Source organism: Sciurus carolinensis, chromosome 17, assembly GCF_902686445.1.
Source record: "Sciurus carolinensis chromosome 17, mSciCar1.2, whole genome shotgun sequence".
Lineage (NCBI taxonomy): Eukaryota > Metazoa > Chordata > Mammalia > Rodentia > Sciuridae > Sciurus > Sciurus carolinensis.
Window position 1 is genome coordinate 13396978 of NC_062229.1, and position 122619 is coordinate 13519596.

The 122619-nt window shown below is 52.0% G+C and overlaps 9 protein-coding genes and 1 non-coding gene across 23 annotated transcripts; 4 read left to right on the top strand and 6 right to left on the bottom strand.

Moving 5' to 3' along the window:
- Window positions 1-475: 475 nt before the first annotated feature.
- Mrpl4 (mitochondrial ribosomal protein L4) lies at window positions 476-7443 on the top strand. Of its 3 annotated transcripts, none has more exons than XM_047530155.1 (9): window positions 476-768; window positions 852-918; window positions 1009-1159; window positions 3465-3516; window positions 4468-4585; window positions 5824-5930; window positions 6054-6163; window positions 6243-6319; window positions 7178-7443. In XM_047530155.1, the coding sequence occupies exons 1-9, from the start codon at window positions 712-714 to the stop codon at window positions 7246-7248; spliced, it is 810 nt and encodes a 269-aa protein (XP_047386111.1). In that variant the 5' UTR covers window positions 476-711; the 3' UTR covers window positions 7249-7443. The 3 variants fall into 3 exon arrangements, with proteins under 3 accessions (XP_047386111.1, XP_047386112.1, XP_047386110.1); XM_047530156.1 differs by having other exon boundaries at window positions 7211-7443; XM_047530154.1 differs by having other exon boundaries at window positions 480-768; window positions 7045-7443.
- Window positions 7444-11998: 4555 nt separating this feature from the next.
- Window positions 11999-12104, bottom strand: LOC124969627 (U6 spliceosomal RNA). The gene has a single exon (XR_007106001.1). It is a non-coding gene; the product is annotated as a U6 spliceosomal RNA (small nuclear RNA).
- A 3572-nt stretch (window positions 12105-15676) lies between these two features.
- Window positions 15677-26319, top strand: Icam1 (intercellular adhesion molecule 1). Of its 2 annotated transcripts, none has more exons than XM_047531137.1 (7): window positions 15677-16339; window positions 18309-18569; window positions 23227-23532; window positions 23893-24180; window positions 24263-24517; window positions 24681-24923; window positions 25014-26319. In XM_047531137.1, the coding sequence occupies exons 1-7, from the start codon at window positions 16099-16101 to the stop codon at window positions 25190-25192; spliced, it is 1773 nt and encodes a 590-aa protein (XP_047387093.1). In that variant the 5' UTR covers window positions 15677-16098; the 3' UTR covers window positions 25193-26319. The 2 variants fall into 2 exon arrangements, with proteins under 2 accessions (XP_047387093.1, XP_047387092.1); XM_047531136.1 differs by having other exon boundaries at window positions 15693-16339; window positions 25011-26319.
- Window positions 26320-26458: 139 nt separating this feature from the next.
- Icam4 (intercellular adhesion molecule 4 (Landsteiner-Wiener blood group)) lies at window positions 26459-27847 on the top strand. The gene is made up of 3 exons (XM_047531138.1): window positions 26459-27103; window positions 27224-27529; window positions 27621-27847. Exons 1-3 carry the CDS (start codon window positions 26710-26712, stop codon window positions 27737-27739), a joined length of 819 nt encoding a protein of 272 aa, XP_047387094.1. The 5' UTR covers window positions 26459-26709; the 3' UTR covers window positions 27740-27847.
- A 1483-nt stretch (window positions 27848-29330) lies between these two features.
- Window positions 29331-35572, top strand: Icam5 (intercellular adhesion molecule 5). Its single transcript, XM_047531135.1, has 11 exons — window positions 29331-29415; window positions 30313-30582; window positions 30760-31080; window positions 31291-31578; window positions 31797-32051; window positions 32175-32423; window positions 32903-33145; window positions 33243-33521; window positions 33608-33847; window positions 34237-34500; window positions 35142-35572. The coding sequence occupies exons 1-11, from the start codon at window positions 29334-29336 to the stop codon at window positions 35408-35410; spliced, it is 2760 nt and encodes a 919-aa protein (XP_047387091.1). The 5' UTR covers window positions 29331-29333; the 3' UTR covers window positions 35411-35572.
- Window positions 35573-38050: 2478 nt separating this feature from the next.
- LOC124968450 (ferredoxin-2, mitochondrial) lies at window positions 38051-48066 on the bottom strand. Of its 4 annotated transcripts, XM_047530912.1 has the most exons (10): window positions 46785-48016; window positions 46445-46499; window positions 46137-46243; window positions 45430-45475; window positions 43435-43522; window positions 42234-43156; window positions 41291-41656; window positions 39145-39218; window positions 38705-38798; window positions 38051-38376 (listed from the first exon to the last, which is right to left on the bottom strand). In XM_047530912.1, the coding sequence occupies exons 6-10, from the start codon at window positions 42350-42352 to the stop codon at window positions 38247-38249; spliced, it is 783 nt and encodes a 260-aa protein (XP_047386868.1). In that variant the 5' UTR covers window positions 42353-43156; window positions 43435-43522; window positions 45430-45475; window positions 46137-46243; window positions 46445-46499; window positions 46785-48016; the 3' UTR covers window positions 38051-38246. The 4 variants fall into 4 exon arrangements, with proteins under 4 accessions (XP_047386868.1, XP_047386871.1, XP_047386870.1 ...); XM_047530915.1 differs by lacking the exons at window positions 38051-38376; window positions 38705-38798; window positions 39145-39218; window positions 41291-41656; window positions 45430-45475 and having other exon boundaries at window positions 42359-43193; window positions 46785-46986; window positions 47098-48066; XM_047530914.1 differs by lacking the exons at window positions 38051-38376; window positions 38705-38798; window positions 39145-39218; window positions 41291-41656; window positions 45430-45475 and having other exon boundaries at window positions 42359-43193; window positions 46785-48066.
- A 61-nt stretch (window positions 48067-48127) lies between these two features.
- On the bottom strand, window positions 48128-64088 carry Raver1 (ribonucleoprotein, PTB binding 1). 2 transcript variants are annotated; one of them, XM_047530909.1, is made up of 13 exons: window positions 63519-64088; window positions 62003-62069; window positions 58773-59242; window positions 53737-53928; window positions 53483-53612; window positions 52993-53087; window positions 52146-52233; window positions 51593-51804; window positions 51201-51497; window positions 50103-50177; window positions 48951-49091; window positions 48484-48567; window positions 48128-48388 (listed from the first exon to the last, which is right to left on the bottom strand). In XM_047530909.1, the coding sequence occupies exons 1-13, from the start codon at window positions 64086-64088 to the stop codon at window positions 48242-48244; spliced, it is 2568 nt and encodes an 855-aa protein (XP_047386865.1). In that variant the 3' UTR covers window positions 48128-48241. The 2 variants fall into 2 exon arrangements, with proteins under 2 accessions (XP_047386865.1, XP_047386866.1); XM_047530910.1 differs by lacking the exons at window positions 48128-48388; window positions 48484-48567; window positions 48951-49091 and adding an exon at window positions 49123-49275.
- An 8-nt stretch (window positions 64089-64096) lies between these two features.
- Icam3 (intercellular adhesion molecule 3) lies at window positions 64097-70800 on the bottom strand. Its single transcript, XM_047530911.1, has 7 exons — window positions 70453-70800; window positions 69569-69847; window positions 65898-66203; window positions 65315-65602; window positions 64762-65016; window positions 64398-64646; window positions 64097-64311 (listed from the first exon to the last, which is right to left on the bottom strand). The coding sequence occupies exons 1-7, from the start codon at window positions 70637-70639 to the stop codon at window positions 64097-64099; spliced, it is 1779 nt and encodes a 592-aa protein (XP_047386867.1). The 5' UTR covers window positions 70640-70800.
- Window positions 70801-76874: 6074 nt separating this feature from the next.
- Window positions 76875-99804, bottom strand: Tyk2 (tyrosine kinase 2). 7 transcript variants are annotated; one of them, XM_047531402.1, is made up of 26 exons: window positions 99715-99804; window positions 99375-99444; window positions 98667-98830; window positions 97935-98147; window positions 93231-93354; window positions 92990-93137; window positions 92494-92657; window positions 89605-89971; window positions 88941-89144; window positions 88706-88863; window positions 85710-85818; window positions 85430-85622; window positions 85247-85350; window positions 84968-85144; window positions 84792-84879; window positions 83768-83895; window positions 82552-82687; window positions 82316-82470; window positions 81576-81726; window positions 80998-81095; window positions 80578-80770; window positions 80121-80239; window positions 79519-79691; window positions 79059-79176; window positions 77906-78016; window positions 76875-77814 (listed from the first exon to the last, which is right to left on the bottom strand). In XM_047531402.1, exons 4-26 carry the CDS (start codon window positions 98128-98130, stop codon window positions 77680-77682), a joined length of 3549 nt encoding a protein of 1182 aa, XP_047387358.1. In that variant the 5' UTR covers window positions 98131-98147; window positions 98667-98830; window positions 99375-99444; window positions 99715-99804; the 3' UTR covers window positions 76875-77679. The 7 variants fall into 7 exon arrangements, with proteins under 7 accessions (XP_047387358.1, XP_047387360.1, XP_047387359.1 ...); XM_047531404.1 differs by having other exon boundaries at window positions 98667-98823; window positions 99653-99780; XM_047531403.1 differs by having other exon boundaries at window positions 99653-99780.
- A 5728-nt stretch (window positions 99805-105532) lies between these two features.
- Cdc37 (cell division cycle 37, HSP90 cochaperone) lies at window positions 105533-115465 on the bottom strand. The gene is made up of 8 exons (XM_047531398.1): window positions 115275-115465; window positions 109436-109711; window positions 108926-109034; window positions 108712-108827; window positions 108509-108631; window positions 107763-107945; window positions 107589-107660; window positions 105533-106086 (listed from the first exon to the last, which is right to left on the bottom strand). The coding sequence occupies exons 1-8, from the start codon at window positions 115374-115376 to the stop codon at window positions 105931-105933; spliced, it is 1137 nt and encodes a 378-aa protein (XP_047387354.1). The 5' UTR covers window positions 115377-115465; the 3' UTR covers window positions 105533-105930.
- Window positions 115466-122619: the final 7154 nt, after the last annotated feature.

A 122619-nucleotide genomic window follows, 5' to 3' on the forward strand; every position in this document is an offset into this window, starting at 1 on the left:
AAAGGGGACCGGACTTCGGCCCAGGGGTGAGGGGGACACAGACCTGATCTCAGGGGCTTCCGAGGATACAGCCCTGCCCCGGGGAGTACAAGCAGGCAGGCCCAAACTTGAAGGGGTTCCGTGGGAGCTACGAGGCCCTGCTTTTAAACCACCACACCACCAACCCATAAAATTGAATACAGAAATCCACCGGCGAAACCGGGACTAAACGGGGGGCGTGGCTGGAGGGCGTGGCCGGAGGGAGGGCGTGGCCGGCGCCGAAGCTCCACAGTTACTGCCTGCATTATCTTAAGTACCCGTCCAAAACCTCCCAGTCGTGGGCCCACTTAACGTTCATTGGCTAAACTGGTTTCGGGCCGAAGACGTTTCATTAGTTGGATTCCTGCACGGTTTCTTGGGGGCGGGACCTAGGGGGGACGAAGCCGGGGGGTGGGGGGGGTGGTCGGACTTCTCGCGATGGGGTCGAGTTCCCCAGTGAGGCTGAGGTCCCTAAGCTAAGGAGTGAAGAGTGGGGCCGGCGGGGTGAGGTCCGGGACTGAGATAGGGGTACGCGGGGCTGCACCCCGCCGCGGACCCTGGCTCTCACACATCCCGCTTTCCTGCGTCGGATCCGGGCGCGACGGGCGGTGTCGCGCGCTTGACGTCATCGCGAGGCGCCGCGCGCGGCCGGAGGGAGCGTCGACCTCCAGTGGCGTCGGGAGCTGCACCGCGATGCTGCAGTTAGTCCGGGCCGGGGCGCGGGCCTGGCTTCGACCTTCGGGCTGCCGGGTGAGGCGAAGAACGGGACAGGGCCAGAGGACAAAGGCTCGGAGGCCTGGGGGTCGTCTCTCACTCTTGCCTACCACTTACAGGGCCTCAGTTCGCTGGCGGAAGAGGCAGCACGGCCCGCGGAGAACTCAGAGCCGGTGGCCAGTGCGGGTGAGGTAGCCAGGGTCATCCTCAGCAGGGGCGGCGACGACTGAGAACCTTGACCCTTGACCCTTACCCCTGACCTCCCAATCGCTCCAGGTCTCCGAGAGCCGGTGTTGCGCAAGTGCGAACGCCCAGTACCAGCGCACCGGCGCCCTGTGCAGGCCTGGGTCGAGTCCCTGCGGGGCTTCGAGCAGGAGCGCGTGGGCCTGGCTGAACTGCACCCCGATGTTTTCGCCACTGCGCCCAGGTGAGTGGGGGACTAAGGCGAACTGGGCGGACAAGGGATGGGGAGCTCGAGTTCAGGAATCGTTTGACCAGGCTCGTATCCTTGAACCCGTTTCTCCACCTGCAAAGGGGGATGATGGTTTTCCCTGCCACGGGGTTGTGTGAAGTTGAGGACTTAAGAGGTAACATCCTCCGGTGTGAAGGACATAGAACTATGGAGCCTAAGTGACATAATCTGGTTTACCGTTTTGTGCTTCAGTGTCAAACCTCAGGAGGTTGCTGGGGTGATTAAACAACAATTCATAAGTTCTTAAGTACATAATGACTTCTCTGGAAACGTTGATTCTCATCGTTAATTGTTTTAGCGAAAATGAGCACTGAGTAACACTAAACTTATTGGGTGCCTGGCGCAGCCAATTTGCATTTTTTAGTTAACTGAATCCTCATAGCAACCATAGGGAAGGGTGTTGTAATCCTTATTTTGTAGACACACTGAGGCACGCACAGGTTATGTAACAATTCCAGAAGACCACACAAAGATAGAACCAGAATCTCAAACTGTGAAGAGGCAATCTCAGGGAACTGCCTCTCCTGTGTACTTCTTCTGGTACATAAGAAGCATTACTTTTTATTTTATCTTTTAGTTGCTTTTTTTTTTTTTTTTTCCTTTCTTTCTTTCTTTTTTTAAAGAAAGGGGGTTTTGCTAGTGTTGCCCAGGCTGACCTGGACTGCCTGGACTCAGCCATCCTCTTGTCTGAGACTCCTGAGTAGCTGGGATGACAGGCATGTGTCACCAAGACTGGTTTACATTATTAAATTATTATTATTATCATTATTTGTGTGATTTAGTTCTTGCTTTTACAGAGTTCCTGTCAAATGGGGGGAGGAAGACAAAAAAGTTTTTAAAATACATTTTTGTTTACATGGAAAGTTCTGTAATGTTCCTTCTAGTGGTGGGAATACAGCAGTGAATGAGTGTTGCTTACAGTGTAGAGCAGGGATTATAAACTTTTCCCATGAAGGACAAACTAGTAAATATTTTAGACTGTGCAGGCCATTATATCTCCATCACAACCATTCCTGTTGCAGTGCAAAAGCAGTCATAGGTAATACATAAGTGAGTGGGCATGGCTGTGTTTCAATAAAACTTATTTATAAAACTAGGCAACGAGCCAGGATTGTCTACCAGCTATAATTTGCCAGCACCTGTCAAACTACCCTGGCAACCCTGGCCAGTGCAGCCATGTAATGTGAACCTCATGTAATTTAGAATATTCTTAAAGAAAAAAAAAAAAAAAGAGCCAGGTGTGGTGGTGGCCATATTAGAAAAATAAATCAACAAAAAATAAACCAGAAAGAATTAGATATGATTGGTTTCAATAATATATTTTATTTAACTTGGTATATCTAAATATTTTGTCATCTCAGTGTGTGGCACTGGCTATATTTCATGTGCTCAGTAACTATGTGACTAATGTCTACTATATAGAACAATACAGATATACAGAGGCAAAGCAGTTCACTGAGAAGTTGGTAATAAGTAAGTTGTAATGACAGGAAAGAATTAAGGTGTTGCAGGCATGGTGGCACATGCCTGTAATCCAAGTGGCTTGGGATGTACTAAGGATTGAACCCAGGGGCCAGTCTCAGCTGTCTGTCTGTCTGTCTGTCTGTTTACCCTATTTATTTATTTTGGTACCAGGAATTTAACCCAAGGGTGCTTTACCACATCCCCAGTCTTTTTTTTTTTTTTTTTCTTTCATTCATTTTTTATTTTTGAGACAGGGTCTCACTAAAATGCTCAGAGCCTCTCTAAGTTGCTGAGGCTGGTCTGAAACTTGAGCTCCTACTACTTTAACTTCCAAGTCTCTGAGATTATAGGTGTGTGCCACCATCCCTGGCAAGCCTCAGCAATTTAATGAGACCCTAAGGATCTTAGTGAGACCTTGTCTCAAAATTAAAAAAAAAAAAAAAATCAGGGGAAGTAGGGAGAGGACCAGTGGTAAAGTGCCCCTGGGTTCAATCCTTAGTACCAAAAAAAAAAAAAAAGAGTAAAGTACAGCTGTAGCAAGGGGACTCCTCTTAGGTAGTTTGAGCTGGCACCTGCAGACTGAGAAGGAACCAGCTGGGGCAAGAGCATTTCAGGCAGAGGGGAGAGCAAGTGCAAAAGCCCTGAGGCTAGTCTCCATCTTACAGAGAGGCCAGCTTGGCAGTGGGTATGAGATGGGGTCAGAGAAAGGCAGGTCTTGTGGGACCTTGAAGGTCAAAACAACCTCGGGTGGGTTTTAAGTAGAGTTGGGTTCTCATGTTTTCCTCCTTTTCCCCAGGCTAGATATCCTGCACCAGGTTACCACCTGGCAGAAGAACTTCAAGAGAATTGTGAGTTTCCTGAGTAGAGGGATGAGGGGGGATAGAGCTTCCTAAGGGGCACGGGGCAGGAAACAGAGGAAGCCTATTGGCGTGTTTTCTCTGGATTGCACAAAATGGACTTCATCTTTTATTTCCAGAGCCATTCAAGTGGGGGTCAATTTTCAGGCATCTTGAGTACCCACCATTATGGGTCTGTGTTAGATGAGAGGATTCAACAGTGGATAAGACAGGCCCTGTCTCTGCCTTCATGAAGCTCAGTCTAGTGGGAGAGATGAACACATATTAAGTAGACATGCCTGTAAATGTGTCGTTTGGAGCAGTCATCCCAGAGAAAGGGCATTTAACCTCAGACTTACCTGTAGGTCTGGTTAGATCAAGAGGGCAGTGGAGCTAGGGTGGAAATAATGGGAGCAGGTCATGCCAGAGTCCTGGGGCAGGGGCCAAAAGGAACCTAGTGTTGCTGTAAAGATCGATGGGAACAATAGTGAGATGTTTGGAGTTTATCTATCAGTTAGGGTCTCTCTGCCTTTCAGCTGCCTGCCCCCAGAGGTCCAGAGAGTTCCTTCCATGTCTCCCCATTGCCCAAGGAATAAAGCCACCAGCATGGCATCCCATGTTCCTCATGATCCCCACCCTGCACCTGTTCCCTGTTCTCTTCAGCCACATTTTTCCCCACCACCTACCTTCTGTGTGGCCACATTAAAATTTAAAAAGTACAGAACACTTGCTATGAGCCAGCAGGACCCTTGCCTTTGTGAGGCTGATGTTCTGGTGCAGAGGGACCTCTGATTTCTTTATCCTCTCCTTCGTCTCTAAGCGCTCAGAACCCTGATCTCTGTGTCCCCTGTCTGACTCCTCGCAGTCAGTCCCTCTGCCTGGCTCACTGCCATATTCCTGGACCAAGTACCTGCAGTGTCATCTGCCTCATGGAGCTGACCCCTACTCACTTTGCACCCACAGAGCTATGCCAAGACCAAGACTAGGGCTGAAGTGCGGGGCGGTGGCCGGAAGCCCTGGCCACAGAAAGGCAGTGGGCGAGCCCGGCATGGCAGCATCCGTTCCCCCATCTGGCGAGGAGGTAAGTGGGGACGAGGGAGAGAAGGGGCTCTGGCTGAGTCCAGCACCTGGTTGCCTCTTTGCACACAGCTGCCCACTTGTGGTGTGATGTGGTCTCAGCCCCAGGCACCCTTCTTCAGCAGCCCACAGGCTGGGACTGCAGACCCCATGGTCTCAGTGGAGGACGGAGTTCTGAGAGTTGTCCCCTGTCCTTTCCTGCATATCTTCCCTCTTCAGATCATGGCCACAGCCCTTCTTGGCCTCCCCTCCCCTCTCATCCTTCCTGGCCCACACTTCACATGGCACCCAGAGGAATCCTCACAAACCACCCAGCTCCCACCGGCCCTTGAGTGAAGTCTGAGCTGCTCACCTTGGCATTCCAGGCCTCACTAGCTGCAGACCCCTCTCTGGTCACCTCCATGCCCTCTCTTTCCAGACAGAGCTGACTCAGGGTTTCTCTTGCTTACCTGGCCAGTGCCCTTCATGGGTCTGGGCCATACTTCCTCCAGGAAGCCTTCCCTGACCTCCTTTGGGCACCAGTAATCCTCACAGCTGCCTGTCTGTCCTTCCTGCCAGAATGTGGCCAGCATGAGGGTATAGTGACTCTATACCCTCTTGTTTTCTGATGCACTCCCAGGTGTCTTCCAGACCACGGACACCTCCAAAATTCACTTGACGTGCTCCATTTCAGCATATGCCTGATGCCTGCCTCCTTCCAGCCCTGGAATTAATTAATTAATGAGGTACTAGGCATTGAGCCCAGGGTGCTTAACCGAGCTACATCCCCAACCCTTTTTTTTTTTTATTTAGGGACAGGATCTCACTAAGTTGCTTAGGGCCACATTAAATTGCTGAGGCTGGCTTTGAACTCAAGATCCTCCTGCCTCAGCTTCCTGAGCCACTGGGATTATAGGCTTCTGCCACCATGCCCAGCCAGTCCTGGAAATTTTAACTTGCTTATAACCGTGGCATTAATGACTTGTGCTTTAATTAATCTCATATCTGTGCTGTAATTCCCAGTGTCCTCTGGGTTAGAAACCATCAAAACTCAGGGTTTGACAGCTGGGTAAACCAAGTCCCAGAGAGGTGAAGTCATTGATCCAGCCTCTTCTCTCTGTCCCTTCCCAAGATCCCACCTCTTTTGCTGGACTGGGCAGGTGGCAGCCTCCTCCACCAATTTCTTTCCAGCCAGTGAGGCACATTTCTGACCTCCGAGCCCAGCAGTGGCCCACACCTGTTCACGTACCTCTGTCCCCACAGGAGGTATTGCCCATGGCCCCCGGGGCCCCAAAAGTTACTACTACATGCTACCCATGAAAGTGAGGGCGCTGGGCCTCAGGGTGGCATTGACCGTCAAGCTGGCTCAGGTACGGTGCAGTCCTACGGGAACCATCAGGATCTTGGGGAATGGGGTGGGGGGTGACTGGGGAGGGAGGCTGGGACTGGGAGCTCTGGACCCAGGCTCAAGGGTGCCTTCTTCCTCCCACCAGGATGACCTGCACATTGTAGACTCCCTGGAGCTGCCCACTGCAGACCCCCAATACTTAACAGACCTGGCCCGCTACCGCCGCTGGGGGGACTCTGTGCTCCTCGTGGACTTGTGAGTGCACTGGGAAGGGCGCGGGGCGGGGGGCGCTGAGCTCCGTCCTCTGCAGGGCTCACCTCCTGGCCTCTCACAGGATACACGAGGAGATGCCACAGAACATTGTGGAGGCCACCTCTGGGCTTAAGACCTTTAACTTGATCCCGGCTGTCGGTGAGTGAAGGGCACCGGCCCATCTCCTAGACCCCTAGAATACGTATGTGCGGGTCCTACCATTAGAATCATGGCAGGGTTCAAATCCTGCATCTGTTACTTGGTCACCGAATGGTCTTGAGCAGCAAACCACCTCAGCCTTTCCTAACTGCCTGCCTTAGAAAAAAAAGCTCCAAGCTAGTAGCTGTCAAAGTGTGTTCCTCCCACACCCACCAGAGGGCACCTGTGAGCACTAGGTCACAGCATGTCCCTGCTCTGCCTGTAGCCCTCTATGGCTCCTCCTCCCCTCAGGGAAGAAGCCCAAGACAACCTGCAGGCCCACCAGGCCCTGTACACCCTGCCTCTCCCCCTCCCAGTCCTTCCCTCTCCCTCAACCCCCTCCCCTCGCTCACTAACTCTGGTAGCTCTGGTCTCCCCCAGCACTTGTGCTTACTCATTTGCTTTGTCTTTCCCTCTGGGATGTGAGGTAGGAGTCATGGCCAAGTACAGGGCAGAGCCCAGCATGCAGGAGCCTCTCAGTAGGTGAGGCAGCTTGCTGGCCAGAGTCCTGGGGGTGGCTAATGCAAGATCTGAAGCCAGGGTGCCAGGCCCACATAACATGCTAGACCACAATGTCCCTGACAGGTATGCCCTGAGGAGGGAATGGGGTTCCAGATGTGGGCAGGGCTGGAGCAGGGCAGAGCACAGCCTTACTTGACCTTGCTACCATCCTCCCCAACCCCCAGGTCTGAACGTGCATAGCATGCTCAAGCACCAGAGCCTGGTCCTCACCCTGCCCACTGTCGCCTTCCTGGAGGACAAACTACTCTGGCAAGATTCGCGTTACTCTCCCCTCTACCCATTCCGTCTGCCCTACAGCGACTTCCCCTGACCCCTTCCCTGCGCTGCCAGGACCCTCGGATACCCTCTTTTCTGCTGCACAGCCGTGAGCCAGATCCAGCCCTCAGCAGATTCAGGAGCCTCCTGCCTGGCCCCTGCCTCCTGTCACAGAGGAAGCTGAGGCCACACAGAGCAACCAAGCAGTCCTCAGCCCCGGGGAGAGGCTGTTCTGCAGAGCCAGGATGAGCTCCGTCACAGTGCTCTCTTTTGTTGGGTTTTAAATAAATTTTATTTTTTCATCCAAGGATCAGCCTCAGAGAACAGCTCATTGCCATTTGGAATAATCCTATTTGGTGTGTTGGGCTCCATCTCCAGAGATGGGTTCCACAGGGTACTCTGCTCAAAGGTTTTGTAGTTTGCAGTAACCCTGAGATCATTATGGAAACTGCTGGAATGAACTAACCTAACCCCGGTGAGTCAGACCCAGGAACTTGAGATGTCTGGGCCTCTGGCATGTCACCCTCCTGCCACCCTTATTGTACTTGCCTGTCCCTGAGGGGTTGCCACCCTGTTTGTTACAGCCCAAGTGTGGGCTTGAGTCCACCAGTAGATGCAGCTCCCAAGCACAGAATCAGGAAAGCCAGTGCCTCCTGGTCTCATGATAATGAGCAAATAAACATTTTTAAAGATATCAAATCAGTATCCCAATTCTTTTTTTTTTTTTTTTTTTTTTTTTTTTTGCAGTACTGGGGATCAAATCCAGGGCCTTATTCATGCTAAACAAGGATTCTGCCACTGAGCTACATTCCCAGCCCTTTTTATTTTCCATTTTGATACAGGGTCTCAAACTTGCTGAGACTGGCTTCAAACTTGCAATCCTGCTGGGGAGATAGCTCAGTCGGTAGAGTGCTTGCTTTGTAAGCACAAGTCCCTGAGTTCGATCCCCAGCATCACAAAAAAAAAAAAAAAAAAACTTGCAATCCTGCTCAGCCTCCCAAGTCACTGGAATTACAGGCTTGCACCCCTGTGCCCAGCACAAAGTCTCAGTTCTTGAGTCTGCTGGTGGCATTTGCCTGCTGAACAAACTTTTAAAAATGACCAGGCTATAAAGTGACATGGTCAGTTTCTTTACAGTCAGCCAGGCTGGGTGTGGTGGGACACACCTGTAATTTCAACTGTTGCTCAGGAAGCTGAGGCAGGAGGAATTTGGGGGCCAGGAGTTGGGGGCAGCCTGGGCAATATATCGACACCTCATGAATTTAAATACACAAATAAGAAAGCTGGCCAGAACTGCCTTGGCCATGGTGACCACCTCTGTGTGCCAGGCCTCCCCTGTCTGCAAACATCTCTGGAATGTGTTGGGCTTGCCTTCTGGGCTCACAACTAAGTACAAAGATAACGGTGTGGAGGACTGGGGTGGAGCCCAGCATGCATGAGGCCAGGGTTCCATCACAAAATCACCACCACCACAACAAAGCTACTGGAGTCCATTAAAAAGGGTGCCGAAGCTGGGCCCGACTGTTACCCGCGTCTCAGCTGTGCTCTCACTGACCAGGTGGGAACACTGAGGCCTAGAAAAAGATGAAGTTGTTCTGGCAGTGCCCAGCCTAACCTGGACAGTCATAACTAGATGTACACATGCAGTTCCTTCTGCTTGAGAGCTTGCAGGGAAGTGAGAGACCAATTGCTGCCCACACAGATTGAGTCAGAACCCATTCCTCACGCTGGAATCCCTCAGCCACATTCAGGATGGAGAAGGCATCAGAAAAAAATGGTACAATGTCAAGAATAGGCTTTCAAATAATTGGAATGTAGCCAGGCTCAAGGTCACGTGTCCGTAGTCCCAGCTACTTAGGAGGCTGAAATGGGAGGATCACTTGAGCCCAGGAGTTTGGGATCAGCCTGGACAACAGTGAGATTCCGTCTCCCAATAATAATCGGGGTGTAATCAGGGTGTACAGTAGTGTGGATGAGTGTGCTAGGGCTGCTGTATCAGTACCACAAGCTGGAGTGCTTAGACAATGAAAGTGTGTTGTCTCTAGAGGCCAGAAGTCTAAGATCAAAGTGGTGGCAGAACTGGTTCCTTCTTGGGAGAAAATCTGTCTCAGGCCTCTTGCCCAGCTTCTAGTGGTTTGCTGACAATCTTTGACTTTCCTTGACTTGTAGGAATGTTGCTGGTTATTGCCTCTGTATTCCCCTACCAGGGATCAAACCTAGTGCCTCACCCATGCTGAGCTCTGAGGTACAGCCCCAGCCCAAATCTTCCTTTTTAATAAGGACACCAGTCATTTTGGATTAGGGTCCACCTCATTTCAATTTAGTCACTTGGGAAGACCCTGTTTCCAAATAAGATCACATTCACAGGTGCTAGGGGTAGGACTTCAATGTCTTTTTTGGGGGTGGCATACCAAAATCCACATCTGCTCAAGTTCCCTATATAAAATGGCACAGTATATCCATAGAACTTATGTACCTCCTCCCATAGACTTTGAATCATCTCTAGATGCCTTATAATACCTGATACAATGTAAATATTATGTACATAGTTGTTACACTGTTATCATTTAGTAACGGAGAAAAAAGTCATAAGTGTTCAGGGCAGATGTAATTTTTTCTTTTTCATAGTTTCAGTCTGTGGGTGGTGGTTGAAATAGAATTTGAAACCTATAGATACAGAAAGCTGACAACGTCCACTGTTGCTTGTTTGACAACCTCCATGAATGCAGGGGCCTGGCAGCACATACTTGTAATCCCAGCAAGTGGGGAGGCTGAGGCAGGAGGATGGCACGTTCGAGGCCAGCCTTGGAACCTAGCAAGACCCTGTCTTAAAAAAATACAAAGGACTGGGGATGTAACTCAGTGGTGGAGTGCTTGCCTAGCAAACGGAAGGCCCTGGGTTCAATCCTCAGCATCAAAACAAAAGTTACAGGCTGGGGAGATAGCTCAGTCGGTAGAGTGCTTGCCTTGCCTGCACAAGGCCTTTTTTGGTTTGATTTGTTCCCCGCCCCCCAACACTGAGAATTGAACCCAAGGTCTTGCACATGCTAGGCCAGGGCTGTACCACTGAGCTACATCCCCAGTCCACTTTATTTTCTTTTTATTTATTTTTTTTGGGGGGGGGGGTGCTGGGGCAGACCGTCTATTTTGAGACGTCTGAGTTGCTTAGGGCCTCATGAATTGTCCAGGCTGCACTTGAACCAGGGATCCATTTGCCTTAGCCTCCTGAGTAGCTAGGATTACAGGCATGTGCTCAAAAAACAAGTGGTTGTTTCTGTTGTTTTCTTGCAGTACTGGGGATGGAACCCAGGCCCTTGCAGATGCTAGGTAAGCATTGAGCTATATCACCAACCTTCAAAAAGTCTATTTAAGAAGACAAGTGAAGACACTTCTTTAGGAGAGTTGTTGCTACCTACAGGTCCCTTGTCCCAGTCTCTTGGGAGATAAACTAATCCAGGGCCCAGAGAGGGCAAGGATTTCACAGCCTTTGAAAATTTTCTCCAAAAGGCAGAACATTCAGGATCCCAGCTGACTCTGGTTCCTGAGAGCTAAAGCCTGCTGGATCCGATTCACCGTGAAACTCAGTGAGAGGCAGGCAGCGAGGATGGTGGAACCAGGCATCTGCTGATGGATGGTTTGCATGGAGGCCATCACCCAGCTCACATATGCCCACATCTCAGCCAAGAGGTCTCCAGGAAGTCACACCCTCCTAGTCTACCAGTGAAGCCAAGTCCTTATCCCAGATCTGCAGAGTGGTGCCCCAGGAGAGTCAGAGAACAGGCAGCAAGCACAGGCTGCAGCTGGGCAGAGCCTGCCATGATGGCCGGGGCCCGAGGCACAGCAAGCTTGTCATCACAGTGGCTGACCCCAGGCAGAGTATGCCACAGCTCTGAACCTTGGAGCATCCACAGTCCACCACCCTCAGCCTCCTGGAAAGCTGGGACTGCAGGCCAGCTGGCAAGAAAACAGAAGTGGGGCAGACCTGAGTGACAGTTCAGACTCAGAAGTCAGCCGACGTCATTAGTACCTCCAAACCCTGGTTAGCATAAATGTGGGGTTAGCATAAATGTGGGCCAATAACCTTGACCCAAGTGCTGTAGAAATCCCTAGATTAGCACACACAAGTGGCAACCCCTGTGGGGTCCCCTCTACCCCTGAGGGAGTTGTTTCTATTCACACCTGAATGAATCTTACTTTTTTTTTTTTAGCAATAGTTTTCCTTAATAAACAACAAAACTGTTTTCTGTCAAAATGTCACATTTAAAGTACAAAATCAAATATACAGCTTCAGATTTATGAACCATATACACATACCTATACAGCCATTCCTGTCCTACACAAACCCATCTATGCGATCTAATCTGTCCATCAACACTATTGAGTTTTAAGCATATGTATCGCTAGAAAAGCAAAGTTGATTTTCAGTAACACTGTCAAAATGGATCATTTTTCAATTTAGCCCTTAAAAAGGTAGAAATAGGTATTTCCTAGAAATAGAATTACCAAGCATAAATCCAATTTGTAGGATCTCTTAAAACATGTTCTATTTGAATAATTAGTCGATGTGCCTTGAGTCGCCTCTGGGCATACTAACAGCACACAAACTTGAGCTATGGGAAGACACTTAAGTATAACTGACACATCTGTCAGTCATCTCTGGAAACATCAATACTAAACAAACTGGAGCTGCAGGAAGATATTTTATGAAGTAAACCGCATTCCAGGAGACTTGGTTGTTTGGTTTTATAAGTGCAAAGGAGGGACTTTATATTTTCTTTGGAGTTGAAATGATGGTTCACTTGGGGGCTCCCTATAGCAGTTAAAAATTAAACCAGTCATTAGAGGACGTATCTGATTTTCAACAAAAATATGGAATGCTTCACGAATTTGCATGTCATCCTTGCGCAGGGGCCATGCTATCTTCTCTGTATTGTTCCAATTTTAGTATATGTGCTGCTGAAGTGAGCACGAATCTTACTCTTAAATTCACTCATCCTCGTCTCTGAATTTCATTCCTCAAATTCACAAAAGGAGATCCCAGAAAGAAGAAATGGCAGCGAGCTGCTGGGGTCAGCTGCCACTCTAGAGGGCATAGCCAGCCATTAAGGGCTGTGGCTCAGTGGTGGAGCGCTTGCCGAGCACGTGTGAAGGACTGGCTTCCATCCGCAGCACCACACAAAAATAAGTAAATAAAATAAGGGCCTATTGACAACTAAAACAATGGTTTTAACAAAAGGGCTGCAGATGTGGCTCAGTGGTTAAGCACCTCTGGGTTCAACCCCTGGTACAAAAAAACAAAATAAAAAACCCACAAACATTGACCAGGGACGTAGCTGTGCTAGACGGCTCACTCACCTAGCATACACAAGGCCCTGGGTTCGATCCCCCAGCCCTGAAGAAAAGGGTGGGGGCATTGTGAAGGAAAGGGAAGCCCGGACTGGAGGAGCAGTACGTGCAGAATGCTCAGAACTAAGAGACGTTACTTCATTCAGTGAATATAACTGTCCCTTGGTATTCATGGAGGATTAGTTCCAAGACCTCTCTCAGACACCAAAATCTACTGATGCACCTTATGTAAAACAGGGTTGTATCTGCCATTTATAACCTACACACAGTCTTCCAGGGATGTTGGGTCATCTTTAGATGATTTACAATACCTAACACAATCAGTCTAAATGCGATGTCAATATTTGTTATCCTGTGTTGTTTGGGGAACAATGACAAGAAAAAAGTCTGTGCACGTTCAGTACAGATGTGATTTTTAAAAACCATTTTCCATCCACAGTTGGTTGATGTGCGGGTACAGAACCCATGCATCCAAGGAGCTGGCTGTATGGTATGTGTTTGTCGTCCACCTATGGACCAGAAACTGATTTGGGTGCTGGAGCTGACAGAGTCCTTGCTCTTCTGAAGCTCAGAAATTGAGGTGACAGAGAATCTAGTAAATCAGAAAAATTTACTTAAGTGATTAGTAGTAGTGAGAATATTAGGGCAAGTGACAGGGAGGGACTAGGGCATGACCCAGGATAAAGTTGGGGGGGCACTCAAGATAGCCTTGAGGAGGCGGCTCAGGCCATAAGAAAAGAGGGGCTGTCCATGTTGAGGATGAATGGAAGAGCATTTAGGCTCTGGGAATGACAAGGCGGCCACACGAGAGCTCAGAAAATGGGAAGAGAAGGTATAGAGCCATGGAGTGGGGTTTGGATGAGTCTGCCCTGAATCTGCAGCCTCTGTGCTGCAGTGGACCCATTTCTTGGCCTGCTTGAGACTGCCTGGCACCTGGCAGGAAGCCTTGCCCTTCCTGGAGACCAGCAAAGGGCTGGGGAATATCTGCTTCCCTTTTCCTTGCAGAAATACAAAGAGAGGACAAGACCAGGAGGGGCATGCTCCCCCTTCCAGCCTGCCCACTCCTTCCCAGCCATCCCCATCTCAGGGAATGGCCCTCCATCCTCCCAAGGGCTCAGACCTGGACCAAGGCGTCACCCTTGACACTGCCCTGTTCACAATGCCCCAGTAAGTCCCGTTGGCCAGGCCTGCAGAACACACTCTGAATTCAACCACTTTTCCAATGCCACCTCCCAGTCCGGGTCCAGCAATCATTCATTGGACTAGAGCAGACACCTCCTCTCCTGGCTGTAGCTCTTACAGCCTCAAGAAGGCACCTGTGAACACCTGAGTCAGGGCATGTCCCTCCACTGCTCAGAAACCCTCATGGCTCCCACTTCACTAGGAAAAAAAGCCAAAGTCCCTCCTAGATGCCAAGCACCTGTGCTGCCTCACTGTCACCTCTTTGCTCTCTTTTCCTTGGGTTCTTTCCTTCACCCATGCTGCTCCAGTCACACTGGGCCCAAGCAGTTCCCTACGCAGGGGTTGTCCATCTCCAGTGCCCTCTGCTTGGTACACTCCTCCTCAGGATGCTGGCATGCCTTGCTCCTCACCTCCCTCCAGTCTTGGCTCAATGTCACCTTCTTATTAAGTGTTCTTCTACTCAAGAGGCTGAGGCAAGAGGATTGCAAGTTCAAGTCCAGCCTGAACAACTTAGCAAGAACCTGTCTCAGAGTAAAATAAAAATGGCTGGGGTGTGGTTCAGTGGTAGAGAGCTTACCTAACATGCGAGAGGCCCTGGGTTTAATTCCTTTGTGTGTGTGTGTGTGTGTGTGTGTGTGTGTGTGCGCACACACACAAATAAGTTCATTAACTCTCACATTTCTTATTCCCTTTCCTGCTTTATTTTTCTCCTTTAGTATTAATAAAAAACTAACATGTTGGCCACGTAATCCCAGTGACTGGGGAAACTGAGGCAGAAAGACCACAAGTTCAAGGCCATCCTCAGCAACTCAGCGAGGTCCTAAGCAAATGAGACCCTGTCTCAAAATAAAAATAAATGAATAAATAAATAAGGGCTGGGCATGTAGCTCGGTGGTAAAGCACTGCTGGGTTCAATCGCCAGGGCTGCCAAACAAAAAACAAAACCCCCTGAACGCTTCATTTATCTTATTTTTGTTTCTTGGTATCGCCTCTATTAAGACAATCCTTGAACGGTGGCGGGAATTGTTTGCTATGTTCACTGACATGCCTCCAACACCTGGAATGATGCCGGTCACATAGTAGGCGCCTGGTAAACACAGACACGTGCTGAGAAAACAAGGTCTCGCTTTCGAGGCTGCAAGTGGGCCTTGGGCCGCGCGGGGGAGCTCGTGCTCCTCCGCCTGGAACCAAACCAGCCAGCGAGGCGAGCCCAGGACAAATCCGCCCGAGAAGAGGCGCGGGCTTTTCCCAGGCTGTGGCACAGGGCTGTCCCTGATCTCACTCTGGGACTTTGCCCCGGTCGTTCCGGGGCGGGGATCCAGCACCCTTAGCACCTCCACCCCCGAGCCAAAAGATCCCCGTGGAAATTCCTTAGGACAGTCCGAGCTAGGAGAGGGACGCGTTTTCGGACGGCGCGTTATTCCCAGCCGGGGTCCCCGGGAGGAAGGGCCCGCGCATCCCCCGGACCTCTCCCTTCCCCTTCTGGTTCACGACCTCCCTGGCCCCTCCAAGGTCTCCATGGCGACTCCACAAGCGTCCCACAACAGGAAGCTTTAGGCGGCGTGGCTCGGTGTTCTGAGACCCGAGGTCCCCAGCCTGGACGTGTGGATGCCGAGACGTGGGGTCACACGTGCAGGCCTAGGTCGCGCACGCATCCGCCCGCGGTTACTGCAGGCGCCGCGGAGTCAAGTTTCGGGACCCCGCTCCCTCCTCGAAGCCTCAGTTTCCCTGCGGAAGGCGAGGGTTCCGTCCAGCTCTGAGCTGCGGCCTCAGCCTCCCCGGCAGAGCCTGGGACCACAGTGGAGGGTCTCCATGCGTCAGGACCACGCGGCTTCCTTCCTTTTTCTGGGAGCTGTGAAGACGCCCCCGCGGCCGAGGTCGAAAGGGGAAGAGAAGCCGCGCGGGTGGGGACGGGGTGGGGGAGGGAGCCCACGGCGGGGAGCGCCGCACGTCCTCGCTCCCGGGCTTGCGGGCGCCGGGAGGTGTCTGGGCCTGCTCAGGTCGCTCTCTGGAAACCTCGGTGGCAGCTGGGCGGGGACATGCCCTTGCGGGAGGGGCGCCTCTGAACGGAGGGCTCCGGGAAAAGATCCCTGGGCTCCCACGCCCGCGAGGGGCTTGTCCCCTCGGTTAGAGAGGCCTGCGTGAGCTGGGGAGGCAAGACTTGAGTTCGGATCCCTTCGCCACTTGGAGCCTCGGATTACCTCTCTGTGAAATGGACACGTTATCCAGGGCAGCTGGTAGTATTCGATCACTGTGTAAATGGTGAATCGAGGTTAGTCCGGCCCGGGGATGAGACCCCTGGTGGCCGGGAGCAGCCCCCTGCTTTCACCGCCCCGCCCCGCCGCCCTTGTGGCTTGAGTTTGGAAATTCCGACTCTGCAGCGGCCAGCGAGGCAGGACCACCCCGCTCGGGCCAGGCACCCTCTCAGTCCGGAAATGCCGGAGCCCTCGTTCCGGAGGGGAAGCCGCGAGGTTTCCGGGAAAGCAGCACCGCCCCTCGGCCCCCCGTGGCCAGCTGTTATAAAGGACCCGTGCGCTCTCCGCGCTCCAGTCCGCGGCGAGCACCTCTGCGCCTTGGTGCTGTTACCTGCGTTCCTGCATAGTCGTGCTATGGCTTCCGCCGGCGCCCTGCCCGCGCTGCCCCTACTCCTGGCCCTGCTCGGGGCTCTGCGCCCAGGTGAGTCGGAGGTGCGGGTGGCCGTCAAGCTCCCCGTACAGGAGCTGAGCCCCGGGCGCTGTGGGAGGACGCGCCCCCGGTTGGCGAGGGATCAGTCCGTGCCTACTTAGGCAGCTGTTTATGGGAAGATGGATCTAGAGCCTCCCACTGAAAATCACCGGCCGCAGGTTGCAATCCAGACTGAATTACCTCGATGGCTGGCCTCAGGCTATAGATTGTACCCTTTTGAACTTCAGTGTCTCGGCTGTATAATGGGGCCACCATCTATAGTGGCCACCTCACAGGCTTTGTGTGGTGGCACAGCACTGCCCCTGACCCCAGGACACGGTCAGATGGTGTGGGGGTTTGGCCCCCGCTCCGAGTACTCTTCGGGACCCGTCTCCTCCCACAGACATTCTGTTCCTCATCTTCTGCCCCTGGGGAAGTCCAGGCTGCTTCTGCTCAGGGGAATTCCAGGGTCGACTTTCTCGGGGACCAAAGACTGCTAATCTGGTCGCCCCAGCCCTCCACTGCTCCGCCCTCCTTCCATCCAGCCCAGATAGAAGCCAGGAGAGGGGAGATGACTGAGCTGGAAATCAGGATGAGTCAAGATTAGAACCCTTGATTAAGCTGTAACTAGGTGTCCATCTTCTTCTCTCCTTCTTTCCAAAACTGGCCACCAACGCCGACTGCCTGCCCTCCCCCTTTCCCTCTGAGAAATGGGAATAATTCCAGAATCACCCTTGGAGAATTTCCAGTCTCTGTTGTGTGTTATGCTTCCACCCAGCTAGAGGGAATCTGAGGCCTGGATCTTGCAGGGCGAGGCAGGGGTGCTCAGATTCATTATCATTATTATCTTTGGAGACGGGGTCTGGGTATGTTGCGGGGCTGATCTCCACTTCCTATAAACTCAATCCATCCTCCCTGAGTAGCTGTGACTACAGGTAGTGGCCATCCAGCCTCCCTTCTTTTTAATTAAAAAAAATTTTTTTTTGGTACTGGGGATTGAACCCAGGTCTGCTTTACCCCTGAGCTACATCCCCAACCCTTTTTCTTTTCTATTTTGAGACAAGGTCTCACTAAATCTCTTAGGGCCTTGTTAAATTGCTGAGGCTGGCCTCAAACCTTTGATCCTCCAGCCTCCTGGTCCTGGGATTACAGGTTTCCTCCACTGCATTTTTTTTTTTTTTCCCCAAGACTTTCAGACACAGAGCCTGCGGGCTAATATAACCCGGTCCTTCTTATCTGCACTTCCTTGCAACCACTTGTCAACTTGCTCTGTGCTGTTACTCACTTACCTTATATGTGGGGAAATTGAGGCCCAGAGTATGTCTGAAGGAGCAAGGAGCCAGCCTGATTCCTGGCCCCCTTCCTCTGACCTCTTAGAAGGAAGGAGGGTACTGGTATTACAATCTTTCTCTCCTTCCATGGCTCCTCGTTGTCCTCAAAATAAAGAACCCCATATATATTTATGTATATACATGTTTATATATATATAATATATATATATATATTTTTTTTTTTTGCATTTTCTACCACTGAACTATACCTCCAGCCCTAAAGAACTCTTCTTTAGTGTGTTCTGCCCTGCTCACATGATCTTGATTTCATTTCCCCTATTCCCCCTTCTCCTTGCTCCCTGGGCTCTGACCACTCTGTCTCAGGGCCTTTGCACTTCCTGTTCCTTTTGCCTGGAAGCTCCTTCCTTTTTCTCTGGATGGCCAGCCCTTTCTCATCATTCAGGTCTTTGCCCAGTTCTGTCACCAGGCACCATTGGTTCTATCACTTTGTTTTGTTTTTGCCAAATCTCTTATTAACAGCCCCTTTTAATTATCTTGTTTGCTCATGAATATTTCTGTCTCCCACAATGAAGGCAGGAGTGGGGGTTGTCTAGTTCAGGGCGTGTGCCCAGCTTCCAGCCCAGGCTGGGCACATAGTAGTGTTGATGCATGTGATTGGTTACGCCTCTCTCCTCACCCTTTGGTTCCAGGGCCCGGAGATGCCCAAACGGCCGTATTCCCCACAGAAGCCATTCTGCCCCGAGGAGACTCTGTGCTGCTGAATTGTAGTTCATCTTGTAATGAGACTGCCACATTGGGCCTGGAGACCCCACTGACCAAAATAGAGAGGGACATTGGGCACAACTGGAAAATGTTTGAACTGAGTGACGTGCAAGAAGACAGCAGGCCGCTATGTTTCTCAAACTGTGGCGAAAAGCAGACATCAGCTTCGATTTCCATCACCGTGTTCTGTGAGTGGTGGCAGGGGGGCAGGACTGTGGAGCTCTGCGGAGGGTGGGGGTAGAGCCTCGGAGCAGCTCACCGAAGGCCACTGTCATCTAGGAGCCCTTTGAATTTCTTTGGTTACATTTAGAGTTTCAACAGGAATTGAGACCATTTGAAAATGCCATCTCTCCACTCTTTCTGTGTGTGGTACTGGGGATGGAACCCAGGGCCCCGAGCATGCAAAGCGCATACTCTACCCCTGAGCTGCACCCCCAGATTTTTATACTCTTTAAACACAGGAGGAGGCTCTGGATCTGATGCTTTAAAAAAGGATGCATGGGCTGGGGGCGGAACTCAGTGGTAGAGCACTTGCCTAGTGTGTGTGAGGCCCTGGGTTTCAACCCCAGAATTGAAAAATAATTTTTTTTCCTTCCTTCCTTCCTTCCTTTCTTCCTTCCTTCCTTCCTTCCTTCCTTCCTTCCTCCCTCCCTCCCTCCCTCCCTCCCTCCCTTTCTCTCTCTCTCTCTCTCTCTCTCTCTCTCTCTCTCTCTTTCTTTTCTTTCTTTCTTTCTACCAGTGATTGAACAGGGGTGCTTAACCACTGAGCCACATCCCCAGCCCTTTTTTATCTTTTATTAGAGACAGGGTCTCACTGAGTTGCTTAGGGCTTTGCTAAGTTGCTGAGGCTGGCTTTGAACTCATAATCCTCCTGACTCAGCCTCCCTAGTCGCTGAAATTATAGGTGTGTGGCACCAACCCTGGCTAATTTTTTTTTTTCCTTAACCCTAAAAACAGAAGCAAATTAAAACTAGCCCTGAGAGACATTTTTCACTTATTGAGGTGACAATCAAAAGAATTGACAACAGCTGTGCTGGTAAGGCTGTGGCGCGTCTAACTAAACCGTGTGACAGGTTATTAGGCACTGATTCTCAAATGATATGCGCTTGTGTTCTGTGACACAGAAATCCCTGTCCTGGGAATTGGTCTTAAAGGGGCCCCTCCCACGAGGGAATTGGTGGGACCTTGGAGTTATTATTTTTTCCTTCCTGTGGTGCTGGAGATCGAATCCAGGACCTGACACATGCTGATAAGCGCTGTACCACTGAGCTGCTCTGAGGGCACAAGTTCACAAATCACTGAAATACAGAGGGCCAGGGAGAAAAAAAATGGTTTGTCACACCAGGGAATAGCATGTAACCGTGTACAACAATGAGGAAGCTCCTCTGTGCCAGAGGGAGTTTGCTCCAAGGTGTGCTGTGAAGTCGAAAAGGAAGTAATGCTGGCACGAGTGGCAGGCCACCTCCTGAGGCAGGGAGCCAGAGCGGGCAGATGGGGAGGATGCGCACACAAAGGCGCCCTGGAAGGGAACATAAGAAATAATAAGCTGGGCACAGTCACCTCAGCAACTGAGCCCAAGGCAGGATGAGCAAAAGTTTGAGACCAGCTTGGGCAACTTAGTGAGACCCCATCTCAAAAAAAAAAAAAAAAAAAAAAAGGAAGGAAGGAAGAAAAGAGAAAAAGAAATGATAAGGACAGTATTCGTTGGCTGTGAGTAGAAAAATTGCTGAGAGCCTCTTTGAAAAGGACAGGCCAAGGATTTTCTCATAATGTCCTTTCTGTTTTGAGGACTTTTGGTTTGTGAGAATGAGTTACCACGGCAAAAAAATAAGTATAATTCAAATCATAACAAAAGAAAACAAAAAGGAGAAAAAGCAAAGAGAGCTGGCCAAGTGACTTTGGAATTAGACTGCCTGGGGTCCCAGCATGTCTCCAGGAACTGGGTGAAGGTTCTGGGTTGACTTTTCCATCACGTGAGCACCTGCCTTGGGGACAGTGCACTGAGGCTTCACGGTACCTCCACAAAGAACACCTTTGGCCAATTAGCCACTTGGCTTCTGATTTGGAGGATGTTTGAGCAGATGCTGGTCTGCCAGGTGAGGAAAGTCCCCAAACATTCCTGGCGGCCTCTGAAAACCCCTGGGAAACCTCTCTAAAGGGCTTTCCGAATCTCTGCCTGACCGTTGAGAAGCCAGCACACTGCAGGCTGGGGCCCGGGCTTGGCTGCATTTCTCCACCGAGACTTTGGATCTCCCTTTGCTTTGATTTCCATCTCTGGGAAATGGAGCAGATGACTGGCCCGTGGTCACCAGGGCATATGAGGTGGGCGGTCGCCTAGGGAGACTGGCTGGGTTCTGCCTCACTCTTGGTATAAATGTGAGGAAGCAGCCTTTGGATGACTGAGCCATGTCAAAAAAGTTAGAAGTATAATTCCTAGAGGAGGTGACCACTAGGACTTTGATGGATGTGTAGGAGTTCATAAAAATGGGCCTTCTGGGACTGGGATAGAGTGTGTCCTTGGCACGGGCAAGCCCCTGAGTTCAGTCCCCAGCACAGAGGGAACAGCTGGGAGCAGAGGTTTGGAGAGAGGAAACATCCTGGGAGGGAGCAGGAACAACTGGACATCGTTGGGGTGGGGCAACTGGAAAGGAGGAGCCATGTGGCTTTCTCTTCCTTGGGGTGACAGGGGGCCATGGAGGGTTTGTGCGTAGGTTGTGGATCTAGATAGCAGGACTTACAGGAAACCAGAATGTGGCTGGCTCTGGGCCTTGTCCTGTCGGGGCCGCACATGTTATTGGCCATGGTGGCATCCAAGAAGGGAGGGACAGACAAATATTTGAAGGATGAAGTCCAGGATTTGGTAAGGGAGTGAGGATCAGGATCAAGGAGAAGTAAGGACAAATCAGCCACCCTTCCCCAAGTTCCTGTCCTTTAAGGGAACTGGGCTCAGGCACTACTGAGTCCCATTGAGAGGCTGAGGTTGGATGGGGCAATTTCCAATGTAGGTCACTAAGAGTTAAGAGCTGGACCTCTGAGGTTTTGTGTGACCTTTTGTTTTTTTGTAACAGCTTTATTGAGATATAACTTACATACCACAAAATTCACCCCTTTGAGGGCTGGGGTGTAGCTCAGTGGTAGCACACTTGCCTAGCATTCAGAGGCCTTGGGTTCCATCTCTAGTACTGCAAAGAAAAAAAAAAAAAAACACAATTGGATGAATGTTTTAGTGTATTTATAGAATTGTGCAACCATTGCCACTATCTACTTTTAGAACATTTTCATCACCCTAAAAAGAAACCTCCTGCCCATTTTTAATCACTCAGTCTCTTAAATGGATTAATAATACTCCACTTCTAATGGTCCCATTTGACAGTTCAGGAAACTGAGGCTCAGAGGGGCAAAGTCACTTGACCACAGCCCACAGCAGAGAAGCAATACAAGGGGGCATCCAACACAGGCCAGCCTGGCTCCCCACACATTAGGGTCATTGCAGGTGACATTTTGGGGCCTCCTGAGAAGAGATTAGGGAATGGAAGCCCCTGGGGACCAGGGGTCTTAGTGCTAAGCCACTGCTCATCACGCCTCTACAATACATGTCCTGGTAATCGGGGCTTGGAATTCTGTTCCTTGGGACAGAATGGAGACTGGCCTGCCAAGTCCTGTGTGTTATATGTATATTCAAGGGAGTGTTCCGTTTCATTTTTCTACTTTGCCATTTTTAACATGTTTATTTCCCTTAAAATCTGGCCCCGGGCTGGGGAGATAGCTCAGTCAGTAGAGTGCTTGACTTGCAAGCACAAGGCCCTGGGTTTGATCCCCAGCACCGCAAAAAAAAAAAAAAAAAAATCTGGGCCCTGGAGCTGGGGATAGAGCTCAGTGAGGCTCAGAGTTTCACCAGCACTGATTTTAAAAAAAGAAGAAGAAAGAAAACATTTACATATTAGGCTCCTGAAAGGCCTCACATCAGTTTGGCTGGCTCTACCTCATTCTTTGGACAAATATTGAGCACCTACTGTGTGCCAGGAAGAACAAGAGAATAAAGCAGACAAAAATCTCTGCCCTTGGGCTAGGGGTGCTGCTCAGAGGTGGAGCATTCCAGGCTCTTGGAATGCCCCAGAGCCTGGGTTCCATCTCCAGCACGCTACACACATGCACACACGCACCCGCACACACACAAAATCCCTTCCTTCTTTGGGGAAAAAGAGAAATAGGGAAACAAAGTAACTGAAGAGAGTAGATTATTTTATCTGTTTAGAAGGTGGTGCTGTGCTGCTGAGCGTGGCGGTGCACTCCTGTAACCCCTGCGATTCAGGAGGCTGAGGCAGGAGGATTCTAAGTTCAAGACCAGCCTCGGCAACTTGGTGAGACCCTGTCTCAAAATAAAAAATAAAAAGGGCTGGGGGTGTAGCTCAGGGGTTCAATCCCCAACATGGGAAAAAGAAAAGAAGGTGAGGTGCACCGTGGAGAAAAGTAAGGCTGAGAAGAGGTTTTGTTCTGTGGTCTGGGATGGAAGCGGCCGGGCAGGAGCCACACCCCGGGCTCACAGCAGCCTTCCTTAAAGTCCGACTAGGGGAGGGGCAGCTTGAATGTGTCCTCGAATTTGACCAGGTTCCTGGTGGCAGACTTTGCAATTCTTTTCCACTTTTCAGACACTGCTGCACTGAAGAAAGAATGTTCTGGCCCCTTTGCAAACACTTGGGCCTTCTCAAGAGCTTTCCCTGAAGCTCTCGGCATTCCTGTCTGCTTACCTTGCCTCCTCTTTTGGGAAGCCAGGGAAGTGGCGAGGTTCCCAGGGCAGGTGCTGGCTGGCCAGCCTCATGGGAAATTCCCCCACTGTCCCCACAGGGTTCCCGGAGCGTGTGGAGCTGACCCCCCTGCCCCCTTGGCAGCCAGTGGGCGAGGACCTCACCCTGCAATGCCTTGCGTGGGGCGGGGCGCCCCGGGCCCAGCTCACCCTGGTGCTACTCCGTGGGGAGGAGGAACTGAGCCGGCAACCAGCGGTAGGGGAGCCAGCGGAGGTCACCGCTACAGTGCTGGCGGGCAGAGGTGACTATGGTGCCAATTTCACGTGCAGAGCGGAACTGGACCTGCGGCCCCGAGGGCTGGAACTGTTCCAGAACACCTCGGCCCCCCAGCAGCTCCGAACTTTCGGTGAGGTGTTGGGCAAGGTGGGCTCAGAGGGAAAAGGTGTTCCTGCATGGGTGCCAAGTTCCTGGGAAGGAGTGGCTGACTGTGCTGGTACTGAGAAGGTGGTGGCCTAGGTTATGGAAGCTTCTGGAAAGGACATGTGTTTACCCACAGGAGCGGGGTGCTCCAGGATAGGCTGCCTGTGGCTGCAGGATCTTTCTGTAAGACCGTGACAAGACTAAAGGGTGCAAGCGTCTTAAAATAGGGGCGACTCAGTCCATGAGTGTCCAGGAAAAGAATGTTCCAGCCGGGAGAGTGAAGATGCCCCAGAAAAGGACTCTGGGATGTCCATGATCTCTGCTAACGCTCACCCTTTCTCCTCAGACCTGCCGACCACCTCCCCACAGCTCACCAGCCCCAGGATCCTAGAGGTGGGCACAGTGCAGCGTGTGGTCTGCTCCATGGATGGGCTGTTTCCGGCCTTGGAGGCCCAGGTCCACCTGGCGCTGGGAGACCAGAGGCTGAACACCACAGTCACGTACAACAAGGACTCCCTCTCAGCCACAGCTTTGGTGGAGGGGACTGCAGAGCAGGAGGGTGACCAGCCGCTGGTGTGTGCAGTCCTGCTGGGGAACCAGAGCCGGCAGTCACGGAGGACCTTGACAGTCTACAGTAAGAAGGGCAGGGCCGGGCTTTCAAGGGGCCGGGGCCACGGCAGGGGCTACGCTCGCTCACCTTTGTGTTTCGCCCTCAGGTTTCCCAGCTCCCAACCTGACCCTGACTGAGCAGGAGGTTTCAGAAGGGACCCAGGTCTTAGTGGTGTGTGAAGCCTATGCTGGCAACGTGGTGAGGCTGAGCGGCGTCCCACCTGGGCTCCGAGCCCCAAGGGCCCAGTCCCTGCTGAATGCCACAGCTGAGGACAATGGGCTCCAGTTGTCCTGCTCTGCTGCCCTGACAGTGGCTGGGCAGGTGCTGTACAAGAACCAGACCCAGGAGCTCCATGTCCTGTGTGAGTGGGGATCCGGGACAATGACCCCTGCCCTTGTGGCCCAACCCTAAGGCCCCAAGAGCTCTTGCCCTCCAGGTCCTGTCCAAACCCCTGGGTATCCCCCTTCTAGTCCTAGATGTGAGGGGTGTCCTTGTTCCCGTTGCTTATCCTGCCGTTTCTCTAGACGGGCCCCGACTGGATAAGAAGGACTGCCTGGGAAACTGGACGTGGCCAGAAGGGACCCAGCAGGAGCTGGAATGCCGGGCGTGGGGGAACCCAGTACCCCAGCTGACCTGTCGTCGGGAAACTGATGGGGCTCTTCTGCCCATCGGGCCCCTGAGGCCTGTCAAGGAGCATGAGGGCACCTACGTCTGTTGGGCAGTGAGCTCTCGTGGGAAGGTCACCCGGAAGGTGTTCTTGAAAGTCTGTGAGTTGCCAGTGTGCAGGGCTGGGTGGGGGTGGGGAGAAGTGAGCTCAGCCTAATGCTCACCAGTCTGTCACTCTGTCCTCCCAGTAGGCTCGCGGAATTCTACAAACATGATCGTCATCATTCTGGTGATGGTGGTAGCCATCCTGAGCACTGTGGTCACAGCCACTTACCTCTATAACCGCCAGCGGAAGATCAAGATATACAAGCTACAGAAGGCGCAGGAGGAGGCGTCCATGAAGCTGAACACGCAGGCCACACCCCCCTGAGCCCACCGCAGGACAGGGCCTCCTCCAGCCCGCACAAGGGCATGGTGTTGCACTAAAGAGACTGGTGGATACGAGCCATTTAGCTACATCCACCTCCTCAGGGTGACAGGATAGGACAGAGGCCTGAGGATGCAAACAGCATTTGGTGTCATGGCATCTGCACACTTAGGATCTTCAGGCCTCACACCTGGCCTAGTCACAGGTCTGAGCCAAAAGGAGAGGGCAAGACTTGGACACGAGGGATGTGGAAATCTGACCTGGACAGCAGGGGAGTGACAGACATTTACCTTGTGGATCCACAGGGGGGACACACTGAGGTTCACTCCCTTCTGCCTGTGCAGAGGCCACACAGCCCTAAGGAAGAAATAAACCCAAAGACCCAGGTAGCAGTGAAACGCAAATGCCCATACATCCTCTGATGGATGCCAGCTCTGGCACTGCTGTCTACTTACTGTCCCCAACTCTTGATGATGATGTATTTATTAATTTGGTATATTACCAGCTATTTATTGAGCACCTTTTATGTAGGCTAGACTGCTGAATGAGGTGAACATAGTTCTCACTCTCTTGGGATTCTCAGTCTATTTACATTCAGAGTCCCCGGGTAGAGTTGTACTGGCTGTGCACTGCACCAGAGGGCCTGGTAGAAAGATAAAGGGGGGCTAGAATTTCAAACTCCATTTGCCAAGCTGCTTTCTCCCACAAGGCGGGTGCTTTTTCTCTCAGGCACTAAGGCATTATATGGACTAGCAATGGTTACGGGCTCACGGAGACCTAACTTCCCCTTCTCGGCATTGCATTGTTAATCACCTCCCCTCCCACATGTTTCTCAGCCTTTGTTCTCAGTGACACTCAGTGACCGTATGTAAACATGGCTGCCCACTCCTGTGCAGCTAAACTACGGAGTCCCATGAAATTCTACCCAACCCTGTGCCCCGCTTTGTTCCACCTGTTTCCATCTCAGTGGGGCCATGGAGGAATAGGAGACTTTGCAGCTCCAAATCCCTTCAGTGTTCAGGAGCCTGCAGGTGGTGAGGGGGGTGGTTCTGCAAGGCTTTGAACCCCCTGCCAGCTCAGGAAGTCTTTCCTTTGTGCCAATAAAGCTTTTTCTTTTTCGTCGGCCTCAACCTCGTGTGAGTGGAGTAAACCGTGTCACATATACTGGAAGGAACCCTTTCTAAGCCCAGCCACAGTCTTAACCTCCCACCTCCTCCCCGAAGAGAAGGTTGCCCGTTGGCTCAACCCTGAGGCTTTGGTTTAAATCCGGGGTCTTTTTAAAATTATCTTTCGGGACTCTGGACCCGTTCAGCAACTTGCAATGACGACTGGTTGACGATGGGGTCTGGAATGTAATTCCTGGGCCAAAAGGGGCGGGTATCTTCCGCAGGGCTCCTGGGTCCTCTGGGGATCTCGGGCCCCTTTCGGGCGGGTCTAAGGAGGCGGGGCTACGAATCGCCTATCTCCAGAGCCAGTGGTGGCTACCTGGCGCTGGGGCCCTCAAGTGCGGGCTTTTTGCCATGGGGTCTCTGCTCCTCCTGTCGCTGCTGCTTTTGCTGGTGACCATGTATCCAGGAGATGGAGGTGCGCTGGACCACCAGGCTGAGCATGTGCAAAACACCAGCAGCAGCCCTCCCGCCCCCTCGGGGACGTCAGCGCCATTCTGGGTACGCATTAGTCCGGAGTTGGTGGCGGTACCGCCGGGGGGCTCGGTGTGGCTTAACTGCAGCAACAGCTGCCCCCTGCCGGAAAGTTCCCGCCTCCGCACCCAGCTGCGTCGGGGCAAGACGCTCAGTGGGCCAGGTTGGGTGTCTTACCAGCTACTGGATGTGAAGGCTTGGAGTTCCAACGTACGCTGCTCCGTCACGTGCGCAGGGAAAACGCGCGAGGCCACTGCCAGGGTCACCGCCTACAGTAAGGGACAGGGGTACAGGCCCGCCTGGGGTGAGGGGAGGAAGGTGAAGGACGGGGTAGTTGAAAGTCGCGCTAGGGGGCGCCCGCGGACCTTACGGTCGGGCTTCCCTCTTGGTTTAGAACGGCCTGGCAGCGTTATCCTGGAGCCTCCGATCTTAGTTGGCCACAAGTACCTTCTGCGCTGCCACGTGACACACGTGTTCCCAGTGGGCTTCTTGGTGGTGAGTCTGAGACGCAGCGGCCGGATCATCTATTTCGAAAGCCTGGAACGCTTCAGAGATTTGTATCTGGCCAATGTGACGCTGACCCATGTTTTGCGCGCTGGGCCCCGCGACCTATGGCAGCCGGTGACCTGCCACGCGCGCCTCAATCTCGATGGCTTGGTGGTACGCAGCAGCTCAGCACCCGTTTTACTAACAGCCTTCGGTGAGGCACCCTGTAATCCTGGGGACTTGAGGGAGGGAGGTTATGACTCCAAGAGGGTGCTCCGTTCCTAATTCTCACCTCCTACTCCCAGTTTGGAACCCCGCATCCAAAGCCTTGGCCTCCATCTCCATTGCAGCCCTCCTGGGGATTCTTCTTGCCATGGGGGCTGCCTACCTGCGCAAGTACCTAGCGATGCAGTCCCAGGCTTAGAAAGGTATTCTCTGCCGGCTGAGCCCGAGGAAAAAGAAGTCTGGAACAATTTAGAGAACCAAACTCGGATCAATAAAGCCTTCCTCGGTCACTCTCTGTCCCACGGCCTAACTGTCCTTGGAGGAAACAGTCTCATTTATTAGCCCTGCTTTCTCAAAATTTCTGGTCTTGCTCAGGCACCTGAGGTTTCTCCCTCAAGGCCCACTTGGGGTTCCAGAGTCCCAGTACCTCTGCATTCCCTACCGGCATAGTAAAAACATCTGCTAGCATTATCAGTGAGGTGCACATGGGCTAAATGGGGCCCTGGGTTGGGGGAGGGCTGGTTCACTGTATAGCTTTTCCTCATTGGCTCCGCCGCTACCACGCAGCAGCTCCGTTTGGATGTTAAGTTTCCTTTCCCACCCCCATTTCCACTTTAGACTGTCTGCTTTCCAGGAGGCCAACCTTGGAGGGGTACTCTTTGCCACAGCCCACCATTAACGCTGAGGAACAGAAAATAAATGGGCGGGGTCACATGGGGTCACGTATTGAGGGAAAGGGATACCCAGAGAAGTATCTATGTAGTGACAGCAAGGAAGAGGTAATCAGATGGTCCACGTAGGTTTTCACAGGCTGGTGTCCTAGCAACGTCCTGGTAGTCACTGGGCTAGGTGGGCATATGGGAGGTGTCAAAGCTTGGGACCCAGATGCAGGGTCAAAAGCGTCACACTTGATTTCTAGGTCTCACGAGGATGCAGAATTTACGCCTGCTTACGGTACCTAGCAGAGCGGACACGGTCCAGGGCCCCGCCCAGGGGAAAGCGCATTCAAAGGCGCTCCTTAGGAAGATCGCGCTCACCCAGGCGGATAGACACATGCCCGCTGCACGCTGGGTAAATACAGACCCCGAGCCGAGTCGATTCTAATTTAGACGCCCGCGAACGCTGCGCGCACGCACACGTGTCCCCGACTCGCTGGCACTTTCGTCCCCGCCCCCTCCGTCGCGTGCCGGAGCCGAGCGGGAGGGCTAGAGGTGGCTGTAATCCTCAGCTCCTCGGGATCAAAAGAAGGTTCAGTGAAAGAAGGCATCCTCACACCGTCCTCTAGACCTGTCCTTTTCCCATACGGTGTTGCTCAGACCTCTCCTAACCTCCAAATCAATCCCCGCCCTAAGGGGCGCTGGTGGGAGGAGCTAAACACGGGGGCGGAGCTCGGAGCCCAGCTTGTTATCATAGCATCTAAACCAGGGTGGGTGGAGGTTTGGGCAGGGCAACCCAATATCCCCCCACCTCCGCGTCGCGACCGAGGATGACGCGGGAGAGCGTGGTCGTCCCCAGAAGGCTCCAGGAGATTGGGCCGACCTCCACGTAGACCCGGGGGTCGCTCACTCCTGCGGGCTCGCCTTCGCCAAGGCCGGGAGCCCAGTGCACGCTCGCCTCCCGCCCCCCGCCGCCTCTGCCGCCGCCCCCTCCTTGGAAACCAAGTTACCAACGTTTAAACCAATCCCCGAGCGCAACTCTGCCTCCCCCACACTCCACCCGCCGCGCCGCGCCGTCCTCTAGCCCGGCTCGTCACTCGCGCTCCCCTCGCCTCCTGCGCTTCCCCCGCGGCGGCGATGCCAGGGCCTTCGCCAGGGCTGCGCCGAGCGCTACTCGGCCTCTGGGCTGCCCTGGGCCTGGGGATCCTTGGCCTCTCAGGTAAGAGCCCGCCGCTGCTCGGGGTGGACAGGGCTGGGGCGGAGTTGCCAGACCCGAGAAGCGGCCTTACGCCCCTCCCAGCTCCGCCCTCTCCTCGCTCCCACGCTTCTGCTCCCTACCTTGAGCCCCTATCTCCCTCCCCCCACCACACACAGAGCCCCAGCCTCGTGATTCCTGGCTTTCCTACTCCCTTCCAGATGTAGGGTGTTCTTTTGCACCCAACCCCGTGCCCTGGAGACCCTGTGGCTCTCCTGTCCCTTTCCCGAGTACCTCCCCGATCTCTGTTGTGCACCATGGTCCACGGACTGGCGTCTTTCCCACTCATGATCCGCAAAGACCCCATCTCCTCAACTCTCATGACTCAGAGGCGCTGTTCCCGCTCCATTCGGCGCCCTGGCAACCGGGTCGGTTCCCGGGGTTCCTTCCATGCGTCCAGCCCCGCGTCCTCTTTCCATATTCTTTGCCCAGGATTGGGGTCCTCCCTTATCCTTGCCTCAGGCTCACCTCTGCTTTGCCCTCACTCCAACCTCAGTCTCCTGGCGATCTGCCAGGACCTTGAGAACTGGTTCATTCCCCATCCCCCATCTGGAGTTTTCTCCTCCAGCCTTGCTGTGTGCATCCGAGCCCCCCCCCCATCTTTCCTCTCCCATATTTTCCCACCACTTCATTGGCGCCTTGGAGACCAGGGCTCTCTGTTGCCATGTCCCAAAGACACCCTTGAGGTTTGGACTCTGGGAGCACACAACCAAACCGGAGCCTTGGGCAGGACGCGGGATTCCTGGGTTCTTTCCTGACTGCAGCCTCTGCTCGTCCCTCGGGGACTCCTGACTTGGTGTAGGGGCACTGAGGTCTCAGGGAGTTGGCTTCTCAGGCTGAGCCCGCGTTTCCCCGGGGCAGCGGTCGCGCAGGAGCCCTTCTGGGCGGACCTGCAACCCCGCGTTGCGCTTGTGGAGCGCGGGGGCTCCCTGTGGCTGAACTGCAGCACCAACTGCCCTCGACCGGAGCGCGGTGGGCTGGAGACCTCGCTGCGTCGAAACGGGACCCAGAGGGGTTTGCGCTGGCTGGCGCGGCAGCTGGTGGACATCCGCGAGCCAGAGACCCAGCCCGTCTGCTTCTTCCGCTGCGCGCGGCGCACACTACAGGCGCGTGGGCTCATTCGCACTTTCCGTGAGTTCTGTGTGGCCACGCTCATACTCCACTACTTTCCCTCCGTTCCAAGGCCCCGCCCCAAGGTTCCAGGGTACTCCCCTTTAGGCTCCTCCCTCGCGATCCCCACGCCTTCCCTTCTGGGTCTGGTCTCCTTAGTCCCCAGCGTTTCCAACAGCAACTGTTCCCACCTTTCAGAGCGGCCGGATCGCGTAGAGCTGGTCCCGCTGCCTCCCTGGCAGCCCGTGGGCGAGAACTTCACCCTGAGCTGTAGGGTCCCGGGCGCCGGACCCCGCGGGAGCCTCACACTGACCCTGCTGCGGGGGGCTCAGGAACTGATCCGCCGAAACTTTGCGGGCGAGCCACCCCGAGCGCGGGGCGCGGTGCTCACCGCCACGGTACTGGCGCGGAGAGAGGACCATGGAGCTAATTTCTCATGTCGCGCGGAGCTGGACCTGCGACCGCACGGCCTAGGACTGTTTGAAAACAGCTCAGCCCCCAGAGAGCTCCGAACCTTCGGTGAGTGGGGGTGAAGATCCCAAGTTGGGGAGGGCCGGCGTTTAAATTTAGAGGCGTATGTATCTGAATGCTATTCCTTACTTCAGTGCTCACCCGCTGAGTTATTTTCATCTATGCCTTGAGATTGATAATATAAAATAGTGAACGTAAAATGCTTAGTACGTATCGACAACTCAGTACATAAATTCAAGCCCTATTCTTCGACCCTAGCCTTGTCTCCAGACTCCCCGCGCCTCGTTGCTCCCCGGCTTCTAGAGGTGGGCTCAGAAAAGCCGGTAAGCTGCTCCTTGGACGGACTATTTCCAGCCACAGAGGCCGGGGTTTACCTCGCATTGGGAGATCAGAGACTGAATCCTTATGTCACACTCGAAGGGGACGCCCTCATGGCCACTGCTACAGTCACTGCAAGCGCAGAGCAGGAGGGTGCAAGGCAGCTGGTCTGCATCGTGACCTTGGGGGGCGAAAGCCGAGAGGCCCAGGAGAACCTAACGATCTACAGTAAGGAGCTGTGAACCGAACTTCGACCTAGGGGTGGGGCCAGGGCAACGCAAAGGCGGGGCGAAGAGGGGGCGGGATCTCAGTCCCGGAATAGGCGTGGCCCGATGATTTTGAAGGTTCCTGCAGATAGGGGTTGGGTAGTTGGCTGCCACTGCGGAACCGCTCAGGGCGGTAGGGGAGGCGGGGTCAGCGGACTCCAGGCAATGCTTGATCCCCAGGCTTCCCAGCGCCCCTCCTGAACCTGAGCGACCCCAACGCCCCTGAGGGGAAGATGGTGATAGTAACCTGCACAGCCGGGGCTCGAGCCCTGGTCACACTGGAGGGAATTCCAGCTGCTGTTCCGGGGCAGCCCGCCCAACTCCAGCTAAACGTCACTGAGAATGATGACAGGCGTGGCTTCTTCTGCGACGCCACCCTCGAGGTGGACGGGGAGACCTTGAGCAAGAACGAGAGCGCTGAGCTTCGCGTCCTATGTGAGTTAATTGCCCCGCACCTTGAGACCTCCAAGCACCTGCTCACTCTGATCATGTAATGGAAGCGGGCTCATTCCTCGCAAGCCACTTTTCGCCTCCTGTATCCCACGACCCTGCCCGCAGATGGTCCTCGACTGGACGACGCTGATTGTCCCAGGAGCTGGACGTGGCCAGAGGGCCCAGAGCAGACTTTGCGCTGTGAGGCCCGCGGAAACCCAGCGCCGTCGGTGCATTGCGCGAGGCCCGACAGCGGGGCCGTGCTGGCGCTTGGCCTACTGGGTCCGGTCACTCGCGCACTCGCGGGCACTTACCGCTGCACAGCGGCCAATGCGCAGGGCGAGGCGGTCAAGGACGTGACACTGACAGTAGAGTGTGAGTAGGGGTACCCAGGGCGCATCTCTTTTTGTTTCTCAGGGCCTAAGAGGGGCTGACCTACAGGGAAGTATAAGAATAGGGTTTGAAGTGTGTCTCTGGACAGGATTTTGGAAAAGGGAAGAGGCTGGTGAGGAAGAGGGATCAGGGACCAATCTTGGAAAAGTATGGAGGGGAAGGAGTAAGCGTATGCAGGGGCATGGTGCGTGGGTGTAGTCTGGCAAAAATGGACGGTCGAGGAGGCAAAATGTTTAGGCTGAAGACCTGAAATGGCCTGTGGGTTCACTGTGGGAATTAGAAAAAGGCGCCCACTCAGGGCTCAGGAAGCCTCAAAGATTGATTAGCTACACTCCATTTGGCTAGCAGTCCCCGCAGGGCACAGCCTGCCCAGCCCAGCCTGGCACTGGGACCCAAAAAGGGTCACTAGGGACATCACATGGGTCCCAAAACCTCAAACCCAATAACACGCCTCCTTTCAGATGCACCGGCGCTAGACAGTGTCGGCTGCCCAGAACAACTTACTTGGCTGGAGGGCACAGAGGCCTCCCTGAGCTGTGTGGCGCATGGGGTCCCTCCGCCCAACGTGAGCTGTGTGCGCTCTGGGGAGGCCAAAGTTGTCGAAGGGCTGCTGCTTGTGGCTCGGGAGCATGCGGGCACTTACCGCTGCGAAGCCACCAATGCTCGAGGTTCTGCAGCTAAAAATGTGGCCGTCACAGTGGAATGTGAGTAGGGGTGGCTCAGGGCAAGATGGGGTCTGTTGGCACAACCTGGGCTTGGCTTCCTGTCCCCTGTGTGAATCCCTGCTTCCCTGCGTCCCAGATGGCCCCAGTTTTGACGAGCTGAGCTGCCCCAGCAACTGGACGTGGGTGCAAGGATCTGGACGACTGTTTACCTGTGAGGTCGATGGGAAGCCAGAGCCAAGCGTGGAGTGCGTGGGCTCTGAAGGTGCCAGTGAGGGGGCGGTGCTGCCATTGGCCAGCTCAAACCCTAATCCTAGAGACCCCAGTATCGCTAGTGACCTGACACCCGGTATCTACATCTGCAACGCCACCAACCGGCACGGCTCCACGGTCAAAACAGTTGTCGTGAGCGCGGAGTGTGAGCGGGGCCCAGGTGGGCTGGAAGTAAGGGGTGGTCTCAGGGTCCCCGCCCCTCCCTGACGCCCCCTACTGGATGCTTTGCAGCGTCACCACAGATGGATGAGTCCACCTGCCCAAGTCACCAGACATGGCTGGAAGGGGCTAAACCTGTAGCGCTGGCCTGCACCGCCCGAGGTCAGCCCTTCCCACAAGTGCACTGCTCCAGAGAGGGTGCGCCCCAGCCTGAGAGGCAGCGCGTGTCCCGAGAGGACGCGGGTACCTATCTCTGTGTGGCCACCAATGCGCACGGCACAGATTCCCGGACCATCACTGTGGGTGTAGAATGTGAGTGCAGGCATTACCTGATGGAAGGGACTCTGTCCCGGGAACAGGAACTTGCAGTTGTGACAGAGCCCACGGGAGTTCAGCGGCACCTCTCCCAGTCCCATTGTTGAGAAAAGGGAGTCCTGGCCTAAACCTGGGGGTAATGAAAATTCTAGAGAACAGGAGCCAGCCTCCCTTAAATCCTGAATGTACCGTGGCGAGGCTCCACCTCCTCCCATTCAATTAGAAGGGCGCAAAATTTGTCATAAAATACTGGTTATGGAAGGAGGGTGCTCTGACGCGGAGCAGCATTTTCTTCTCACCGGATCAATTTTGGTGGGCCAGAGTAGGGCACCTGAGCAACCGTTGGTCAGGCGCTAAGTTGATCTTCACCCCTTTGACCACTGCAGACCGTCCGGTGGTGGCGGAGCTGGCCGCCTCACCCTCAAGTGTGCGGCCGGGCGGGAACTTCACATTGACCTGCCGCGCGGAGGCCTGGCCTCCAGCCCAGATCAGTTGGCGCGCACCCCCGGGAGCCCTCAACATCGGCCTGTCGAGCAACAATAGCACGCTAAGCGTGGCGGGCGCTATGGGCAGTCACGGCGGGGAGTACGAGTGCGCAGCCACCAACGCGCATGGGCGCCATGCAAGGCGCATCACGGTGCGCGTGGCTGGTAAGTGGCAGCTGGGGGTGAAGCAAGGGATCTGCTGGAGGACGTGACCTGGGCCTTGGGGCGCCAGACTGGATCAGTTTCTGCCTCTCAGTCCCAAAAGAGGAGACCAAGGTGGGCCAAAGTAGAAGTCAGTGGCACCTGATGAAGGGGGCTGTTGATGGAAGATTAGGAGTGGGAGGTGGAGGTAGAGGGGAAGTTCAGCTCCAGGGGAGGGACATTTCAGGGCTGTGACTGCCTTGGGAGGCTGTGATTATCTTGGAGTGGGTTCTGGGGCAGACTGGGGTAGACTTGGTACCTCCCCCGTCTAGGGGATGGGTTGTCTTGGGAGGAGAAAGCCTGGGCTGGCCTCACTGGCCTTCCTCCTTTTGGGAATGGAGAGAATTGACTCATCACAATGGTTTTGGGGGTCAAGGGCTTATATTCCCATGAGCTGAAGGGGATGTAAATTTGGTCTGCGGTCCCACTGGCCCTGGGTCCTTACTGTGCTCCCACTTCTCGCAAGACCAGACTGAGTTCCTTGAGGCTCCCATGTGTCAGATGCATGAGGTTGACCTCATGTTCATGCCAGGGGACAGTGACTGGGGGTCGGGGGAGCCTGGAGCTTGCCCACCCTCGGTGAGAATCTCCACCCCCACTCCCAGGTCCATGGCTTTGGATCGCCGTGGGCGGCGCGGCCGGGGGCGCGGCGCTGCTGGCCGCTGGGGCCGGCCTGGCCTTCTACGTGCAGTCCACCGCCTGCAAGAAGGGCGAATATAACGTCCAGGAGGCGGAGAGCTCAGGAGAGGCTGTGTGCCTCAACGGCGCCGGCGGGGGCGCGGGCGGGAGCGCGGAAGGTGGACCTGAAGCGGGGGCCGCTGCAGAGTCGCCGGCTGGGGGCGAGGTCTTCGCCATCCAGCTGACTTCCGCGTGACCTGCTCCCCTCTCCCCGCGGGCCGGGGGCCGCCCCTGAGACGCACACGGGGGCATATTTATTGTTCTATTTATTTATTTATTCATTTATTTATTTATTCAACTCCAGGGGCATCACCCCCATTTTCTACCCATCTCCCCCAATAAAGTTTTTATAAAGGACTCTCGGTCTCTACTTCTGTTGATGTAATGTGAGACAATGTGGTCGAATCCCGACTGCGATGGTTATTCTTTAAAAGAACTTTTTTTTTTTTTTTTTTTTTTTTTGAGAGCCTACTATGTGCCAGGCGTCAGTGAGCAGCGTGATCTGGAGCTTGTCCTCGTGGTACCCTGTTTCCTGCAATCACAGGACCCTTGGGCAGGGGTGGGGACCGGCTCCTTCCTCCTCCTCCCTGTTGCTTATCTCTTCCGCCCAGCGCCCGACCTCCGATCTGCCCCTGACCCAGCTAGATCCTGAAGGTGGGAGATGAGGTGCTTCCCCCAGGTCTGATTACTGGCAGAGCGAAGTCGCCTTGCCAGATGGGCTGAACCCCAGTCCCGAGTGGTGGGATGGGTGGGAGGAGGGCAGTGCTGCAGTTGTGGGTGTCAGCCTCAGGATACCCCTCCTGTTAAAGGGCCACTGCTGCCCCCACCTCAAAGCTTCCTCCAGCCAGCGTCCACCCACACTGCCTTGGTTTACCCCGACTTGCCTTTTCACTTGGCCCATCGTGATTCAAAGCTAACACGGGGTGTCAGCTGCAACCCCCACGGTAGATCACTATCCCCCCAGTGACATAAGGAGAGAACAGCTGGGCCTCCCCTTCTCTCCCTCCTCCCTCAAAAGCAGGAACACAGAGCCTTGGAGAAGGAAGTCTGCCTGGGCAGCTCCAAACTTCCGTGGCTGCCCCCAAGCAAACATTTAATGAGCAAAGATGAGAACAGGAAACAGGGCAAGAGAGGGCAAACTGGTTCTCAGTGTTAGATGCCAGGTACAGAAAGCAACAAAGCACAAGCAAGTTACCAGTCCCTGCTGGCCCCTCTCCTCTTTAATCATCCCTTCCACTCCCACTGGCCTCCTCCAGGTTCCTGGAAGCTCACAAAATCTTGCCTGCCCTTGCTGTTTTGTTTTGTTGACAGTAAGGATTTAACCCTGGGGTGCGCTACCACTGAACTACATCCCTAGCCCTTTTTATTTCATTTTGAGATAGGGTCGCACTAAATTGAGGCTGGCCTCAGCCTAACTCCAGAGTACCTGGCATTACAGGTGTGCACGATGACACTGAGTCCTTGCCGTTCCTTCTGATTGGGGAGTCCTCACCTCCAAGTCCCTTAGCTAGTTCCCTGTCTTAAAGTCTCTATGCCAGCATCAACCCCTGGGTGGGGGGCTTCCCTGAACACCAGGGATAAGGCAGCCTCTCAATTCTTTATCTTACCCTTTTTATTCTGTAGCACTGATCAGTACTTAAGATTTTAGACATTTTATTGAAATTGTATTTAAGACATGGGGTCTCCCTGTGTTGTCCAGACTGGATTCAACTCATGGGCTCAAGTGATTCTCCTCCCTCAACCTCCCAAGTAGCTGGGCCTACAGGTGTAACCACAGCACCCAGCTAAGTGAATATTGCTTTACTCTCTAGAACATTGGTGCCAGCAGATCATTTATCTTTTTATTTTTTGCAGTAGTAGGGATTGAACCCAGGGACACTACCACTGAGCTACACTCCCAGGCATTTTTATTTTGAGACAGGCTCTCGCTAAGTTCTGGAGGCTAACCTTGAACTTGTCATTCTCTGGCCTCAGCCTCCCGAGTCACTGGGATTATAGGGATGCACCACAGTACTGTACTTTGCTCTTTCTATTCACTCTGAGTATCCCCACCAGGGACTGGCACACAGTAGTTGCTCAATAAATGTTGAATAAATGGATAAAAAAAAAACAGTCATGAATTTGTAGACAGAGACCTTGAAGGGTTCAATGTGTAAACGCAATAAGTTTTTCCATGCTGAGCACTGGGGAGGCCTCTTGTGGTCGAGAACACAGATGTGGCCACCTGGGACCTAAGAAGTCATGGTCTAGTGGGAGAGATGAATGGGAATTAAGTAATTATGGGCCAGATAGAGAAATGAAACTTCTGGCAGGTTCTAAGAGGGATGCCAGCAAGGAGCTGAACTTGAGACTGATGGGTGGGTGTGGGAGTTCTGTTTTAGACTGGGTAGTCCAGGAAGTCTTCCCTGAAGAGGTGATGTTGCCATTTTTCCCAAATGGCAAGAAGGCAGCAGCCCTGGGCAGACGTGGAAGGAGGGTTAGACGGAGTAGTTAGGGATCTGAGGGCTGAGAAACCAGGGCCCTAGGGGGTTTTCCCTGCAGCTGTACCCAGGTGAGACAAGGAGGGTCTCACGGGCCTGTGCCTCTCGCCTCCCACAGAAGACAGCAGCCACAACTTTGATGCACATCACCCACCTTTGAGGATGGACTCCAGGGCCTTAGCTGTGTGTGTGTGTGTGTGTGTTCCTCACAAGTCCAATGAAACACCTGCCCCCATCTTCCCAGGATGGGGGAGGAGTGCAGGAAGGTACCCAGGATGGGATTCCCAAATCACACTGCTCTGAGTAGCTCAGGCTTTATCAAAGTATTCATAGCAATAACAACAATTATGGCTGAGATAAGTTCCTTTATTTGGGGTACAATCAAGCCTGACTGGAGAAAGGGCCGAGTCAGGGGGCCTGGGGACTGAGGCCTGGATATTCCTCCTGGGAGAGATAGGAGACAGGCTTGATCTTTCCTCACTCCTAGGAGTTCTGCCCATTCTTCCCCTGGGGAAACTGAGGCAGAACCAGGTCAGCTGAGTGCAGAAGAGCTTACATTTCCTGAGTTGGGTCTTGGTGGGGGTCCATGGACAGCCCACACCTGCCACACAGCTTCTTGGGCTGGACACTTTTCCTGGGCACCAGCCAGCAACTAGAACAGCGGGTACCATATTTCTTGTACCTGGGGTGGAGACACAAGAAATTATCATTCAAGATACAGCAGGGAGGGCTGGGGTTGTGGCTCAGTGGAAGAGCGATTGCCTGGCATGTGTGAGGCACTGGGTTCGATTCTCAGCACCACATATAAATAAAAAAATAAAGGTCCATCGACAACTAAAAAATGTATATATATTAAAAAAAAAAAAAAAAAAAAAGATGCAGCAGGGGCCCAGAAACCATCATGGAGAAGCCATTTTCCTCAAGAGGAGCCTCTTCTTCCCAGATCCCCACACACTGGCTAGGCTAGGCACAGTGGGGCGCCCCCCAAATCCCTCCTCCATGCTGAGGACCTGATACCACAGGCATTGCAGAGAGGGGTCCCATCTTCAGCATCTCTCCAGAGTGGGGTCCTCTGGGTCCTACAGGAGGCACAGCATCGTGGAGCTGGAGGTCAGAGGTCAAAGGGCAGAGGTCAGAGCCAAGAGTCTGAATTCAAGAGACCTGTGGAGGTAGGGCATTTTGTGGGGGTCTTTGCGAAGGCCCTATCTGGGCCAGCCTTGGGTGCTGTTAAAGATGGAGGGAAAGCCAGGAAGGGAGACAGATGGTGCAGCTCAGCAGGGGAGGAAGCTGGGGGTGGGGTGACTCAGCCTGAAGGGAGGGGTACACTCCAAATCCTCCTGGGCAGGTCTAAATGGGGAAGCGGGATGGGGAAGGGGGCAGGGAGACAGACAAGGAGGACAGGAAACTGGTCCCCCCAAATATTTATAGCTCTCACATCTTCAGGACTCACCCAAGGCCTCGCTGCCTCCAGGGTTGGGTTCAGGGGCACTGGCAGAGCTTGTGGATGGTCCCTGAGAGTGACTGCTGCAGGGTAGAGAAGGCATTAGCACTTGGGGATCCGCATCCTGTCCCTGGCAGCGCCCCCATGAACATTTATGAAGGTATCAGGCATCCCTTGAGGAGACATCCAGAGTCTGAAAACCATGGCTCTGTCCCCCACTAGTAGCAATAATACTATTTTAAGGGGTAGTATCCTTGGATACAAGGTTTAAATCCCAGTTCTCCCCCTTCCTTGCTGTGCGACCCTGCACAAGCTATGTCACCCTCTAGGCTTCAGTTTCCTAATCTGTAAAACAGGCCTCAAAGGTTTCAATGAGCCCATGTACATCAAGTGCTGCCTGTTGCCAGGGTGGTAGTGATGTCTGTAACCCCAGCAACTCAAGAGGCTGAGGCAGGGTGGCAGGTTCAAGGCCAGCCTGGACAATTTAGCAAGACCCTGTTGGAGAATAAGAATAAGAGGAGGAGGAAGAGAAAGGACTGAGGATGTGGCTCAGTGGCAAAGTACCCTGGGCTCCAACCCCAGAACCAAAAAATAAGTGTTGCCTGTAACTTTTTTTTGGTACTGGGGTTGGAACCCAGGGTCACTTAACCACTGACTGAGTCACATGCCCACCCCCCCCTTTTTTTTTTTTTTTTTTTTTGCAGCAAGGTCTTGCTAAGTTGCTTAGAGCCTCACTTTCAGGGAAAGTATGAATAGCTGCCCTCAGTATGGTTCAGCGTGATTGATAGGGGACCAGGTCTCTGAGGGAGGTGACTGCCTCAGTAGAGATGGAGGCAGGGCTGGACATGGCACTGGCCTGAGGTCTTAATCAGACTGAGTTATCCCTAACGTGGAAGGACTGACCCCCAGGGTACCTGCCTCCCAATACTGGTCTGTCCTTCCTTTCTTTCTCCCTGCCTCCCTCCCTCCTTCCTTCCTTTCTTTTCCTTGTGGTGCGCTGGGAATTGAACCTAGGGCCTTGCAGATGCTAGGCAAGCACCACCACTGAGCCACATCCCAGCCCCCATCAGTGTTCTTGTCATTTCTTATACGTACACAACAGCCCTCCCTATACAGGGGTTCTGCATCCAAGACTACAACATTGTCTTAGTACGCAGGAGGCCCTGAGTTCCATCCCTGGCATGGTAAAAACAAAACTGGTCGGGCGCTGTGGCGCACACCTGTAATCCCAGCGACTCAGGAGGCTGAGGCAGGAGGATCATGAATTCAAAGCCAGCCTCAGCAACTTAGTGAGGCTCTAAGGAACTCAGTGAGACCCTGTCTCTAAATAAGGTACCAAAAAAGGGCTGGGGATGTGGCTCAGTGGTTGAGCGCCTCTGAGTTCAATCCCCGATGCAAAAGAAAAGAAACAAAACCAACCAAACAAAAACACCCTGTGGATTGAAAATATCCGGGGAGAGGGAAGGGGGTAGGAATGGCAGTAGAATGAATCAGACATTATTACCCCATGAGCATATGATCACACAACCAGTGTAACTCTCCATCACATACAGTCAGAATGAGAAGCTACACCCATCTACGTATGATGTGTCAAAATGCTCTCTACTGTCACGTATAACTAACTGGAACAAATGAAAAAAGAAAATATTTAGGGAAAAAACCCACACATGTACTAAACACATGCAGACTTTTTTTGTCATTCCCCAAATGATACGGTATAACTATTGACATAGCATACATACCATATGAGGTATTTTAAGTCATCTTGAGATGACTTAAACTACATGGGAAGCTGGGCACAGTGGCTCAGGCCTGTAATCCCAACCACTCTGAGGCTGAGGCAGGAGAATCACAAGTTTGACGTCAGCTTGGGCAACTAGGGGATCTAAGAAGGGCTGAGGGTGTAGCTCTGTGGTAGAGCACCTCTGGGTTAAATCTTCAATATCCCCCAAAATAAATAAAAATTAAAAGGGCTGAGAATGTAAAGTGCCCTGGTTTCAACCCATACCACAAAGACAAAATAAATAAAGTACAGGGTTGTACATGGGTACTATGCAAATAGCACGGCATTTTCTGTAACATTTGGATAGTTACAGGGGTCCCAGAACCAGTCCCGAGGCTACTGCCAAGGGCGCCCTGCCCAGTCAGCCCCTACCTGTAGGTGGGCAAAATCTGCAGGCTGGAGTCCGGCTTTATCTGAAAAGTCAGAGTCACTCCCTGGAACTTGGGGTCTGCTCTCTCAGTGCCCCGGCAGGGGTGCAGCTGTTTCCGAGGTCTTCTCCCGGGTGGGGCTGGAGGAGGCTCAGGGGACACCATGCTGCTGCACTTCTGGCTGACTGGGGTCTGCATGTTCTTGGAATTCCTGGCCATAGTCAAGGGGCCCAAAGTCCCCAGGGTCATTGGCCCCCAGCAGGGTCCCAGAGCCTGGGGGTCCTGAGTGGGGGGCAGGGCCAGCCCCTCTTCTGTCTCTTGAAGGACCCCCAGGGTGGTGATGGAGTCCTGGCATGTAGGCCAGAGGGAGCTGTGGACAAGAGGCCAGCTGACTTCCCACTGCCCTGGGTGATTCTCAGATCCACAAGGCCTGGGGTCCTCCCTGCTAACAGTGCCTCTGAGCAGGTCAGCACCGGGCCTGGAGTGCAGACTCCTTCCTAGGTTGCTTCAAAGTTTAAAAGTTACAAAGTAATTGCGAACACAAGCATGCCAGGTGCTGTTCTCAGCCCTAATTAACCACTTCATCCACCCAGCAGCTCAGGGAGCAGGGACTTACCCTAGGTGACCAGAGTTTCTGACTTCTGTGTACAGGACTCACTGACTGTTATCACTGTGATTTCTGCCTATATCATTGATATGTTGGCCTCCATAACCCGTGGATGACCCTTGGTGGTGCCCACATGGGCCAGGATTTAGGGAGGTGTGAAATTGCGCAGTCTCAGCGCTTAGAAGATCTTAAGTGTCCCTAGAGACCAGAACCTTTTTGAAGTACCAGTAACTAACATAGCAACCTCTGGATAACCTCAAGAACCAGAGGTCATGACCCCGTGGCCACTGGGCTGGGTGAAGTGTCAGCGGGGTCGGGGAAGGCGATGAGCCTCACGCACCTGCCACTGCGCCTGGAGCATCCCCGGGGCCTTGGCTTCTGCCGGTCATCGGGTCTTGGTGATTCGGATTCCACGTCCACAGGCAGACGGCGAGGCGCCAGCAGCTCTCCCAGCCGCATGAGGTCGGGGGCTGCGGTAGGAGTCGTGCCCCCGTTCCGCCCCACCCCCAAGGATAAACCCTGATGATGGGCCCCACCTGGGGTGGAGGGCCCTGGGGGCGTCCTGAGAGTGATGAGCCCCAGCTGGGAGGGGCGGGTCTCGGAGTCCCCTCAGTGATGCCTCGCCATCCTGGCTTTATTCAAGTCACCTGCACACCAGGGCCCAGGGCGGCCTCCACCCCTCCAAATCCCTCCGCAGCTGCAGGGGCAGACCTTGCCACACTGGCATCCTGCCTAGGAAGAGGGGGATCCCGGGTCTGTGCCTCAGATCCCCAGTGGTGGTCTCCTGCTGCGGGGACAGGAGAGCTGGGGTTCCAGCAGATGCGGTGGTAGAACGCAGGCTCCCCCAAGGACACTCGACATGCTGGGCATCTATGAGACAGTTTTATTGCAGCTCCAATTTGAGTCCACCTCTGCTCACACTCCCATTCTCAGGGGTTGGGGGATGGCACCCCAAGTAGGGGCCCTGTCCCCTCCAGAGTCTGGACATAGTGATCTCTCCCAAGCAGGGCCTCTGGCCTTCACCGTGCTTCTGACATCTCTCTCTGGCCTGTTCGTGCTCCGGGCTGGGCTGGCGGCTTGACTACTCCTTCAAGTCCTGGCCCTGGGGCCATGGTAGTGTGGGGGACAGTCCTGCTGCCCATATCAGTGGGGCTTGGGGACATGGCCATCCACATAGAAGTTCCTGGTGATCTTGGGCAGGGTGAATTCCGCCCCTTCCAGCTCAGGGGTCAGCACAATCTGGCAGCCCAGGCGGGAATTCTCCTGGAGGAGGGGGGCCATATCCAGCATGTCGTCCTCCCTGGGCAATGAGTGCAGCGGTTAGCCGTCCACACACTGGCCAGGTGGTGGGAGACTGGCAGCCCCGGGATGGGCGATTGACCAAGTACACTAGGGAATGGGGAGAGGGGTGGCTCCCCTTCCAGTGAGGGGAGGTGAGGAGAAGAGCTGGGGCTGTCCTCCCCTATGACCCCTCTGGACATGGGGACCTGGCAGCTCAGCAGCTGCGCTGAGGCTTACAGCCTGCGGTCTGCCCTGCTCACCTCTCCTCAGGGGGAGGCAGAAGATCCAGGTGTGCCTCACTCACGTACACGTGGCAGGTGGAGCATGCCAGAGAGGCTTCGCAGGCTCCTGGGGGCAGGAAGTGAAGGGACCTGTTGGCAAGGGGCCCGGCCCTTTGTTTCAGGCCTCACCTCTCTCTCAGGACTTGTGCACGCCCTGTTGTTCCCGAGCTGCCTGCAGGCTTTATGGAAGCATGTCCGGTGTCTTAATTCCCAAGAACTCCCCAGCTGACCCAGGACCTGGCTGGGTGTGTGGAACCAATAACGAGCATGGATATGACTTCAGCAAAGCTGAGGGGAAAGGCTAGACGGGTTCCCTGCATGAGCCCTTGCTGAGACTCTGGGCTAGGCCAGTGTGTCCCTACCTCCTTCCTGCTCCCAGAGGACATCCTGGCTGATTCAGGAAGAAGGGAGAATGGGTCAGAAGTAAGGATTGAGAGATAGAACTTAGGGTTTTTCCGCTATCACTTGCTCTTGGAAATACTCCTGAACGCTCTGATCAGTCACCAAGAACTGTGCTTGGAAGATAATGACTTTTTTAGCCTAAAACTTTCCAAAGGGTTTCAGGCCCAGAATAAAATCTAGACTTCTCTACGTAGTCTTTGGGATTCCTTCTTCCCCTCATTCATTCCACTTCAATCACACTGACCCTCTTGATGGCCACTCTATTACCCAAGTTCATCCCCACCTCAGGACCTTTGCACTCGCTGTGTCCATGACCTGGCATGATCTTCTCTCCACTCTTTCCATGGATGAATGCTTCTTTTCTCTGGAGACTCAACTATTCCCTGAGTCCCCCAACTCCTATTTCTTGCCCCTCTCCCCCTTTTAATTTTGTGTACCATTTACACCACAAACAACTTTTCTTTCTTTTTGAGATGGGATTTTGCTATGTTGCCCAGGCTGCTCTGTAGCTACTGATCTCAAGTCATCCCCCTTCACTTCCCAAATAGCTGGGACAATAAGAAGCATCACTGTGCCTGGCTTATCTGTAGCCACCTTAATCTCTGGGTTTACCTGTTCCCTGTCACTCTGCCCTCCCTCTCTCTGTACCATGTGCCAGGTATGAAGTCCTACTAAATACTGTTTCATCCTCACAGCAACCCAGTGAGATGGCAACTAAATCATCTCATTTTACAGATGAGGAAATAGAGGCCCAGGGAAGCTAAGTACCTTGCTCAGGAACACACAGCTGTTAAGAGGCAAGATCTGAATACAGGATACTTCCCTCTAAAACTGATGTTCCAAACTCTGTTCTGGACTTCTGGCTGTTGGATTCTAACACATAACTGCTTCCATGGTAGGTAGGCCTGCTATAGCCTTTCAATATCCCAACACGGGGCTGGGCTGTGGCTCAATGGTTAAGCACTCTCCTAGCATGTGTGAGGCACTGGGTTCAATTCTCAGCACCACATACAAATAAATGAATAAAAGAAAGGTCTATCAACATCTAAAGAAGTATTTTTAAAAAAAAATCCCAACAGCTCCTTTAATGATTGGATTAGACTTTTTTTTTTTTTTTTTTTTTTTTTTTTTTTTCCCCTGTACTACATATTGAACTCTGGGGTAATCACTGAACCACATTTTTTGAGAAATAGTCTCACTAAGTTGCTTAAGGCCTCTCTAAATTGCTGACGCTGGCTTTGAACTTGTGATCCTCCTGCCTCAGCCTCCAGAGTCACTGGGATTAAAGGCAGGTGCCATCTCACCTGGACTAAATTATATTTCTTAGTGCAGCCTCCCAACAAATGAACCCCATAAATTTTTCTTGACACCACCCTTCCCAGTTGGTTATGATTTAATATGTTTATTCTTGGGATTATTGTTACTATTAAGCTGAAATTGGTGTGAGATGACAGAGACCTTATCTGTTTTGTACACTGTTACCTAACTCATAGTAGGTATTCATTATTCACAGAAGGGCAGCACCAATTAGGAGTCAAATAGTCTGGATGTGGACCTAGTTTTGCCACTTACTTGATTTTGGGATGGGTCTACTTAAGCTGAGGTTCAGTTTCTTCATCTGTAAAATGGAATAAATCTCTTCTATCGCATAAAGTTCTCATGAAGATTTGGCCAGTTAATATGTATTAACGTGATTAATTTGTTATTATTTTTCCTTCAACAAAAGCTGATTTAATACCTGTTACATCTAAGTACCATGCCAGGCAACAGATAAGCATGAACAAGGTGAACAGGGTACCTGATGTCACTGCAAAGATGATAAGGAAGGAAACAGAACAGTAAGAAGTGCTATGAGGGTGACTGGGATGGAGACTTTAGCTGGGCTCAGGGCAATGGCAGTGCCAGGAAGATGACATTTGCATAGAGAATTGAAAGATGAGAAGGAGCCAAAACGTCTGCTGAACTAGGGCTTCTGACACGGAAACAGAAAATGCAGAGGTTCTGAGGCAGGAATGAGCTTGGTTGTTTGAGAAATCAGTGTGGCTAGAATGGAGGGAGTGAGTGGGAGGGGATCACAAGCTCCTAGAGGCAGTTCTGGTGGCCTCTAATAATTGAGTACTGGGAAAGGAATGAGGTCGTGGTGAGGAACTGGGATTTTAGTACATATTTGGTGGTAAACGCAGGCGGATTAGTCAATGGAGAGGCATACCTCTTTTGTTGTGATTAAAAAAAAAAAAAAAAGACAAGGGCCTCCACAATTTCCTGTGCTTGGCTCCTACCTTCCAGGTCCACACCGTGGCGCTGGGCCAGATGGAGAACATTGTCCCCGACTCTGCCGCTCACCGGGATCCGCTGGCCTGACCGGTCTACGAAGACCACGTTCACCCTGGGGATAGATGAGGGTGCAAATGTCAAACTGGACGATGGGCTCTGGGGCCGCACAGAATCTAGGGTTAGGGGGTAGGGGTTGGGGCAAGACAAACAGGTAGGTATTGAGTAGGGCGAGGCAGAAAAAGGGCCCTGGGATGAAGATGGAGTCGGGAGCCTCATGGGACGAGGAACGAGGAACTCGGTCCCGCACACTCACACGTCCCCGCGCCGCTCAGGGCCTCCCGCCTCTTCCTCTCCTGCCGGGCGCGAGCCTAGAAAACACGGTTAGGTGAGCGGCTGCGTCCCGCTCTACCGGCGTCCGACTAGCTGACGCAGTCTCACCCAGGAGCCCTGGATACCTGTCGTCCAGAGTTTCCTGGCTCCCGCCAGCGCCACCACCTCCCTGGACCTACTCCACCAGGAGCCCCCGGCCACCCGCAGCAAGACCCTGGCATTCACGCCGCCCCGGGCCATGGAGGCGGCCATGAGGGGCATCACGTGACCCGGCGACTGAGCATGCGCACTGCGGTACAAGCGAACCAAGAGCCCGTAGTTACCCAAATATAAACGCGGGCGTGCTTGGGTCCTGAGGTAGCAAGATGTTTGCGTTGGGTGAGGGCGCCAGGTAGGAACCAACGGGTGGAGTGGAAACATCCGGCGACAACCGGCCTTCCCACCCAGGTCCACTGTTGTCCAAAGAACTAGCCAGCTCTGATTTCTTTAAAACCGTTTACTTACAAACTTTAATTCAGCAAAGGTCTGTTTGGGAAGATTGGGGAGAGGAGGACATCCCCCTGAAGTAATGTGGGCCCCAAAGTCAGGAGAGGGAAGCTGGTGGCCCAGCCGGCCAGGGGCAGTGCCCAGGATCACCTCAGGTGGACAGGTCCTGCTGGTGGGCTGGTGCAGAGCCTATCTGCATGGGTCGTTGGTTTCTGGTACTGGGCTAAAAGGAGGCCAGCTCCGAGTGATCTGGCCTGGGGTAGGGGTGGAGCTCATCTTCGACAAGGGGATACAGCAGAGGTTCAGGGAGATGGGCACAGAAGCCCACTCCCCCAGGCAGGAGGACTGGTTGAAGCTGGCAGAGAAAGCCCGTCTCTGCATCTAGGCCTGGGTGAAGGGTGGGTAAGGGCTAGTTTGCCAAGACCAAGGCTTTGGCCTTCTACTGTCCTGGGGTTGGAGACCCTGGGTAGAGGGGCCCAATCCCTAGGCCAGAGCTGTTTGGTCCTGAGTCAAGCTTCTGGAGCTTGGCATCTGAGAGGCTCTGGCCAGCAGGGCCTGTGGCCCAACTTTAAGGCATCAGAAGGCAAGGGGACTGTGGCAGGGAGCTGGGGACCCGGGGCTAGGGTACTGGCCAGAGTGGTCAGGTAGGGGCAAAAGACAGCCATGCCTGCAGCAGACATGGGAAAAAGAGAAAAGGGTGGAGCTGTTACAAACTGGAAAGTGTGGAATGGAGGCCCAGACAGGTCGGACCTTGATGCAATCAGAGCTAGGGCTCATTGTGGATGGCTTAAAAAATAATAAAAATTAAAAAAGGAAACAAAAGTCAATTGTCAAAGTTAAAAAAGGGGTCAGTCTCTGATCCTCACGGGAGGTCAGGGAAACCTCCAAGGCACTCGAAAGGCCAAAATACAGGAGTGATGAGGCAGGAGAAGACTCCCAGAGAGCTGGGCACAGGCGGAGGACAGGAGACAAGGGAGGGGGAGAGAGCAGACTGCGGCCCCTCTCTCTTAAGGCTGCGGGATTTTGGCGCTGGGAGCAGGCCAGAGGTGCCATGTGGCTCCCGGACGCCACCGTACTCCTTGGGCTCCGGCTGGCTGGTCAGCAAAGTCTTTCAGAGATTTCTCTATTACCAAAAGAAAGAAAATTAAAAAAAAAAAAAAAAAAAGAAAAAAGAAAAAAAAAACCCACAAACACACACACACACACACACACACACACACACACACAAAACAAAACACCAGAAAACCCAAAAGCGATTTGGTGCAGGCCCTTGAGCATCTCTAGTACTGGCCCCTTAGAAAATCCTCTTCCTCTTCAGGTAGGAATCTGCGTAGTGGCCACCAAGGCCCTGGGAGTGTTGGCCCACATAGCTACCCTCCGGACTGGGCTCAGGTGAGGGGAGCAGGTGAGCAAAGCTGCGTTTCTGGCCGCCCAGTGGGGTCTGGAGACAAAGGGCAGAGGGGACCAGATCAGGGGCTGCCCAAGGGCTGGGACTTCCCAGACCAGTACATCCCCACCCGCTGCCCCTGCCCCTACCTTCAAGAGGTGGCTGTGGCCATTGGGCCCAGGGCCCAGGCCTAGGAGCCCTTCACTGGAGCCCAGAGGGGAGGAGCTGACTGCCTGGAGAAATGGGAGAAGTAGGAAAGGTCACTCTGTGGCCAGAGGAAGGGTGAGAGATTTCTGGTTCATGTCTTGCATCCACCACTTATACCACAAGGTCTAAGTTCTGAGTCTTAGTTTCTTCCTGTCAACTGAGGCTAATAGCAGCTACCCGGACCTATGGTAGAGGAAGTAGGGAAGGCAAGACGTCTAGCACTCAATACAAAGGTGCAGGGGAGAGGGCGGTGGGTTTTTTCTGCTTTTCCCTGAGCAAGTCTGACCCCTGCCACCATCCCAACCTTGGCTGAGGCATCAAGGGTCACAAAGCCCTGGAGGCAGATATCCCCAACCCAAACATCCTGGTTGTCCCTGAGGACCTATCCTTGGTTGGGGAGGCTCCTCACCTTGCTGAGGTGGCTCTGCTTGAGGCCAGCCTGCAGGCCGCTGGTGAAGTAGGAAGTGGGCGAGCCCGAATAGAAGTGAGAAAGGGGCCCCCCGCCACCTCCACCACTCCGATCTCCGAAGCCACTGGGTGGGGGAGACGTCTGCAGAGAGGGGGTTGGTTGAGTGATGAAGACAACTGTAGGATCCCCTCTTAAAGGGCTCTGGGCTTCACCATAATGAGCTTTGATCAACAGGAATGAAGAAAGCTGGCACATGGGGACCTGCTCTCCCTTGGTCCTTCACGGAACCCTGAGACCACAGCCACTTGAGTGAGCACAGGCTGGCCTGTGGGAGGATGAGCTCCATGTGGATCAGAGATCGACGGCCCCAGCTCAGCACCCTTCAACAGCCTACTGACTACCACACATGTGAGCAGGACAGCGGGGACCCCTGAGCCCCTGATGAGCTCCCAAGTGATTGGATGAAACTGCCCACTGCCCCACAGAATGGTGAGAAATTAAAAAAAAAAAACAACTTTGCAGCCAGAACAGTGGCAGACAGCTGTAATCCCAGCTCCTTGAGAGGCTTAAACGGGGGACCACTTGAGCCCAGGAGTTCAAGAGCAGCCTTGGCAACATAGTGAGACCCTATTTCAAAAAAGAAAATGTTGCTGGGTGTGGTGGCACAGGCCTGTAATCCCAGCAGCTCTGGAGGGTAAGGCAGGAGGATCACAAGTTCAAAGCCAGTCTTGGCAACTAAGCAAAGCCCTAAGCAACTTAGTGAGACCCTGTCTTGAAATAAAAAATAAAAAGGACTGGTAATGTAGCTCAGTGGTTAAGTGACTCTGGTTCAAACCCCAGTACCAAAAAAAATAAATAAATAAAAGTTGCTATGTTGCTGAGCATGGTAGCACATGCCTGCCATCCCAGCTACTCAAGAGGCTAAGGCAAGAGGATCAAAAGTTCAAGGTCAGCCTAGGCAATCTAGAGAGACTTGGGTCGACACACACAAAAAAAAGGGGTTGGGGATACAACTTAGTGATAAAGTTCCCATGGGTTCAATCACTAGTTTAAAAAACAAAAGTACAAGAGTTAGCTGTGCTCAGCTGTTAAGTAATGGGATAGCCTGTTAACTGCTACACCCGGTGGGTAGGATGGAAACATGACTCTCACCTTGTGTCGGCTATGTCCATGAGGCCCTAGGACTGGCTCCCGTGGGTGAGAAAAGAGCCTCCGAGGCCCCATATCCTGAATGAAAGGAGCAGAAGCACATAGGATCAGGGTCTGCCAGTCACCTCCTGCCCACCCCCAGGAAGGGGGCAAACTCATCATGCAGGGCCTGTGAGAGGGCTGGGCAGCCGAAGTGAGACCACGTGTAGTTGTTCCCAGGGGGCAGGTGTTAACTGGTCCCAGGGACAGCTGCTATGGTGTGTAGACCCAAGGGGATCAGAGGTTCATAGTTTTTTAGGCAAGCTAGGAATCTCTTGCAGTTTTTATTTAGCTTTTTGTTGTTTTTTAATTCAGTGTGGGTTAAACATAACACAGGTTGCTAGTTTACAATTTCTGATCAAGACGTGGAGGGCATCTCAGAAGGACTGAATCTGATATGGACAAGAATCAAAGAGAATGGAGGCAGAAATAACAGACAGATAGGACTCAGCCCTTCAACTACAGAAGAACAGTATCACCTAAGGTCTCAGGAAAGACACACAGACAAATGCAGGGTGAGACTGCTCAGGTCCTGGGAATGGAAAGGCAACAGGAGACTTAAGGGCAGGGATCATGTCCAGCAAGACCGCTGGTGTCTCCCTAATGCTTGGTCTGACAAAATTAATACCAGAGAAATACAGTAATATGAGTGTCCCTTATCTGAAATGTTAGGAACCAGAAGTGTTTTGGATTTTGGACTCTCAGATTTTGGAATATCTATATATATATAGGATGAAATATCTAGAGATGGGACCCAAGTCTAAACAAGAAATTTATGTTTCATATATACTTAATACACATAGCCTGAAGGTCATTTTACATGTATGTTTAACATGCCTGTATTTTGGCAGTGGCCCTCCACACGAGGTCAGGTATGGAATGTTCTTGTATTGGCACGTCAGTGCTCAAAAAGTTTTCAAATTTAGAACTTTTCAGATTTGGGATTTTGGGATTAGGGATGTTCAACTTGTATCCATTTGGAGAATGACCTGCTTTCAGGGGACAAGGGACCATGGAGGCTGGTCCTCAGGGATGGTTGATCCCAGGCAGCCAGGTACTCACCGAGGGGTAGTCAAAGCCATAGCTGTCGGGCAGCCCTGGTTCAGGGGGTAGTCGGGTGCTGGCGAGAGGGCTGAGCAGGCGGGACTTGAGCTGGAAGGCTTTGCTGCCACCTCCGCCTCCACCAGGGGTGGGGTGATTGGGCAGGGGGCCCTCAGTTGGGCGGCGGCCTCTCCCGGCGCCTCCCCAGCTACGGGCCTCCTTACCCGCTAGGTTGCTGGCCGGGAGCAGGCTGTGTAGGTTCAGGTACGGATTCAAGGGGATCCGGTAGTCCTTGGGGGGCTCCCCCAGTAGCGAGACCTGTGACAGGAGGGCTAGATTCGCAAGGTCCCAAGCAGAGGGGATGCTGCAAGGCACGAGGCTGGAATGATGCCGTGTGCAGGGAGGAGCCTTACCCCGGGGGGCGTCGGCAGGGGCCCACTGTCCTTCTGGAGGCCTCTGAGGCCTGTGCCACGGAGTCCCACAGGGGCAGGGGGTGGAGTAAGCTGGGCTGCTGGGGGACCTAGGCCCATGGTCTCCCGGTCACCCCCAGAGGGGCCCAGCAGTGGTGGTAGCAGGGGTGGTGGCTTCCCTCGCCGGGGTGGCAGCTCCGAGGGCAGGCCCCCTCCTACAGAGAGAGGGAGGGTGTCAGCCAGTGGCCCAGCCCAGAAGGACCCCTCTTCCCTGGGCCCTAGGGCCCTGCCTGGACCAGAGCCCAGAGGCCAAGAGGCAACATCACCCAATATCTGGACACTGACCAAAGGCCTCTTAAGACATTAACCTCTAGGATGGGCCTGGCTCCCCTGTAAGGTGGGCTACCCAACTGACAGACCAGGACACTGAAATCCAAAAAGGCTGGGTCTCTTGCCTAAGGTCACACAGCTGGGAATTGACAATTCCCAGGAAGGAAGAGAGCTGGGAAAGGAAAATGGAGACCATACCCCAGAGGGTAGGTGGGGTCCGTGTTACCTGCAGACAGCTCTCCAAGGAGGGGGTTGGTGGGCTGGGCCCCTGGCTGAAGGGTGCCCAGGGGTGAGTCTCCCAGGATCCCAGGCTTCTAGGAACAGAGCAGAGACAGCTGGAGACAGGGTGACCTGGGTAGCAGACAGGTGTCATTCAGAGTCTTGGTCACAACACCCAGCACACCCAGACTCCAGCCCAGAGCCAATGACAGGGAATACTTTCATGTTAGGGCCTAGAACCCCAAGCTCTCCAGTACTACCAGACACATATACAGCGACAGTCCGTAGGTACCCAGACCCCTTGCGGATGATCACCGATAGTGTCGACCAGTCACATATGTGACAGTCACAAAAGTCACTCTAGTCACACAATGGTCCAAACCCACAAATTCAATGTCACTTACCCCCAGACATAGCCACATCACTGAATACACCCCAGTACACTAAGCCAGCGGAGTTGTGTTTGGTCTGTATATTATGTGCATCTGCAAGGGGACCTGGGGGGCAGGATGAGGCCTGGAAGTTCTTCCCCAGAAGCAGGATGACTATGCACAACCTGCTGCAGTAGGTGGTTTTTGTAGCCACACCCAAATTCAGGTTGTAAATGGGTGTGTCCAGGTATAGCCTGACCTGCTCTTGGCTATCAAGGCCATTTGTCCCCCGCAGAGTGAGAAAAGGGCAAACCCTGTCCTGAGGGATGAAGAGGCTGGTCATCCTGGGCCTCAGGGACACAACAAAGGCAGCTATCCCACAACTCCGCTGACAGACCACTGGCAGCACACGAGGTGCTGGAAAGGGGAAGCCAAGGGGCTGCTCAGTGTGGGGTATCCCGATGCCCACAGTGGAATAGTTACCTTCTGGTTCTGGGTCTGCAGGGCAAGCTGCAGCAGTGCTGTGGACAGGGCAGGCCCGCTGAGCAGTGGCATGGCTGGGGGGGCGCCCAGGAGGCCTGGGGAGATGCAGGAAGCTGGGTAGTAGTCCTGGCTAGACAACCCCTTGTCCCCACTACATTCAACATCCCTCAAGAGTGCTGAGGAGGGCAGGAAACTGAGGCTCTCAGAGGGCATCTGATGTGCCGAAGAAGGGCCCAGAAAGGCAGGATCTGCCCCAGGGAGGGACAGCCCTCCCGCCCCACCCCCACCGCCCAGCCGCAGGACCTGATCCCCTGAAAGGAACACTACCTGGTCGCCTCCAGCTGTGAATGGCACCAGTTCCCCAGTTACCCCCACCCTCAGCCTGTTTCTGCTGGAGGAGCTTGTGTCACTGAGACTTGTGGACGTGGGGTGGGAGGGACAAGGCTACAGGCCCTGCTGCGTGTCTGGTGACCCTGCCTGGCCCCCTTACCCTGCTTGCCCCCTGTGCTGCCGTGGAGCAGGGGGTTGAGCAGCAGCTGAAGGGAGGCAGATGGGCCCAGGTTGTTCAGCAGCTGTAGGATGTTTGGCTCAGGCAGGAGCCCCTTGCCACGATTGAGGGCCTATAGAGGGGAACACAGGTGGCTAAGAGCACTGCCAGCCACAGTGGGCAGCCCCCAAGGGCCCAGATGTCTTGAGGGAGGTCCCCGTGCCCACCCTGGGGCACTACCCCTCCAACACGCTCACCGTGGCCTGGGCAGCGATGAGTGCAGCCAGCATGCTGCGGCCAGGAGGCCCTGGGGCGCAGAAGGAGACCCGCAAGTGGCTGCCCCCCAGGGCCAGGCCATCTGCCCTCTGTTGTGCTGCCTCTGCCATCTCAGCTGTCTCGTACTCCAGCACTGCAAAGCCCTTCAGCTGCCCGTCCTGGCCACACGCCAGCTGTGGAGAAGGTGGTCATGAGCACTGGGGTGCAGTGACCACACGACCCTGAGTGCCATCCCTCATGTGAAGTGACAGCAGGGACCAGATACTGCTCCCAATCGTGACATCAAGCCCTCAGAGAGGGCAGACTTAGTGCCAGGAACTGTCCCACGTCCTGGTCCTGTGTTGTCAGCTCATCTAATCTTTACAATGGCTCTTGAGGTGCTCTCAGATCCATTTTTCAGAGGCAACTGAGTTCCAGAAAGATCAGCAGGCCCAAGGAGGGTAGATCGAGGACTTGCCTCACATAGGTCAGATCCTAGGGGCCTCATGCAATGCCACGGGGAGGGACTCTGATTAAGATTCTCAAAGGGCTAGGACTGGGGCTGTGGCTCAGTGGTAGAGCACTTGCCTAGCAAATGGGAGGCACTGGGTTCCATCCTCAGCACCACATAAAAATAAAAGAAAGGCTACTGTCATGTATAACTAATTAGAATAAAATTTTTAAAAATAAACAAAATTTCAAAAAAGAAAGGTATTGTGTCCATCTACAACTGAAAAAAAAAAAAAAAAAAAAAAAAAAAAACTTCTTGAGCACATACCCTTGGATCCTTGGATGAGACAGGTGCCTCTAAGCTGGGGTTCGAGGCTGACTGGGTTAAGGTGGTCACTCAGCCAGCATAGAGGTACACACATAGAATAGGGACATCTCTCAGTTCCCTTTGACAGCAGTCCTTTGGTTCTAGAGGCCCAAATTCCTTTCTCTAGAAACCTGGGTTCAGATATATTCCAGGATTGAGACTTGGAGATTAGGATGTTCAAATACTGCACATGGTGTATATCACATACCAGTCACCCCTGCAGGGTTCTAGGGTAGCTCCCTGGACCCCAAAGACACAACTGCTTTGCAGCAAGGCTAAAATAGAGACCACAGGTGACCCCACTGGCTTTGTTGCCAAGTGGATCTGCCACAAACTCAGGGAACCAGTCTCCAGGTTTTCAGGGTATTTTGGGTGCTAAAACTATAGGTAGATTCTGCTCCAGAGGAAGCAGATGCTGTGAGTACACCCAGCCCAGTGGTGACTGGCACCAGTGGCCCCCCAGTCTGTAAGTGTGCAGTCTCTAAGTGTCAGTCACGGAGGGACCTCCCTGCACACTTACAGCCTGGGGAGTTACTGGTGTTTGTCACTGCACTGCAGAGGCCAATGCCTGCCCTTCGCAGATGAGGAAACTGAGGCTCAGAGAGGGTGGGACTAATGTCTAGGCCACCAAGTCAAAGCTGGGATCAGAGGCAGCCAGACTGGCTCCCTAGCGTGGCAAAGCCTGTCTCAAGAAATAGTGTTGTACCTCCATATCCTAAGTGACTCACAGATGACAGTGTCAAGGATTGAGACCAATCCAATGTCCCTAAAATGTTATATGGCACAGAAGGAGAAGGAAAGAGCTTGTATCCAAACACAGAAAGATATCAGAGACAAAATCAAAGCGCAGAAACCAAACCAAACCAGGAATGGCAATTCTGGGGGTAAGAAAAAGGAAAAGCACAAATGTGTATACCCATTTTGAAATGCACATAATACAGGCTGAATATCCCTTCCTGGAAATGCTTGGGACCATGTGTTTGAGATTTTGGAGTTTTTTAGATTTTGGAATGTTTGCATGGACTTTATAGACTGAGTATCCTTAATGTAAAAATCCAAAATCTGACTTTTTGAGCACCATGTCAGTCAGTGCTCAAAAAGTTTTGGGGCTGGGCATAGTGGCATGTGTCCACAGTCACAGGTAATCAGAAGGTTGAGGTCAGACGATCACTGGAGGCCAGGAGTTGAAGGCCAGCCTGGACAACATAGTGAGACCTCATTTAAAAGAAAAAAAAGTTTCAGATTTGAGTGTTTATTTCAGAAGGTCAGATTTGGTATGCTTACTCTGTACAATCTCGGTAGAAGGAGACAAATTGGTGTGGGTAGGATCAGCCAGAGAAAGTGCTGGGGGCTAGGAGAGAATCTTTGCCACTGGCCTTTCAGGATGTGTTGAATTTTTAATTATGACTAGACTGCCTGTTCACAAAATAAGTAAGCAGAAAAGTCTTTCCCATATTTAAGGTCTTGTGATACCTGCTTTGTTTTATAGTAAAAAAAAAAAAAAAAAAATATATATATATATATATATATATATATATATATATTTTTTTTTTACTGTGCCAGGGATGGAACCCAGGGTCTTGCAAATGCTGAATCACATTGAGCCCAAGATCCTGCTTTATGTATTTCTATAGCAAATTCTACACACACACACACACCTGATATAGCAAATGTTTTAGAGGAACTTTTTTTTGGGTATTGGGGATTGAACCCAGGAACACTTAACCACTGGGTAATATCCCCAGCCCTCCTGCCCTGTTTTATTTTGAGACAGGGTCTCACTAAATTGCTTAGGACCTTGCTAAGTTGCTAAGGCTGGCTTTGAACTTGCCATCCTTCTGCCTCAGCTTCCCAGGATTACAGGCTTGTGCCACTGTGCCTGGAATAAAGCAATTCTGTAATCAAATAAGGCAATTAAGAGGTGTAAATCTGTCCGTGAATAAATGGCAAAATGCACTGGAGTGAATTTCTGTGGACTTATTAGATGTTCTTGACTGTGTAGAAAACAAATGCTCCCCACTAGGACAACAAATTCATAGCTTGGCATCTGGCATTGTACCTTGCCTAGCTAAGAGTGTGGGCCCCAGGTCAGCTGCAGCCTGTCTCTTACTGGCTGGCTGACCCTGGCAGGTCATAGCACATGCACATCCTTGTCCCTGGTTTTCTCATCTGTAAAATGAGACCAGCAACCAGACACACCTGATGGAATCATTATACGCATTAAACAAGGTGCTCAACAAGCGGCAGAGGAAGTCTCCCGTTCCAGGCAGCGCGGTTTTGATGCTATGGAAGGTTGTCAGACCAGGGCCCAGCACTTGCTGAGTGCCCAAGCAGCGAGTGCTGGCTTCAGCTCAACTTCAGAGAGGACTTCAGCTTCACCCCTGGTCAGGTCCAATGCAGAGGCCCAACACACATGTTCTCATAATTATGCCTATCTTCCAGAGACTCAGAGGGTCAAAGGACAACACGGTTTCTCAACATGGGATCTAAGGCACGTACCCTGACCTGCCTGACTCCCAGCCCATCCTTCATTCAGGACCCCTACATGAATGTGAGCTGCTCAGAGGTGGTTACCTCAATGCTTGGCACACAGCAGGCATTCTAAATACATACCTGGTGAAGGACTGGTGTGTGTGTGTGTGTGTGTGTGTGTGTGTGTGTGTAGCTCAGTGGTAGACAGCTTATTTAGAATATGCAAGGCCCTGGGTTCAATCCCCAAACCAAAAGATAAAAATAAAAATAAATGAATTAGGGCTTGGATTGTAGCTCAGTGTAGAGCACTTGCCTAGCATGTGTGAAGCACTGGGTTCAATTCTCAGCACCACAAAAAACAAAATAAAATAAAGGTTCATTGACAACTAAAAAAAGTTTTTAAAAAAGCATGATTAAATGTGTTAATGAAGGAATAAATGAGGAGCTGTTCACAATACTCTACTTAAAGAACTACTAAGATGCATATGGGGGCTGATGCATGTAGTCCCAGATACTTGGCAGGCTGAAATGGGAGGATCATGTGGTTCTAGGGGTTCAAAGTCATCCTGGGAAACACAGATGAGACCCCATTTCAAGAAACATACTAACAAAAACCAGAGCACTACTTGCCTAATTCCAAGATGGGTAAACTGAGGCTCAGGGAGAAGACCTCTAGCTGGCCATGACCCCTACAGTCCTTAGCCTCCACACAAAAGAATGAGGTCACTGAGCTAACTAGTCTTTTTTCAGCTCCACATAGAGCCCAGCACATAGGTGTGCAACAGAAGGTAGCAGATAAATGAATAATGAGCGTACAAGGAAACAGGTTCCCACGGATGCCTGGGTTAAACGAGGCACCGATGCTTCCTTTACACGAGAGCACTGAACACACGCAAGGCTGCAGTGCTGAGTTCTGAAACCAGAAACATCCACATGCTGGCTTCTGACCGACCCAGGACTCTGGAGCCATGCTACAACATGGATCCTGACACTGCCAGATTCTGGCTATATAACTGTGGGTTTTATCACTTTATTGCCTCTGTGCCTCAGTGTCCTGAAAATGGGAATGAAACCTGTTTCTTTGTGTTGTTACCGGACAGTAATTGCATGAAAAGTGCTAAAGGAATAGCCCCTTGGCCATCTGTGGCGAAGACTTCTGGAGACTCTCAAAGAGCTTGCCCTGGTCTGTTCTTACCCTACTGTGCCTGACATAGGGCAAGGGACACACACAGAAGTGCCTGGCATGTGTGACTTGAACAAACAGGAATCTGCCAACCCAATGAAACTGAGCCACTGACAGTGAGTGACCTGCCCAGGGTTCAAAGTGGGGCTGGAATCTGACCAAGCCTGACTCTCTGACCTCAAGACTGCAGGATCCTCCTGAGAGACCCTGCTGGGCCCCATTTGGCACTCAATAAACATCTGGTACATGTATGAGTGACTGATGAAGTTAGTAGGGCTCAATCAAGATCAGCAATTCTAAAGGCAGCTTCACCTGCCTCTGACAGGAAGAGGACCCAATGGAGGTGTGCAGTGGCATGGGATTCACATCCCAGCCCTCCAGTCCCATCCAGGTTCTCACCCACTGCACCAGCTCCTCTTCCAAGAATCCCATTCAAAGTTGTGTGGCTACTGCTTCACTGAAAAGGGATCCAGATTAGAGAAGTAGCTGACTCCAAAGGACCCTTCATAGGTACTCTGGGCTGGCACCTGCTCCCCAGAGTCTCCTGCAATGGGTCCCAGACTCACCTGGCAGAAGGTGGGTGTGTGGACTGCGGACAACGCCCGACGCAGAGCATCCACGTCACTGAAGCCTGGTGGCAGGCGGTCAACACAGAGGCAGCGGGAGTGGAGTAGGGCAGGTGTTAGCTGCCCAGCATCTGTCCAGTGCACATACAGTGTGCGGGGGCCCAGCGGCTTGCCCAGCAGGTCCGACTTGGCACGGGCAGCGGAGTCCTTCTTCATGTACTCCGCAAAGCCATAGCCCTTGGAGTGGCCAGTGCGCTCACTGTAGACCAGGAAGCAGCGCTCCAGGCTGCCAAAGGGCCGCACCAGCTCCTCAAACTGCGCCTGTGTGAGGCTAGGAGGCAGGTTGGCCACACACAGCAGGGCATCCGTGGGCTGCAGCTGCACCGACAGCTCGCGCTCCCGCAGGCGGCTCTGATGAAAAGCACTAATGGCGGCTTCGGCCTGCTCCCCATTCAGCAGAGTCACAAAGGCTGCAGAGCAGTGGGGGCACAGGTCAGCCGGGGCCCCTGAGGGCCTGCCCCCAACTCCACGCTGTCTAAACCAGATCTGACTTCAGAATGAAGCCACCAGACATCTCAGGCCCCAGCTAATCCAGAGTTGAGCAGTTTATACAGGTGAGTTCAAGTTAGCCAACCAGGCCCTCAGGTCACCCCTACACCTGCTCACAATCTATAGCAGTGTTCACCAGCTGCTCCTGGATCTGTCCTAGGAACTTAGTGGGACACTTGGGTGATAATGAGAGTAGTAGTGAAGGACATGGTCTGTGGAGTCTGGGTTTAAGCCCTACATCCAAAGTGGGCTGAGCTTTTTCATATGTCAAATGGGAATAACTTAATCCTCACAACCACATGTCTGCTACAGAGGAAACAGGCACCCTGCTCCAGTAGAGAACCCATGGCTTTAAACCCAGGTGGTCAGCCAAGCACGGTGCTGCATGCCTGTGTTGCCAGCTACTCAGGAGGCTGAGTCAGGAGGACTGCTTGAGCCCAGCAGTTCAGGGGCAGCCTGAGCAACATAATGAGACCCTGTTTCTAAAAAACAAAAATAAATAAAATGAACCTAGGTGGTCAAGCTCCAGAGGTCCATTCTGCATCCCTCATTTGCCACCATTTAAGGCCACCAAATGCCCCTCAGTCACCTGCCATTCCAAATTATCAATCCACCTAGCAGTCACAAGAAACGTTGTTCCAAAAGGTACTCAAATGGTGCCACGACCCACTGCAGTGTCTTTTTTTTCCCCTTTTTTTGGAAGGCTCCATGAGGTCTAACACCAGGGACATTTTATCACTGACCCACATCCCTGGCCCTGGCCCTTTTTATTTTGAGATAGGGTATCACTAAGTTGCTTAGGGCCTTGTTAAGTGGCTGAGGCTGGCCTTGAACTTGCAATCCTCCTGTCTCCACTTCCTGAGACTGGGATTACAGGCATGCGCCACCACCCTTATGGCCTAGTTGACCTTTTGCACCTCGTTACTGCCTCCTGGACCTTACCAGGCGCACTGCACCTGGGGCCTCTGCAGCTGCTATTCCCTAATTTATGGAAGACAGCCCCTCACCTCTTACCTGGTTAAGCCCAATCCACCTTGATCTAAGCCAAATATCACTTCCTGATGAAGTCACCCTGATTACTTCTATGATCCTGGTTCTGTGCTCACACAGCATCCTTCCTACTGCTTTTGGTCCCAAGACCATTTCACCTTCAGGATTGAAGCTGTCAAATGATATCCTTCTTCCCAGACTAGATCATCTCTGTTTGGTTCACAGCTGTGTCCCTGGCATCCAGCATATAGAAGATGCTGAAAAAGTATTTGCTGAAAGACTGCATGAGTTAAAAGTGTCACTCAACATCTGATCCCCACACTCACTCCCTATAGCCACAGGTTACACATCTGTAAATTCAACCAACCGTGGATTGAAAATATAGGGACATTTGTGTCTGTCCTAAACAACAGACTTCTTTGTTGTTCCCTAAACAATGAAGTATAACAACTATCTGTATACCATTTACACTGTATTAGGTATAAGTCATCTAGAAATGATTAAGATACACGATGTGCATAAGTTACATACAAAGACTACACCATTTTGGCTGGGGATATAGCTCAGTTGGTAGAGTGCTTGCCTCACAAGCACAAGGCCCTGGGTTCAAATCCCCAGCACCACAAAAAAAAAAAAAAAAAAAAGAATAAAATTGTACCTGTTAGGACAAATACTACACCATTTTATATACTAGACTTGAGCATCCTCAGATTTAGGTATATTCAAGGGGGGTCCTGGAAACAATCTTCTGCAGATACTGAGGAGCAAATGCACTAGGTAATCAGAAACTATCTGACTTGTCCCCATGGCTATTTACTTAGCATCTCGTATATGCCAGACACAAATGCTGACACATCACTTGTCATTGCTTATAGCCAGAGTGAGGACAGACCAGAATTCAAACTTGTGGTCTGTTTGCCTGCAGGGCCCAAGAATTTTAACTACTACCCTAGTCTGTCAGGTAGGAGATCTCCAAAAGGCACCTTCTCACCCAACTTGCAGTTTGTCAGTGAAGGCTCTGTGGGGTCTAACACCTAGCACAATCCTGGCAGGACAAGTTCACCAGAGGCCTTTCACACAGGAGGCCAAGGCTGACAAGACCTGTCCCCCTTTCCAGGGAACGGCCCAACCCCACCTGGGTGCAGCCTGGATGGAAAAGAGGACAGCTAAGAACAGTAGCAAAGGGAACAGCCCAGAACCTTATGTGTGCTTGAGGAAGTGGAGAGGCTGGTGCACATTTTTGCAAGGCAGTGCCAGAAAGGCCTTAGGCAGGTTTTGGGGAAGAAAAAAAAAAAATCAGATTTGCAAGGAGACTGGAGTTGGGTCCCTGAAGGAAGCAGGTGGCAGGCTAAAATCATGGAAGCAGAGAGGCTATGGAGAGGGACATAAAACAGAAGCCAAGAGAATAGAGGGCTGAAAGGAGAACAGGCCTGGGTGACTACTTGCTGGGGCACGTAGTGTGGGAAGAGGGTGAGCCCTAAGCCCAGGTGTCTAGTTAGAAAACACAGAGGAGAACATCAAGTCTGCCCTAAAATGGGCACCTTGGGACAAGGGACAGACTAGTGCTAATGCTGCACTAGCCTTGGAAATGGTACTGGAACCAAAGTTAGGAGAGGAGATGCTGAGCCAGGACCCTCTCATCTTCAGACACTGTCTCTTTCTGCCCTGGCCCACCCCACTTCCCCACAAACCTGTCCCTTTGTATTTGTCCACAAAACAGTACTTGAGCTCATAGTCGCTGAGTAGGTTGTGTACTTCCTGTGGAGACAGAAATCAGAGGACAGGGAGTCACTAGGGACTGAAGGAAACAACCTGATACCACCTTGAATTACCACCGGCATTTTACAAATGAGGAAACTGAGGTTCAACAACATTATTTGCTCAGGAGCATTCAGCCCATCCCCAGCAGAGCTGGTATAAGAGCCTGGCTGCAGATTCCATGCCAATAACACAACACAGAGTGTGCACCTTCAGGGGAATTGTTGAACCTGTCTGAACCTCCACTTGTAAGCTGACTCTTTCTGCAACTCTATAGTTAAGTATTAACAAACCCATCTTGTATGTGGGGAAACTGAGGCTCAAAGAGGTAAAGAAACATGTGTAGTTGGTCAGGGCAGCAATGGGAATGCTACCCAGGGGTACCTGACCAGGGAGCTCATGTACCTAATAAGCTTAGGTACATGAGCCTGCCATTTCTCTCTTGTTGACAGGGACACCTTCTCACAAGCCAGCTTCAAGGGCAAGGCTAGAGGCCTGCTTGTGCCAGATACACTGTACACTTTATAAGAGGGACAGTGTGTTCCCAGCTGAAACATGGAGGGCGCAAGGAGGAGCATCAGCTCTAGAAACAAACCAGACAAGGCACGGTGGCATCTGCTCCAGGTCTGTTTCAGATCAAGCCCTCCTAACACTCTTGGGACCCCACTTGTCATGTGCCCATCAGTGGGCAAGAAGGGCCAGTGGCAGGTATGTTTGTGGGTCAGAGAACACAGATTCTCAGCAGCAGGAAGAATGAACCGATGCAATCTCCTCCACTCCCATAGGGCACGGCGGTACCAAAAGCCCTTCCCTGGGTCCAAAGAGCATTGGGGAACACTGCCCTAGAAAAGGGCACTCCTAGTAGGAAGATTAGCCAAGAGGAGCGCCACAGAACACAGGTCCCCCCTTTCCTGTAGAAAGATGATGGCAGTAGACCTCATTTTCCCAAAACAATCCTGAGCCTTTTAGGGAAGGCTGCTACAACTTCCGGATCTACCTCTTAGAGTCATGAATAAATGCGTGATATGGTAGGGCATGCTGTAACCCTGAAACTTCTGGATATGAGATCCCACCCCCCGGTGGAGGAGGGGGAGGGGGAAAGCACAATTTGAACAAACGGCACCTCACAATCCGGTGGCCCATTCACAATCTCCCATAAAGGCTAAAATTGCCCGCCCACTAACGTTCCCCGCCCCTTTCAATCACTTAGTTTCGCCCAAGCCTGTGGTCGCCCCTAGCAACATCCTCCCCAATTCAAAGTTGGTTTCTCCCTTCATCACGGTCCCCCCACATCTCATTCTTGGTCTCTTCCGACCCCGCGAGGCTCCTGCGCTTGGACGCCCCCGCCGATGCCCCTCTGCCTACGCCGGCATTGGTGTCGCCTGGTTCCCCCCGCGCACGCGCACGGTGGTATTTCCCGCCACGCTCCCACACAGCCCCCCCCCATACCTGGTTGGTCACGTCCCCCGGGAGGCCTCGGATCAGTATCTTGCGGCGGTTACGGAACTGGCGCTCGGTGTGTTCCAGGCGTTTCCGGATCTCTTCTGGATCTAGTGGCGGCAGCTCTTCTTCGGGTGCCCGGTGCTCCGCGGCATCGCTGGCTTCAACCTCGGTCCCAGCCTCCGGGCTCAGCGGGGGCTGGTGAGTAACGGACACGTCGGCCGCCATCTTGGGAAACCCGGCGCCTTCTGGGACCAGCGAGCCAGGGCGGAGCGGCATAGAGCGGCAACGAGGGCGCGCCCGCCTATTGGCCGAGAAAAGCCCCGCCTGTCTCTCGATCCCTTGCACCCATTGGCCAAAGCCCACCCAGCCTCTTAGAGTTCCAGCCTCGTCTGGGTCGCCACAGACTCCGTCCCCTCCCTCCGAAGCAGGGCCATTCAGTAGATTCGCTGAGCTGTGGGAGAGTCCCGCGGCGCCGGTGGAATCAAGCCGTGGACTACGGAGTTTACAGCCTTTATTGATGAGGAAGTCCAGAATACAACCAAAGCCCCCGCCGTCTTTGGCCCAGGATCCTGACATTCCGCCGCTCAGGACAGCTCTAACTCCACCGTCTGTTCCGGCTGCATAGGCTTGAGGGGAACCGAGGCGCTTGGTTGGTTCACCGAGGCGCTTGGTTGGTTCACGCGGTAGGTGCCACTTCGTTTCTGCATCCCGAAGATGTATATTAAGGACGCTATGACAGTCATCACGCCTAGAATCACTAACACCCCTATGAGGATGCTGATCGAGTGGGACTTCCGATCTGCGCAGAGAAGTTCGGAGTAAATATGCGTCTTCCTGCCCCTCCTGAGCTTGTCCCTCCGTCCCCACAACCCTTTTTTGGCTCACCCTGAACGTGCATCACCACAAGCAAGGTGTACATGCCCCTTGGGCTGACTGCTTGACAGTGATAAGTGCCATTGTGGTGTAACTTGACTAGGAATGGGGTCCCGATGGGGACCTCACGTCCGGATCCTTTATGCAGACACTGTAGCTGGGGTGCCGGGTTGCCTCGGGCCTCACACTGCAACACATGACTAGTCCTGTCTTTCCATGCCAATCGCTGAGGACATTTGGCCGGGTCAATCTTGGGACCATCTGTGAAACCACCATGTGATCAGACCCCAGAATTCCCGAGAGGCACAATGGAGCAAGGGAAAGTCAAGTGTACCCAAGACAGGTGAGGAATTAAAAGGTCTTAGTGACAACTCACACAGGACACGCAGCTGGACAGTCACGTTCCTGTGTAAGACCTCTCCGTCCACTTTGAGGGTAGCATTGCAAAAGAAGTAGCGCCCGTCGTCGCCCTCCGTGGCAGTTACCTGAAGCTGGACGGGTTCCCCGGGAGCCCGAGCCAGATGCCCGTCCAGCATGACCTGGACTCGGGCCCCAGCGGTGCAAGTCACATTCACTTTGGACCCCTCGGTGACGTTGGTCTCGCTCAGGTTCAGAATGGGCCCTAGGAAGGCTAAAAACAGGGCATGCCCAGGGGCTTATTGGCCACAATTCTCCCACGCTCTAACCCCGCCCTCCACCTCCCCTTCCTCGCAGGATTTCCAGGCCAGGAGTTTCCTGCCTGATTTGAGTGGAGATGCAGCCCACACTAACAACCCTAATTTGGCAGCTCAGGTCTCTCCTTTCCCTGCTTAATCTCCGCCCTCAGGTGCCTCACCCTGGAGTTGCTGGAGGTCCTCCTTTGTACTACCTCTGGAACTGTTTTTGGTCCCATCCCTTCTTTTTTTTTTTTTTTTCACATCCCTTCTTACTGAAGACAGTTAAGTTCGCCCGGGCCTCTCGACTTTCACTCCCCAGGGTCACATTGCAGACAATTTGCTGGTCACCCTCCTGGTCTGCTCGTGCTGTGACTGTAGCTGTGGCTCTGAGGGTGTTCCGGTGGATCATGACTGCAGGATTCAGCATCTGGTCCCCCAGCGCCAGTTGGACTTGGGCCTCAGAGGCTGGGAACAGCCCATCCAGAGTGCAGTCCACTGGCAACGTGGTGCCCACCTCCACAGACAGGGGAGCCACAAGGCGTGGGGCAACCATGGGCAGGGCTAGGGAGAAGGATAGGTGTGAACAGGAGGAGGCCTCACACAGCATCCCTCATCCCTGCACCCAGTGTCCTCCTCTTCATAACTTTTGACCTGGACCACTCCCTTCCCAAAACAACCCGCATAGCCATAGACCTTCCTTGTGGGACCTTCCCAGAAGATCCCCTAGCGTCAGGCCTTTCTTCTGGGGCCACCTTGTCAGTGGCCAAGGGTATGCCTTCCCAGAATTTCTCGAGGTCCAGAACACCCCCTACTCTGACTCAGGTCATTACCCACCTTCTGCAGCCCAATCTCTCACCAAAAGTTCGGAGCTGCTGGGGGGCCGAGGTGTTCTGGAACAGTCCCAGCCCTCGGAGCTGCAGGTCCAGTTCTGCTCTACATGTGAAATTGGCACCATAGTCACCTCTGCCCGCCAGCACCGTGGCAGTGACCTCCGCTGGCTCCCCTACTGCTGGTTGCCGACTCAGTTCCTCCTCCCCACGGAGCAGCGCCACAGTGAGCTGGGCCCGGGGTGCCCCGCCCCACACATGGCATTGCAGGGTGAGGTCCTCACCCACTGGCTGCCAGGGGGGAAGGAGCCCCAGCTCCACTCGCTCTGGGAACCCTGGCAGAAGAGGGGAGACAGATATTTGTCAGTCAATTAACCCTGCAACCCTTGCCCACTTAAGATAGGGTGTCCCTGCCCAGAACTGTGACCCTGAACCACTCTTTTTTTTGTTTTATTTTTGGTTTTGGTTCTCACTAATTTTTTTCCTGGTGCTGTGGATAGAACTCAGGGTCTGTGACATGCTAGGCAAGCACTGTGCCACTGAGCTACATCACCACCCTCCTGTTGACCTGTGTCAGTTTATCTAGCAAAACTTCAGAAGGCAGAAGAGAAATTTCCTTTCACCTCTGTAGCAGTCACTAAAAGTCAAGATTTTTTATTCCCAAGGACATCACAGCTAAAAAGGAAAAAAAAAAATGAGGAAGAAGACATTTTTTAACCACTTATGATACTCATATTAGTCATTAAAGTTCTGTTTATCTAGGTTTTTCCTTATACTTTCCACCTTCAACTTCAGCCACCTTCATGCACACATCAGCCTAGTGAAATCTTGAGTAGTCTTCCTTTTTATGGATGGGGAAACAACTCAGAGAGATGAGGTGATTTGCTCAGCAACATACAGCCAGAAAGTGACAGAGTCAGGTTAGAATACGGGTCTTCCAAACCACAGGTGTGCCTCCTGGATGTTGTACCTAGGGACTAACTAGGTCTTTCCCACTAGCTTCTGGCCTTGACTCCTGCCTTGGCCTCTCCAGAGGTTAGTTCTGTTTTCTCTAATTAGTCCCAGTCTCTCACAATTCACCTGCCATGCAGCAGCCTCTCAGGATGTTCTGGCATGAAGTCACTGGGAACACAATACCCCCAGGCTGGTCCTCTCCCAAATGTGGTTGCAGTGCCCCTCACAGGCACACCTACATAATCCTGAGCCTGCCAGGTGTGATGGCGCAGGCCTGTAATCCCAGAGACTCAGGAGGCTGAGGCAGGAGGATCAAGAGTTCAAAACCAGCCTCCGTGTTTAGTGAGGCCCTAAGCAACTCAATAAGACACTGTCTCTAAATAAAATACAAAAAAGGGCTGGGGATGTGGCTCAGTGGTCAAGTGCCCCTGGGGTCAGTCTCTGATACAAAAAGAAAAGAACAAATCCTGAGCCTCCTCTGTGGAGCAGGTCACTCTTGGCCTTGACAACCCAAACCTTGGTCTTGAGCTGTTAACACACTTCCATTGGCTACTAAGGAAGATATTTAACATCTTAATTTGTACCATTTCAATAAGTCTTCACCTTCACCTGGGCTACCACTGGGCAGAGACAGTGGCCTGCAGGTCAACACTTGACGCTACTACTTGAGATCTTGGGGTTGGCAGGGGAAACCCTGACATATAGCATGTAGCCAGTTTCTGTGGCGTGAATGCTCCCACTCTGACTGACGATGCCACTTAACATGATGAAGAGTTGGGAAGAGGTGGCTATCGCTTGCTCTCCTTGGCCAAAACAAATAGCAGTGGACAAAGACATCTCAGTGAGTACCCTCTGGAAGCTTCCAGAGGTGCACCTCTAGCCCCAGCTACTCAAGAGGCTGAGGCTGAGGCAGAAGAATTGCAAATTTTAGGTCAGCCTGGGAAACTTAGCAAGATCCTGTCTCAAATTCCCAGGTCATGGTCATGCTAAACTCAGACACAGACAGGGACATACAAAGACACATACATAGGCAAATAAACACAGATGTCAACATATGTACTTAACAATGTAGATACAAGGTTTCCGTGTAGCTCAGTGGTACAGCACATGCTTAGCATGTGAAGGGACCTGGATTCCATCCCCAGCATCTCAAAAAATAAAAGGCACAAATATTGACACATTGGCATACACTGACACACACACTGACATGTAGGTACATGAACATTCCAGTACATAGAAGGATACACACATAGAGATACTGGTGCACAGACATACACATTCACCGACAGCCAGGCACAGTGGTGCACACCTGTAAACCCAGTGACTTGGGAGACTGAGGCAGGAGGATCACAGGTTCAAGGCCAGCCTCATCAACTTAGAGAGGCTCTAAAAAACTAAGTGAGACTATCTCAAAACAAAAAATAAGGGCTGGGGATATAGCTCAGCTGGTAGAGTGTCTCGCAAGCACAAGGCCCTGGGTTCAATCCCTAGCACCACACACAAAAAAATAAATAAATAAAATAAAAAGGGCAGGGATGTGGCTCAGTGGTTAAGTGTCCCTGGGTTCAATCCCCAGTACCCTCTCCCCGAAAAACGAACATTCGCAGACACAAAAACACAGATGTTAACATACAGATGTAAGTGTACACTCACAGAGATAATGACACACACTTAGGTACACAAACACGTACATAGGCACTGGTGCACACACAGGCATGTACACAATCACACACATACAGTACACTTATCTATGCAGATTTGACAAATCAGTAGTCACATGAGTCATGGAACCTGCTATTTTCCTAGTTTATTCTAACCTTTGCCTTTTGTTGTTGTTTAGTTGGTTTTTTTGTTTTTTGCAGTACTAGGGATTGAACTCAGGACCTCGCAAGCATTCTACATTCTACCACTGAGCGCTTTATATTTTATTTGAGACAGGATCTTGCTAAGTTTCCCAGGCTGACCTAAAATTTGCGATCCTTCTGCCTCAGCCTCAGCCTGTTTAGTAGCTGGGGCTACAGAGGTGCACCGCCACACCTGGACTTTTTATTTTATTTTTATTTCTATTTCACTTTTTTTTTTTTTTTTTTTTTAATATTGGGGATTTAACCCAATATCTACCACTGAGCTACCACTATCTATCTGAGATACCAATATCTATCTCACTGCTCTACCACTGAGCTACACCCCCCAGACCTCTTTATTTTATTTTTAAATAGTGTTGGGGATTGAACCCAGGGGCAAGCACTCTAACAACTGAGTTATATCCCCAGCCCCTCTTTTTATTTTTTGAAACAGGGTCTCACCAAGTGACTCAGGCTGGCCTCAACCTTGCATTCCTCCTGCCTCAGGAGGATCCCTAGCTAGGATTAGAGCCCAACCTGGCTCTATTTTTTTTAAATGCTAAGCAACTCCGACTGATCCCTAAGAAACCAGTAAGGGGAGGGCGGGGCAGGGATTTGGGACCTGGAGTGTAGCTGGGTGAACGCTTGCCTGGCATGTCTGAGGCCCTGGGTTCCATCCCCAGCACGGGACAGGGTGCTTTCTGGGATCCGGGGAAATTGATCTGTACGCTGTGGTGTACAGTTGAGCTGCATTTCTCTGACTGCCTGCCTCTGTCTCTTTTGGACACAGGTCCAGGTCTGAGTCCTCCTTCATTCCTGCAAACTCAGGATCCCCATTGCTCAGAGCCATTGGCCATGTGCCCCCAGCACTGAACAAGGCCTGTCCCAGGCACACTACTCACGGTACACAGTGATGCCAGAGGAGCTTGTCATCTGGGAGCCATTACAGAACCCGGAGCAGATGATCCTGCTGTCACCAGTCACGTTCAGGAGGCGGAAGGCTGCCCAGCCCCTGTCTTCGCCTAAGGCTTCCTTTAATAGGGATGTTTCCAGGGTGATGAGCTCAGGGTGAGGGCACCTGGTGCTGCAGTTAACCAAGAGGGACCCACCGGCAGGAAGTACTGGGTTCTGGGGCTCCACCTGCAGAGGGAACTCCTGGCTCTGGCTCAAGCTCTGGGCACCTGCAAGATTAGGAGGAAGTTCTGTGGTTGTTGGGTACCCACAGCCCACCCAGCAGCAGGCCCCTTTCATGCCAGGATAACGGTCCCTCCTCTCGTGATGTTCCCAGTACAGTGAGGAAGGAAGGATCGATGAAGGATGTGGCCCTCCTCCTTGGGAGGAGGCCACAAGAGACTCTGACTTGGCTTATGGGGAGGTGAGTCAAGGAAGACTTCCTGTACAGTCGGTTTTGAGGCCTAAGTAGGAATTCTGGTAGAAGGAACCACACAGGCAAATGTTGGGGTGTAGACAAACCTGGGAGTTAATAGGAGGCCTCCAGCACTGAGAGAGAGGGGGATGGGAGGGAGAGAGTACAAATATGCGGCGGGGGTGGGGTGGGGTGGGCAAAGCATAAGTCACAAGTCACAAACAGGGACCCAACCACCACAAAGATGAGTCAAGGAGCTAGAAGTTTCTCCTGGGGAAGCTAGGGAGCCCCTTGTCAGATCTACATTTGGCTGAAGGGTTTCCAGGGGCGAGAGCTGCAGGATGTGGGATGCTTGACTTTCTCTGTTTCCCCAACCCCCGCCAGTCCCCTAACCCAGCCGCCCCACTTGACCAGCCTCACCTAGGGGCAACTGGCAGCAGACCAATAGCTGGAAGATGAACAGAGTCCGGCAGGCCCCCTGCAGCAGGCTGGAGGGCATCATGGTGGCCAGGCTGAGAGAGGAAGGTGCCTTTAGGAGGTGTCCCGCAGGGCACAAGGGAGGAGACGGAAGCCAGCAGTTAAGATTGCAGAAGTGCAGGGGCTGCATCTTGCCCCAGGCCTGGGGGCGGGGGGGTAGGGGGAGACTCTGGCCCCAGGGACCTAAGATGGGGGGCCCAAATGGGAACCAGCAATTGAGGAGTATACAACAGGGACAGGGCAGGACCCCGTTGCACTGCTGGCACCCAAATGAACCCACAGGAAATGCTGACAGAATAAGCGGCTGCTTTTGCTGTCAGTCCTAGAAGCCTTGAGGGTGGGGACTGAAGGGGGATGAGACACCTTCCGGCTGAACTTAGGTGCAGGGACAGGGTTCTGTCCCCAGAGAGGAAGTTAATAGGAGGCCTCTAGTATTGTCCTAGAAGCGATAAGTTAGCATTTCTTTTTCTTTTTTCTTTTCTTCTTCTTTCCTTCCTTCTTTTTTTTTTGAGCCCGGGTCTCACTATTGCCCAGACTACCTCCAATTCCTGGGCTCAAGCAGTCCTCCTGTCTCAGCCTCCTGAGTAGTTGGGACTACTACTACCATCCTGGCTGGTAATAAGGTGGGATTTCAAGGCAACATTTCAAGAGGTCACAAGGCGGGATTGCGAGGCCTAGTTTCAAGGGGTTTTTGTGAGATTGCAACATTCCTGGGGGCAAGTGAGAGATTTGGAGGCCATAGTGAGGGTGCCTTAGGAAGAGTGCAGCCACAAAAATGACTGAAGCCGACATTTATTGAACTTGTGTGCCAGGCCCTGTAGTGACCACTGAGTGACGCCTGTAGGACCTGTGCATTTGGAGATTTGGGGAGCCCCATTTCCTGCCGGCAGTCCTGAGGTGGGGTGTTTTGGGCACACCTGTGTCCTAAGCCATTGTCTCTTCAGGATGCTCCTTGCAGCTGGCTTGTGCCACCATTCTGTTCTTGCCTTTCTGCCCTCTCCAGGCAGCGGTCTCTTCACTCCAAAAGAAGGGTCTAGGGCTCTAGGATCTAGGCACTTCCCCTTCCCCCGTCCCATCTCTGGCCTCTGGTCAGCCTCCTGGGCCTTAGATCTGAGCTCCAGAGAGGGACCTTGTTGCAGGCCTTGATGCTGCCCTGCATTCACCCACTCTACCCATCCCTGGGCTCACCTGGAGCACCCAGGCAGAGCACTCCCCCACCAACCAGGTTGCCCCTCTGCTGCTCTCCCTCCCTGCCAAACAATGCATTTCTCACCCCAAGTTGAGAACTAAATCTGAAGCTAAAACTCAGATCAAAAGTATTTCATAGCTGGGCACAGTGGCACACACCCATATCCGAGACTCAGGCTGAGCTGGGAAGGTCACAAGTTTGAGGCCAGCCTCAGCAATTTAACAAGGCACTGTCTCACAATTTTAAAAAAGGGCTGGGGATGTAGCTCAGTGGTAAAGCATTCCTGGTTCAATTCCCAGGACTCCCCTCCGGAAAGTATTTTATAAATAATATATCTGATAAGGGATCAATATTCAGATTATAAAGAATTTATACAATTCAACAACAAAAAATAACCCTGTTCAAAAATGGGCAAGAGATTCAAACAGACATTTCTCCAAAGATGTACTTTTGGTCAGTAAGCACAGGAAAAGGTGCTCAACATCACTAGGCATTCAGGAAATGCAAATCAAAACCCAGTGTAGACTGGACAGGCTACAGTCGCATGTGGTCCCCACTGTGGGGAAGCCAGTGCAGGAGGATTCCTTGAGCCCAGGAGTTTGGGGTCAGCACTGAGACACCCCATATCAAAAACAAAACAAAAGAAGACCCACAAGGAGACACCATTTCCTGCTCACTAGGATGCTATTACTAAAACAAACAAGGAGAAAATGATAAATGCTGGTGAAGACGGGAAATGGGGAGGCTCGTACTTCGTTGGCAGAATGTAACATGACCTTGCTGCTGTGGAAAACAGTTTGGCAGATCCTCAGAAAAGCTGAACATAGATTTACGGCATGACCCAGCCATTCTACTTCTAGGTATGTATACCTTAAGGAACTGAAAGCAGGGACTCTGATCTTTGTAAACCCATGTTCAAAGTGGCATTAGCAACAGTAACCAAAAGATGATAGCAACTCCAGCATCCATCAGTGGGTGAATGCATAAACACTGAAATGTTCCATACAAGGAGATACTATGTAGCCCTAAAAAGGAAGGTAATTCTGACAAAGGCTACAATACAAACTTTTTTCTTTTTTTCTTTTTTCCTTTCCCATTACTGGGGATGGAACCCAGGGGCACTCTACCACAGAGCAATATACCCAGCCTTTTTAATTTTTTTCTTTTGAGACAGGGTCTCACTAAATCGCCCACATTGACCTCAAATTAGCAATTCTCCTGCCTCAGTCTCCTGAGCCACTGGGATTACAGCTGTGCACTATTATGCCTGGCTTACATGGATAAATGTTGAGGACATTATATGCTAAGTGAAATAGGCCAGTCACAAAGGACACACGTTGGATGGTGACTCAGTGGTAGAGCAATTGCCTAGCACTTGTGAGGCACTGGGTTTGAGCCCCAGCACCACATAAGAAACTAAATAAACAAAATAAAGGTATTGTGTCCATCTACAATTTAAAATATTTTTTAAAAGGACACATATCATGTGCTTCCACTTATTTGAGGTACCTCCCATAGGCAAATTCATAGAGATAGTAGAATAGAAGCTACCAGCAGCTCAGGTTTGGGGAAGTTAGTGTTCAATGGATACAGTTTGGAAAGATGAAAGAGTTCTAGAAATTATAATGGTACGGATTACACAATATTGCGAATGTATTTAATGCCACTGAACTGTACATTTAAAAATGGTTAAAATGGGGCTGGGCTTGTGACTCAGTGAGAGCACTTGCTTAGCATGTGAGGCACTGGGTTCGATCCTCAGCACCACATAAAAATAATAAAGGTATTGTGTCCATCTACAACTAAAAAAAAAAAAAAATTAAATGTTTAAAACAGGAAAATGTATTATATTTATTTTCACACCAAAGTAAAGGATATTTACCTTTTTTTCATATCTAAAATATGAGATGGATGGATGGATAGGCAAATTAATTGTTAGGTGAACTGATCTAGCATTATAAAGCAAACATGGCCCATATTCACTGTAGAATTTAGGGTGTTCACTATACAATTCTTCCAACATTTTTGCATGTCTGAAATTTTAAAAAATAAAATGTTGGAAAATAAAAACTGCATCACTGCAGAACTAGAGGTGCAACTCTGCGGTAGAGGCCTTGCGGAGTATGTGTGAGGCCCTGGGTTTCATCACTAGCACCACAAAAAGACAAAACAACAACAAAACCCCCACATCCCTGCCAGGCACAGTCTGGCAAATTAGGGAGACCCTCTCAAACTTAAAAAATACCAGGGAGGAGCTAGGGATGTGGCTCAGTGGTAAAGAGCCCCTGGGTTCAATCCCCAGTACCAATCAGGGTTCAGTCCCTGAAGGATGTGGGCAGCTGCTCCTGTCACTTAAACAAGGACAAGCAGATCTGTGCTTCCTGCTGAGAACACAATGCCACCAGAGAAAGAATCTTGGGGTTGGGGGGAAGCACACAGTTTACAGTTCATAAGTTCAGGGGAAAGAGGAATGTGTTAAACTACCACAAAGATGACATCATACTAGTAAAATCTGTTGGACAACAAACCTGGTTTCAACAACAAATATGTTGCAAGGGGGAAGAAAAGAGAGAAAGCAGAACCCAGAGACTCAGAGACTTTAAGGAAACTGTCCGTCCTCAACTAAATGCAATTGTGGATCTCATTTGGATTTGAACAAACTATAAACAGACAAAACACCAATATTTAAGAACCAATTGGGGAAATCCAAACCTTAACATGCTATGTATGCGATGATATTGAGGAATTTGAGTTTTTTCTGTGTGATACTGGCAGTGTGATCACTGTTTGCAGTTATCTTTTTGAGATACATTTTGAAGTTTTTACAGATGGAATGATATAATGTGCAGGATTTGTTTCAGAATTATTCGGTGTTAGCCAGGCACAGGGTGCACACCTGTAGTCCCATTGGCTCAAGAGGCCGAAGCAGGAGGATTGCAAGTTCCAGGCCAGTCTCAACAACTTAGCGAGACCCTGTCTCAAAATAAAAATAAAAAGAACTGGGGATGTAGCTCAGTGGTAAAGTGCCCTTGGGTTCAATCCCAGTACCTGCCCCCACCCAGGTACTGGGAGTGGGGATGGGGGTAGATTCAACTCCAGACTGGGGGACTGGGAGTGTAGCTCGGTGGTAGAGCACAAACTTGGCATGTGTAGAGCCCTGGGTTCCATCCCCAGCACCAAAACTAAATAAACAAGACTGAGCCTATAGTTCCTGTTCCTTTGTAGGTTGAGGCAGGAGGATTTCTGGAGCCCAGGAGTTTGAGACCAGCCTGAACAACATAGCAAGACCCTGCCTCAAACAAAAAACACAAGACTGGCCCCTTCCGATACTGTCTGGTGATTAAGGTGTAGACTTGTTACAGTGTTCCTTCTAGTTTGGAATATGTTTTAAATTGTCCATAATAAAAGGTTTTAAAAATAACTTAGACACTTGCACATAAAAACTTGCACATGGATGTTTATAACAGCTTTATTCATAACTGCCAGAGCTTAGAAGCAAACAGGATGTCCTTCAGTAGCTGAATGGATAAACTGGAATATATTCAGATGATGCAATATTATTCAATGTTAAAAAAGCAGGGGGCTGGAGTTATGGCTCAGTGGTAGAACACTTGCCTAGCAGGTGTGAGGCACTGGGTTGGATCCTCAGTACCACATAAAAATAAATAAAGGTACTGTGTCCATCTATAACTAAAAAAAAAAAAAAAAAAAAAAAAAAAAAAAAAAAGTAAAGAGAAAAGAAAAAAAGAAAAGGAGCTCTTGGCTGGGAAGGGTGGAGCACTTGTGTAGTCTATGCAAGGAGCTGGGTTCTACCTTCAGCATTGCCAAAGAACCAAACCAAACCCCAAAAATAAGCTCTCAAGTCACAGAAAGACATGGAGGAAACAAATTCATTTTGTGAAGGGTAAGAAGCCAATCTCAGAGGGCTACATACTGTATGATTCCAACTTAATGACATTCTGGAAGAGTCAACATTATGGAGACAGTAAAGAGATCAGTCCTGGAAGGAGTGGGATAAATAGGTGGACCACAGGATTTCTAAGGCAGCAAAAAGACTTTGGATGACCCCCACATGTGTTATTACACATTTGTCCAAATCCGTAGACTGTGCAATCTCAAAAATGAACCTAACGTGAACCCTCACTTGGACTCCAGGTGATGGTAATATGTCAATGCTGGTTCATTGATTCTAATAAATGTACCACTCCAGGGTGCCATATGGATAATGAGGGAGGCTGTGGCCAGGGAGGGCAGAGGTATGTGGGAACCTTGTACTTTACACTCTGCTGTGAAACCTAAAACTGCCTTTTTTTTTTTTTTTTTACATTTTAAACAAATTTTTTTTAGTTATTGAAGGACCTTTATTTACTTATATGTGGTGCTGAGGATGAACCCAGGGCCTCGCACATGCTAGGCAAGCACTCTACCACAGAGCCACAACCCCAGCCGTAAAAACTGCTTTTTAAAAATTAAGATTAGGCCTATCTATTAAGATAGGTGGTGCACACCTATAGTCCCAGCTATTCAGGAAGCTGAGGCTCCTTGAAGGATCAGAAGTCGAGGCAGCCTGGGCAACTTAGTGAGACTGTGTCTTGAAATTTAAAAAAAAAATTAGCAAAGGGCTAGGCAAGTAGCTCAGTGATAAGTGTCCCTGGGTTCAATCCTCAGCACCACTAAAACTACCAAACAACCCAAACTGCTTTGGAATAGTGTGGAATTTTCAGTCAGGAGAGCAATGAGAGTGTGTGTGGTATAGGGCATCAAACTCAGGGCCTCATGCATGCCAGGCAAGCACAGCACTGAGCCATCCCCAGCCCAACACACAGTCGTTAAAAGTTCTTTATGGAGCCAGGTGCAGTGGTGCACACCTGTAATTCCAAGTCTGGAGGCTGAGGCAGGAGGATTGCTAGTTCAAAGCCAGGCTCAGCAACTTAGTGAGGCCCTAAGCAACTCAGTGAGACCCTGTCTCTAAGTAAAATACAAAAAAAGGGAGGGGGTCTGGGGATGTGGCTCAGTAGGTAAGCACCCTTAGGTTCAACCCCTGGTACTGGGGGGAAAAATGTTCTGCATGGAGATAGAGAAGCAAAATATTTAACTGCCTTTCACAAATGTGTCTGACTTCATAATCCATCTCAAATCAGGCCTGTTAAACAGAAACTCTTTCACAAACACCAGAATAACAATAACATAGAATATTTATTAAGCATCATTTGCATGTCTCTCTGCTAGGCAATTTACACACGCCATCTCATCAGCTCTTTACACTTACATGCTATGAGGTACAAAGCACCAGCATCCCTACAGTTGAGAAGCAAAGCTATTTGCATGTGGCCACACAGGAAGTAAAGTGAAATTGGCAACGTCACATCTATGTGGCAAGTGGCCCCAGGCATACTTTGTATATTTAACAAGTAGTTATTTAGTGCCTTCTGTGTAACAGGTACTGGTATCAGGTGGCTTAACCTTTCACTTCTGGTGCTGGGGACAGCCAGGGCCTCTCTCATGGTAAGCAAGCCTCTACCACTGAGCTCTGCCCCTAGGCTACCAGAATGGTTCCCAGGGGAGCAGAAGTTTAATAGCTGAATCCAGCTACCTCTTGGTCTCTCACACTAGCTGCATGCTCCCCAAAGTAGACCCCAGCTAACCCGCTTTGCAGAAGATGAGCCCCAAGGACCACAGCCTCCAGAAGAGAAAATATGAGTTTCATTACCAGCTGACGAACACGGCGGGTTTCAAGTTGGGGGAAGGCAAAAGGATGGGATCCAAGGGCATGATTAGCCCCTTGCCCATCCTGGATCCTTCAGGGTCATGGTCAGTTTCATGGCCACGGAAGTCAAGTCAGTTCACACTGGTGGGGTCTCCAGACAGGAGTAAGGCACAGAGGTGTGTGAGGTCAGCTTCCTCCTCTTGGGGTGGGAGCAGGAGGTCCTCTCCATGGGTACTGCCTGGGCCCACCCCCCAGGCAGCGCTGCCCTTGTGCCTCAGCACACGCTGAACACTGAAGGGGCCTGGCCTTGGTATTTCTCATGGACCATCTTGAGGATGGGTATGAGGTTCTGGAAGGTGGGGCGGAAGGAGGCCTCTGCCTCCCAGCAGTTCTTCATAAGATGATAGATCTAGGGAAGAAGAAATGGGGCTGTGGCTGTGGCTGCTGCTGTCTCTGTGACTTGAAGACAGGAGCGAGGGGAAAGGCAGGGAGGGTCTCACCTCACAGGGACATCTGTCAGGTCGTGGTAGCCTCTCCCCTCGCTCCAGCAACTCAGTGAGCCTCAGCACTGTCATCTGTCCCTGGGTGAGGCCTATAAGCTCCATGAATTTCTATGGTAGAATCAAGACAAGCTCTTTGCAACAAGCAGGGAAGACTGGCCAAAAACTTGGCACTAGATCACTAGAGTTCTAATCCCACCTTGACCCTTCTCAGCTATGACTTTGAACTTTCCACTAAGCATCTTTGGGCCTCAGTTTGCTCATCCCTGAAAAGGGATGCTAAGGTCTTCCACTGGGGTTACTATGAAAGGTAGATAATCTGCTTTTTTTTTTTTTTTTTGGGGGGGGGGTGCTGGGGATTGAACCCAGGGCCTTGTGCATGCGAGGCAGGCACTCTACCAACTGAGCTATCTCCCCAGCCCCGATAATCTGCTCTTCATGGAGTAAGCCTCTATCAAGGGCTCACTGTTATTAAGCCTTGCAACATGTGGGTTCTACCTGTCAGAAACTTATTATTTTTTTCAGACTGGGTTTCACTGTGTTGCCCAGAGTGATCCTCCTGCCTCAGCCTCCAGAGTAGCTGGGATATAGGTCTGCCCCAAAATGCTCAAATCAAAACTATTTACCTTTTTGGAGGCTTTATGTCTGTGCGGACAATCCAATACTTTCCTGGCTCCTCCCCTCTGCTCAGACCTGACCAATCACTATAACCCCCATCTACACAGTGATTGGCTACAGGTATACATATGAGTCAGGCTAGACCAATCAGAGGTAGCCCCAGGAATTAGGCAGGAAAGAAGACCCTTGGTCTCCTGGCCCGAGGTTTCGGTACCTGGAGGGCTGGGGACACAGTTTCCAGAGAAGAGGGAGAGCCAGCTTGCGATGCTACTACATACTACAGAACCAAGAACGTGACACCTCATGACTCAGGCTCCACTCCCAGTGGCGTTTGCAAATGGTATAAGCTGCTCCTATTTGGCCTGTGTCCTTTTGAGTAAGGTTTCCATCACGATCACAGTCCCCTGCACTGCAAAAGGCCCGTTTTCCATGTACATGGAGTGTCTGCTAGGGTGGAAGCTGGGCCTCTTGTGAATGCCTGCCTTTCTCACTCCCCTAGCCTACTCTAGGGTAAGGGCGTGGGCCTGGCACTCACGGAAGGGGGACTCTGGCTGGAGTCACAGTATGTCAACAGCTCATAGAGGGTGACCCCGAAGGACCAGACGTCGGACGCATAGTAGAACTTACACTCCTTCAGGCACTCTGGGGCATACCTGCAGAGAGGCGACACTTAGGTCTAGGGACTGGTCTCAGGGATTGGGAGTCAGACCAGGCTGGAACCCTCACATGGCGGACTGAGGGACCCCTCTGGCCCCAGTTGGGATCCCACTCTTAAGGGCCCAGCCTGAGAGGGGTGAAGATCTACTTAACCAAGCCAAGCTGACCCCGCTCTCCAGGCAATGTGGAGCTCTAGCCCCACCCCCTCATCTCCCGGTTCTGCCCAGTTTCATTGGAACCCGGCCTTGTCCTCAGAGACCCAGTCTCCTCGACCCTGCCTGTTCCAGGTGACCCTGGCACCATCCCCCTAGCCCCAGACTCTGTCCCCGCCTGGTCACCAGAACACGGGGCTGTCCCCATCCTCTCGCACGCGGTAGTACTCGTGGCCTTCAGGCACAGCCTTGGCTAGGCCAAAGTCCCCAATCTTGACCAGCCTGTCGTTGTCCAGCAGCACGTTGCGCGCAGCTAGATCTCGATGGATGTAGTGCTGCGCGTGCAGGTAGGCCATGCCCTGGGGGCGGGGGGCAGGGTGAGTCAGGATCAATGGGGCAGGGGTCAGCCAGCAGCCGCAGGGTCTGAGGATCGGTGACCAGGACGGCTGGGGAAGAGATTAGGCTTGCGAAGAGAGTAGGGTGGCAGGTGGGGTCAAGCAAAAGGAGGAGCCAGGAAGCTGGTGCAGGACCAGAAGAGGAAACTGGGTGGAAGGAGCGTGAATCTGGAGGAGCCGGGTTCTGGGCGTCACCAACTGAGCAGGTGGATTGGGGCGGGGCCAAGAGGGGTGTGGCCAGGCGAACTTGGACACACATAAGCAGAGGGTCGGAAGTCAGTTCAAGGACCAGAAGACAGTGCCCAGTGAGCAGGAGTCGGGGAGAGACAGGATCATTCAGGGCAGGCCAAATCAGGGCAGCAGGTTCGGGAACAGGGTGGGGTAGCCTCCCACCTCACAGATCTGCTGGGCGAACAGCAGCAGCTGGGCCAGCCCGACGTTGTGCCGGGGCAGGTAGTCTCGGAGGCTGCCCAGGGGCACATACTCCATAACCAGCTGCACTGACTTCTCGCCTGTTTCCAAGAAGGAATCGTAGGAGAAGCAGAGGGAGGGACCAGGGGTACCCCCACTTAGTCCTACACGGCCCCCTCCCAGGTGTGGAGGAAAGCTAGGACCCGCACACACTGGGCCCAGTCCTCGAGCGGGATGAACCCGTCCTGATCCCTGTCCCAATGCATGGGAAGGACCAGTGCTCCCATCCATCTTGGCCTCAGCAGGTGGCGACCCCCAGCTGGAAAGGAGGCTGCCTGGCTGCACCCCCAATTCTAACTGAACAAACCAGAGGCTTGCCCTGAAGCCCCAAGACTAATTCCAGTGCCCGCACATCTAAGCCTCACCCAGTCCCGCCCACCTTGGTCTTCACAGCAGCCCTTGTACTTGACGATGTGCTCGTGGTAGAGTGTGCGCAGGATATCGATCTCCCGCCTCCAGCCAGAGCGGAGCTGGGGCCCACAGTCCGCCTTGAGGGCTTTCACGGCCACCATCTCGCCAGTGCCATCGTTGGTCGGGTCGTAGCAGTACAGGCTGACCTTGCCAAAGTGACCCTGACAGCAGTGCACAGGAAGATAAACCCCACTCCTGTTTCTAGGTCCTGGTAGATCTGTTCCAGAAGCCCCAGGCCCTACCTACTCTGTTGCTGAGTCTACATCCCAGGACCTCCCTCAAAGCTCAGAACTCCCATACTCTCCTGCAGAACTGCCCTTAATTCCCCAACTCCCACCTGATGGGTTTCTAAAAGCCCCGCCCCCAGCTCTCCAGGCTCCACCCTCACCTCGCCAAGATCCCGGATCTTTTTCAAATATCGCTTGTGGAAAACAGTGGGGTCCGACACTGGTGAGTCTGGATTTACAGCAGAGACGTCCACTAGATCTGGAAGTCATAGCAGGTGAGGTTCGACCCTGGCCCACTCCCCAGCAGGCCCACACTAGGGAAACAACGCGGGTCACTGCTCCCTGCACCCCGAGGTAAGGAAACGTTCCCCCAACAGCTGGAAAATTCCACTTTCTGTACGAAATGCGATATTAGCTGCATCAAAACTGACACCTCAGCGCCGAGGCCATAGCTCAGTGGCAGAAAGCCTGCCTAGCATACGGGAGGTCTGGGTTCCACTCCCAGCACCGCAAAGCGAAAACAGACCAAAACCAGGCACGTGGCTAGTCTGAGACTGGGCGGAAAACACCAATCTCACATCCAGAGAGAAAAGGAAAACTGCAACGGTCTCATTCATCCAAAGCTGAACCTCTCCCCCGAGCCTCTCCCCTTTTAACCCTGCTGCCCGCCCCTGTATGGGAGAGACCTCAGGACACCATGTCTGTGTCAGCAGGGAACCAGCACTGAGGTGGGGCTCACTGTGGGGCTGCAGCTGAGTGAGGTCGCGCAGGATGGTGCGGAACGAAGGCCGCAGGGCCCGCTCATAGGTAAGGCACTGGTTGGTGATAGTGGCCAGTTCCGGGCACGAGGGCTCTGGCAGGCGGTGCTGCTTCTGGTAGAAACGCTCCTTCTGTGGAGGGGGGACCCGTGGGATTCAGCACGGGCCCCAGCCCCACCCCTCTCGCAGGAGGTGGAGCCCGGCTGGTGCCTGCTCTTGCCATTCCCCTTTTACAGATGAGGGAGCCGAGGCGCAGCAGGACGACAGAGCCACATCCAGCTGACTGCCGAGCCGGGCAGCTCCCTATCAGCACACCCTGCCTCGGCTGTCGCCCACCTCTGCTCTTTGCCCCTCAGACCCCAGCTCCTGAGAGTAGCGAAGTCTCCAGCGTTTGCACAGGCCGGACCTCTGCTCTTGCTGCACTTCTGGGTCTGGCTCATTAGCCAATTCTGTGCTTAGATAAAACCTCCTCTGGGAAGCCTTGCCTGACCCTTCAGATACCTTTTGTCCCTGGCCAAGAGCCTTGACCACCAGCTCTGGGAGGATAAGAAGGAGCATCCCCACTCCCGCAGCCAGGCTTCTCCATCTGTCTGGTCGCTGCCTAACACTGAAGCCTGTGGCTTACTTGACTCCTGTGCACTGGGCACTACTGATTCCACAAGGACCTTAAAAAGCTGGGATCACAATTAACTCCAGGGGCCCACGGATCCCCTGGTCGTACCTCAGAGGGGCCACGGCCCTGCAGTGGGGCCTCCCCGTCAAAGCAGATCTCGAGGAGGGTGGCACCAAAGCCCCACTTGTCAGCTGCAGTGCACAGACTGTTGGCCCCGGCAGGCAGGCACTCGGGCGCTGTCCAGGGAATGCGCTCCACCCTCTCTGTGGGCCATGCTCAGAGTCACCAAGGGCAGAAGGAGCAGGGAAGCCCGTCCCTGTGGCCAGTACTGTTTGGGCACTCACCCTCCCTAGAGAGGGCACCCAAGCCCACACCAGGGTCACTCAGCTTGATGAAGGGGCTGGTGCCCTCTGCCAGCCCCAGCCGTGCCAGCAGGATGTTCCGGCCACACACATTACCATGAACCAGGTTCTTGTCCTCCTGGGGTGGGAGACAAGGAGGGGGCATGGCCACTTGGCAGGGGCACAGACTCCAGCCCCAACCCCCATCCCGTGAGGCCCTCATGGGGGCAGTCATGTGAGAAAGACGTTGGGGTCATTATTGGGATGCCAAGACAATACACTGTTGTGACCAGGCAGCATGGGGGTCTGAGTGGGTCCTTCTCATTCTCCTAGAGCTGGTGGCCAAGGCTCATGGCCAGGAATGAAAGACCAGAGGCCCCTGTAGTTGTCCTTAAGTGCACGCCAGGCACACTCCTGTCCCAGTGCCTTTGCTGTTCCCTGCCTAATGTCCTCTTGGCTCCCTCCCTCATCTCCTCCAGGTGGCCTTAGTAAGACCTTCCCAGCCCACCTACTTAAAGTTTCACCTCTTTCTCAGCGAGACCCTGTTTCAAAATAAAGAAATAAAAAAAGGGCTGGAGATGTGGCTCAGTGGTTAAGTGCCCTTGGCTTCAACCCCTGGTACCAAAATAATAATAATAATAATAATAATGATAATAATAAAATAAAAAATTTAAAAAGGGCTGGTGAGGTAGTTTAGTGGTAAAGTGCCCCTGGGTTCAGTCCCCAGTACCTAAATAAGTAAAATAAATGAATAAATACATGAGGACTACAGGAGGAGGTAGGCAGGTTCCGGGCAAACATTATGCCATTTTGTAGCAGGGATTTAAGCGTCTGTGCAGTTGGTAACCCCCAAGGACACTGAAGGACGACATACAACCCTCTTTCCTGGTGAAAATGCCTTGAGCACAGGGATTTGACTGTTCTGTTGTTATCTGCAGGTCTAGGTCTGGGCCTGGCATATAGGGGAGCCCAGGAAACACTGAAGAGGAGGAGAAGGGGGACCTCTGGAAAGTGGTTCCAGGAAGGGCTGGGAGATGAAAGGCCAGAGACAGAAGACAGCACCCAAGGGACCTGGGACGCTGTGCGCAGAGGACAGATGGATTTATGGACAGATCTCCAGGGGGTGCTGTGTGGTCCAAGAGATGTATCTTGGCCTCCCACCCAATGCCCCGCTGTCCAGCCCCTCTAACCAACACAGGTGCCAGCCCCGCCCACACACCAGGTAGCTGAGGGCGCTGGCCAGCTGCTGAGCCACTGCCACCTTCCAGGTCATGGGCACACGGCCCTTCTCTCGCCGCAGCCACACGTCCAGGGGTCCATTTTCTACGTACTCCGTCACCATGATGTCTGCAAAGACCTGGCTGCTCCAGGGGTTGCCCCACCTCCTGCGGGCCTCCCACCTCCATGGGGCCAGGAGCCAACTTGGGGGCTGGGCCTGTGGCTGGGGATGGTGTGGGGACAGAAGGGCTAGGACAGGTTTGGGGGCGAGTCTGGGGAGAAAAGAAATGCAAGATGGAGTATGGGGTGAGGCAGAGGCAGATGGGGCCTTGGGGTCCGGTGGGCACGAGAGCCTGCCCTGGCGTACAACAGTGAGCACGGGAGCAGGAGCCAGGGGTGGACATGGACACCAGTATGGATGCAGGGGTTAGGGCAGGAGCCAGGTCAGGACACAGGAACAGTGGAACGGGCAGGGCGGGAGCGAGGCCAGCGCTGGGGAGTGAGAGAGACCAAAACACATTTGGGGTTGTGGTACTGGTGGGGCCGGGGTCATCCTGTATAAGCAGCTTTGAGGGACACACAGAAGAGGGACGGAGGTGGCATGAGGTTCTAGGTGAGGCTGGATATGCAGAGGTTGAGGTCTGGGAGGACCAAGGGACACAACAGGGCTGGTGTCTGTGGGGACCAGAGTGTTGCTGGGTCAGAGTGGAACGGGCCGGCTGCAGAGAGGGCTGGATGGGCAGGAGACGGGATGGAGTGGGGAGCCGGGTGCAGGCAAGGCCTGGGCTGTAGCTGTGGGAAGCGTATGGGTGAGGCCAAGGTGTGATCTGGGGTTAGATGCAAGCCAGGGTTGGCACGTGGTCAGCAGTGGGGTAGAGGCTGAGGGTCAAGATACAGCCTGGGGTGAGGGGAGCTGAGCTGAGAAGAGGTCTGAGATGGGGTTGCACTCAGGGTCAGGGAAGCTCAGGGAGTGGGTATGAGTGGGGGCTCTGGTTTGCAGATGGGGCGGAGCGGGACCCACTCACTCTCGGAGTGGCGCACACAGACGCCGTGCACGAAGGCCAGATGTGCGTGGGAGACCTGGCTCATGAGGCTGGCCGTCTCGTAGAAGGCCTGCGGGAACGGGCAGGTCAGGGGCTGTGAACCTCACCCCGCGTCCTGCCCCACTGCACGAGCATGCCACGGCCCCTTGCTCACTCACCAGGGCGATGTCATGGTGACTGGGGTCCAGTACTTTCAGCACCACTCGCAGCTGCTGCCCACAGCCCCCTCCAGGTCTGGGGGAGTCCCCGCCATCTGCTTTGCCCTCCTCAGGGCCCCCCACTCGCAAGAGGCCCTCATATACATTGGTCCTTGTGCCCTGGCCCAAGTGGGATAGCTGCATAGTAGCATAGAATACCGCCATGATGCCAGCTGCCTGCCAACCTCCTAGGGCCCCGCCACCGCGTCCCCAGGGACCCTGTCCCTGCCACACCCCCACCTGGGTGATCTCATCCTGGTGGATGCGGTGGAAGCTCAGCTGGCTGAGGTTAAGTGGCCTGGAGCTGGCCCGAGACCCCCTCATGATGATGAGGTTGGAGATTTCTGGAGGTGGACATGAAGTAGCTGACGTGGGCTGGCGTGGGGGAGAGAAGCCGTGCCCACCCCATGTCCCACCCTGTACCTCCTGGCCGGGGCAGGCAGCAGCGCCGCAGGTTGAAGCAGTCATCCCCCGCCCGCAAGGAGCAGCCCTGCAAGGCTGCCTGCAGCTCCCGCACGCTGGCAAAGGGGCGGCCCCAGCCCTCCAGCACAAAGGCCCCGTCGTCCTGCTGCTCGATGGGGAACTTCCGGAGGCGCAAGCTCTGCGCTCCAGGCGCCTGGGGTGGGTGGAAAGGGCAGTGAGCAGAGGTTTAGGCAGGGCTCATGCCCAGCCCCAGCCCAGGGCCCCAGCCCCAGGCCCACACCGGCTCAGGCTGCGCCACCGTGAGGATAAGGCGGTGGAGGTGGACGGTGCTCCAGTGGATGAGGTAGAGGCCATCCTCTGGTCGCAGCTTGGCCTGCACAAAGGGCTCCCTAGGGGGGTCAGAGGGTTGCCATTAGGCCATCTGGAGTGACTGCTAGACCTGCACCTGGCAAAGACAACATGAGACCCGCCCAGAGGGATGCAAACCAGCTAGGATAAAAGTCAGAAGTAGCTGTTCATGGGCTGGGGATGCAGTTCAGTTGGTCAAGTGCTTGCCTCGCAAGCACAAGGCCCTGGGTTCAACCCCCAGCACTGCAAAAAAAAAAAAAAAAAAAAGTTGTTCATGGGGTGACACCAAGTACACACATACACACACACACACACAGGGCCACTTACACAGAGACACAGCATGAGAGCACAGACAGGCACACACAGGTACATAACGCCAGAGGCAGCCACTGACAAGATGAGACAGGAAACAGCCATCAAATCGGGGACAGGTGCACACCCACCCATTGTCATGTGCAGGGTGACACATGGACAGTCTACCACACAACTGAAGAGCGGGGATCACAGACGCATCCGATTACCCAGTGTGACAGGGCAACACAGGGGCTGCTTTGGTCTGAATAGGGTTTGTCCCCTCCGGGAATACCTGGAGTCTGATCCCCATGGTATGTTGGTTTTTTGTCACTCTGACAAAACACCTGAGAAAATCAATTTAAAGGAGGAAAGATTTATTCTGGCTACTGATTCCACAGGTCTTAGCCCACAGTCAGCAGGCTCATTGCTTTCAGGCCTGTGCGGAGGCAGAGACATCCTGGCAGAGGATGGCAGAGGGCTTGGGGGGGAAACTGCTCACCTCTTGCCTGGGCAAGACAAGCCCTTCCAGGGCATGCCCCAGGGACCTACTTCCTCCAACAGGCCCTACCGCCTACAGTTTCCACCACCTCCCAAAGTCCAATTACAAATCTGTCGGTGGATTAATTCACAGATGAGATAGGAGCCTTTCTGATCCCAAACCCCACTTCTGAACAGTGCTGCATTGGGGACCAAGCCCTCACACATAAGCCCTTAAGAGACATTCCAGAGCCAGCTGTCACATGGGGCTTTTGGGATGGAGATTAGGATCGGAAGAGCTCATGAGGGCATGCCATAGTTCAGATCTTCTATGTCCCCCAAAGGCTTGGTCCCCAGTTTGGTACTGTTGGGGAGGAGGCAGAACCTTTAAAAGGTGGAGGCTAGTGGTCTTCAGGTCATTGAAGCATGATTTCAAAGGGGATTCTGAGACCCCATTCTCTCCCTCTCCTCCTCAAACTCTCATTTCCTGGCCTTGAGATCAGCAGTACTGCTCCCCACGTGCTTCCACCATGATGCACTGCCTCTCCACAGGCCCAAAGCAACAAGGCCAACCGATCAGACAAAACCTTCCAAACTGGGAGTCAAAAATCTTTTCTCCTATAAGTTGATTATCTCAGGCATTTTATTATACTTATTAGTCAGAGAGCTGACTAATAGAGGATAGGGCCTCCAGATTGAATCTTGGTGGCTTTATAAGAAAAGGGAGAAAATCTGGGCATGGTGGTGCCTCTCTGTATTCTGAGGCTGAGGCAGGAAGATCACAAGTTTGAGGCCAGCCTCAGCAACTTACTAAGACCCTTCAAAAAGGGCTGAAGTGTAGCTCAGTGGTGGAGCATGTGCCTAATGTCTGGGTCATGGGTGTCAATCCCGAGTACCGGAAGGAGAAAAGAAAAAAAGAGGGAGAGACCAGAGAAGACACTCTTGTGCTGCCTGTCTCTTGCTAGGTGATGCCCTGGGCTGCCCCGGCTTGCCAGCAAGAAGGCCACTGCCAGATATGAGCCCACAACCTTGGACCAGACTATGAACCAAAATAAGTCTCTTCTCTTTATAAGAACCTCATCTCAGGTATTTTGTTACAGAAATGAAAACTGGACTAACACGGGGCCTTGGCATCACAGATGATCCTCACTAGAACAAACAGGCACTACAGGTGTCGGCCACATAGGCCCAGTGGCCACACACAGTGGCTAACGTGATGGGCCCAGAGACACCACACTGGTGGCAGCACACGCCTGCTTGTGATGGCAGGTACACCCGCAGACACTGGAGGCAAAATGGTCACTTAAGTTTCCCTGGTAGAGGGACAAGCCTCTGAGAGGTCAGACCTTTTCGGACACCCCCAGGTGCTAAGTCCCAGTGTCACAGGTACTACAGGGGACAGCCAGACACAGAGCCAATGACTAGAGAAGCCACAGTCGCAAACCCCGCAGCATGCAGAGAGCCACATGATCTCCACCTGCTGACCACTGCATCCTCTCAGCACCATGACACTGACAGAGTCCTCTGACAGGGACCCACACATCCCAGCACAGACACACCTGTGTAGGTGGACATCCCTGACATGCCCCTAAACGACCTCTGGGTTGGTACAACACACTGTCCCATGAAAATCACCTGTTCTGTGCAATGCCAATGTCAACATGTGATTGCTAATCCCCAGTGCCATCACCAGAGCAGGTGACAGCTGCACCACAAACATCCAGACACGCAGGGTGACAGTCCCAAATGCAGCCCTCTCACGAGGACACAGCACCCCATCATCCCAGTACCCTCGCTTGCATGCAGCCCCTCACTTGCACGTGTGTGCACACGCACAATGTGCACACGCAGGTGAACACAAGTAGGTGCCTGAACTCACACCCAGGCAAGTGCACACATGTGTGCCTGCCCTCCCATGCACACAGAAACAGACACACACGTTCACTGGGATATGCACACGCATGACACAGCCAACACACACGTGCACAAATGCATGCATGCTCTAGAGGAACCACAGTGGTGCGCCTCACACGGGCTGACACGCATGCACAGCAGGCGCGTGCACACCACACAGTTCCTGCAGAGGAGCCCTGGTGGCCCTGGTGGCCCTGGTGGGGGCAGCCCAGTCCGCCCACCTCGCCTACCCTGGCCACTCACAGCAGGGGTCCGTGGATGCCGTCCTGGATGCTCATCACCAGCCGCGGGGGAGCCACCTCCTGGCACAGGTAATGGCTGGAGTCGGCCGTCAGGCGGAAGTAGCCGTCCACCAGCGCCACGAAGGACAGGGCCACAGACCGGGAAGGCAGGCTCAGCTCCTGCAGGCCAGGGTCACGTCAGGCAGGTGACACCGGCCAGAGCTGCCCCCCACCTGGCTGCCGGCCAGGGGCCCCACCAGGCATGTGTTCTCCTGCTGGTAGATGGTGACATGGCACCCTTTCAGCACCATGTGTGTGATGTCCTGGAAGTCACAGAAGTAGGTCCATGGCTGCTCCCTCGGCCTGTCTGCTGGCTGGCCAGCTGCCTCGTGGGCCTTGGCTTTCTTCCCAGACAGGCTGGTTTGGGAATTCCTGCTGCTGTGGCTGCCATCATTAGAACCCTGCAAATCCAACAAGCGGGGCAGAAGACAAAGCAGGGCACAGTCCACTTATCCCCTGCACCTTCCCCAGGGGACAGGAGACGAGGGCCAGTCAACCGTTTTGGAACCCCTCTCAGGAGTCCCAGTGGCACAGGCAGGATGGGGACCCATGTCCAAGAGAGACACAGGCTGGAAGCCAGAACCTCAGGGAGAGCAGACAGGAGAATTCTGCCCCCACCCCCAACTGCCAAACAACTAAGGGGCTCGCCAGAGGTTAGGTCCCAGAAATCAGGTCCCCAGGGGGCAGACAGACAAAGGATGCTCTCCAAAAAACAGACCCCAGGGGACAGAGGGACACAGCCCAGAGGCAGGTGGGAGAAAGGGTTCACCACTGCTATCCCAGGAGCCCACCAGCAGAGGTGAGCAAGGGCCACCACGCCAGGACTACCCAAACCCAGAGCACAACAGGCATCCTGCTCACCTTTGCTTGTATTGGCCGCCACTTGATGCCGTCCATGCCTGTCACCAGCACCTCGTGGGTGGGGGATCCCATGGCAGACTCCAGGCTGTGGCCCACGGGGGCCTGCCTGCTGTCCCCAATGTAGCAGGGCTCTCCCTCGGCCTGGGACAGTAGCTCCAGGTGACACACGGGTATGCACTCAGTGCCGAAGCGGGGTGCCAGATGCTCCAGGGTGGCCAGGTATTTGACAATGACAACCTGCTGGGAGAGGTGGTCTGGCTGGAAGGCCTGCAGGAACTTGCGAAAGACATTGCGCAGGCGCAGCCGTGTAAGTGCATTGTGCTGACGGATCTGCTGCCGGAAGGAGCGGGGGATGCAGTCCTTAAAACTGTGGGGTTGACATGGAAGGGGACAGTCAGGGGCCTGGTTGGTAGGCCTGGCTGAGTGACATACGACAAGTGGCTTAACCTCTCTGAGCCTCAGCTGCCTCGGCAAGAGAAGATGTACACTGGCAAGAAAGTGGGGGACCAACCCAGGGAAGGGGGTGCTGTGGAGGTCTGGAACACAGACCTCCCAAAGACACTCTGGAGCTGAAATCCCAGGTCTCAGGCAACTTCTGAAAGCTTGAAAGGGCTCTGTTTCCTTTAGAGCCTCATCTTTGAAATGGGACCAAACAGTGCCCACCTCTAAGGCTGATGAGAGAACTCGGTGAATTGTTGTCTGCAAAGTGCCTGGACTAGGGATCAGCGCACAGTCAGGACTGAGCCTCGGCCGTTACCATCACAGGAGAAGCTGCTGTTATTTTATGATCCTCAATAAAATACACAGCTCTGGGCGATCTCTCTGCTGCTCAGAGTCCTGCCTCCTCACTCTCCCCAATCCATCCCCTTCTGCCTGTCGCCTGCCGGCAGCTGACCACCAACATGGCTAGATCACAGGTTTCCATGCCTTGGTCTCAATCTCCCAAGCTGCTCTCTCCCTCCCCCACCTCCAAGCTTCCCAGGGCTCCCCAGTACTCCCGACAAGGGCCGGGCCAAGGTCCACACTCGGACAGTCACCTACAGCCAATTCCCCTAGAAAGAGGCCTTTGCTGCCATCTGCCTCTGAGCCTTCACAGATGCTGTTTCCTCTGCCTAGAAGATGCTGCCAGTGCGACTGAATAAAGCAATCAACTCTGGGCCTTAGCAGAGAAGTTCCCTACCTGGGAAACACTCCCTGATTTCCAGGCTGGGTGGGTTACCCACTCCTGCACATTGTTGTCACAGTTCTAGTCCTTCAGAGTCTATGGCAGGGACTGAAAAAACGTGCTTCCTGGGCAGCTGGGGCTGGGGATGTGGCTCAGGGGTACAGCAGGTGCCCAGCATGTGTAAGGCTCTGGGTTCAACCCCCCGGCACTGGGAAGCAAAGCAAAACAAAACACAGCTGGTCCGGAAAGACACAGCTCTTGCGCTGCCTCCTCCAGGCAGTGTGCCCCGATTATCCCAGCCCCTGCTGCAAAGCAGAGATCCCCCAAGGCTGTCTGTAGAGGGAAGTAGGGCTGGCTCCCACCTCCCCAGAATCCAGCCTCCTTCCTTCCCTGAAATTTGAATTTTATTTTATTTGGTTTGATTTATTTTTTCTTTTTTGGTACTGGTGATTGAACCCAGGCGTGCTTAACCACTGAGCCACATCCCCACCCCTTTTTAAAATTGTGAGACAGGGTTTTGCTAAATTGCTGAGGCTGTTTTTAACTTCAAATTCTCCTGCCTTAACCTCCCCAGTCACTGGTTACAGGAATGCACCTCCATGCCTGGCCTTCCCTTGAATTTTAATGAGTTCTCAAAGTCAAGAGCTTTAAGGATCTGCCAAGTTCCTTCCTCCCTGCTCCAACCCCCTCCCATAACGCCCTGGCTCCCACTGTTCCAGTCATACCTCCTCCAACATATCAGGCATGGAACAGCCTCAGAGCCTTTGCACTGGAACTTCCTCTATATAGAATGTTTTTCCTTGAAATGTACATAGCTTCCCTCCTTCACCTCCTTGAATATCACCTTCACGACGAAGAATTCCCTAACTTACCTAATTTAACAATACTAACCTAAGTCACTGGCTCCTGAAGTCTGAGCTACTCTGGAGGCTGAGTAGAGAATGGCAGAGTTCAGGGCCAGCCTAGGCAACATATGACCCCATCTCAGAATATAAACAAAGAGCTGGGAACGTAGCTCAGTGGTAGATCACTTGCCTAGCATGGGTTTGACCCCAGGACCACAAAAAAATTAATTAACTAAATAAATGGATACAGAAATAAAATTACAAACCTCTCACCCCCGATATTCCATATTCCTATTTAATTCATTTTATTTATTATTATTATTATTATTTATTTATTTTTTTTTGTAGTATTGGGGATTAAACCCAGGACCTCACACTTGCTAGGCAAGTGCTCTACCACGGGGCTGCACTCAGTCCTGATTTATTTAATTTTCAGTACTAGAGTTAGGACCCAAAGTTGCTTTACCACTGAGTTACATTCTAAGCCCTTTTTTTTTTTTTATGTTAAAACAGGATCTTGCTAAGTTCAAGTTCGGCCTTGAACTTATCTTCCTGCCTCAATCTCCCAAATCACTGGGATCACGGGTGAGGCCACCACATTGGGTTCCTGCTTAATTTCCCCCATTGCACTGATAGCCATCTCAAACACTGCACATTTCCCTTTGGGATTTTGTTCACTGCCTGCCGATTTCATGAGAGGTGAGCTCCCAGAGGGTGGGGGACTTTTGTCTGACGTGTCTTCTGTTGTGTCCACGACACCCGGAGCTAGTGTCAGCACACAGGGCGTGCTCAGTAAGCACTTGCTGAAGCCCACCCAGCCCTCCATGCATGGTGCACTTCCCCACACCTACTCAGAAGCCCCACTCCCTTCCCAGACACCTGATCTCCTTGGCCACCTCTTCCAGGGGGACACCACGTTGGAGAGCAAGGTGGCAGAGATGCAGAAAGGCCATGCCCAGGCTCTCGTTCTTAAAGTGGTGGATCTCCTCCTCACTGGACAGCTCCCACAGTGATACCACATCATTCACAAACTCATGCTTGCCCTGGGAGTAGGGGAATCAGGCAGAAAGGGAGGTGTGAGAATGCTCTCATTCTCTAGTGAGAGAAATCTAGTTCCTTGCTTCTGGGCATCTTGGGGAAGGAGAGACCACCTTTTCTAGAATGGTTAAATACACAGCACACACACCTATTCTTCCCAATCCTGTGCCAGTGGCAGACATCACTAATCAATCCCAGCACTCATTCTCATTCAGCCTAAATACAGATGGCATAAGTTGAAACATATTAGCTATATTAAATTGGAAAGGGAAGTGGGGGTTCCTAGACTATTCCAAAGGCCCCATAAATGGTTCTGCCTCCCCATCCCTGCTCATACCTGTTCAAAGAGGTACTCGAATGAGGCTGGGTCCAAGAGTTGTGCCCCCTGCTCTGTCCGTTCTGGGGAAGTCTCAGCCCCTGGGAGTCCACAGCGGTACACAGCTGGCTCCTGAGGATTCATTCCATGCCAGTTTCGGAAATAAAACCTGCAGGAAGGGGAGGGATGCAGCTGAGGCTTAGCAGAGGCACTGACAGCTCCAGATTAAAAGGGGAAAGGTTTTCAAGGGGCCTCCACCTACCTCATGCGGAAATACAGTGTCAGACCTGTATCTCTGGAGACCTCTAGGATGTGGTTTGGGGGCAGCCAGACTTGGGCCTGGGCATCAAAAAGGGCAAAGAGATTGAAGCAGGGTGGAGTGATGCCTGCAACAGGGGAGCAATGAGGTCAGGAGCTATGTCATTTATTGCCATCAGCCCTAAGGACCTCTAGGCCTGCTGTCTCCTTTCACGTGCCTTCCCTGGGTCTCCTTCCCTGCCTACAGCTGGTCTTAAGTTATATGTGTGCAAAGGACAATGCAATCTGTTGACCATGTTGTGGCTTCGCAGGAGAACTATTCTCCTTTGCAGCTAGGATGAATGGGATGTGAACAGAAGGGACAGGTAGACTACTGAATCTGGAAATAAACCCTCTTGCCATCTTCCTGTCCCCAAGGAAGTTGAAAGTTCCTTCTACAGAGTGGTGAAGTTCTGAAGTGGAGGTGAGCCATTTGACCTGCATTTGATTTTTGGAAAACTTGATTACCTTAAGTTAGGAAGATTTGGGGGTTGCTTATTACAGCAGCAAAACATACCCCAGACTGACTAACATTATTACAGAAATGGCTAGCAATGTGCTGCTAACTCCAACCCCAAAGATATATCCAACTAACTTCTTCTGTCTTCCCCGGACATCAAAGACCCCCTCAGGTGTGCCTTATTCCAAACAGATCTCATCCACAGTCCCCAAACCTGAACTTCCTCTGCCTAGTTCTTCAAGCCAGAACTTGAAGAACTTCTTGAACACCCTTCAGATGAAAGTAGTCACCAAATCCTGCTCTTTCTACACTTCATGTATCTTTGAGATCTATCCACTTCTGCTGTATTTTGGATCTTAAATGTTCCCCAAAGACCAATCTGTTAAAGGCTTGGCCCCAGGGTAGCACTATGGGAGTGGTAGAACTCTGAAAGGTGGAGTCTGATGGGAAGTCTTTAGGGCACTGGAGACTTTCCTTTGAGGAGGACCATGGGATCTCTTTGCTTCTTGGTTGTGAAGTGGGTGGTTCTGTTTCACCATGTGCTCCTGCCATGATATGCTGCCTTGCCACAGGCCCAAAGCAACAACCCAACCAATGGAATGTCTGAAACTGGGAGCCAAAATAAACCTATTCAGACATCTGTTACAGTGGCAGAAAAACAGACGAACAACCTCCTTCAAATCCAAAGCCCAACCTTTGTGTGGCCTCCAGATAAGCCATTGTTCTCCACTGGCGACCCATGGCATCCTTGCTTTTATATACATCATTTAAAAATCTTTTTTTTGTTGGGGGGGTACTGGGACTTGAACCCAGGAGCACTTTAACATTGAGTTTCATCCCCAGCCCTTTTTATTTATTTTTTTAAATTTTGAGACAGGGTCTCACTAAGTTGCTGAAGCCAGCCTTGAGCTTGCAATCCTCCTGCTTCAGCCTCCTGATTTACTTCTCATTTATAAATCTTATCTAAGGGCTGGGGTTATAGCTGTGTGGTGCTCTTGCCTAGCATGCACAAGGCCCTGGGTTTCATCACCAGTACAACAACAAAATCTTATCTAAAATATCTATTCCATCAGGGCACAGTAATGCACACCTGCAAGCCCAGCGACTCAGGAGGGTGAGACAGGATGATCACAAGTTCAAGGTCAACCTGAGCAACTGAACAAGACCTTGTCTCAAAATAAAAAATAAAAAGCACAGGGCATGGAGGCACATGCCTGTAATTCCAGCAACTGGGGAGGCTGAGGTAGAAGGATTGCTAGTTCAAAGCCAATTTCAACAACTTAGCGAGACCCTAAGCAATTCAGCCCCCCCCCCCAAAAAAAAAGGGTTGGGGATGGGGATATACCTTAGTGGTTATGCACCCATCACCAGTGGTTATGTATCTGAATTCAATTGGCAACACAAAAAAAACAAAAATAAAAAATATTAAAGGCTGGGGATGTAGCTCGGTAGCTAGGTGCCCTTGGGTTCAATCCCTAGAATAATCAATTGATCAGTCATCCATTCAGAATTACTTAAAATCACCTAAGTACCAATCATCAAATAGTACAATTGAGCCTCTTAACTACATCCTCTTCCTTTTTCCTCCTGCAATAACACAACCATACAGCTAAATAAGTGTTTGTCATTATCACATCCTCTGTGACCTAGCCTTGAATGTTATAAACTCTAAATGTGTGTATTATACTACAGGTGTTCTTCTGCAGTGGGCTTTTACATTATATGACAAGTTTTAAAGCTTCACCTAGAGGAGCATGGCATATAGTTCCATGGTGGAGTGCTTGGCAAGCATGTGTTGTGTCCTGGGTTTCATTCCCAGTATGGCAAAACGCAAAAATAAAAAAATAAAGCTTCTTACTCTGTATATGTCAACTTTGGTCAAGTTCCATTTTCCTGCCTGCACAGTATTCCTGTGTTCAAGCACAGCATGATTTATTTGTGCATTCCCTGCAGAGGGACTTTGTGATGGTCTCTCATATTTTGCTATGATAAATAAGGCAGCTCCAAAAATTCTCACATGCGTCTACTGGAACACATGAGCTAGGTGTTTACAGGGTAGATATCCAGAAGTGAAAGTATATTGCCTCTGAAAATGCATGTTTCAATGTGTTAGGTGAAGTCAAGTTATACATCAAAAATGATACACGTAGCCAGGCGCAGTGGCCCACAACCGGCAGTTTGGGAAGCTGAGCCAGGAGGATCCAGCAACCTAGGCCCTAAGCAACTCAGCAAGATCCTGTCCCTACATAAAATATTAGAAAGGGCTAGGAATGTGGCTCAGTGCAGTGGGTAAGTACCCCTGAGTTCAATCCCTGATATTAAAAAAAAAAAAAAAAAAAAAAACGCATCTAATTGTACTGCTGTCATGACAAAAGAAGACACCTCCCTTATGAGACAGCTTCCTAAATCACCAACCAAAATGCTTAGCTTAAACTTTCCTTGGCTCCCCAGTTCCCACTAATAAAACCTAACACTTACACAATGAGTAACCATGACCTGGCTTCTGCTTATGTTCTGGTTTCAATTCTTACTTCTCCTTCCAGATTCTGAAAACTGATGGCCAGTCTCTTGCTTCCTCAAACAGATCAAGCTCTCTGGACCCCTGTGCATGTTGTTGCCTCTGCTGGGCACAGGTCCCCTCACCCATGCTATTGTTTGGAGGATCTAGCAGGAGAGCACAGCTTCTCCAGTACCCCTGATGGAAGAGCAGTCCTCCTCTGAGGGGTAGTGTTCTCTTCTGTCTAGCTGCCACTTCAAGAGGACACACATAGAGCAGTGAGGGAAGAAGGGGACATCTGCCTAGCTAGCCATGTCAGTCAAATCAACCTTGGAGATCAATGGGGTGACAGATGTCACAGCCAGAACACCCTCACATCCCCATGCTGTGGTTTGAATGTGTCCCCCAAAAGTTCATAAATTGGAGCCAGCTGCAGAGGCACAAGCCTATAATCCCAGTGACTGGAGAGGTTGAAACAGGAGGATGTCAAGTTCAAAGTCAGCCTCAGCAACCTAGTAAGGCCCTAAGAAACTTAGTGAGACCCTGTCTCAAAATAAAAAACATATATAAAAAGGGCTGAGGATATGGCTCAGTGGTCAAACGCCCTGGTTCAATCCCTGGTATAATAAATAAATAGATAAACAAGTGTTGGGATGTGGCTCACCAATTAAGTGCCCCTGGGTTCAATCCCTGGTTCAAAAATAGAGAAATAAACAAGAAAAAAAAAGTTCATGTGTTGGAAACTTAATCTACAGAGTCATTTGTTAATGATGTGGGGCTTTTGGGAGGTAATTATAATTAGATGAGGTCTTGAGAGGAGGGTCCTCATGATGGCATTAGTGACTTTATAAGAAAAAGAGAGGCCTGAGCTGGCCTGCTCACTTGTTCTCACCCCTGCCACAGTAACACACAGCAGAAAGGCCCTCCCCAGGTGCCAGCCCCAAGCTCCTGGACTCCCAGCCTCCAGAACATCCACTGCAGACTCTCCACATCATTCATGGCTCTGCTCACTCAGGCCCTCAGGAGAAAGTGTTAACTTAAAAGTTCTTCCCCTGCTAGGTATGGCCTGTGGATCCTTGTCGTCATTTCCCTTCTGGAGATCACCTCTGCCCAGGTCTCCTGGTTCATCTCCCCCCACAGCAGACAGAAGGCACCTGTGAACACCCAAGTCTGGTCACATCCCTCCTCTGTGCAGAATCCTCCAAGGCTCCCACCTCACTGGGAATAAAATCCAAAATTCTTCCCATGGTTCACAAGAATTCCTTTCTCTTACCTCCCAGCTCCCCTTCATCCACTCTGCTCCAGCCACACTAGTCTCATCACTATTCCAGGCAAGCTGTCTCCTGAGGGCCTTTGTACCTGCCACTCCCTCTGCCTGACACCATCTCCCTAGATACTCCCATGGATCCCTCCCTCACCTCCTTAACTTTGTTTAAGCAGCACCCTCTCAGAGCAACCTTCTCATCACCTCTCTTTTTGCTGCTTAATTTTTCTCATCATCTCTGCCCTCTGATAGAGTCTTCTTATTTTTTAAAAAATTGTTTCCTGCCATTTTACCTCCTAGAATATCAGCTATACAAGGGCAGTGATTTAGAGATGGTATACAGTTGGTGCTCACTAAATATGTGCTGAAGAAACCTGCATATGGATGGATGGGGCGTGGCTTTGCTTACACCCCCCAATTGGCCATCATGTCAGTGCCCTGAACTTACCAATTTTGTGTGCGATGTGGATGCAGACCTCCTCAGCGGTCAGTGAGGACTTGGTAAAGGTGACCCAGGGCTCTCCACCACTGGGGCCAGCCCAGTGCAGAAATACCTTCAGGCCTCCCATGTCAGCCATGGGCTGAGCTCTGTCCCCATGGGGCCTGCTGCCCTTTGCAGCAGCCCCCTTCTGACACAGAGGCATGCTCCTCACAGCTGGCTCTGTTGGGAAAAGACCCCCATCAGTTCTCAGACCTCTCTCTGCAGGCCCCCTTAGCACCTCTACCTGCACCCACCCAGGCTGAGGCCCAAGATTCTGGCTCCCCTGGCTGTGCAACCTTAGGCACCCAATTCCCCTCCCTGAACCTCAGTTCACAGGGTGGTATGCATCTCCTACTATATCTGTCCTTAGTAACACTAACCCCCCCCCCTTTTTAATGATGTCTTGTTATGTTGCCCAGGCTAGTTTTAATCTCCTGGGCTCAAGCAATCCTCCTGCCTCAATCCCAAAGTAGTTGGGGCTACAGGTGTGTGCCACCAGGCCTGGCTTGAACTTTCCCTTCTTTTGACAAATTTGCACCAATATAAAAATCCACCCTGAGCTGGGGATGAAGCTCAGTGGTACAGAACTTGCTAGAATGTGCAAGGCCCTGAGTTCAATCCCCAGCACTGAAAAAAATTTTTTTTCCACTCTTAACCAACTTCCCTGAAAAAACCAGGCTGGCGGGCACTGTGACGAACCTGAGTGTGCGTCCTTGAGCTTCCTATATCAATTCAGGCAATTCACTTAGCCACTGTAGGCCTCAGTTTCCTCATCTTGAAAGTGGAGGTGCTGATAATGTTGCTATGGAAAGATGACTGTGAGGTTTCAATGTGGTTCTGCACATTCAGCACAAACCTAGACACTGGCATGAAAAAATTAACAAACATGACCCAAATGAGAATAAAATTATTATTGGGGCTGAGGGTGTAGAGGACTTGCTTAGCATGCCCCAGACCCTGGGGTTCATCCCCAGTACCAATCAATCAATCAATCAATCAAACCATTATAATTGGTTTCAGCATCCCAATAATTCCCCTTCCCCACATCTGTCCCCATGAGAGACCCCAGTCCCTGCCGATTTCCCCAGGGGATGGGGGTGGAGAAGGACACACGCTTGTGTCCAGCTTGGCCCCCCCAACTCAGGGCCCAGGTCTCCAGTATCACCGGGGTGTCAGCGATTCTATAGATGTTACTGATATAAGACAGTTCTGGAAAGAGAAGAATGTTGTAGGGTCACATTGCCAGATTTCGGGGCTCCTCTCTGAGCCAGCTTCCTCGCCTGGAAAATGGGCATGTACCAACGTCTACCTCAAAGAGATGTTGGGAAGAGTCAATGAAAGGAGGCAGGGAAAGTACTTGGCACAGAGCCTGGCACACAGTCAACGCTTAATAAACGTTCCCATTACCGTCTGGGATGACATCCTGAGGTTGGGACTTTTGGTGTGGCCACTTCCTCCTTCCTCGTCTCCACTGGACCTAGAACCAGTAATGAAGGTAGAATCGGGGTGAGGTGTGTATCTGGGAAGCAACACCTCCGGACCCTCCGAAACCTCCAAGCTCGACTGGCAGGGCAGTAACTGCGCTGTGCACCCGCCGGACATCTGGCCAGCCCGGAGCAGGCGGTGCTCCCGCCCACATTCTGATAAGCGTATCCAGTGCCCCAGCCTTCTTCCTGATGACCCACCGGGCGCATGCTGCCAGATGACTTCCCGGGCGCGCCGCTTCCGTGTCCCGCTCCAGACTCACCCCTTTCCCCGGGACTCAGACTCGAACCCTGGACCCCGCCCCGCCGCCGCGGGGAGCCTCGGCAAGTTAGCTGCTCAGACGCCAACTCCCATTGGCCCCCTGAAACACGCATGCCCGTTGGCCGCAGTTCCGCCCCGCCATACGGAACCATTGGTGGTGGGGCCGAGAAGGTGCCGCTCGGATTGGTCGTAGGCCTAACTTCGTGGCTCAGCGATTGGTTAAAACGCTCCCGGATACACCACAGCGCTTTTGATTGGCTGCCATGGGGGTGGGCGTAGACACGCGGAAGAGCGCGGTCCGCAGTGGCGGGCGGAGGAGATGGTATGTGGGCAGCGCGACTGAAGATTGGATTGCCCAGGCTGCTGGGGGCTCGAGTCCGGATTGTACGGTCATAACCCTGGGGCACAGGCTCGTGGGTTTAATGAGGTTCTCTCCTCAGCGTTGGAGGCTGCAGCCGGCCACCATTCGACGCTCTAAACCCGGACCACGTGACTCCCTATTGCATCCCTTATCATCGCTTCCTTATCTCTGCCGAGGCCAACCCCACCTCGCTGGCAGAGTTCTCTCCCTCAGGAGGAGGGGAAGAAAACAAAAAAAAAAAAAAACGTTTAAGCCGGTTCAGTGGCCTAGACTTGTGATCCTAGTTACTTGGGTGGCTGAGGCTGGAGGATCCTAAGTTCGAGGCCAGCCTGGGCAATTTTGAGAAACCCTGTCTCAAAATAAAAAAAGGCGCCATGGCTCACGTCTTTAATCCCAGCGGCGTGGGAGGCTGAGGCAAGAGGATCGCAAAACCAGCCTCAACATTTAGCGAGGTCCTAAATGCTAGTGAGACTCTGTCTCTAATGAAATACAAAAAAGGGCTGGGGGATGCTGGGGTTGTGGCTCAGTGGTAGAGCGCTCGCCTAGGATGTATGAGGCACTGGTTTGATTCTCAGCACCACATAAAAGTAAATAAATAAAATTAAGGTATTGTGTCCATCTGAAACTAAAAAATTTAAAGCACGGGGGTGCTGGGAATGTGGCTCAGTGGTGAAGTGCCCCTGCGTCAATATCCGGTACCAAAAAATAAATAAATAAAAATAAAAATGGCCTGGGGATACAGCCCAGTGGTAGAGAATTCCTGGGTTCCAGCCCCAGTGGGCACAGGGATATGGGGGATTACTAGTTTTCTACTTGCTGTATAATAAATCACCCCAAAACATTTTTCCTTATAACAATAAAAAATGATTATTTTACAGTCAGGAGCCCAGTAGTGAAGTGGATGGTTTGGCCTGAGGCTGTCCCAGTTCCTTGCCATATGTGGTTCCCCTGGGCAACTTGGAAGTCTGAGGCAGGAGGATCTCAGGCTCAGGAGTTCCAGGCCTGCCTGGGCAACAGCAAGAACTCATCATTCTCTCTGGCTCCCCCACCCTTTTCCTACTGGAAATTGAACCCAGGGCTTGGCACATGCTAGGCAAGCAGTCTTATGACTAAGCTACTTCCTTAGCCCTTTTTGTTATTTTGAGACAGGGTCTCACTAAGTTACCCAGACTGGCCTTCAATTTGCAATCCTCCTGCCTCAGCCTGAGTTGCTGGGATTATAGGTGTACATCACACACCCAGCTTAAATTATATATATATATATTTTTTTAATATTTTATATATATATATATATATATATATATATATATATATATTTTAGTTGTTGATGGATCTTTATTTTGTTTTATTTTTATGTGGTGCTGAGGATTGAACCCAGGGCCTCGCACCTGCTAGGCAAGCACTCTGCCACTGAGTTACAGCCCCAGCCCCAGCTTAAAAAAAATAAAAATAAAAAAAAATAAACCAAGCTCCCAGGCCAAGGAAAAAACCTCATTGCTTTCCATAAACTTCCTGTTTTGAATCAGCAATTCTGTCTCTGTCCCTTCTGCTTGCTATAATTTTCTTCCCAGGCCTTGTTGCAACCTGACATTTCCCTGGAAGAGTACCAGTTCTAATGCCTGTCTTTTTTTCTAGAATGTCAGACCCAAAAGAGAAGGAGGCAGGGAGGGTCTCTCTGCTTCTCTGCTGTGTGCTCAGCACCAGGAATTGTGTCTGGCACCCAGTTGGTACAGATAAAGACAGTGTGGGGATGTGTGTGAATGGCCTGGGAGCCAGGAGGCCCAGGCTGCTACGGAAGGGCTGGCCTTGGCCTTCCGGCCTGAGCTTCCTTTTCTGTCGCCGCCCCTGCCACTAGGGGTTCAGTAGCAGGAAACTGAGGGTGCCAAATTCCTCAACAGTTAATAAAGCGGTGTCCCAGGAGCCTCCTCCAGGTTTTGGACTAGACTACAGATTGTCTGTGGGCTTGGGATCCAGCATCTGCCACTCCAAAAATGACCAACAGGAAATGTCAGATCGAGTGACTAATAATAACAATGAAGGTAATAATCCAGTAATAATAATAAATAATGGCTCACACATTCCCAGTCAGAATAATAGGCCCAGGGCTGCAGCCTTCCCAGGTTCTTTCAAAGCGGGACCAATATCCCCACTTGACAGTGAAGAAAAGGGACCTGGGGTGGGGTGGGGGAACACCACAAAGGCTCATGTACTGCCTGAGGCCTCCTTCCAGAATGTTGATATTAGATCTCGGCAAGGAGCTGGGAGGCTTCAGACCCCACACACGCCCAGAGTTTGCTGGGGTCTGGGGGGGTTCCCCAACAAGGGACTTTCCATGCTAAAATGGGGACATACCTGGGCAAACTGGGACAGTTGGTCACTTTTCAGGAAGAAGTTTGCACTGGGGGATTCCCCTGACCCTGGCTGGTCTGCAGGGAGGGGCCACCCTAGCGCTCTCACCAGACCTGGGAAAAACCAGGGTTGGTGAATTGAAAACAAAATCCCTTTGTGTTCTTTTAAATGTTAGAGTTCAGGAAACACCCCCCTCCCCATAAGAGCAATGAGGTAAGTTTCCAGGAAGTCTTTCCAAGAAGGTTCCTTTCCACATTGGGAAAGGAACTTAGGGTGTGTGGACCTATGTTGTCTAGAAAATTCACATCAGCAACCACAGATACTGGCTTTAAACAGCAGCTACATGCACCAAGGCCGGCACTAGAAGGCCTTAAGTTCAAACCCCAGATACCCCATGTGATCTTGGGCAGTCTCAACCTTGCTGCGCTTCAATTTCCTTCTCTGTAAAATGGGGCTAGGGCTATTCAGAGTCTCACATCAGAGGCATTGAATGAGTGAGTACACATAAGGTGCTAAGAATGGAGCCTAAGGGAAACCCCCCCCCATTGTTGTTGTTTTTTGGGAACCAAGGATTGAACCCAGGGACGCTGAACCCCTGAGCCACATACCCAGTGCTTTTATTTATTTTTATGTTGTTTTACTTTTTAAAACATTTTTTAAGTTGTTGACGGACCTTTATTTATTTATTTATTTATATGTGGTGCTGAGGATCAAACCCAGGGCATCACACATGCCAGGCAACCACTCTACCACTGAGTCACAACCTCAGCCCCTTATTTTTTGTTTTGAGTCAGGGTCTCACTAAGTGACTTAGGGCCTCACAAAGTTGCTGAGGCTGCCTTTGAACTTGTGACAAAGTTCTGAAGATGGATAGTGAGGGTTGGATGGCTGGGGACCACCTTTCTGACCAGAGGGAGCTGAGGAGGGAGGCACATGGATGTCCAATAAAGACTGTACCAGACAGCCTTGAGGGAAAATCTATCCTTGAACTTAATGTAATTGTCATCCATCTGCTGAAATCGGTAACTTGCTTGCTCTGTCCACATTATCAATCTCACATGTACTGATGCCAACCAACTGCCCTGTTCTATCTCCTAGCATTGTACAAATTAATAGGCTGCAATTTGTCCCTTCTCCTGTGGGTCGACACTTATGTGGTTTTCAGTTTGGGAGATTCTGTGGTTCCAAAAAAAACTTGTTTTCTTTTTAGCATTTTTTTTTTTTTTTTTTTTTTTTTTTTTTTTTTTTAAAGCAAGAGAGGAGGAATTTTATTTAAAAGGAAGGTGAAGGAAAGATTCAGAACTCCTGGCCCAGCAGGCCTGGGAGGGGCAAGAGTACCCTCATTTTTATTTTAGAACAACTAATTCATTTCTATGGTTTCAAAATCAAAAAGGCATGAAAGGGTTTTCCGGCAAGACCCCATTCTGCTTGTGGGCCCTTGTTACCCAGCTCGTTACTTAATTCAAAACTTATGAGTTAGGCATGATGGCGCACTCCTGTAACCCCAGGGATTGAGTAGGCTAAGACAGGAGGATCATGAGTTTAAGGCTAACCTGGGTAATTTAGCAACATTTTATCTCAAAATAAAAAATAAGGGTTGGAGAGGTATCTCAATGGTAGAGAGCCCCTGGGTTCAACCCCCAGTATACATACAGAAATAAAACCAAACCAAAAAACCCCTTCCAGTTGTCACCTGCTTCTCTGCTTCCCACTCAGGCACCAAGCACCAGAGAACCACACTCCATTTTGCAGTTCACTGTTTCCCCCTGGTGGTGATTGGCTTGGGCACGACAGCATTTCTGGCATCACTTTCATCCACTGCTCTGGCAGTTTCCTCAGGACCTACTGTGTGCCAGACTCCCTTCTCAGGACGGTGGACATTATAGGTAAAAAGGACTATTTCTGCCCTGGTGGCAACTACAGCACATGAAGGTAGACAAAACAGATCAGCAAAGCAGGGCACATGGTCAGGTGAGAGGCTGGGTAGCAAGGTGTGAAGGTGACTCAGAGGGGGTCAAGGAGTGAGTACTTCTGAAAGGTGGCACCAAGCTGTGATCTCAGGGACAAGCGGCTCCTAGAGAGTGGTGTCTCCTGGAACAGGCAGAGGGCTCCGCTGGGCTGGCAATATCCACGTCCAGGGTTGACTGAGTGGTGTATCATACTAGTCTTCACTCATTTGTAGTGCCGGAGACTGGAGTCAAACTCGGGGCCTTGCCCGTGGTAGGCAAGCACTCTACCACTGAGCTGCACCCAGCCCTGGGTTACTCTAAATCCTTTCCATGGTTGAAATGTTTCATGACCCTTTCAGGGAAGGGTGTTCCAGGAAGGATAATCAAGTGCCACAAACCACATTTTGAGCATCTACATGCCAGATGCCATGTTTGCCCAAAGGATTATCTCACTTGGGATCATGTCACTAACTAGCATTACCCTTGATGACCAAAGGGAGATACTGAGGCTAAGTTATCTAAGGCCACAGAGATAAAGAGAAACTTCAAAAGGCTGGGGCTGTAGTTTGGTGGTAGAGAGCACGGTGAGCACGTGAGGCCCTGGGTTCCATCCTTAGCACAGAAAATATAATAATTCAAGTGCTCAGATCAGCATGGAGGGAGTGGGGATGGAAGGAGTATGAGCAGAGGGACATGAGGGTGGGCACATGGTGCAGAGCCTGCTGAACTGTGAGGGCTTTGGTGTCAGCTCTAAGTGGGGAGCTGCCCTGACTCAAGTTCACAAGTGCCTGGTGCCTGCCTGGGGTGGGGGTGGGGGGTCCTGGAGGTGGTCAGCATAGCTTTTAGGGTTAGATGTGATAAGGACCCAGACCACGGTGGAGATGAGGGCAGGGGTCAGATTCCAGATCAGTTCTGGAGACAAAGCTGCTCTCTCATACGGGGATGGGGAAGGAGTAGCTGAGGAAGCTGCTCCTGAAGGATGGGCAGTGGAAGGGTGCTGGCAGGGATCTAGGACTCCTTTGATGCAGTGGAACAGCATGTGAACGGGTCAAGAATGAGGACTGAAAACAGCTGGAAGGCAAAAGTCTGGGGAGCAAAGGGCTCCGTCAATACTCCACCGAGCTCCCCTCCTGCCCCCAAGAGAATGGCTGTGCCCGCCATGAGCATCTGAAATCCTTTATTGGAAGATCACTGCTGTTTACCAAATAGAAGACTCGACAGACAGACCCACAGTGACCGGCCCCTTCACTGGGGACCCTCTGCCCAATGGAGGGCAGGCCTGGCGACCTCTGCCCCTCCCTGGACCCCTGGGCCTTTGGCATAATGCTGACAGGTTGGAGGGGGGCTGCAGGCAGTGAAGCCCCTTGACTCAAAGCAGAGATTTGGATGAGCACTGGGGAACAGGGCAGTAGATGAGGAACAAGGGGCAGGCCCCCGGGCCTGTGGGGAGCAGCAAGAGTGAGGAAGCCAGGGGCTGGAGAGGTGGTGTCTATATTGTTTTCTGTAAAGGGGAGCATATAGGCCTGTAGGCAGGCAGGTGGGTGGTGCCTGGGGTGGGTCACGCGCTGACATCTTTCTCATCATCTGGCTTGGGGACGGCTTCCAGCAATGGGTCCCCAGGGCCCGCCTCCTCCCCCTCCTTGGCCTCACTGGACTTGGAGTTGGGGACCCAGAGGCCAGAGTCGATGCAACGCTGCATGTGGTACTTTGCATCCTGTGGGGAGAAAGGTGAGCAGGTGAGGCTGGGCTGCCACTGCTTGGTGGCCCAGCTGTCCCCTGCATATCCTCAAAGCTGCTCACCACCTACTCTACTCATCAGAGTTGTCCACCATGAAGGAAATGTCTGCCCTATGCTCTACGCTGTCCTGCACAGTAATCATCAGCAAAATGGGGCTACTGAGCTTTTAAAGAACCTTTATTCTTTTTGTTGTAATTCTGGGAATTAAACCCTAGAGAGACCCATCACTGATCTAAATAACTAGCCCTGTTTGTTTGTTTGTTTGTTTTATTTATTCATTTATTTATTTTTTGGTACTGGGGATTGAACCCAAGGGTGCTCTACCACTGAGCCACATCCCAGCCCCTTTTTGTGTTTTTTTATTTTGAGACAGGGTCTTGCTAAGTTGATTAGGGCCTTGCTAAGTTGCTGACGCTATCCTCAAACTTGCGATCCTCCTGCCTTGGCCTCTGGAGTTGCTGGGATTACAGGTATTCTCACCATGTCCCATGCCTGGCTTCAACTTCAAATTTATATAGTGTAAGTCTAGAACTTAGCAAACTTTTGTGTTTTTCGCAGTGCTGGGGAGGAACCCAAGGCCTCACACATGCTAGGAAATTTCCCTACTTCTGAGCTACATTCCCCAGCCTCAGCGAACTTTCTTGTAAAGGGCTAAAGGGTAAATATTATTGGCTCTGTGAGCCATGTGGTCTCTGTCATCATGATTTAACTCATTACTCCTTAAATCTGTAGTCACAGTGCAAAATTAGTTGTGGACAATATAACAAGTGCAGGTGCTGTATTCCAGTAAAACTTTATTTCATAAAGGCAGGCAATGAGCCTTCCGGTTATAGTGTGCAAACCCTGATCTAGATGCTTATCCCCATAGAGGTTTCTAGAAACCCTGAGCCAGGTCCTGTCACTAGACCCATTTTATATACAAGGAAACCAATGTGGTCAAACAGGAAGCCAGATGGCAGGAATGGTGTCAAATCAAGGCCTACTAAGACTTTGGTTGGGGATGTAGCTCAGTGGTAGAGCCCTTGCCTGGCATGTCTGAGGCCCTGGGTAAAACCTCAGTCGCGCATACATTCCCCAGTCCTTGTCCACTCACTATTCCAGATAATAACTATTACAAGCTCTCATTGTCCAGTTCTTCCCACACACTCAGTCCCTCCCCACATGCATTCTATAAGTTAATACTGAGAAACTGGTTTGAATGAGGAAACTGAGGCAGGATTACAAATGGCCCATAGTGACAGTGATCAGCCATCACAGGAACATGGCTCAAAAGTGCCACGTTCAGTGCTGGATGCTGAGCACACTATAGGTGCTCAATAAACTTAAGTGCACACGTGGCACAGTGACATGACCCCCTCCTTACTTCCAGAAAAGCCCAGGAGGGACACTTTACCAGTCTTCTTCAGAGACTTGGGAGCAGGATTGGGAGGGGACATGTGGCTTGCCCCAAAGAGCCTGAGATGCAGTTGGATACTCACAGTGGGGTCCATCTTGCTGATGGCATCTTGGAGCATCTGCACATCCTTCACATCAAAGCACTTTTGAAGTTCCTGGGGGTGCAGAGGGGCCGGAGTCAGGGCCTGGCTCCCTGAGATCCCACGGGGGCCTGCTCATTGCCTGCCTGCCACCCGCCTGGGGCTAGGGAGCTGCACCTCAGGGAGGGATTCGTAGACCTCAACAGGGTCCAGACCACCAGGGCCCAGCCTCTTCTTGCGCTCCTCTGCCTCATACTCCTTCATGGCCTTCTCGATGCGCAGCTTGGCGCGGCCCCGCACACGCTCCTTGAAGGCCTCCAGCTCGTCGTTGAAGCCCTCCATGTACTGGCGGTCAGCCGTCTGCAGAGAACAGGCAGTGTTCACTGGACATGGACTTGACACCAAGGTGGGTTCTAAACTACATGATGGGCGCCCCAAGGCTTGGGCCTCTCCTCACCTCTCCTACATTTGGCTCCCCTACCTGGGACCCTGTCCACCTATGCCCTCCCCAACCACAGACACATGACATCGTGTCCTCAGTGTCTTCACATTGGGGTTTTACAAGCATCTCAAACTCCACACGGTCACATCCCAGCTCTGGATTTCCCCCCGAGCCTGCCCTGCCCTTCCCAATATCAGTATGGTTAGCTATTTCTCTAGGTGCTCAGATCAAAAACCCTGCACGCATCCTCGCCCCCCGTTATCAGGATGCTCAGTGCCTCCTTTGGCTCCATGCTCAAAACGTGGCTGCCACTGGACCACCTCTCACCCACCTTCCACAGACCCAAGCTCTCCTGCTCTCCTGACACACGATCTGACCACAGGGACTTGAATCTGAGTGCACACTATCTGCCCCCCCAGAGGACTGTGGGATGGTTCCTTGCAGAGGGGCCTCTGATCACGCAGCTGCTCAGGGTCCATACCTTAATCTTCGTGAAGAACTGTCTGAAGCAGGCACGGGGGTCCACCTTCAGACCCTTGGCTAGCTCCAGGATGAACTGCATGACAATGGTCTGATGGGCCACCTGCTCCATGAGTGCACATTTCTGCCAGGGAAGAGGCATGGCGTCACCAAGTGGCCGTTGCAGGAAGACCCTTCCCCAGTCTATAGCCAGGCTCCACTCACCTCTTCCACTTCTAGGTCAATGCACCAGATAACCAAGTAGTTGGCTGTTTCCTCACATACCAAGTGGACATTGTCTGACAGGTACTTCTGGCTGTCATCCCAGCGGCGGAGCATGCCTGTCAAAAGCATTGGCAAGGTGCTGAAAAGGATCTGGAGGCAAAGGGCCAGCCTCTACCTGGCCTTGCCTCCCACGTGCCACCCCAGCCCAACTCACCAAAGTGCTTGATCTGTTTCTCATACTTCTCCACAAAGGTTTTGTGTTTCTGCTCCCTCACTTCCTCCGAATCCTCCTCTGCCTTCTCAGGCTTGGTATTGACCATGCTCTGTGACAGGGCGAGAGGGGAAGTGGGCTGGGGCAAGGCTGCGGAGCGCCTGGAGCGCGGGGGCCGCGGCCGCAGTGCCCATCCCATCAACGGCGGAGGTGGCCTCAGAGCCATGTGCATCAAGGTGGCAGGAGCATGGGCGTGGGCCTTCGGGCAGATCTGAGGGGACCGGTGGGGTGCTTCATTCACCCAGTCCCCCAAACTGTCCCCCCAACATCTGAATTTGTGTGTGTGTGTGTGTGTGTGTGTGTGTGTGTGTGTGTGTTGCTGGGGACTCAGCGCAGGTCCTCACATTACTGCTCTACCGTGGAGCCACACCCAACCCCTTCCCCACCCTCCGATGTGGTCTGTGCAGTCCCCACACCCCACGTGGCCCTGACTGCCCCCCAGCACCCACACACCTTGCTGAAACCGTCTTTGCTGAGTGTGTCCACGTTCCAGGGCATGCTCTTTTCCTTCTTGCGCATCTCCTCCAGCTTCTGCTCCCAGCTCCGCTCCTCCTTGCGCAGTTGCTGTGCCTCAGCCTGCAGTCGCTCCAGCTCCACCTGGCCACCTTCGGCCACCTCCAGCTCCTTCAGCTTCCGTTGGCACTCAGCCACCTTGCGCTTGCACTCGCGGCAACCCCTGTCCAGCTCCTCCTTCTCCTTCTGGAACTGCTCCATGCGCTCCACCCGGGCCTGCAGGCAGGGACAATCAGTGAGCAGCCTGTCTCCGGGAACAGTCTGTGCCTTGACCCTGGCCTCATTGCAGCCTGGAACTTGTACTAGAGGTAGTCCCAGAAAATAACAGGCAGCAAACTTAGTGCCCTGCTACCCAGTTTCCACCCTCAGTCCCCCGGGCACTGGGGCACACCTGAGTCAGGTCAGGTACCTCCTCTGCTCAGAGTCCTCGCGGCTCCCACCTCCCTCAGAGCAAAGCCCAAGTCTTCACTGAAGCCCCCAGGACTCTGCATAATATGCCCTGTCACCTCCTCCCTCTAGTCACAGTGGCTGCCTCTCTTTTCCTTGAGCTCATTTCTCTTGAACCTCAGGGACCGTGCACTAGCTGGTCCACTCCCTAGAATGCTCATCCCCAGAGCCCCCTGCAGCTCGCTCCCTCATATCCTCACCATCTAGGCTGCATGTTGTTAGTAGACTTTTCCCGTTTCACTTTCAGTTACACTGAAGGTGGCAGCCTTCAGGCATTCTTGCCCTGCTTTGTCTTCCTCCTCAGGACTGGCCACTGGATATCTTGTGACAACTATTTGTGACATTTTGGGTGCTGTCCCCCTCCAAGGATATTAGCTTCATGAAGGTGAGGATTTGCTCACTGCAGAATCTCCAGGGCCAGATTGGGATTAGCACATGGTAGGGTTCCAGGAAAGGGTGGTCTGGTCAGGTAGATAAAGTAACGAGATGACAACCCACCCGCCGGCTCTCAGACTCTGCCTCTGAACTGGACCTGTCCTCAGCCACACGGGGCTCCCTGCCCTGCCAACAGTCCTCTTGGGCTACCTCTGCCTGGTGTCCTGCAGCCACCTCCAACTCCATGCTCAAAACAAACTCAGGCCCTTACTCCCCCAAACCAGGTCCTCTGCTGCGCCCTTGCTCCGTGCAGGCCCTGCCATCCTGCCACACGGGTTTCACTCTGACATTTACCCGCTTCCCTGTGCTCCAGCTTGGCACTGGGTTTACTGTTCAGGCCCCCTTGGCTGTCTCTAGGCCAGCGTGTCTTTCTGATCCCAGTGCTGTGTCCACTCTCAATCCTGGCCATCTCCCCTCTTGCTCAGACCACTATCCAGACCACCCTCAGATCTCTCGGCCTTCTCTACTCTACCCTCGCCTGGCTCCAGTGCTCCCAGCAGTGCCTTCTCTAGCCAGAGCTACTGACTGAGCTCATAAAATGTCCCTTTCCAAGTCAGGCGTGGAGCCTGCCAGGAGGGCCTTGGAAACCCATCCATCTGATGCAGCCCTCACCATCCCTCATCTTGGAGGGTCTGTGTTCAGATGGGCCTCCTGCCCCCTTGCTGGACCCCACCCAAAAGCCTGTTTGTGACCATCAGATGATATGAAGAGGTGCTAGACCTGGGGTCATACCCCACAGCTACTGTGGACCAGCTGCTTATCCCTGGGCATCCCCTAGCCTCTGGGGACCTGTTTCCTCAAGTGTCAATGCAGACAACAGCTCACCTCATGAGGTTGTAAAGATCTTCAACTTATGATGGGGGTCATATCCTAATAAACCCATCATAAGCTGAAAACATCAGTAAGTCAAAAAATGCATATAATAGCCAGGCGTGGTAGCACATGCCAGTAATCCCAGCAACTCAGGGGGCTGAGGCAGGAGGATCTCAAATTTGAGGGCAGCCTCAACAACTTAGACCCTGTCTCAAAACAGAAAATAAAAAGGGTTGGGGATGTGGTTCAGTAGTAGAGCACCCCAAGGTTCAATCCCCGGTACCAAAAAAAAAAGCAACAACTCACTCCAGAACATCCTAGCTTAGCCTAAGTGACCCTGAACATACCTGAGCCTACAGTTAGGCAAAATCATCTAATACAAAATTATTTTATATAACAAAGCATGACTATCTCATGTTTTTTATTTATTTGTTGGGGATGGGGTCTTGTTATGTTGCCCAAGTTGGCCCTGAACCCTTGGGCCCAAGCAATCCTCCTGCCTCAGCCTCCGGAGTGGCTGGGACTATAGGCATGCACCACTGCTCTGGCTCTCTCGTAACTTGTTGATACTACACTGAAAATAAAAATAGAACAGTTGCACAGGAATACTTTCACACCACTGGGGGGAAAAACAAAGTGAAACCATAGAAGTTAGGGACTGTCTGTACCAGCAGGAGCAAAAAAGATGATTAAAGTTAAAAGTCTAGAGCTGTGAACTGGGTATGGTGGCACACAGCTGTAATCCCAGCTACTCAGGAGGATCACAAGTTCATGGCCAGCTTCAGTAACTTAGTGAAACCCTGTCTCAAAGTAAAATAAAAAGGGCCAGCGTGAGGCTCAGTGGTACAGGGCCCCTGGGTTCAATCTCCAGCACCGGGGACAGGGGAAGAAAAAAAGAAAAAGTCCAGGGCTGTGCTGGATGCTCAGCAAGCACCACTTCCAAGTTGGCTACTATCACAACCAACTGTCCAAGCGGACAAGTTTTCTCTCTGAGGGCTGTTTTGGGACTTAAACAAGGAAATGTGTCTCAAGTGTTTAACTGGCTTTCTAGCCCAGAGGAAATGCTGGCTGACTGGGAGTAATCACTACCCAAGCATCACGGTACCTAGCTCGGCGATGTACTAGTAATTTGGCTAAGTCCCTTAAACTTCTGATCTTGGTTTTCTGCTCTGTGAAATGGGACCTCACGGGGTTGCTATGGAGACCCACTGAAAAAACTGCACCGAAAACTTCCAACACAGCACTCCATGTCCCACTGTTATCATCACTGTCCTTGTCATAGCCACTGGACAGGTCTACTGATTCACTTCTATGCCTTACTGAGGCAGTGTGCCCAGGCAGCGCAAGGCCAGACACACTGCAGGGGAGAAGAGAACAGGGACACCCAGAGCCTATTCTAATGCCCATGGAGACTAACAGCCAAGTCTGAGTCTCACTTTCTGCGTAGGACTCCCACTGCCTGGATAGGTAACAGAAAGCAGTCCTGGCCTCCATTTCCCCACAATGGGTCTGTCACCCTGGGGCCCTCCTGATGCTCTAAAGGCAAGGGGTTCTCTGGGGTTGGCACCATGCTGGCCCTGGGCAGCAGTAGGAACTGACCACCCTACTGGCTTCTGCTGGGCTGCACCACTCTCCCTAGCGTCCTCTGAGCAGCTGCCAGGGAGGCCAAAGCTAAAAAAGGCTTCCTGGAGCTGGTGGGGCGGCAGCCTGCCCGCCTGAGCTTTACACCTCCCATCTGGGAAGGGCCAAGGCAGGCTGGGCAGGATAGAAACCCTGGGAGCAAGAAGGTTCCACAGGTGTCACTGTCCTGCCTTAGAGAAGAAAACTGAGGCTCACAGCATGTCAATGGAAGAAGCCAGAAGAAGCCACAAATGGCAGCTATCTCTGGGCAAGGAAGTTGGGGAGATGGAGCTGGGAAGAGACTCATTTATTCCCTCTCAAACCTTTGGAATTTTTTTTTTTTTTTTTAACCATGAGCAAGAATTACCTAAATAATGATGACAATAGGAGCTAATGCCCCAAGAGCATTGCAGACATTAAATAAATACAGTAACCCTTTCAACAACCCTAAAGGGTGAATGAATCCTATTTACAGCCTCAGCTGGGGAAACTTAAGCACAAAGAGGTAAAGCAAATCACTGGAAGTCACACAACATGCCAATACAAAAGGAGCCAGAATTTGAACCCAGTCAGGACTGTGCTTGTAAACAAAACACTGCCGTGCTACCTTTTTATGAAGCTCCACTCCCTCTCCAGAATACATATTCCTCCCAGGCCCTGGTTCACATTTTCTTCAGAACTAGTCTCATTTCATTCTTAAAAGGGTCTCAGAGAAGCAGTGGGGCCATATTAGTCCAGTTTCACAAAGGTTCTGAAAACTTCTGTGTCACTCCATTGAAGCAAGAAAGGGCAGGGCTGGGATTAGAACCCAAGCCTGCCTGTCCCTGAACCTGCACTGGAGACACTGAGGTCCTCTGCTTCCCTCACTCTCTACTATAGCCACTGCTGCAGGACAGGAAACGGTTCTGTGCCAGAAGAGGGGAGGCCTCCCACCCAGCAGGACCAAACTGTTCTCTATGCAGTAGTAAAATTAACCTCTTTATGTGACAGAAATAGGTGTTCCCAAGAATAGTCTTTAGAGCTTTGCGGAGGTCTTAAATATTTCATAATAAAATGTTACACACTGCAAGAAATAGAAGTGCTAGAACTTTCTTCCCACACTCCAGGGACTTGCCCAGCAGGTACTATATCTAGGAGGCTGCAGCTTTAAGGAACAAGTCTGGAGGTAAGACTGGGGCTCAGATGTAGAGACTAATAACATATCCCAAGGGCTTTCTAGGAGTTTCTGGATAAATTCCTGGGAATTTCCATAAAAGAATGTGGGTGAGAAATTCCTAACTGGAGGTTCCTGAGAGGTATACACTTACAATTTGAGGGATAATGGGAACAGGTATGTGGGTGCTCTGATTTGGGGGAACAGGAAGTTAGACCATTAGGTTTTAGAGTACTCTACTGGCCTGAGCACTGCTGGGCAGAAGAGGGGTGGGTAGTACACAGATCATCCGAACTCCTGGATCTAAGGTATGGGCTGGACGGCAAGGAGTTGTTGATAGGTAGATAAAAGGGTCAGTGACTATGGAATCGAATCCAGAGGGTCACTAGGTAGAGCACAGACAATCCAGATGCTAGAATGCAGCCCATCAGGCTGGGAGAAAAGGAAGGCAGGGCAGTTTGGGGTCCGGGACTTGGGTTGTGTGAATTTCTGATGCTGGAGAAAGTTAATACAGGAAGTCATAGTCTTGGGAGATGGGCACTGATGGGCTCTGCAACACTACACGAAGGGGCATGGCTGGGCCGGAAGCTAAGTGGGCGGGATTTCCTGGTATAATGGAAAACGGGGTCTACAGGAGGTGAGGCCAAAGGAGAGCGGCTGGAATTGGACTCGCCATCAGGGTGGAGCTGCAAATTGAATCTGGAGGGGAACCGGGATCCAAAACTTAAGTCCTAGGTGGGACTGAGGACCCTTATGGGGCAGAGTCTACACTCTAAGAAGGGGTTCCTGAATCTTAAAGTTGGATGGAGTTCCTTGTTCAGTTTAAAAAAGGAGTGGGGTGTCTGGATCTGAACTGGAATCCCTGGCCAAGACTCAAGGAGACTCAGGACAGAATCAAATGATTGAGGGTCTGGACTCGAGGAATTGGGGGGAGGTCGAAGGGAGAACCCAAATCAGAAATAGGTACATGAATAGGTTCAGGGATCATCTTAGCGGAATTCCGGATCCAGACTGAGGTAAACTTCTGGGTGTAAACGAAAGGTCCCACACTGGATTAAGGGGACTCCCTAGGTTCGGCTTGGGAGACTAGATTATGATAAAGCCCTAAAGGTCAATATGAAGTCTCACGCAGAAAGCAGAGGGGGGGGGTCCAATGATACTGAGGTACCAGTTGAATCAAAGATCCTGAAAGTCTGGACTGTGGGGCAGGAATCCCAAGTGTCAACAGCGGGGTCCCTGGGCAGTATTAGGGGCTCAGAACTCTGGAGCAGGGTCCCGGGAGGGGGGAAAGGAGATAGGCGCGCAGGCTACCTGGTGCCGCCAGCGGAAGAGGCTGGCCGTGTCGATGTTGGGGTGCGTCTCGTCCTCATCGTCAGACACTTCAATGTGGTCCCACACGCTGTAGTCCACCATCTTGCCTCGGCGGCCCAGCCCGCTCTGGCTCTGGTAGCAGAGACGGCGGCAGTGCTGGAGATTTGGGCCGCGGAGCCCCGCCCCTTCCGCTTCCGTCCGGGAGCACAGCCCCCCACCAACGCTTGACGTCACATCCTTAGTAACCGCCGCAGCGACACTGGCAACCAGGCCCGCCTTAAAGGGCCCCGCGCACGTGTCCCGGAGCAACTAGAGTTCCCGCCGAGGCCCCGCCTCATCGGGCTCTGGGACTCGGCTAGGCATTTCTTGGGGACATACGGATAGTAACCCCAACCACGAGCCCTCCTCATCTCCCGCCGCCTTGCGGTGGACATTCGCGGCAACCGCGGGGGTGTGGGGTGAATTGAGATTGAGGAAGAGGATTGTCTCCTTAGCCACGCCGCAGTGACATCAGCCCGGGCCCACCCCCCCGGGTGGCTAGAACACCCACCCCTGCCCCTGGTGAAACAGGACTTAACCCTGCTCTGGGAAGGGGTAACTGATCTGATGGAACTTTTCCAGTCTGAAGGTGACATCATCCTGTCCTGGGAAGGTTTAAGTGTGGAGTGTTATGGTTCTGTCCCCGGGAGGGATCAGAGGTGGGGGGGGTGATTGTAGCCCTGCATTGGGAACTGGTGTTTCCCATGTTCAGACCACAACCTTCTGCCTCGCCTCCATCTCCTGCCACTCAGGTGATAACTTGAGCACACGTACCGCCTTCAGAATCCGCCAGACCGCCTAACGGGTCTCCTGCGCCTGTCCGTGGCGTCTCCCCGAACCGCCGCTGAGTGTCGCTAATGTCTACCTAGCTACCTGGACTCCTGGCCCCGCGCCCAGTCCGAGATCGCGGAGGCTCAGAGGGGGGTTTTCCTTGTTGTCGCAGTCTCTGGCTGCTCATAATCCCTCCCTGTTCATCTGGGGCCCGCAACCTCAGCAGAAGCCATTACTCTGAACTTGGGGGACCTCGGCTACACACTTTTATACATTCCAACCCACGCTTTGATAACGGGATAAAAAACCATGTTGCAGCCTAGGGCCAGGATTATCTCAGATTAAAGGGTGTCTGCGGGGTGCAGATGGATGGCAGGAGCTCCAGTCACCTGGGTGAAGGGTGCCTCTTCCCAGCCTTGCCCGGAGCTGGTGTTGGGGCAACTCTGGAGGGAAAGGAGTAAAGAGCTCCAGATTGGGCCGGGTAGGAAGGAAGGGGGGATTCCCCGACTCAGGGAGGGGGAGGGGCCATCGGGACAAAAGCGCCCTCCCACTGCCGCCCCTCCCCCTCGCGCTCCATTCAAACCCGCGAGTGGGCGGGCGGGGGAGTCCCCCTCTCTTTCCCCTCCCTCTGCAGCCGGGGCTGTCCAGCCCCAGCGGCCGTCACGGCCCGGGCACGCGCGCGCACGAGCCTACACCCGGCGGGTCTCACAATCGCGCACACACATTCACACACACTCACACACCAGCAAACAAAGGGTCTGGACACCCCTGTCCCCTCCCGCCCCCCAAAGCTGGAGAGGGCGGGGCATCCCCTCCCCAGACCCCCTACAAGGTAAGCTTTGGGTGGCGAGCTGCGGTGGGTAGGGGAGCCCGCGCACAGGAGGGAGGGAATCTAGATGGTGGGGCTTCCCTGGCTCCCCAGGAAAGCCGGACCCCCCACGGTACAATCTTTGAGGGCTTCGGCCCACAGCTGGGATGAGGGTGTGTGGGGAGGACCCCGGATGCTGGGAATTCCCGGGTAGGCGCGCTGGCGGTGTGTGTGTGTGGGGGGGTCTCCAACCAGCTTCGTAGACTAGCTGCTTGGTCCCATAGAAATGGGATTCCAGGAGCCCCAGCTCCCGTAACTGGGGACAGGAAAGCGGAAGCTTCCCACACCACCAGCAAGCGTTTCCTAATCTGCCGCCAGCACTGCATCTCCAGCCCCGGAAGACGGAGAAATAGAGACCCCCGAGTTACTTTGCACTATTCTTCTCTCCCATTCCCAGCAAACCTCGCCCCCCGCAGTGCATCCCTGTTGTGTCTCTTGCTCTTGTGGGTAGCGGCTAGGGAGAATTGGGAATGCTTTTAGGGGCTACCCTTGCTTCTACTGGTACATCCCACAGCCATACATCACGTAGCTGCGATGGGACCCCGCAAGCCGCTTTGCCTTCGTGAGCCTCAATTTCCCCATCTGCTAAGTGGATAATGACACTCTGAGGATTCCACGAGGTCCTGCATGCCGAGTGAGCTGTGTTTGCTCCATCATTTATTTCTTGGCTCATTTCATGCCTGTTTCCCAAATACCTATGTATGCCTGGCACTGTGGTTAGACCATAGGGCTGCAGCAACCAATGAAACCAGCAGGGTCCCTGCTCCTGGCTGAGGAAGGAGCAAGATCAGTGTATAAACAAAATAACCCTGATGATTTCAGCTGTGAAAACTAAAATTCTGTTGCCAGGCAGAGTGACTGGAGGGAGGGCACTCAAGATAAAATGAAATATTTCTGATACATATCTTGCTTTCTTCCTTCACTTTGAGCTCCATGAAGGCAGGATCAAGTCTAGAACAGTGCTGGGCACGTAGTAGGTGCTCAGTAAATGCGGTTCGAGCTAGAGAGGGGATTAGATTCAGAATAGATCCAGAGAATTTGAGATCCTAGAGGAGGCTTATCATAAATCAGTCTAGTCCCCCTCCCATTTTACATAGGGGTTGAGTGATTCCTGAAATGTCATCAAGAGGAAGGCTGAAGGAGTGTTCCCAAATAGCTAAAGGAATGAACCCTGTGGAGATCAGAATTGAGCACAAGGTCTTCAAGGCACTCCTAATGCTGTGCCCACCCCACATAAGATTCAGACACTGTCCTGCATCCATCAGTGACTACTCTAGGCAGGGGCTGAGGACAGTGGTGAGCAACTTTCCCCCCACACATACACACTACCCATGGAGCTGATAGAGGAGGAAACAGAAAAAATAAGCAAACAAATTAATATATAAAAACAATTGTGATTAAGGGGCGGAGCCCAGTGGTAAATCCTATGCTTAGCAAGTGCTAGGCCCTGGTTCAATTGTGATTAAGACTCTGATGACAATAAAGGACTGGTGCCAGGAGGGAAAAATGGGCAGATCTGCTTCAGGTTGGATGTTCAGGAAGACCTGTTGGAGGAACTGAATTTCTATTCAAACACAGACACTCAAATCCAGACAAATGTAATCACAGTACATGAAGCTGAGCTCTGTCTGTAGAGCCTGGGAACCTTGGCTATTGAGTAGCAGAGCAGAGATTTGAACTCAAGTGGGTTTTTTTGTTTGTTTTGTTTTGTTTTGTTTTTTTAGCTGGGCCAGGGATGGAACCATATGCTGGGCAAGGGCTCTACCACTGAGCTACATCCTCAGTGCAGAAGCAGCATTTTATTTTCCTTAGGTACTGGGGGTTGAAGCCAGGGGTGTTTTACCACCAACCTATCTCCCCAGACCTTTTTAAATTTTTATTTTGAGAGAGGATCTTACTGAGTTGCCGAGGCTCGCCAAGAAATTGCAATCTTCTTGCCTTAGTCTCCCCAGGCGTTGGGATATTAGGCATCTACCACTGCACCCAGCTTTAGAACCTGCATGGTTTTTGTTTGTTTATTTGTTTTACCGAAGGGCACTTTAGCACTGCGATATAATCTCAGCCCTTTTTATTTTTTAAAATTTTGAGACAATGTCTTGCTAAGTTGCTTAGGGCCTTGCTAAATTGCCAAGGCCAGCCTTGAACTTGATGTCCTCCTGCCTCAGCCTCTGGAGCCAGGGGGATTACAGGTGTATGTCAAGATGCTTGACTTTGGTACTGGAGATCGAATCCAGGGGTACTTAGCCACTGAGCCACATCCCCAGCCCTTTTTATATTTTATCTAGAGGCAGGGTCTCGCTAAGTTGCTTAGGGCCTCCCTGAGTTGCCGAGATGAGCTTTGAACTCACGATCCTCCTGCCCCAGCTTCCTGAGGAGCCACTGGGATTACAGTATAACCTTCATTTTTAACCACTGTGAATACTGCTTCCAGCTGCATCCAGTTGCAGAGTCACACAGAGGCACATCCAAGCACATGCCCACATATGCTGATGTGGCGCTGCTGTCATTTTCTCCAGCTATGATCTGATCTCAACTATGTAACATTTAGACTCATAGAAAAGCCTGCCTGTCCAATTACACATGCACTGATGTGTGTGCACCCATGTCTGAAGCCCTGGGGAATGCTTCCCAGGCCTGCTTTAGATCTGGGCATGGAGCTCATGTAGTTGCAAATGCCACAGTGTGAACAAGGGCTACTGGCTGAGCTGGTGGCTGACGACACTGAAGGGCTGGTTGGGTGGGGGAAGAAGCCTCACTCAGCCTGAGCCTGGTGCCAGCTGCCCAGAGAGGCCTGCTCTGCCATCTGGACCCCCTCCCCAGCCATCCTGCTGTCCAGAGGAGAGGGCAGGCTTAGAGGAACCCCTCCACCCAGTTCCTGAGTCTCTCCCTCCCTCCCGTGGGTTTCTGCAGGCTGATTTCTGTAGAATTGCTTTTTTTCTGGACAGTGTTAGGATGCGCGTCTCTGCCGTTCCCCTGGCCTAGGGGGCTTTACTGATGTCAATCCCTTCATTCTTTTCTTCATCCCATAAATCCTTGAATACCTACCATGGACTGTACAAGGGACTTGGGATATAGCCAGGATCCCCTACAGGATTTACAGGACCCAGAACAAATGCAAATACGAGCCCCTGTTCAAAATCGTCTTGCAAAAGAGTTGCAAGACAACAATTGCAGTGCTCTGAACCTAAGCATGGGGACATGTGTGACTTTACAGTTTGTATGTCCATGGACACAGTCTAGAACAAGGTAGAAAACCCCCTACTCTTGTAGAGCTGATGGGTGGGGGACAGATAAATATATATATGGGATGATAAAAGTTGAGAGGGCTGGACATGGTGGTGCACACCTATAATCCCTGCTACTTGGGAGGCTGAGGCAGGAGGATCACAAGTTCAAAATCAGCAAGGCCCTAAGCCTCTTAGGGAGGCCCTGTCTCAAAAAATAAAAAGGGGGGCTGGGGAGATAGCTCAGTCGGTAGAGTGCTTGCCTTGTAAGCACAAGGCCCTGGGTTCGATCCCCAGCACCCAAAAAAAAAAAAAAAAAAACCAAAAAATAAAAATAAAAAGGGCTGGGGATGTAACTCAGGTTAAAACAACCCTGGGTTTGATCCCTTATACCAAAATAATAAATAAAAATAAAAAATAAAAGTCAAGAGGAAGGCTGGGTGTGGTGACCCATGCCTGTAATTCATGTGAGTTGGGAGGCTGAGGCAGGAGGATCACAAGTTCAAAATCAGCCTCAGCAAAAGTAAGGCACTAAGCAACTCAGTGAGACCCTGCCTCTAAAATAAAATACAAAATAGGGCTGGGGATGTGGCTCAGTGGTCGAGTACCCCTGAGTTCAATCCCTGGTACCTGCCCCCCAAAAAAAAGTTGAGAGGAAGGATAAAGCTGAGAATGGGGCAGAAGGTTATAGAGTGAGGGAAGGCATCAGTGTCAGGGAAGGAGAGACCCCCAAAAGAGGTAAAGAAGTCAAGTAAATTAATTCATCCAACAGACATTGTTTGAGGATCTATTGTGTACTCATAGTACACAGTACTGTTCCCTACTAGGTGCTCTGGGGTCCCAGCAGGGAACAAAACTGTCCAACATCCCTATCCCATCAAAGCATACCAGTAACTGGGGCTAGAAATGTAGCTCAGTGGTAGAACACTTGCCCAGCATGCATGAGTCCCTAGGTTTACTCCTTGGTACTGGAAAAAAAAAATGAAAAAGAAAAGAAGCAATAACTAATAATCTAATAAGTGAATTATGTGACTTGTTAGAATATTATAAATCTAAAGTAAACAGATGAAACAAAAGCAGCATCAAGAGGATCAAGGGAGTTGGAAGAGAACAAGATATCTGAAACCTGTTTTCGGGGTAGAAGAACGGGCATTTGCAAAGGCCCTGAGATCTGAATATGTTTTAAGTGTGAGGAACATCAAGGAAGCTGGAGGGGACGGGCAAGGATGGGAGGAGGTGAGGTCTCTGTACCTCACAATGATCCCAGCAGTTAGGTCTAAATAGTATCCCTGTTTTACAGAGGATGAAATGGGCCCAGAGAGGCTGGTGACTTTCCCAAGGTTATACAACCAGGAAATGGCAGAGGCAGATTTGATTGCAAGTCTGTAAGCATAATTCTGGAAACTGGGCATTTTATACAAGACTGATTCTCTGCCTCTCTGCACCCTCTCTGTGTCCCCTTTCTCCCTTCAGAATTCTTTGAAATTATACTTGGGGAGCCATGATTAATGGATACTATTTTGCCATCCAGTGAGATAATGTTTACATTCATTTCTAGTTGACATTAAACTGAAGTCACAGCTATTGCAATAAGGCAAGAAAAAAAAAAGTACAGTTAGGAAGAATTAGTTCTGGGGTTCTATAGCAAAGTGGGGTAACTAGAGTCTGTGACAACTTCTTTTCTTCTTTTATTCTGAGACAAGTTCTCACTAAGTCTCCTAACCTGGCCTCAAATCCGTGATCCTCCTGCCTCAGTCTCCTGAGTAGTGGTGAGTACAGACATGTGCCATCGCACCCAGCTAATCTGCAACAATTTTTAGCTGGGGGGCTGGGGAGATAGCTCAGTTGGTAGAGTGCTTACCTTGCAAACACAAGGCCCTGGGTTCAATCCCCAGCACCGCAAAAAAATTTTTTTTTTAGCTGGGCAGTAGTGGTCCCAGCTACTCAGGAGGTTGAGGCAGGCAGTGTCTGGGCAACTTAGTTAGACTCTGTCTCAAAATAAAATAAAAAAGAGCTGGGGTAAAGCACACTTGGGTTCAATTCTCTGAACCGCAAAAACAAAACAAAGCCTATGCAAGCTATCTAGGGTTCTCAGCAGAAGAAGGACACGATCTGACTTGGGTTCTAAACAGCTCCCACGGGCTCAACTCTTAGTTCCTTCTCACGTGGACCCCATAGACATTGTAATCCCATTTTCACAGAGGAGAAACTGCGACTCAGAGTTTGTCAGTGACCCATGGCCACACTGCAAAAGTCTTCAGAGTCTGGGTGTGAAGGTAGAGTGAGCCGGCCTCTCCCTCCCCCAGGTCTTTAGACAAGGATCGGCGGCAGCAAAGCGCACCCATCATCGCGAGCTGCGTCTGTGTCCCTGTCTGTCTGTTTCTATTTCCACACGTCCCTGTCTGTCTCCGCGCGCCTCTGCCTGTGCGTCCCCCATCTGTGC

Excerpts from the sequence above, each read along its gene's own strand:
- LOC124968450 (XM_047530912.1), bottom strand. The coding sequence starts at position 42,352 with ATGCGGCTGGGAGAGCTGCTGGCGCCTCGCCGTCTGCCTGTGGACGTG. Across the intron at positions 41,657-42,233 it reads TGCTCCAGGCGCAGTGGCAG|CTCCCTCTGGCCTACATGCC; the intron begins GTGCGTGAGGCT and ends TCTTGTCCACAG. Across the intron at positions 38,799-39,144 it reads TGGAGGCAGCGAGGCCTTGG|CTCCACGATGCTGTGCCTCC; the intron begins GTGAGTCCTGAA and ends TCTGACCTCCAG.
- Raver1 (XM_047530909.1), bottom strand. The coding sequence starts at position 64,088 with ATGTCAGGATCCTGGGCCAAAGACGGCGGGGGCTTTGGTTGTATTCTG. Across the intron at positions 52,234-52,992 it reads TGCAGACCCAGAACCAGAAG|AAGCCTGGGATCCTGGGAGA; the intron begins GTAACTATTCCA and ends CTCTGTTCCTAG. Across the intron at positions 48,568-48,950 it reads AGCAGAGCCACCTCAGCAAG|GCAGTCAGCTCCTCCCCTCT; the intron begins GTGAGGAGCCTC and ends CCATTTCTCCAG.
- Icam5 (XM_047531135.1), top strand. The coding sequence starts at position 29,334 with ATGCCAGGGCCTTCGCCAGGGCTGCGCCGAGCGCTACTCGGCCTCTGG. Across the intron at positions 30,583-30,759 it reads TGGGCTCATTCGCACTTTCC|AGCGGCCGGATCGCGTAGAG; the intron begins GTGAGTTCTGTG and ends CCCACCTTTCAG. Across the intron at positions 31,081-31,290 it reads CAGAGAGCTCCGAACCTTCG|CCTTGTCTCCAGACTCCCCG; the intron begins GTGAGTGGGGGT and ends CTTCGACCCTAG.
- Cdc37 (XM_047531398.1), bottom strand. The coding sequence starts at position 115,376 with ATGGTGGACTACAGCGTGTGGGACCACATTGAAGTGTCTGACGATGAG. Across the intron at positions 108,828-108,925 it reads GAAACAGATCAAGCACTTTG|GCATGCTCCGCCGCTGGGAT; the intron begins GTGAGTTGGGCT and ends TGCTTTTGACAG. Across the intron at positions 107,661-107,762 it reads TCTACGAATCCCTCCCTGAG|GAACTTCAAAAGTGCTTTGA; the intron begins GTGCAGCTCCCT and ends CTGCACCCCCAG.
- Icam1 (XM_047531136.1), top strand. The coding sequence starts at position 16,099 with ATGCCGGAGCCCTCGTTCCGGAGGGGAAGCCGCGAGGTTTCCGGGAAA. Across the intron at positions 24,181-24,262 it reads GAGGACCTTGACAGTCTACA|GTTTCCCAGCTCCCAACCTG; the intron begins GTAAGAAGGGCA and ends TTTCGCCCTCAG. Across the intron at positions 24,518-24,680 it reads CCAGGAGCTCCATGTCCTGT|ACGGGCCCCGACTGGATAAG; the intron begins GTGAGTGGGGAT and ends CCGTTTCTCTAG.
- Tyk2 (XM_047531402.1), bottom strand. The coding sequence starts at position 98,130 with ATGCCTCTGTGTCAGAAGGGGGCTGCTGCAAAGGGCAGCAGGCCCCAT. Across the intron at positions 85,145-85,246 it reads ACCAGGATGAGATCACCCAG|CTATCCCACTTGGGCCAGGG; the intron begins GTGGGGGTGTGG and ends GCTACTATGCAG. Across the intron at positions 79,692-80,120 it reads TCGCCCAGCAGATCTGTGAG|GGCATGGCCTACCTGCACGC; the intron begins GTGGGAGGCTAC and ends CCCCGCCCCCAG.
- Icam3 (XM_047530911.1), bottom strand. The coding sequence starts at position 70,639 with ATGCAGCCCCTGCACTTCTGCAATCTTAACTGCTGGCTTCCGTCTCCT. Across the intron at positions 66,204-69,568 it reads CTCTGGCATCACTGTGTACC|GGTTCCCAGAGCGAGTGGAG; the intron begins GTGAGTAGTGTG and ends CTCTTCTGCCAG. Across the intron at positions 65,017-65,314 it reads GGCGAACTTAACTGTCTTCA|CCTTCCTAGGGCCCATTCTG; the intron begins GTAAGAAGGGAT and ends CCCTGTTTTTAG.
- Mrpl4 (XM_047530154.1), top strand. The coding sequence starts at position 712 with ATGCTGCAGTTAGTCCGGGCCGGGGCGCGGGCCTGGCTTCGACCTTCG. Across the intron at positions 919-1,008 it reads AGAGCCGGTGGCCAGTGCGG|GTCTCCGAGAGCCGGTGTTG; the intron begins GTGAGGTAGCCA and ends CAATCGCTCCAG. Across the intron at positions 1,160-3,464 it reads GTTTTCGCCACTGCGCCCAG|GCTAGATATCCTGCACCAGG; the intron begins GTGAGTGGGGGA and ends CCTTTTCCCCAG.
- Icam4 (XM_047531138.1), top strand. The coding sequence starts at position 26,710 with ATGGGGTCTCTGCTCCTCCTGTCGCTGCTGCTTTTGCTGGTGACCATG. Across the intron at positions 27,104-27,223 it reads TGCCAGGGTCACCGCCTACA|AACGGCCTGGCAGCGTTATC; the intron begins GTAAGGGACAGG and ends CTCTTGGTTTAG. Across the intron at positions 27,530-27,620 it reads CGTTTTACTAACAGCCTTCG|TTTGGAACCCCGCATCCAAA; the intron begins GTGAGGCACCCT and ends TCCTACTCCCAG.